We start from the raw sequence: 143,283 nt of genomic DNA, 5'->3' as shown, positions 1-143,283 counted from the left end.
TGACGCTTGGTATATATCGAGCTCGTCTGCCCAATGAAAACATAACACGTGGACCTTGCGTACCACTTGGCGGAAAACAACCAAACCATCCTCCATCTCGCCTCGGCCTTGGAGCTACCTTGGGGACATTCGAAAGGATATGAATCAGTCATGTCGACGACAAGACCTCTCCTGACAAGAAGTTCGCCCCACCTCAGAACGAGTGCCCATGTCCTCTCAAAAGCCACGTGTGAACTACCTAACCCACCGCCTGACCAGATGGGACTACGGCCGTGCAGTAGGCTACTTTGTTCGCACTCGCCCCCTAATGAAGATGTGGATGAACCCCGACCGTCCGCCACCTGACAACTTGATGTGACACAAACGGCTAGGCTCCGAGTTGAAGTGACTGGCTCGTAAATTATCTTGTTTAAACCCCCTATAAATAGAATCCACCATGCTTGTAAGAAGGGACCTTTTTTCTTGAGAGTCTTGAAAGAATAATAATATACATGGAATTCACAAAGAGTTTTCTGTTACTTATCCTTGCTCTTATCCCAAAATAAACCCGACACAACGAACCAATTCTCCTCACCTTCTCGCTCAGGAATTGCATTAAGTATTTGTATACGTTAGCCACTGGAAATTTGTGGATAAAACAAATTTGAATTGTTGGTCAAGTTAATGTTTGGCAGAACGTGTGATTCAGTAAGTATGTAATTAATATTAATCCTTCGAAGGTATCTGCCTCATGTTCCACCCCATCATTGGCTCAATTAAATAAAATATTTTCATGTACGATACGAGCACAAGTTCAAAATATGAGTCCTTTTGTTAATATGATGTTCTAAAGTTCAAACAGTCAGATATGGCAAAACCACTGACAGACAGATCACTGCATTCATAACAGAACATGAGAAGAACAATGATTGATCCAACAACACTCAAATATTCAAAAACATAATGAAGTCAAGCAATGAATCACATGGTCTTCCTAACAATGTAATGGTTAAAGTAGAAAAGAAATAATAATAATGACAAACCAAAACTTTGACAGAATCAAAATGAGGGAGGCAACAATAATAAATAAGTTGAAGGTAAGAGAGAGTAGAAAGCAGAAAGCAAAGCATCTTTGATCACAACTCATAAACCATGCAGCTTCAGATTTTTGCTTTTTCTTTCTTTCTTAGGCTCCAACTATGCCTTTCATAGCCCTTTCTTTTCCTAACTTTCTTTACTTTACACTTCATGAAATTCAGATTGCTGCCTAGCCAAGAAAGGGATGTCCCTTCAACACACACAGATTCAAGTGAATAAATTTTTAATCAGATGACAGTTATACCCTTGATCATAAGAAGAAAAGGATCTCTGAGATTTGATTCTTCATGCCAAAGAAAAGCTAGCCATGTAAGTTTCTTACAGAGGCTTCAAGAACATTTTATTCGTTTTGTACATAAAAAACACAAAAGTTAGCTTTAATTCTTCATCATGTTTAGAGGCTCTTACCTCAGCAAACAAAAAAGAAACAGAATTGAGATGATTCCCAAGCAATGCAGAAGTAATATAAAATAAAACAAATTTTGCTTGAAGCATTTGGGACAAAATTAATGAGATAATATTGCCTTCTTTGAGAATTATATGAATGACAGACTTTCCCACACTTTTATAAGAAGTTTAAGGCTTCCCTCCATTTTTTTTCGGCTATCTTTCGATTTATAACAGAACTGACAGGCATGGCAGCTTCTTCATCAAAACATTCTTTGCTTCACCAAAATAGCATAGTACCACAGTGCAAGAGAAAGAACCTGAACATTCCTTTTTTTTTTTCTTTTTAATTTTGTTCCTTCCTACATAAAACTTCTTTGCTTCTGAAGCTTATTTCAGATTGCTTGAGGGGTGTCACTTCCTCTAGATTCTCACGGTAGCCAAGTAAGCAAAAGGAGAATGAAGCTGGTATTAGAAGTGGTAGATGCTCATGATCTTATGCCCAAAGACGGTGAAGGGTCTGCTAGTCCATTTGTAGAAGTTGATTTTGTAAACAAGCTTAGCCGAACCAAAACTGTTTTAAAGAACCTCAACCCCATTTGGAACCACAAACTTTTCTTTGATATCGACCAAACACGAAACTTCCATCACCAAACCATTGAAGCCTCTGTCTACCATGAGAGGAGATCACCTACTCCTGGCCGAAACTTCCTTGGAAGAGTAAGAATTCCTTGCTCAAATATTGTCACGAAAAGTGAGAAAGCTTATCAAAGATTCCAGTTAGAAAAGAAGTGGTTTTTCTTATCCGTCAAGGGTGAGATTGGTTTAAAAGTATATACTTCACTAGAAGCTGAACCAAAATCTCCTCCATATTCTCCACCACAACTACTAGAAGACTCTCCTTCTAATTCTCAACAACCACCAGAACACCCAACTTCTAGTCCCTCTGCTCCTCCAAATACAGAAAGCACAAGAACTAATAGCATAGTATTGGCTACTATTCCCAAAGAAAAAGTCCCTGTAGTAGATAACACTACAGTTATCACAGCAGAATTCAACAAAAAAGTTGCTGCGGTTGCTTTGATTGAAACAAATTCTTCTGCTGCAGCAGCCGGGTCTAGCATTAGTGATCCTGCACAAGATCCAAAGGAGGAGATAAAAGAGCCAGTTGAAGTAAAAGCTGAAACAGCGCATCACATACACAAGCATCAAGTTCTGCAGCAACCAGGCAAATCAGTAGAAATACAACATCAAGGTTTCCCATTAACCATGCGGCCAGCTCAACCGGAAGCCCATCATAACCACCAAGATGACTATGAACTGAAAGACACCAACCCACAGCTCGGTGAGAGATGGCCAAATGGTGGAGCACATGGGGGAAGAGGATGGATGAGTGGTGAGAGATTTACAAGCACTTATGACCTTGTTGAACAAATGTTTTATCTTTTTGTTCGCGTTGTGAAAGCCAAAGAACTCCCTCCCAGCTCCATTACCGGAAGCTGTGATCCTTACGTGGAAGTAAAGCTGGGAAACTATAAGGGAAGAACAAGGCATTTTGAGAGGAAAATGAATCCAGAGTGGAACCAGGTGTTTGCTTTCTCAAAAGATCGAATTCAATCATCAGTGGTAGAAGTTTTTGTCAAAGATAAGGAGATGATTGGAAGAGATGATTATCTTGGAAGGGTGGTTTTTGACTTGAATGAGGTTCCAACCAGAGTTCCACCTGACAGCCAACTGGCTCCTCAGTGGTACAGACTAGAGCACCGCCGCGGAGAAGGGAAGGTTAGGGGTGAGATCATGCTTGCAGTTTGGATGGGAACACAGGCTGATGAAGCCTTTCCAGATGCATGGCATTCAGATGCTGCAGCTGTCTATGGTGAGGGTGTTTTTAATATCAGATCAAAGGTATATGTATCACCAAAACTATGGTACCTGAGGGTGAATGTGATTGAAGCTCAGGATGTGCTGCCCAATGACAGAAGCCGCCTTCCAGAAGTCTTTGTCAAAGCTCAAGTTGGAAACCAAATGCTCAGGACCAAGATATGCCCAAGTCGGACTGCTAATCCATTATGGAATGAAGATTTAGTCTTTGTGGCAGCTGAGCCTTTTGAGGAGCAACTGGTTATTACAGTCGAGGATCGAGTCCACCCTTCGAAAGATGAGGTGTTGGGGAAAATAAGCATGCCAATTGACATGTTTGAGAAGCGGCTTGACCACAGGCCAGTTCATTCTCGCTGGTTCAATCTTGAGAAGTATGGTTTTGGTATCTTGGAGCCTGATAGGAGGAAGGAGCTCAAGTTTTCTAGTAGAATTCACCTGAGAGTTTGTCTTGAAGGTGGATACCATGTACTCGATGAATCAACCATGTATATAAGTGATCAAAGGCCAACAGCAAGGCAGCTTTGGAAGCAGCCTGTTGGGATTTTGGAAGTGGGCATTCTAAGTGCACAAGGGCTTCTTCCAATGAAGATGAAGGATGGCCGAGGGAGCACAGATGCTTATTGTGTAGCCAAGTACGGCCAGAAATGGGTTCGCACCAGAACAATTCTTGACACATTCAATCCTAAATGGAATGAGCAGTACACATGGGAAGTTTACGACCCCTGCACCGTGATAACATTGGGAGTTTTCGATAACTGCAACCTAGGTGGAGGTGAGAAACAAACACCTGCTGCAGGCAATGCAGCAAGAGATTCACGAATTGGGAAGGTACGTATTCGACTATCAACACTTGAAGCTCATCGGATGTACACACATTCGCACCCACTCCTAGTTCTACAGCCTAATGGAGTGAAGAAAATGGGAGAGCTCCAACTAGCAGTTCGATTCACCACCCTCTCTATTGCTAACATGATATATGTTTATGGGCACCCCTTGCTGCCAAAAATGCATTACTTGCATCCTTTCACAGTGAACCAAGTCGATAATCTACGATACCAAGCCATGAATATTGTAGCAGTGAGACTTGGCAGAGCTGAGCCACCTCTTAGGAAAGAAGTGGTGGAGTACATGTTAGATGTTGATTCTCACATGTGGAGCATGAGAAGAAGCAAAGCTAACTTCTTTCGAATTATGTCACTACTTTCTGCCATGTTTTCTATGAGCCGGTGGCTTGGTGATGTATGCAATTGGAAGAACGGGGTCACCACAGTTCTTGTCCACATTCTCTTTCTGATATTGATTTGCTACCCAGAGTTGATACTTCCAACTCTTTTCGTCTACATGGTCCTCATTGGAATGTGGAACTACAGGTTCAGGCCTAGACATCCTCCTCACATGGATACCAAGCTTTCATGGGCAGAGTCAGTTCACCCGGATGAGCTTGATGAAGAGTTTGACACATTTCCGAGCTCTAGACCCCACGATATAGTTCGAATGAGGTACGACAGGATCAGAAGTGTAGCAGGAAGGATACAGACAGTTGTAGGTGACATAGCAACACAAGGGGAGAGATTTCAGTCTCTACTGAGCTGGAGAGACCCAAGAGCAACCAGCCTTTTCATACTGTTTTGCCTTTGTGCATCTGTGGTTCTTTATGTGGCCCCATTTAGAGTGGTTGCTTTAGTTGCAGGGCTGTATTACTTGAGGCACCCCAGGTTCCGAAGCAAGCTGCCTTCTGTACCCAGCAATTTCTTCAGGAGATTGCCCGCTCAGACCGACAGCTTACTCTGAAACTAATTTGTGGCAATTCCTGCGGAAACTGTAACGTTCATGTAACCTTGTTCATCTAACCTTGTTCGAGTTTGAATAAATGCCCTGTTTGAATTCCCTTTGCAACAACAGGGGCTCCCCTCTCAATAAAATAGAACTTTCAACTATGATCACACAATGAACAATGTAAATTATTATTGCATTGTAGCTGAGTTTTATACTCGTCATGTCGGTTTTCAATTTGTTGGCTGCTACTCCTTATAACTCAATAAAAATAGTAAGGTTTCTGCACACATACAACCATCTTCAACGCATTTATCCTAAGAATTCTGTTTTTATACTTCAATTTAAGCACCCCAAAAGAAAGGTTTCCATAATATTATCCTAAACCCTAAGCAACCAACAAGTTGATCATCTCACATGACCGCACTAAGGCTGTAATATTAGAAAACATGGCATGTAATGGGAGAGAGTAGAGATCCTAGGTTCAAACCTCCTTTAATAAAATAGAAAAGGAAAAAAACATTCGCACAATGCATGATCTAAAGTAACATCCGATGAGATGTCAATTACAAATTAAACTTAAAGAGTACAACCACTAAGATCAAGTTCAAACAAAAATGGAACAATTTTAGATAGAAAAGCAAAATCTAACACTTTTCAGTTTCTTCAATCTAAAAAACAAGCTCGTGAGGCTTCATGCCTTGCTTGAGAGAAAACCTTGCAGCCAAATAAGTCTTCAAATCTGAAACTCCCTCGATGGATTTAATCAATGGTGTATCAACAGCCTTCTGGTCATCTTTTTTCCCCTGTGGAAGTACAGTTTTCTCCTACAATTTGAAGAAGGAAATCAAAGGTTAGAAGAAAAGAACAAAAAGACGGCCAAAGAACAAACATAGACAGTATACACTTGAAAAAAGATAAAATATTTTTTTTAATAAAGAAAAACCCCAACCTCTTTCTCTGCTTCAAAGAACTCGCCTTCACCCTTCTTTTTCTTCTTCTGGACTTCCTTTGAAAAATACTTGTCATCAAACTTATCCACGTTAACCCCAGAGATGTCAACCTTGGTTGAAGTTCCAATCACGTAAGCTTGGTTCACACGTCTAAGAGGAACACCGTTAATCTTGAATGGTCCTGAAATGACAAGAAAGAACGACAGTTAGAAACACTCCAACTTTGAAATCTAAGGCACGCAGGGATTATGAAAAAAAAAAGGGAAGGGAAATGCTCAACAAAACTACAAATCACATCATCTGGCACCGCCTAATGGTTCTTTTCAAAACAGACGTGCACAGCCAAATGGCTCTATTGAACTTCCATTCAAACACACTAACAAAATTTAATCACTTTTATCACACATGTAAACAATGACCTTGTTCCATGTACTGAATGACCAACACTTTTCTTTGTATTACATACGTGCTTGATCAAACCAAATAATCATCTCCATATGAAATCAACCAGCAGAACAATTGACACAAACATTAAGCACTAATAAATTTGATAAGAAAGAATTAAAACAGATGAAAGAACATTTTTTCATCATTGTTCTTGCACCAATAACATACAAGACAAAAAACAAAAACTTAATTAAGGAAAAAAAAAAGAACTTACCAGTGACCAAAAGCAAGCCAGATGAGAGCTGCTTCAGAAACACAACCCTCTTCCCCTTGAACCTCCCAGCAAGAAGGATCAACACAGTACCAGGAGTAATGCTATCTCTACAAGATATGAAGAAAAGAAAATACCAAAAAATTACTAACGATATAAACAAAAAAAACATAGAGAGATTACAGAAGATCAAAAACTGCTTCTCAAACATAAACAATTTACTTCCGCTTTAAGGTAAGCAACTGAAAAAGAAAATAAAACATTCCCATCTCACAATTTATGTTTTTTTGGTAAAAAAAGATATCTAACTTCTAATCTCTATATCCTAACCAATATTGAACAAAGGAAAGATGATAATATCCTCAAACACCCAAAGGGGGAAAAACAAAACTCAAATAACAAAGTAAATACTTTCTCAAACCCCAAACCAAGGGGACCGTCCAATGCATATCTTCACTTTCTATGTTCCCAATTTCTTTTTTCATAATTGACATGGGTATTGGAAATCAAAGAAGGAATCCCAATAAACAGAACTTAATAGAATGCACACACCAATCAGATAAAAAAGTAGTCACTCACAAGAGAGAAAAAATAAGCTCACAGGTAAACACATTTTCTCCGAATCCACACACATTAAGGCATCCATTCAAACCATTTCCCCACATTACGGAAAAAGGAAACCAAACCCAATAACATAACACAGTCAAAGAAACCCATTGATAAATACATAAATGCGCACAAATCCATAGAGATAGATACAGAAAAACAGAGAGATAGGGACCTGAGCTTTGTGGGTTTGGGCTTGCGCTTGTTGACCAGTGGCGTCTTGACATCATCGGCGGGGTAAAACTTAGGCGGCTTCACAGCAGGGACGTCAGCCGCGGGCTTCTTGTCGTGGCGAGGGAAAGCGCCGCCGTTTTTGGCCTTGATAGCCCAAAGCCCTCGCTTGTGGTACATCTTCGACCTCGAGTATTTCCCAATCCCTCTAATCAGATCTGGGTTCCTGGTCACCTTTGGGGTCCTCTGCTTCGGCGCCATCGTCAAATCTTTGTAAGAGTCTCTCACTGGTTCTCCGTCTCCGAAAGGCTCAGCCACAAACACTGAGTAAGAAACTGGTGTGTATATATATGGGCCGAACCCTTAAAACCCTCAGACCTACCTGCAAAATGGGGTACTCGCGCTATCACTTTAACTCACAAGGAAGGAAATGACAATTTTGGCCACCTCCATTTCAATTAGGTCTCTATAATTTCTAAGCCTAATTTTTTAATTTTTTATTTCAAACTTCCTATTAAGGGGTTGATCTCGATAATATACTAAACTCACGAACATTAATTTTTATTGTTTTAATTAGGGTAGCGAATCTATCCCTTGCACTCAAATTCGAATTTTTTTTTCTTATTATAATTAATTTGGACTAGTTCAGACTCTTACTGGTATTAAAAATTATGTTTAATTTACTTATTTATTATTTTTTAAAATGCAATTCACTATCTTTTTTATAAAAAAAATGTAATTTAATATTTTATTTAGTAAAGTAATTTACTTTTACTGCAAAAGAAAAAGAAGTTCAATCATATCTCACCCGCGGGTGAGATACCTTGGACCAAAATCCCAGCTAGATAATGAGATAATGAAATTGAAGCCTCCTCAGTCTGAGCTCTTTTCCCACCCTCACTCTTTCACTCTGCTTTGGAACCCCATTCACTTTTCTCCTCTTGTTCATAATCACAACCAATAGCCCAGGAAAAAAATGGCTACAATCTCATCCCTACTATCACCACCCAATCTCCTTCACCATCCCACAAAACCCATCAAAGCCGCACCAAAACTGTCTCTCCAAATCCTCAAACCAACCCAATTTCAGGGCTTTCACAAACTCACTTCCTCTTATATGATTCTGACCCCCCGACATTCACAAAGAGTCTTTGCTGTTGCCGAAGAAGTCGCAGCCGACCCGTCTTCTAAAGCGGCCAGGAGAGTTTACATTGGCAACATTCCCAGGACTGTGGATAATGCTGAGCTTACCAAAATTGTTGAAGAACACGGAGCTGTAGAGAAGGCTGAGGTTTTTGGCTTTTCATTTTCATTTTATTTTATTTATTTATTCTGTCTCGTTTTTGTGTTTTTCCATGCATTTTTGTGGTTTTTTAATTGTTGGGTTATTGAAGATTTGAGAACTCGGTATGATAAGTATTTGATACTTGGCAGCCACTACATTTATGTTTGGGTTCATATTAGTATTGGATTAGTTAGCTTGAGAAGAATAGGTTGGTTGGGTTAATATGTAGCATCATGGGCACCCTAGCTTAATTGGTGCAAGGGAACTTCAGTGTTGCATGGTAATTCGTTGATTGGAACTGAACTAAGAGTAGTTTACAACGGTTGGTGGGGTGGAGCTCCTCCGTCAGCTGGTATACGAACCCGAGGCTGCCAATAGGTTTTACTTACATGCATATGGTGTCTGTCCTGTTTGACAATTGCATTCAAAGTTGCAGTTCTAGATTCTAAATGTGATGTTAAATAATAAGAGTGGACTAATAGCTTAGTTGGAACTTCATCCTGGGAATCGTATTTTTAACCTCATGAGCTTGAATACTTCAATCTTGGTCATTACCAGCAATACCCTTAATATATGCATAAAATCTTGTCATGAATTTGATTTTGCCTGTCACAAATCTTTAGTTATTTTGATCATTCCTTTCAATGACAAATAATTCACATGTAGTCATATCAATATAAGACAACACTGAAAGCTTGAAGATAATGCAGCTATCAAAACATATGATCCTAATCTGGTGCTTTAACAATATCTTTTGAGCTGTTCTACTTATAATTTCATCTTGATTTTGTAAAGCAGCATGCCAAGACCTTGTTACTGTTTCTCGATATGTTTTCCTGATCTTGTATTATTGTATTTGTCATTGACAGTCAAACCATTTACTCTTTTCATGCTTGAGCATGGTTTATAAATACCATACTTGAGATAACTGAGGATTTGCTAGTAACCCCGTAAGCTTTTACCAGAAAATTTTGGCTGAATATTTTAAATGCTTGTGCAAGTATCAATGTGAAGAATTTACTATTGTAAAATCCAAGGTGGGAGATATGTATGGCTGAGCAAGAGAATGAGGATTTATTTGGCAACTTTTTTTCAATATATAGAATGTTGTGTTTTTTTTTTCCCTGAGTTGACTGTAATATAAATAACATAGAAAATAAATAAAAGAGATGACTTTCCTCCCTTCCTTTGGGTCATAGGTGATGTTTGATAAGTACTCTGGAAGAAGTCGCCGATTTGCATTTGTTACAGCAAAGACTGTTGAAGATGCAAATTCCATTGTTGAAAAACTGAATGGAACTGTAAGTGTTGCCAAGGTTCATACGTTTTATTGATTAAAATACTCTTAAAGAATTCATCTAGTATAAAGTGTACTTCCTCTGCCCTCTATCGGCACTTTTTCAATTTGTTTAGTAAAATTTTATTAATTGTCAAAAACGTTAATTCCATCTGGTTGTTAATGCAGGAGATTGGAGGACGTGAAATCAAAGTAAACATAACCGAGAAACCCCTGCTACAAGCAGACGTATCACTTCTTCAGGCAGAAGAGTCCCAATTCATTGACAGCCCCCATAAAGTGTATGTTGGAAATCTTGGAAAGGACGTAACTACGGATACACTCAAAACCCTCTTCTCTGAGAAGGGAAAAGTTCTTAGCGCAAAGGTTTCCCGGGTTCCAGGGACTTCAAAATCTAGTGGTTTTGGGTTTGTTTCTTTCTCCTCCGAGGAGGATGTAGAAGCTGCCATCTCATCTTTCAACAATACTGTAAGTTTCTAGCTGTTGTTCCAAATTTTAGAGGAAGCTGGAAATCAAACTATACATACATATAGTTGCCTGCTTGTTCATATTCTTTCTTATATATGTTCTTATGGAAGTTTTCATATGACTGGCAACATAAACCATTATTGAAATTCAATGACGCAAAAGCTAGAATTACTAGCCAATTTTCAAATTTGCAGGTGCATGGTGTATTTTGTCTCTAGTTGCTTCTGTTGTCTGCATAAATTCCTGCTAATTCTTGTATGATATCTATCACGAATCAATATACCCTTTCTCACCATCCATGATTTATACTTCTTTGTGGTTTCCATCCTGGTGATTTTCACATGTTACAAACAATAATTATAATCATGAAGTATGGTGGTTATATTTTCGTTAGGATGGATATTGCTTTCCTCATTAGTTTCCTGGAACTGATTATTTCTTTATTGCAAATAATTGGAACTGTTTGAGCATTTGTTTCCTTAGCAATTTTGATCAGTTGGTATCCAATTTTTCACGGTTAGACAATTTATTTCTATTAATTACTGTTCTTTGCAGTTGTTTGAAGGGCAACAAATTCGTGTAAACAAGGCATAGTAAAGCTGGCAGAACACTTGGTTTTGGAGAGTTTGTACTTGTATCTATTGTATCAGAAATTAGGATAGGCTATTTATGGAACAAAAATCAGTGTTTTTTTTAGTTTCTACTGGTTTTGATCTTAATGAACGATTTTGTCAAGACCTTGATGTTTTCTAGCCGTTCCTGGTAGAAGCTGTCTGGATTTATAGTTATCAAAACGTATGAGAATGACATGGCATGATTAGTGCATCTTGTGATGGTTCTCTGACCAATACGGGTTTAAACAGCGTAATACAAATCTGGTTTGTTCAAGCTGGATTTGGTTGAAATTGTCTCGAATTTGTACTAAACTCGGGCGTCCTTTGTGTTCAAGTAATTTTGCTCAAGCTTCGTTGTTGTAGATTTGGTTGAACTTGAGCTGGTTTATTAGAATATAAGAATGGTTTTTTTTATTTTGGGTGAAAAAAAGTTGGGGAGGGGAGGCTGCCCCATCTCAAGGTCAAGGCATATTAAGGCCTTAACTCCTTTTTTGGTTTTTACATATAACCCATCAAAAGGAATTGTTGATAACGGGCCTCGAACTTAGGCATTGCTAGCGAAGAGAATGCTCCTTACCAACTCAACCAACACTCATCGGCTATATGAATGGTTTTTCAGTTGACCACTGTTGGCTTGTGGAATTATTTGTAGAGTTCAATGCATTCTGATTGTGCTTGCTGCGGGTAAAATTCTCTTGCATGATTACATCTCTTGCTACGGTATTTGCTTGGAATTTGAACGAAATGAGTGTGTTTTATTATAAATATTTGTTTGGATTTTTTTTATTGTTGGAAATATTAGTTAGGAATTTGAAAAGACAAGAAAATTAGATTTATGAGCTTCTAGAGATCTCTTTAGGCAATTAATGTCTCAAAGATGACATGAGCCGAATAACACAGAGAGCTACAATATGACCTTCTAATTTGATAACTTTGCGTTTTCATTTTTGGTTTGGCTTTTATTTTAAAAGGTGTTGGTTTTGATCTGCTATTTTTTTAATTAGGATTTTAAAGTAGTTTTAGTATTTTTTGTTGTTGTTGAAGCAGATGTACTGTAAAATAGAAACAATTTACAAAAGTACAAAGATAGCAAGAAAACCATCCGAAACCCAATGTGAAAAGCGTGGACAATAATGTAATCATAAAACAGATTTACGGCCTGAATCGAGCAACTCCACCCATTTGCCCTTAGCCATGACAAGGGGGGAGCTAGGACACCACTATTCACACGTGAATAGTGGTTACCCTTGCAAATCGAATTTTGTGTTTCCACCCATTGCCATGGCAAAGGGCATTATTCATTTTTTATTTTTTTCACAACTTTTTACCACAATAATTAATTTGGATAATATTTTCGGATAAGATTTTCGGATAAGATTTTCGGGTTCCTACGTGTCAATACTATTCATATCTCATAATCGATAAAATTTTCAATTTCAAATTTCAGATAAATTAAAAAAAAAGGCTGGTATTTATAGAAAAAATTAATTAATTTTGGGTATTTTTTAAAAAATTTCCAAATTTTTTCAGTATTTTAGTGCAAAAATTGGTTGGATTGGAGGAAAAAACAGATTGAGAGCCTGCATAACGCCACGTGGCAATGAAAAAAATCAACGAGGCATCAGAGCGATCAGAGCGCTACAAGACTTCTTGTTTTGGACCTCAGCAGTTGCCTTGCCAGGTTAGTGGGTCCCACACCTCTCCGGGCTGGGCTCCACTGAACACCTTTTTTTTTCTCCCCACCTCGGGTTGGGCTTACCGCTGGAGAGGCCCTCAAACACACGGAAACAAAAAATAGTTTAGCTCAAAGTTTTTATCTTCAGACTTTAATTACTACCAATTGAAAAACTTGAGAATTTTCTCTGGTGGATATATATAATTTTTTTGTATTGAATTCTCTGGTGGATATTACCCACTTTTTTTTTTTCATTTTTGAAAAGTGAGCAGATTTGTTTTTTGAAAATTTGAGTAGTGGAAACTTCCAAAGTATCTGTCGTTTCGTTTGGAAAAAAGAAAAGAAAAAAGAAGAGAACTCCAAATGGGCAACAGTCGTAAATTCGTAATTCTTATAAACCACAAGGGATATTCCCGTAAAACTCACTCCAAATGGGCGCCATTTTTCGTTTCCCGCGCCCCATTTTCTCCTTCAATCTCCAATAACCCTAAAACATCCGTCTTCTCTCTCTCATAAACCATATCTATACACACAGAAACACTAACGAAGCACTGTTCTTATTGATATATTTATAAGTTTTGCCATTGAAATAGTGTAGAAGAAGAAGAAGAAGAAGACGAAGGTCGAAGGATGTTTTATTCGCAGACGTTCTTGGCTCGGAAGGGCCCACTGGGAACCGTATGGTGTGCGGCGCATCTGCAGAGCAGGTTAAAGAAGTCCCATTACACTTCCACCGACATCCCCTCCACCGTTGGTCCGTACAACCCTTTTGTTTGTTTTGTTTAAAGTTCGGGTTTGTTTTTTTTGGTGTTCTGGGTGTCTCAAAATCTGAATCCAAAGCTACTTTCTTCTGTTAAATTTTGAGACTTTTTTGTGACACCGTCGCAGTGTTTTTTCTTCTTCTTTAATCTGGTATTTTTATTAAGTTTTGATTTGTAAGATGCTAATTTAGATCTTAAATTTACGGAATTCATAATCTTTCTCATACATTATAACCAATCCATTCTAAATTTCGCTGAATTGAACTCCTTTTTCGTTTTGATCACATGGTCAGTCCAGTAAGGATTGCCCCATCAACAGAATCATATACCCATTCAGATTTGCTTGGGTTAAAGTTGGTTATATTTTTGTTTCATTCCCCTTTTCTGATTTCTTAATCAATTTTGGGAATGATATGGGTTTATTGTGGGCTGTGTATACAATTTTAATTGGTCATACTTTTGAATTTGAGGATATCTTTCTCTCATACTCATTTCAGTTAGAATTCTGTGTTCCTTCTCTTAGGCTCTCTCTTCTTGTTCGGTGGGTCTATTGTGCGCAGTTTTTCTCTCAATCGTATAAAAACTTGAATGTTGAAAAAGCAATTGGCTAACAATTTTCATATGAATGCTTATATTAGATCGCATCATGTTTCCGGATGTTCCTATTGCACTGAGAATGTCAGGACACCTTCTAGTAGGTGTTGTTCGGATATACTCGAAGAAAGTCGACTATCTTTACCAGGACTGTAATGTTGTTTTGACTAGCCTAAGAAAGGCCTTTGCTTCTATAGACTTGAATTTGCCAGAGAATGCAAGACAAGCACCGGTTCAATCCATCACTTTGCCTGACACATTTGACCTTGATGCTTTGGATTTGGATACAGACTTGTTCTGTGAGGGGTAATATTCGCAGAAGGCCCTTTTCGTCCATCTTTCTTTTCTGCTTTTAAATGGATGTATGATGCAATGATTTTGTTCCTCAGGGCTCACGATAATCATCTCAGGAGTGAGGAAGACATCACACTAACAGGTTGTAGAAGTGACTTGCTGTTTGGAATTTTCATCTTACTTTTTTGTTTTTTGTTTTTTTTGGTTTTTTTGTTTATGTTCATTTGGTGAAAGTCTTGAAATATTTGAACTTTGTGTTACAGATCAAATTCCTATTGGAACAAACCCTTATGTTGCTATAACTTTTGATGAGGTTGAAGATCTATTCCTTTTCCGTTTTAAAGTATATATATTTTTTGCTCTCCTTTATTTTACTGTTTGAATGTTGAAGTACTGGAATTGCATTGTTACTGACTGAAGCTTGTGTTATTTTTAGGATATTCAGATGTATCTATCACATCCAAAAGAGGTTTTTGGTTCAGATGCTACCCCCATGGATGAGGAGTATGCTTCTTAATGCATTTGAGTTTTTCCATGCATGATTTTAAATCTTTCTTTGAGAAAGCAGTACAGTAATTTTTATGTTTCCATGGTTACAGCATCGTCCATACACCTCCAGCTGAGGGGGTTCCTAGTCCAGGCAATCAGACAGATGAACAAATAAGATTTAGTGATGACTTCACCCTTCCAAACTTTCCAGAAGTTGAGGTTCCACAACATGTTGGTTTTGAAGACCCTGTTCCAACTAACCAGAGAGAAAGTATTGATTTGAGGCATAGAGATGACGGTTCCCCTGAACATGTTCAAGAAATGGAAGTTCTGCGAGATGCTGTTCCTGATTTTAGCTCAGAAATCCTTCCTCCGGTTTCCCCCAGTAACAGGGATGATGTAACTGAACCACACAGATCTGTTGACCCTGAAAGTAGTGAGAAAGACATTCTTTCTCCAATTATGGAGGAAACTATACCTTCTGGTGGGCCATCTCCATTATTTCAGCCAAGTTCAGGACCACCAGCATCTGTTGCTTCTTTGCCAGAGGGTCTACAAAATATTGATACACATGTTTCATTTGGTGTGTAAAGTTACTATTCATCATCTACTATCCTCTTCAGATGTAAACGTCAATATGACTCAACTTTATTTTTACCTTGAGTGTTTCTCTCTTCTGTTGTTGCAGAACTTCAACCAACACCACCTCCTGAGCAGCCAAGAGCAAGACCAAGGAAGAGAAAGCAGTATTTTGATGAGACCCTTGTGTTGTCCAATGAGTATGATTGCACGTATTATTCATCATATGGTCCGTATTTCTTCTGGTATTGGTCACTGAGATAAGGTTGTGAATTTTGCAGGTTTATGAATAAGACAATTCAAGATACTAGTGATTTATTGCGTAAAAGGAGGAATATTCCATGCTCTGCTTTGGGTGTTTGGAAGTTGAACAACAGCTTAAGAAAGGAACAAATATTCTTCCAGCCTTCATTAAGTGGTGAGTTGTCTTTTCCCTTCATTAGTTTTCTCTTGCTGCTTGTCTGCCATTTTAATGACTTTATTTCTAATCTGGGTGTCTGCCTGTAGGTCTGTGTTCAGATCTTTGTAACATTTCCAACAAAGACTATATATCCACAAAATCCCATTTGTTTGAGGAAGCTCTTCCAGACTCTAGGCCTACAAGATCTCCTTCTCCCACAACTGAAGCTTTCTCAGAAGCTAGGGTTGCACAATCTCCTCGTCCTTTTACAACTGAAATCTCCCCAGAGCGTAGGGTTGCACGGTCTCTTCCTGTAACTGAAGCTTCCACAGAGTATAGGGGTGCACAATCTCCTGCTACTCAATGCAACCCAGAAATTGATCAACTCAGACATGTTGAAGAACATGATGGGGAAAATATCTTACCTGAGTTTATACCTTCACCAAGATTCATGCCTTCTCCCAGGAGAGATGACCTTACGCCTGCTCCATCTCCATACTTACGGTCAGCTTCAGTTCCTCCATTGGAAACAAGCACTGGAACACAAATACTGCAGACACCAGACCTACCCTCTTCAATTGGATTTCATGAGTCTGTTTTTGAAACTCCAAGGACAATATTTGAGGAGCAGTTAGGTCCAGAAAACACTGGTCTATCAGATACTCCTGACTTAAGGAATACTGCAGAAGCTGAAGTAAGTTATACCGTATTTGGTCCTATAAGTGCTTTCATATAAATTATATTTGACTTTTACATCTCTTTTTGCTTTTCATTTTACTGTTTTGTGCCTTTTGTGGGAAATTTACAAGCCTTAAGTTCTTGTTTATGCTTGAGTGGGAGGCATTAGATTTAAGATTGCCTTGAGGTAAGGCTTAGGGATACATTATAGAGAACCTAAGGCTTGTGAAACAGCTCACTTTATTGAGCACAACTTACTCTAACAAGCTCTATTATGGTTAACTTTAGCGTGATCTATGTTCATTAAGTGTTTTCTTTGCTCTTTGAAGCCTATATATCCATTTACTTTGAAACATTTAGATGTCTTTCATTTTTTATATGATTATATATGATATAATGCACTTGATAATTTCCATTAAGGATAAAGAATGTTTGTCATGTAACTCTTTTGAGTTAAATTTGAACGTTAAGCGGATTCATATATATTTTTTTGGAGTCAATAAATTGCATGATAGATTTACTAAGGAATTAAATTATATTAGTGTTTTTTTTTTCTTTGAGAAATGGTTTTTGAAGATTAGCAAACCCTTTTTTACCAACTCTCTGAGAGGAAGATGGCAAAGCCAAAATTTTCCTTTACTTTGGGATAATGCATTTTGATACATGTTGAATCATTCAGAGCAAGGTTGGAGAATATCACCTAAAGTCAAACTAAAACTTAGTTTGAAATATAAAACTACGAATGTGTATCACCCAACTCACAACTACAAGACAATTACTAGAACAAGTCTAATATTCTATTTGAATGACTATATCTATTTTATATTCTAGGGGCCGTGGGCCTGTGGAATCCCTAGGCACAATTTGGCTCCGCCTTTGATTAAGAGTCTCACGTATTTAATCTTATTCTTATTTCTATGATAATCCTAACTCCTGAGCCTTGTTCATTTTGACCTTTTCCTCGTGGACTAAAGTTGTAATAATATTGGTCCATGTTTAATTCCTTCCTCAAGTCTTTAAACTTTCTTTATGGTTGTTTTTCGGAAAAATACTGAATTGTATTTACCGCAATATGAGATTTATACTTTCAACCTGCCAGGCATTTTGTTAATATGTAATTTTAACTCTTCTTATCTTTTAGTTTTGAGAATCAACTTATGAGAGACATAGAACTTCATTCTGAAACCCCTCTCCATATGCAATAGATATTAGTGCATTACTACATGTTTTCCTCTGTGAACAGTTTACTCTTAATTAACTCTCGAACTTGTTAAAATGTTTCATTGTAGGATCTTTATTTTCTGGAAGCAGATAGCAGTACACCAGCTGGTAAACTCAGAAACCTTTGCTTGATCAGTGATTTGGATGATTCTGTAATTGTGTATAGTGTTTTTCTTGGCTGCCTGTATGAAAAAAGAGTACACATTCTTTAAGTTCAATTTTTCTAACTTTTGTGTACATTATTTGGATGACATATCTATGCTTGTACCAGGATCTCAAGGGACACAAGGAGTACCAGGATCTCAAGGAACACACGCAGTTGATTCATTGTCTGTTAGAACCAGGTACTTCGCTTTCAATCTTTTCTTTTCTTTCTTTATGTAGGGTTTAGTTAGTCGCTGTATTTCTGTACTCGGTGGCTCATTATCTTTAATTTTCTTAATAATTTTTCCCATTTGGTGCGCAGGGCTGTGGCTCAGTATTTAAAAAGGCAATCTCCTGTCACTTCAACCTCAGAAGACCTATTTGGAGATCTCAGCTTAGACAAAATCTTAGAAGGAAAAACAAGAAAGCTATGTGCCCGAATGTTCTATGAAACTCTGGTAAATTTTTGATACATTTCTGTTAAGTTGTCTTGCTTTGAATCCAAGTGCTTTTTTGGATAGTAAATTGAGAATTTCTCCAAGTTCTGGCATGTATGTATCTTATGGGTACATCATAGAATTTTAAGAGCAAATTATTTGTATACATTTTAGATGAATATGCGCAATTGAGCAAAATGTTTGTATAGGTTTAAATCAACCTAGTTATTGAAAATGATTCAATTATTCAAATTCTATATTTTTTTGTTAAATATCATTTTATCTTTGTGTTTGGGTTTTTCGTTACATATCATTTTATCTCTGATTCTTGTACCTAGTCTCGGTGCTATTAGAAAATGTTTTGCTGCATTTCTATTTTTCTGAAATATGCAACGTATTGGATGCATCTTTCTGTTTTTGTTTGTTTGTTTAATTGGCTTGTCATTTGTTCCTTTTATACTTTCTGAACAAGCATAACTTTTACTGCCTGTTGAAGTAGGTGATGCAGCATTTTTGGTATATTACTAAATGTGAGTTTTCATGGTCAACACATCAGGTTTTGAAAAGTTTCGATCTTGTTGATGTAAAGCAAGAAGTACCTTATGGTGACATTAGTTTGAAATTGACTCAAACCCTATCGAAGGCTCAAATTTAAGATGATCTGAGGTAATTCAGTGTGCTTGGTGGCTTTAATATATTTTGGTAAGAATGAGTCTTTTCACTATCGTATTTTCTGTATGCAATTTGATATGCTGTAGTGCCCGCTTACTCCTTGTGTGAAAGTGAAACCAATTTGTCATTGTTAGTGCGTTGGGTTTTTTTCTTTCTCCATTTCATGTTTTACTTGTGCGTGAACGTTGCGCCAACATGCATATGTTGTACCTTTAGTGTGAATCGTAGTTTGCTTTACCTTTTAGAAATACGGTGCCAAGTTTTACTTTCTGTGGATTGCAGGCGTTGCCAGGTCAAAGCACGAGGAAGGGAATGATGCAGTGTTTGTTTGTAAACAAGTTAAGTTGCAACGGAATTTTTGACCTTGTAGAGAAGTCTAGTAGCCCACATGTGTAACTAGTAGAGGTTGTGGTGTAAATTATTGTACTCATATTGTAATAAAAGGTATTTTCATGCAGGTTTTCTTTTTCTTCGTTTGCCATTTTTTCTCGCTGTAACATAGTTATTCATTGAACTTTTTACCTCTCAATTCATCATACTTTAGTATGCGCCATCCATGTGGTTAAAACCGACAGAAAATGTTACAATAGGACTAATTTACCTCAAAATAGGTACAAGTTCATAGAGTATTTCGGTAAAAAAATCCATAACAATTATACTATAAAATAAATTGAAAAAACTAAATTATATTACGGAGGAAAAACGTTCAGAATTCAATAAACAGAATGATTATTAGAATACGTATAACAATACTCCGGGTTTGTTAGTTTTGGTTTTATGTCTACCTCGTGATGATCGTGACGAGGATACAAGTTGAATACCAAGCCCATGCTTGCAAATAGATACACCCTCAGGGTGGGTAGACGAGAGACAATATTCGAGAGCATACATATCTTGCGGCCTGGGGAAATTCAAGAACTGTAAGAACCACTAGTGGTTCAACTTGGTTGTTGCAGAACAAGTAAAATTTCAGGAGAATACCGATGAGGAAATTCAAGAACAAGGACTACTAGTGGTTCAACTTGAGAATTTATAGTTGGTCTTTGATAAAACAAGAACTGATAAAACAAGGACTAAGGCCATTTCCAGTCATGGGCTATATCCCAAATATTGCCCTAAAATAGTACAAAACTCATCTCTAGTCATGGGGGTAAACAAAATTTTGACTAAAATTGGAGGGCCACATTTGGCCATTTAGGCTATCTCCAGTCATGGGCTATATCCCAAATATAGCCCTAAAATAATGCAAAACTCATCTCCAGCTATGGGCTAAACAAAATTTTGATTAAAATTGGAGGGCCACATTTGGCTCTTTAACCCTCCAACAAGGCTACATGTAACCCAATTTTGGCCTAGGCCAAATTTTTTGTGGCCCCATGCATGTGCTTATGAAGAAGATAAATTATTAAGTGTGGGCAAGAGCACGAATCATCTCATGCAAATGCATATCTAATAGCTAACATTAAAAGTATTGACGTCATTGATGATGTCAGCTGGATATATATATATATATATATATATACAGTCCCCTTCTATTGAGGATCCTCAAATAATTTTATTTGAGGGACGCTCATTAGGGTACCCTACAATTTTTTTCCTAATGATCCAAACCATCTATTTTTTAGGTCTTCATTCATAGATCATCTTTATAAAAAATTAGACAAATCAGAAACCGTTTCGACATCCAATTGTGTCTTACAAAATCAATGAACACGGTACTTCAAGAAAGTACTAAAATTTCAATAATTCAATTGAGTGGTCAAATGATATTGGATTCAAGTGATTTTTTGTAGAGATGATCTTTGAATGAGTATCTACAAAATAGACGGTTTGGATTAGTGAAATACAATCCGGAGTGGGGCCTATAAGGTGTCCTCAAATAAGCTTATTTGAGGATCCCTTAATGGAAGTTCTCTGTATATATATATATATATATATTTATATATAAGCCTTTTTAAATATTTTCAATGCATGTTGTTTAAGAAATTTTTTTAAAAAAAATTAATGGTCATGGTCGTTGAAGGTCAAACCATTGAAACCCATCCATTTTTTTTTAAAAGTGTAGTAACCTTTTTAAATGTTTTCAATTCGTGTTATTTAAGAAAAATTACTAGCCATGACTGTTGGAGCCCGAAAAATTATGTTTTCAATTTTTAAATGTTTAAATGTTTTAAAATGTTTTCAATGTTTAAAATTCATGTTTTAAATGTTTTAAAATGTTTTAAATTCATGTTTTCACACATACTTTTTAAATGGTTTGAATATTTCAATTCATATTATTTAAGAAAAAATTATAAAAAATTCAACACGTGTCAATCAAAAATCATAGCCCGAAAAATTATAAGATTCCTTCAGGATAAGACATGCTATATGGACACAAAATCTTATCAGAAATCTTGTCATATATGGAATACTGTCTCTAAATAGTAGTTTAATTAAATTAAACAATACATAGTTGTGGAATGTATGAGTGTTGTACCATAGTTTTTCTCAAAATAATAAAATATGAAGGACCCTAAAATATAGCTCTGCATGGCTGGAGATGGAAAAATTTAGTCTTGCACTATTCTTTAAAAAATTAATATTTTGGAGGTTTAAATTTTTAGACATGGACTACATTTAGCCCTATGACTGGAGATGGCCTAATATGCTCCCTTCACCTTGCCAACGGGACTGAGGTCCATTGCGATAGGAAATGACGGGCGTGACGTTGTTTTCTCGTCCATACTTCTAGTTATTTCTAAAAATAAAATTGACTAAGAAATATAAAATATAATGTAACACAAAATCAAGTGCTTCTTAAAAAACCGCTTCAAGTGCTTTTGAATCCCATCCAAAGCGCTTTTATAATTTATGCCAAACATCATTTTTAAAAGATAGAAGTGCTTTTACCTATTTGGAAGTGCTTTTAGCAGTTTCAAAAACACTCCCAAACGAGCCTTGTTTGAGCTGTTATAGGTTTACAGGGAGCAAATTGGAGTGCTCACGAACTTAGTCAGAACTCAATCTTCAACTTATTTGGAGCCAGAAATATATCGGATTGACTTTGCTTTGCAAAGAGGCGTGAAAGCATGGAAATACCAAACACCAGCGTAATTTAGTGAACATAAACTATATAAGATAATGATAAATGTATGAGTAATATTTTATTCGATTAAAAACTTAATATAGACAGTATGATGTTTTATTATCGTAAGTGCATGTAATTAACTCTGGCCAGTAGGTTGGGGAAAACCTACTGATGAGTGATGGTAACTTATTTTTGTTTTAGCAGCAGAAAGTGTCTAGACAGAGACCTAGACGCAGCATATAATGGAAGTGCTGTAACCATTGTCATAATATTTGCTCCAAAGCATAACTCCTCCATACTTTGGAGAACTCTTAATATTTGGAAGAATCTGTGACTTGAGAGCATCAGCAGGAATAAATCCACCACTAGGAGCAGCTTCAGGAGCTGCCGGTAGTCCCAAGAACACTTGTTTGGCTTCAGTCGACGTCCATTGGTTCCATGCACTTAAAAGGTTGGCAGCATTGTTGTTTGCAAATTGGCATGGAGGGTTGTTGTAGAATTGAACCCAGACATAGTCAAATAGGCCGGTTTTGATAGCAACGTCTAGGTGAGCATCTGGGAATGGACATTGTGGAGCTGCAGCTAAGTACACCTTACTGCCGCGCCCAGCGAGTGACCTGGCAAGCACATCCCAGAACTGGCCACCACCAGCTTCAATGTCAAAATCAATGCCATCCAAAACCGCGTCACCAAGGGGGCGCGAATTGGCTTGACCGCCTAGGAAGTTATTCCAAAGGTAATCAGCAACTTGCCTTGCATCATCAGCTGAAGAGAGACCGTAATTTCCTACACCGCCTCCAATCGAGAGGAGGACTGTGATGTTCTTGGCTTGGCAAGCTTTGATGTCGGTGCTCAAACCGGTGCAGCCATTGGTACTTGGGTCACAGTGCCCAGCCAGGTTGAGCGCTGGGGTTTGGCCATTGCCAAATTTGTTCAGGAAAGCAATGTTCACAAATTGGTAGTTGCCTGTGTTACAAGTATCTGCCAAGGTGCCTTCATTGCCGTTTTGGCCCCAATAGATGGCAATCCCACCAGCTTGGGACGACTTGCATAAAGAAATGATGATCAAGAGGGACAAAGATAGGGCTGAGGCTTGTGTTTTGCTTAGTGCCATGTTGAATGTCTGTTTGGGTTCTTGTTTTGGTTCAAAATGCTTGCAGAGGGTACATATTTATAGGTGAGTGGAAGGCTTTAGGGAAGAACAGTATGACAGACGTGTCTTGTGGGCAACAAATTGAAACTTAATAAAGTTATGGGGAAAATTTAAACGAAATCTGGGGTCCATGAAGTTTAGTCCAAGTTTCTTTTGACAATTCAAACAATGTTAGGCCATCTCCATGGGCTATATCCCAAATATAGACCTAAAATAGTGCAAAACTCATCTCCAGTCATGGGGTAAACAACATTTTGACTAAAATTGGAGGCCACATTTGGCCTTTAGCCTCAAACTAGGCCACATGTAGCTTTGGCCAAATTTTTTGTGATGCATATGCTTTTGAAGAAGATAAATTATCAAGTGTGGGCAAGAGCACGAATCATCTCGTGCAAATGCATATCTAATAGCCAACATTAAAAGTGCTGACGTCATCGATGATGTCAGCTGGATATATATATATATATATTTATATATAAGCCTTTTTAAATATTTTCAATGCATGTTGTTTAAGAAAAATTTATTAAAAAAAAATAATGGTCATAACCGTTGAAGGTCAAACCATTGAAACCCATCCTTTTTTTTTTAAGTGTAGTCACCTTTTTAAATGTTTTCAATTCGTGTTGTCTAAGAAAAAATTATAAAAAATTACAGGTCATGATTGTTGGGGCCCGAAAAATTATGTTTTCAATTTTTAAATGTTTAAAATGTCTTAAAATGTCTTAAAATGTTTAAAAATATTTTAAAATGTTTTAAAATGTTTAAAATGTTTTCAATTCATATTTTCATACATACTTTTTAAATGGTTTAAATGTTTCAATTCATGTTATTTAAGAAAAAATTATAAAAAATTCAACACGTGTCACTCAAAAATCATAGCCCGAAAAATTGTTAAGATTCCTTCAGGATTAGATGTGCTATGTGGACACAGAATCTTATCAGAAATCTTGTCATATATGGTATATTGTCTCTAAATAGTTGTTTAATTAAATTAAACAATACATAGTTGAGGAATGTATGAGTGTTGTACCATAGTTTTTATCAAAATAATAAAATATGAAGGACCCTAAAATATAGCCCTGCATGGCTGGAGATGGAAAAATTTAGCCCAACACTATTCTTTAAAAAATTAATATTTTGGAGGGCTAAAATTTTAGCCCCGGACTACATTTAGCCCTACATTTAGCCCCGGGCTAAAATCAATGTGTGTTTAATTGGCTTGTCATTTGTTCCTTTTATACTTTCTGAACAAGCAAAACTTTTACTGCCTGTTGAAGTAGGTGATGCAGCATTTTTGGTATATTACTAAATGTGAGTTTTCATGGTCAATACATCAGGTTTTGAAAAGTTTCGATCTTGTTGATGTAAAGCAAGAAGTACCTTATGGTGACATTAGTTTGAAATTGACTCAAACCCTATCGAAGGCTCAAATTTAAGATGATCTGAGGTAATTCAGTGTGCTTGGTGGCTTTAATATATTTTGGTAAGAGTGAGTCTTTTGACAATCGTATTTTCTATATGCAATTTGATATGCTGTAGTGCCCGCTTACTCCTTGTGTGAAAGTGAAACCAATTTGTCATTGTTAGTGCATTGGGTTTTTTTTTCTCCATTTCATGTTTTACTTGTGCGTGAACGTTGCATATGTTGCACATTTAGCGTGAATCGTAATTTGCTTTACCTTTTAGAAATACGGTGCCAAGTTTTGCTTTATGTGGATTGCAGGCATTGCCAGGTCAGTGTCAGTTTGTAAACAAGTTAAGTTGCAAAGGAATTTTTGACCTTGTAGAGAAGTCTAGTAGCCCACATGTGTAACTAGTAGAGGTTGTGGTGTAAATTATTGTACTCATATTGTAATAGAAGGTATTTTCATGCAGGTTTTCTTTTTCTTCGTTTGCCATTTTTTCTCGCTGCAACATAGTTATTCATTGAACTTTTTACCTCTCAATTCATCATGCTTTAGTATGCGCCATCCATGTGGTTAAAACCAACAGAAAATGTTACAATAGGACTAATTTACCTCAAAATAGGTACAAGTTCATAGAGTATTTCGGTAAAAAAATCCATAACAATTACACTATAAAATAAATTGAAACAACTAAATTATATTACGGAGGAAAAACGTTCAGGATTCAATAAACAGAATGATTATTAGAATAAGTATAACAATACTCCGGGTTTGTTAGTTTTGGTTTTATGTCTACCTCGTGATGATCGTGACGAGGCTACAAATTGAATACCAAGCCCATGGTTGCAAATAGATACACCCTCAGGGTGGGTAGACGAGAGACAATATTCGAGAGCATACATATCTTGAGGCCTGGGGAAATTCAAGAACTATAAGAGCCACTAGTGGTTCAACTTGGTTGTTGCAAAACAAGTAAAATTTCAGGAGAATACCTATGAGGAAATTCAAGAACAGGGACTACTAGTGGTTCAACTTGAGAATTTATAGTTGGTCTTTGATAAAACAAGGACTAAGGCCATTTCCAGCCATGTGCTATATCCCAAATATTGCCTTAAAATAGTACAAAACTCATCTCCAGTCATGGGGGTAAACAAAATTTTGACTAAAATTGGAGGGCCACATTTTTCCATTTAGGCCATCTCCAGCCATAGGCTATATCCCAAATATAGCTATAAAATAATGCAAAACTCATCTCCACTATGGGCTAAACAAAATTTTGACTAAAATTGGAGGGCCCCATTTGGCTCTTTAGCCTCCAACAAGGCTACATATAACCCAATTTTGGCCTAGGCCAAATTTTTTGTGGGCCATGCATGTGCTTATGAAGAAGATAAATTATCAAGTGTAAGAGATAATCATCTCATGCAATGCATATCTAATAGCTAACATTAAAAGTACTGACGTAATTGATGATGTCAGCTGGATATATATATATATATATTTATATATAAGCCTTTTTAAATATTTTCAATGCATGTTGTTTAAGAAAAATTTTTAAAAAAAATTAATGGTCATGATCGTTGAAGGTCAAACCATTGAAACCCATCCATTTTTTTTTTTAAAGTGTAGTCACCTTTTTAAATGTTTTCAATTCGTGTTATTTAAGAAAAAATTATAAAAAAATTACTAGCCATGACTGTTGGAGCCCAAAAAATTATGTTTTCAATTTTTAAATGTTTAAATGTTTTAAAATGTTTTCAATGTTTTCAATTCATGTTTTAAATGTTTTAAAATGTTTTAAATTCATGTTTTCACACATACTTTTTAAATGGTTTGAATGTTTCAATTCAGAAATCTTGTCATATATGGAATATTGTCTCTAAATAATAGTTTAATTAAATTAAACAATACATAGTTGTGGAATGTATGAGTGTTGTACCATAGTTTTTCTCAAAATAATAAAATATGAATGACCCTAAAATATAGCTATGCATGGTTGGAGATGGAAAAATTTAGTCTTGCACTATTCTTTAAAAAATTAATATTTCGGAGGGCTAAATTTTTAGCCATGGACTACATTTAGTCCTATGACTGCAGATGGCCTAACATGCTCCCTTCACTTTGCCAATGGGACTGAGGTCCACTGCGATAGGAAATGACGGGCGTGACGTTGTTTTCTTGTCCATACTTCTAGTTATTTATAAAAATAAAATTGACTAAGAAATATAAAATATAATGTAACACAAAATCAAGTGCTTCTTAAAAAACCACTTCAAGTGCTTCTGAATCCCATCCAAAGCGCTTTTACAATTTATGCCAAACATCATTTTTAAAAGATAGAAGTGCTTTTACCTATTTGGAAGTGCTTTAGCAGTTTCAAAAACACTCCCAAACGAGCCTTGTTTGAGCTGTTATAGGTTTACAGGGAGCAAATTGGAGTGCTCACGAACTTAGTCAGAACTCAATCTTCAACTTATTTGGAGCCAGAAATATATCGGATTGACTTTGCTTTGCGAAGAGGCGTGAAAGCATGGAAATACCAAACACCAACGTAATTTAGTGAACATAAACTATATAAGATAATGATAATGGAATGAGTAATATTTTATTCGATTAAAAACTTAATATAGACAGTATGATGTTTTATTATCGTAAGTGCATGTAATTAACTCTGGCCAGTAGGTTGGGGAAAACCTACTGATGAGTGATGGTAACTTATTTTGTTTTAGCAGCAGAAAGTGTCTAGACAGAGACCTAGACGCAGCATATAATGGAAGTGCTGTAACCATTGTCATAATATTTGCTCCAAAGCATAACTCCTCCATACTTTGGAGAACTCTTAATATTTGGAAGAATCTGTGACTTGAGAGCATCAGCAGGAATAAATCCACCACTAGGAGCAGCTTCAGGAGCTGCCGGTAGTCCCAAGAACACTTGTTTGGCTTCAGTCGACGTCCATTGGTTCCATGCACTTAAAAGGTTGGCAGCATTGTTGTTTGCAAATTGGCATGAAGGGTTGTTGTAGAATTGAACCCAGACATAGTCAAATAGGCCGGTTTTGATAGCAACGTCTAGGTGAGCGTCTGGGAATGGACATTGTGGAGCTGCAGCTAAGTAGACCTTACTGCCGCGCCCAGTGAGTGACCTGGCAAGCACATCCCAGAACTGGCCACCACCAGCTTCAATGTCAAAATCAATGCCATCCAAAACCGCGTCACCAAGGGGGCGCGAATTGGCTTGACCGCCTAGGAAGTTATTCCAAAGGTAATCAGCAACTTGCCTTGCATCATCAGCTGAAGAGAGATTGTAATTTCCTACACCGCCTCCAATCGAGAGGAGGACTGTGATGTTCTTGGCTTGGCAAGCTTTGATGTCGGTGCTCAAACCGGTGCAGCCATTGGTACTTGGGTCACAGTGCCCAGCCAGGTTGAGCGCTGGGGTTTGGCCATTGCCAAATTTGTTCAGGAAAGCAATGTTCACAAATTGGTAGTTGCCTGTGTTACAAGTATCTGCCAAGGTGCCTTCATTGCCGTTTTGGCCCCAATAGATGGCAATCCCACCAGCTTGGGACGACTTGCATAAAGAAATGATGATCAAGAGGGACAAAGATAGGGCTGAGGCTTGTGTTTTGCTTAGTGCCATGTTGAATGTGTGTTTGGGTTCTTGTTTTGGTTCAAAATGCTTGCAGAGGGTACATATTTATAAGTGAGTGGAAGGCTTTAGGGAAGAACAGTATGACAGACGTGTCTTGTGGGCAACAAATTGAAACTTATTGAAGTTATGGGGAAAATTTAAACGAAATCTGGGGTCCATGAAGTTTAGTCCGAGTTTCTTTTGACAATTCAAACAATGTTAGGCCATCTCCAGGGCTATATCCCAAATATAGACCTAAAATAGTGCAAAACTCATCTCCAGTCATAAGGTAAACAAAATTTTGACTAAAATTGAGGCTACATTTGCCTTTAGCCTCAAACTCGCCACATGTAGCTTTGCCTAGCCAAATTTTTTGTGGGCCCATGCATATGCTTTTGAAGAAGATAAATTATCAAGTGTGGGTAAGAGCATGAATCATCTCGTGCAAATGCATATCTAATAGCCAACATTAAAAGTGATGACGTCATCGATGATGTCAGCTGGATATATATATATGTATATATAAGCCTTTTTAAATATTTTCAATGCGTGTTGTTTAAGAAATTTTTTTTTTAAAAAAATAATGGTCATGACCGTTGAAGGTCAAACCATTGAAACCCATCCTTTTTTTTTTTTTTAAAGTGTAGTCACCTTTTTAAATATTTTCAATTCGTGTTGTCTAAGAAAAAATTATAAAAAATTACAGTTCATGAATGTTGGGGCCCGAAAAATTATGTTTTCAATTTTTAAATGTTTAAAATGTCTTAAAATGTTTAAAATGTTTTAAAATGTTTAAAATGTTTTAAAATGTTTAAAATGTTTTCAATTCATATTTTCATACATACTTTTTAAATGGTTTAAATGTTTCAATTCATGTTATTTAAGAAAAAATTATAAAAAATTCAACACGTGTCACTCAAAAATCGTAGCCTGAAAAATTGTTAAGATTCCTTCAGGATTAGATGTGCTATGTGGACACAGAATCTTATCAGAAATCTTGTCATATATGGAATATTGTCTCTAAATAGTTGTTTAATTAAATTAAACAATACATAGTTGGGGAATGTATGAGTGTTGTACCATAGTTTTTATCAAAATAAAAAAATATGAAGGACCCTAAAATATAGTCCTGCATGGCTGGAGATGGAAAAATTTAGCCCAACACTATTCTTTAAAATTTTAATATTTTGGAGGGCTAAAATTTTAGCCCTGGACTATATTTAGCCCTACAACTGAGAGATGGTCTCCAAACCATGGTTATATACCAAACATGGCCCTAAAATAATGCAAAACTCATATCCAAATGGGCTAAACAAAATTTTGACTAAAATTGAGGCCACATTTGGCCATTTAGCCTCTAACCAGTTACATGTAGCCCAACTTTGCCTAGCCAAATTTTTTATGCATGTGCTTTTGAAGAAGATAAATTATCAAGTGTGTGCAAGAGCACGAATCATCTCATGCAAATGCATATCTAATAGCCAACATTAAAAGTGCTGACGTCATTAATGATGTCAGCTGGATATATATATTTATATATAAGCCTTTTTAAATATTTTCAATGTGTATTTAATTGGCTTGTCATTTGTTCCTTTTATACTTTCTGAACAAGCAAAACTTTTACTGCCTGTTGAAGTAGGTGATGCAGCATTTTTGGTATATTACTAAATGTGAGTTTTCATGGTCAATACATAAGGTTTTGAAGAGTTTCGACCTTGTTGATGTAAAGCAAGAAGTACCTTATGGTGACATTAGTTTGAAATTGACTCAAACCCTATCGAAGGCTCAAATTTAAGATGATCTGAAGTAATTCAGTGTGCTTGGTGGCTTTAATATATTTTGGTAAGAGTGAGTCTTTTGACAATCGTATTTTCTGTATGCAATTTGATATGAAAGTGAAACCAATTTGTCATTGTTAGTGCATTGGGTTTTTTTCTTTCTCCATTTCATGTTTTACTTGTGCGTGAACGTTGCGCCAACATGCATATGTTGCACATTTAGTGTGAATCGTAATTTGCTTTACCTTTTAGAAATACGGTGCCAAGTTTTACTTTATGTGGATTGCAAGCATTGCCAGGTCAAAGCACGAGGAAGGTGATGATGCAGTGTTAGTTTGTAAACAAGTTAAGTTGCAACGGAATTTTTGACCTTGTAGAGAAGTCTAGTAGCCCACATGTGTAACTAGTAGAGGTTGTGGTGTAAATTATTGTACTCATATTGTAATAAAAGGTATTTTCATGCAGGTTTTGTTTTTCTTCGTTTGCCATTTTTTCTCCCTGCAACATAGTTATTCATTGAACTTTTTACCTCTCAATTCATCATACTTTAGTACGTGCCATCCATGTGGTTAAAACCGACAGAAAATGTTACAATAGGACTAATTTACCTCAAAATAGGTACAAGTTCATAGAGTATTTCGGTAAAAAAATCCATAACAATTATACTATAAAATAAATTGAAACAACTAAATTATATTACGGAGAAAAAACGTTCAGGATTCAATAAACAGAATGATTATTAGAATATGTATAACAATACTCCGGGTTTGTTAGTTTTGGTTTTATGTCTACCTCGTGATGATCATGACGAGGATACAAATTGAATACCAAGCCCATGGTTGCAAATAGATACACCCTCAGGGTGGGTAGACGAGAGACAATATTCGAGAGCATACATATCTTGAGGCCTGGGGAAATTCAAGAACTGTAAGAATCACTAGTGGTTCAACTTGGTTGTTGCAAAACAAGTAAATTTTCAGGAGAATACCGATGAGGAAATTCAAGAACAAGGACTACTAGTGGTTCAACTTGAGAATTTAAAGTTGGTCTTTGATAAAACAAGAATTGATAAACACAAGGACTAAGGCCATCTCCAGCCATGGGCTATATCCCAAATATAGCCCTAAAATAGTGCAAACAAAATTTTGACTAAAATTGGAGGGCCAAATTTAGCCCTTTAGCCTCAAACCAGCTACATGTAACCTAGTTTTGGCCTAGCCAAATTTTTTGTGGGCACCATGCATGTGCTTTTGAAAAGATAAATAATCAAGTGTGGGCAAGAGCACGAATCATCTCGTGCAAATGTATATCTAATAGCCAACATTAAAAGTGCTGACGTTATGATGATGTCAGTTGGATATATATATATTTATATATAAGCCTTTTTAAATATTTTCAATGCGTGTTGTTTAAGAAAAATTTTAAAAAAAAATTAATGGTCATGACCGTTGAAACCCACCTTTTTTTTTTTTTAAAGTATAGTCACCTTTTTAAATGTTTTCAATTCGTGTTATTTAAGAAAAAATTATAAAAAATTACTGGTCACTGTTGGAGCCCGAAAAATTATGTTTTCAATTTTTAATGTTTAAAATGTTTTAAAATGTTTTCATTCAATTCATGTTTTAAATGTTTTAAATTCATGTTTTCACACATACTTTTTAAATGGTTTGAATATTTCAATTCATATTATTTAAGAAAAAATTATAAAAAAAATTCAACATGTGTCAATCAAAAATCATAGCCTGAAAAATTATAAGATTCCTTCAGGATAAGACATGCTACGTGAACACAAAATCTTATCAGAAATCTTGTCATATATGGAATATTGTCTCTAAATAGTAGTTTAATTAAATTAAACAATATATAGTTGTGGAATGTATGAGTGTTGTACCATAGTTTTTCTCAAAATAATAAAATATAAAGGACCCTAAAATATAGCCCTGCATGGCTGGAGATGGAAAAATTTAGTCCTGCGCTATTTTTAAAAAATTAATATTTTGGAGGGCTAAATTTTTAGCCCTGGACTACATTTAGCTTTATGACTGGAGATGACCTAAGAGCATCCACAATGGGCTCCATAAACCATCTCTTTAGACAAATTTTTGGGAGGAATTGGAAAAAAGTAAATTTAGATTTTAGCTACAAAAAAACTTTCACTTTTGGAAAAAAGCCAAAACTTTTCAAAAAAGATAGAAAAACTCATCAACTTTCAAATCAAAGACATGCAAATGTAAATGATTTCATATGAAATCCAAAAATAAATAAGGGCATTTTAGTTCATTTTGGCTTCTTTCCAAAATATTTCTCTCTCCTTTGACTTTTTCCAAAATGTCCCCTGGAAAAATACAACTTCAACTATGTTCTCTAGCCACTTCCTAAAATAGGGAGACCTCTAGGAGCTCCTAAATCGAGGAGAGAGAAATGACTCTTAGTGGCTCCCTATAATTAAATGTTGTTCTATTTTATGATTATTTTAAACTTTTAATTAATGCTAACTATTTTTATATTATTTTTTAATGAGATGGACTAATTGAAAAAGAGTTATAGCATTTATGACTCTCTAAACTATAGCTCTTAAATAGCTTATATATATTTTTAACTAAATTTTAACTAAAAAATAAAAAGTATAATTGTGGATGCGCTAATAAGTCCTTGAATAGTCCACAAAAAGACTCCAAATTGCAAAGAAAGGCTCAAAGCAATTGAACAAAAAGAACCATGAGAGTCCCCATCAACCACCATAGGCACATCGACACAAGTGCGTGACCACCATGTCAACCAAACTCAAAATTCAAACCCATATAACTTGGGAAGCTTGGAATTCATAACACGCATAAAAGATGTTACAAGTATATCTCAGCCATCAGTACAAGTTCATACTAACAACTCTGAACCTGCACACAGAAAATCACATGTAGATCAAGAAAGCTCAGATGATGACACCTGTCATGTTTAGCTTAACTATGTTGTTAGATGTTAGTTACAGGTTGTTATTCATAGCTAAGTTTCTATCTTGTATAAAAGCAAAACTACTACAATTATAATTATTCAAGTGAATGAAATCAGAGGAAAATTCCAGATTTACTTTTCACACAATTCCAAACTTCTCATTAAAAGACACATGGAACATCAAGGCTCTACTTGCTAATCTTATGTAATGCTTAGCTTTCCATGATTCGAACTAGAAGAACTATAGGGATATTGGGGAACCGGAGAGAGAGGAGCTTAATGAGGAAGACGACGAGGGAGGCTCTGGATTCTTCAATGGGAAGAGAAGTTTCTTTTATGAAGTTGAAAGCATTAATCAAGATTTAATTGAGAGCTTGTGAATATGGTATTGTATAGGATGTTGAGGGATTAAGTAGGTAATTGGTGGATTTTGGGCTCGGAGCAGCTATTGCTGAGCTCCATGGATATGTTACTGTTCTGCTTCTGTAGCTATCAAGGAAATTGTTTCTTTGGTAAAATATATAGTTTCATCTCTGAGTTCGTTTGACTCCTATTCAATTGGGTATATTTGTATCTGGTGGAATTTGACTATAGGCATTGTAATATTTTTGGGTTGTTTTTGTACCAAATTATGTCATGTGAAGAAATGAGCATGGAAATAGCAACACTCTTATTTTAATATCCTCCAATATTTCAAGATATGCATAATATGGATATGGAAATTATATTTAAAGGTCGAAACATTAAGGAGAAAGGTTAAACTGACAGTGAAAAAAAAGAAAGAATATTAAACAGGGCTAAAACACATTTGAACAATGAAAAACCCAAATCTTTCACTCCTTTAAAATGGGATGCTACTACTGATTCATACCCTTATTGAGTCCTACGGAAATAGTTGTCAGACGTTAGACAACATGCATTTCAAGAATGAAACAATATATATGTGAAAAACAAATTTTTAATGCGATACAAACCTAACACAAAATTAGTATGTTTAATTGCCACTTAGAATATTTCACAAAAACGCCAATATTTGCTAACATGAATAATATATGGATAGGATTTGATGAACAAACATGATTCGTAACCCAATCCATTTATTATTAATTCTTGTAGAATTGGAATCCTGCAAGACTCTAATCACAGACAAGTTCACAGAAGCAACAAGAACAATTGGCAACATCTCAACTGGCTATAACAACCATGGAGCACCTTATTTTTATTGTTGCTAAACTATGAATTTATTTATTTTTAAACTATTAAGTGCAGAGTACAAAAAGGTCACCAGTCTAACAAGTCATAAAACACACGCAAATTCAACCATATTAGATATTCAAACGATAAACTTAATTTCCAGCAACAAGTGCATCGATTTTGCTTTCAACATGCGCTTCATGGTCTTCAAGGCGACCCTTGATCGCATCATTTTCCCAGCGGAATAGTGTTGGAACTCCAGTCAGCTTAAACCTTGAGTCTACTCTCCACGGGTGCACCGGATTCCTCCATGTTGGTCTATCTCCGACATATGCTCTCAGAAGTGCAACATCATCAGCTGTAGCTTCCAGCTTTTTGTAGATTACAGGTTCTGCTCTCACACAATCTGGAACAAAGAAGGGAAAATCAGTAACATACACGATTGCACACTTCATTTACGTTTAAAAAAAATTCTCAATAAATGGGAGAATCCTCCTGCCAAGTATTTCTCAATGCAGTCTTTAGTAGGAGAAGCATGAAACTAGTTCTTTTACAGGTTGTTCTACTCGGTGACATAGCAAATCAGTGTTTCGGATTCAACATTTCTGAGGATGCACCACCACCACAAGTTTCAATAGGATTGGGATCATGATCCATTTTTGTCACTCTGTGCTGATTCAAAGATATGCAAACTACCACCAGGAAATTTGAAGAGATCTGATACAGGTCTGACATTTTGATAGCCTTCCTTCCTTCTAACCATGGATGATCAGGACATGCAAGAAACTACTTTCCTCTAGGAGCAATCATCACACAAGATTTTAGACGAAGACTCTGCTAACTTGCTCCAAGAATCCATTTTCACATTGAAGCTATTCTTAAACTGACAGTCAAGAAAGCAACTTGCCTTTTCTTTTCTTCTTCGATATATAACATGTACGGAGCATCTATTTTCATCCAGAGCCCCCCTTAAACCCAAGCTCCTCCTAAATCGATGGAAATGCCCTCACAGGATGATAGAAATTTCCTTGTTTTTTTAACATACACTTGGGGTCCATGGTGAGAAAGAAGATGTCTAAAGGGGAAATTTCAACCAAAACTCTTCCTAGCAAGAATTTAAGATTTTGAATCAAAGAAAGGTATCAGAAAATTCATGAGAAGGTTTATGTAGAATTTGGAATTCATAATTGTATACAAAGTGAGCAGAGCAGATCACTCTCTCAGTGTCAATCTGACAGTGAACTGGAAGAAGTCAACGATCACTAAATTCTTAAAAAAGGTGAAGCTGGGGGCACTATTTACACATCTGAAGACACCAACATGGTGATTTCTTAGTGATTTAAAATTATGGGATTTTGAATGTGACCCTTTGAGAGTCCAGATCAATTTTCTCAGCCTGTTGATAAAATTTTTAGACTTTGACTTTCTGATGTGAAAATAAATTACAATACTATCGAAAAATTTCACAAGAACTCTATCACGGGCACTTGTAATTTTATCGCATAAAATGAACACACAAAATTGTTTTCAATTTTGAAGTAAATTAAATAATTACCAGGGCACCAGCTGAGAGAGGTAGAAGGGTCTTTGTCAGCCAAGAAGAGGATGAGATTGGCTTTGTTCTTTGGGGCTTCTGCTCTGAATTTCTCGAACACACTGTCAAAGGTGGAGATGGTGGCGTCCAGCAGCTTGAGAGGCATTTTTCAATTTCAGCTTTTCCAAGGGAAAGTCAAGGAACGAAGATAATTGTGCTGCTCTGTTCTCTTCTGTACGAGGAAGATGCTAAGCTAACGACGTATTTATAGGAGAACATAGCTTAAGGTGGACTCAGAGGTAAACTCTGCTTTCTAGCTCCCCTACCCTGTTTTGTCGGACAAATACATCACCCAATAAAACCGTTCACAAAAATACTCACCTAACCTTAGTGAAAATGACATTGTCTTGAAAATGGGTGTTCTCAATTTCGAATTCTATGACACAATGTATGTGAGGAATTCCATTCTTTAATATGGCTTATATGAGAAAAAAAACATTTTCTTTTCTTATTCTTAAAAACAATTATAACCAACCCTATCCTGTTTTGAATGTAAACCCTTTTTAGGTGGTTAAATGTATTTATTTATATATTTAGGTTGGACTTGTCCCTTTTTGATATCGCTTATATTTAAAATAAAAAATAAAAAATTCATGATTCAACTTTACTTTCCCTAATATTACTTGTATAAAAATAAATATGAGAAAAGCCAAAGAGAGGGACATTCGAACATAAATATATGTAGTGTTATTATTTTTGTTTTTAAATTCATGGAAAAAGAAAAAAATAGGACTTATTCATACAGTAGCAATGCTTATGTTTTGGTTAGTGGTAGTGTACTAGTAGTACCCTGTCTACTTCACAACAACAAAAACACAAGTTAGTTTGGCACTTCTGAATTCTTTTGATAGCAGTTCCAAGTTCAATTATTCAGATAAACAGATGAGAAGAGTAAGCGAGGAACTAGCAGTATCACAGATGCTGCTTTTGAAGAAGCGAGCGAAGAGCACCCCTTTCCTCTTTCTATCTTTGAGTTTCTCATCAACCAAATTCCGCCCAACGAATCAAAACCCACCTATCTTTGCTCCTTCTCATCTCCAAAGCTACACTTCTGCCATCCCACCATCCAAGACCCACCTCCACTCATCATTCTTCTGCACCCTCATACACCTTTACTTGGCATGTGGCAGATTTCTCAGCGCTTCTGATGCCTTCTTTTCTATGCGAAATCACGGCCTTGTTCCTGTTTTGCCGCTTTGGAATCGGCTTCTTTACCAATTCAATGCCTCGGGTTTTGTTTCTCAGGTACCTCTTCTTTACTCTGAGATGCTCACTTGTGGGGTTTTGCCCAATGTTTTCACCCGCAACATTTTGATTCATTCTTTCTGCAAAGTGGGAAACTTGAGTTCGGCTCTAGATTTCTTGAGAAATGGTCAAATTGATACTGTTTCCTATAATACTGTCATATGGGGTTTCTCTAAACAAGGATTGGCTTATCAGGCTTTTGGGTTTTTGTCTCAAATGGTGAGGAGGGCTATTTCAATCGATTCTTATACTTGCAATACACTGGTTAATGGGTTTTGTCAAATTGGGTCGGTAGATTATGCAGAATGGGTTATGGATAATTTGGTTGATGGTGGAATTCCTAAGGATGTTTTCGGTTTCAACACCTTGATTGCTGGACATTGCAAAGCTGGACAAATTAGTCGTGCACTTGAGTTGATGGAGAGAATGGGGAGTGAGAGTCTGTTTCCGGATATTGTTACTTATAATACTCTCATTCATGGGTCTTGCAGCACGGGTGATTTTGTAAGGGCCAAGAGTCTTATAGATGAGATGTTGAGATCTGGGAGATATGAAGACATCCCTCATGATGAAAGAGACGATGACCAGAATCAGACTGACGGTAACCCTTTGAAACCAAACCTTATAACACACACCACACTCATTAGTTCTTACTGTAAGCAGCAAGGACTTGAAGAGGCCCTGTCTTTGTATGAGGAAATGGTTATGAATGGCATTTATCCTGATGTAGTAATTTATAGCTCCATTATAAATGGTCTTTGCAAGCAAGGGAGGTTATCAGAAGCCAAAGTGCTTTTAAGGGAGATGGAGAAAATGGGTGTGGATCCTAATCATGTCTCCTATACTACCCTTGTTGATTCCTTGTTTAAGGCAGGCTCTTCCATGGAAGCTCTTACCCTTCAAAGCCAAATGGTTGTTCGTGGCCTTGTTTTTGATATAGTAATCTGTACTGCTTTAGTGGTTGGACTCTTTAAGGTTGGGAAAGCTGACGAGGCTAAGACTTTTTTTCGAACAATTTCAAAGCTTAGCCTAGTTCCAAATTCTGTCACCTACTCTGCATTGATAAGTGGGCTTTGCAACTTAGGGGACATGAATGGTGCAGAATCAGTACTTAAAGAAATGGAAGAGAAACATGTTCTCCCGAATATTGTTACTTATTCTGCAATCATAAATGGCTTCGTGAAGAAAGGAAAGGTTGGTGAGGCTATGAATTTATTGAGGACGATGGTGCAACAAAATATCCTGCCAAATGTTTTTGTGTATGCAGCACTAATTGATGGGTGCTTTAAGGCAGGTAAGCAAGAATTTGCTCTTGATCTTTACAAGGAAATGAAAATGGGAGGATTGGAGGAAAACAATTTCATACTTGATACTTTTGTGAACAACAAGAAAAAGTGCAGAAGGATGGAAGAAGCTGAAGGATTAATTATGGATATGACTTCTGGGGGTTTGTCTCTTGATCGTGTTAACTACACATCTCTAATGGATGGGTACTTTAAAGCACGAAAGGAGTCCATTGCTCTTAACCTGGCCCAAGAGATGATGGAGAAAAATATAGGGTTTGATGTTGTTGCATACAATGTCTTAATGAATGGTCTGTTGAAGCTTGGGAAATATGAAGCAAAATCTGTCTGTATTGGAATGAAAGAGTTGGGTTTGGCTCCTGACTGTGCCACATACAATACCATGATTAATGCATTCTGCAGAGAGGGTGACACTGAAAATGCTTTTAAACTCTGGCATGAGATGAAGTGTCAAGGGTTAATTTCGAACTCAATAACTTGTGACATTCTGTTAAGAGGACTTTGTGATAAAAATGAGATTGAAAAAGCACTAGATGTCTTAGATGGAATGCTGGCTGTTGGTTTTCTCCTTACCTCATTTACTCATAGAATTTTGCTTAATGCTGCTTCAAAGAGTGGGAGAGCTGATACAATTTTGCAGATGCATCATAAGCTTGTAAGTATGGGGCTTAACCTCACTCGTGATGTTTATAACAATCTCATCACTATCTTATGCAGGCTAGGAATGACCAGGAAAGCTACTTCAGTACTGAAAGAGATGACTAGAGGAGGATCTCTAGCAGATACTGATACTTACAATGCCCTTATATGTGGATATTGCATAAGCAGCCATCTGAAAAGGGCTTTTGCTACATACTCGCAAATGTTGGCTGTGGGAGTTTCTCCAAGTATTGAAACGTTCAATTTTCTCTTAGGGGGACTTTCAGGTGCTGGTCTGATGACAAAGGCAGAAGAGTTATTTGGTGAAATGAAGAATAGAGGCTTTGTTCCTAATACATCTACATATGATATTTTGGTTTCTGGCCATGGTAAGATTGGAAATAAAAAGGAAGCTATAAGATTTTATTGTGAAATGGTAAGGACAGGTTTTGTTCCCAGAACTAGCACCTATAATGTTCTTATTAGTGATTTTGCTAAAGTGGGAAAGATGAGCCAAGCTAGGGAGCTTATGAATGAGATGCAGACAAGAGGGACCTCTCCTAACTCTTCAACTTACAACATACTAATCTGTGGCTGGTGTAAGCTATCAAAGCATCCAGAGCTGGACAGGAATTTGAAAAGGTCATATCGGGATGAGGCAAAAATATTATTAACTGATATGAATGAGAAAGGGTATGTTCCATGTGAAAGTACCCTTCGATGCATCAGTTCTGCCTTTGCTAGACCAGGAAAGAAGGCTGATGCTCGGAGGCTATTGAAGGAACTGTACATAAAAAAGAATATATGATAGATGGGCTGAACGAAGAAAAGAGGAAATACCCATCCTGGTATAACATGCCTTTCAATCAATACTGTGGCTAGTTCAATTCTTCAGTTGGAACCAAGTCCTGAAATGCTATATACATGGTATGCATTCCTCATGAGTTGATATTGATGCAGAGTTTTATGTGGTCTTCAGTCCCATAGCCTCCAAAACCAAATCCAAAAAGTCACAGTTAGAATACAAAACAGCTCAACTAACACTAGCAATTTTAGAAGACCTCCACCTGTGGGCATAGGATAAGAAGAAACATACATTCCTAAATTCCAATGACAGTGAAGCCCACTACACTAAATCCCTTCCTATTCCCATTCCCCTTTATGTTTCGTTCATCTATGCTACCAAACAATAGCAATCACACAGCAATTCCACAAAGTTTTTTCTTCTCACCCCCCTCCAAATGAAAAGTGCTTCTCAGTAAACATAGAAATTCTCTTATAACCTAGAAAACCAAAAATGGGTTATAGTTCCATATGTTCCACACTGAGAAGAAATTAAGACGAATTGGTGGAAATTGTTCATTGTGAAGGTCAGAGGCATTTTATAAACTATAATGTTTTAAGTCTTTAGAAATCCATTTGATGGCAAGTAAACCTTATAGCTTCATGATCATCTCAACTGCAGGACTCTTGATGTACTATACTTTTACGTATTCCTTGTCTAATTCACTTAGGTTTATTTATGTCTGCACTTATGTCATTAAGCACACTTTTGCAGGTTTGCCATTCTGTATTTGAAGATCAAGGCAATGGCTCTCCCAATGATTTCAGGAGTCTATTTAAAGATATCTTTGATAATGATGTAATGACTTTATTCTTAAAGTAAGGTTCTACAACAAGGTGAAGTACCATCTATGTTTCCTAATTTTTGGCTCTTGCATTTGTTTTTTCTTTTTGTGGATGTTATTTTCACTTTGGGTGGTATGTACATGTTATTGGTGGGCGTTGTTTCCAATGGAAATTAGATCTTCATCATTTTCCGTCAGAATTTGGTGGTCAAGATATCAAAGGTTTTATCCATCTTCATTTTTGTTGTTGATCTGTGTATGTGCTTTAGAATCTGCTCCATGACATGGATTTATTTTCATTGGAACCATCCTTTATGCTGTCCAGGGATGTGCTAAAACTGTGACATTTCCAGCTGCAGTGGCCTGTGAAGGGTATACTGATTCTACTCACTTCTAAATGTCTTTTCTACTTTTGAAATTTGTCTAGTATTTAGTTGTTTTTGGCTCATTAGTATTGGAAGGAAACTCTCTTTTCTAATTTCTTGTGCTATTGGATCTTTGCAGGTGGAAGTGGTGTTCCTCCTGGCACCAGACCTGAAGCATGTAAGCACTGTAAAGGGTCTGGCATGGTCAGTTTTTCTAGGAACAGAAACCTTATCAGTTATTTGATCACTAAGAATATCACATCATCTGCTGTTGTTAACTCAGATTTTCTGCATATCCAGACTTTCATGCAAACTGGCCCAATTAGGATGCATACTAGTTCGAATTGTGGTCGTAACAGTAAAACTTTTTGGTATGGTTCGCATCTTATCTGGACTAATTTTCACTACTCTACAAACAAATTTAATTGTCTATATTTATTTTCCAGACATGCCATGTCATTTAATAAAATCTCTGGAACCTGACTGTTTCCCAGAAGCCTTCTTCATTGGCACTATAATTCTAACAAATTCTTCTATTTCTCTCGAACCAAATCACCCAAAAAACAGCTGTCACTGTACAATTAGACAATAGTTGCCTGAAGATGGAGACAAGAATGGGAATGAGATATTTTTGTAGCTTAAACACCATGAAACTCAATAGCTTAGTCACAATTTTTCTTAAATTTCTGTAATTAAAATGGGAATACCAAAAGTGAGAGATGAGAATGGGTTTATGTTCGACCAATAAATAGAATGGGTTTATGTTGCTGGCTTAAACGGGAATACCACCTATCTTTTGTTATAAAGTGTGTAACTGAGCTTCAAGATCAGATGTTTTCAAGTTCGTGGATATGTTTGTGTGCGGATGTAACTTGTAAGTATATGTGTTGTCGCTGATTCTTGCTAGTATGCATTTTCATTTGCAGGAGCGACTACTTGAAGCAGGCAGGACTATACAAAAGGAACATTTCTGAGCCTTCGAGTACTTTATTTTGGCCTTCTTTGCAGGACCAACTACTTGTAGCAGGATACCCTTAGGATTGCTTTTCAGAATTTGCTGCTTGAATAGAATGATGAATTTTTGGAAGGTTCAGAAAGGGTTTTGAGGCTCCTTCAGGTTGAGAGAAAATGTCAAGTGATCTCTCATTAGCGTGACTATTTGCCCCCTTTATGTTTACATAACTGCTTTACCACATCTCTGCCTTTATATACACACATCCTGAGTTTAATAATCTTGATCTTAACCTTTAACATAGCTATATCTGGATGCCATCTAACCCAGCCAAATTTATCCTCTTGTTTTTGAAGAGGTTGCCAAAATATGCAGATTCCAGGTTTTATTTATTTATTTATTTTATTTTAATTTATTTTAATTTTTTAAAATGATCCCCTTTATGCCAACGGGGTCTAGCCGAGTGAAAAGGACCTTGACTTGCAGAGGTCTCAAGTTCGAATCCCCACAGCATTATAGTTGTGTGTGTGTGAGAAATTCCCTTTCCGGCATCATAGTTGTGTGTGTGTATAAGAAATCTCTCTCCTCTGTAGTTTAGAGTATTGCTTGTACTAGGAAAAATAATAATAATAATGATCCCCTTCACCAAATAGAACATGTTTAGGTGAGCTCAAGCTTTTGTAGGTGCAAGTTCTATTTATGGGCTCACATTAATTGGTATTTGATTTTACTCTCTTTATGATGCAACTGGCACTATACTCAACTTAAATAACTTAAACCCATCATAAAATGTATTTTCTTCAATTTTTTGTATGTCAAAACAATAGATAATTGACTAAATGAACATTTACTAAAGTTTTATTGAAAATTTCCATATTTTTCTAACAATTTCTGTCGTTTTAATTCAATTTTTACCGATGTCGATATTTTGTCGATTTTTCCAAAACCTTGGATATTTAATACCTTGCAACTGGGTTATATTCCTTTAAAGGAGCGACTTTTAAGTAGGATTCTAATGATTTGAATTATCTACGAGCATGACATCAAATCATTGAATACTCATAGGTGGCTGTCCTCAAAGTAAGGAAAGAACCTGACCCCAAAAAAATAGGAAGGAAAAAACCACCATTAAACCGATAACGTGGGTAGAATTTGTTATAAATAAATGCAGATCTATGTAAATATAAAACAGATTAAATACGTCCAATTAAAACAATCACAATTAACAATAGGTAGATTAAAGGGAAAAAAAAGGTCTGGCATGTGAATCCAAAAGAGGCACGATAACCGTTGTCTTAAAGCCGTATATGCCTTCCTACGTGCAGGTTATGGCAGTGTCTACAACTTCAAGATACAACCCAAAAGCCTCATAGGATGTTTGGTCCGTTATGCACACCAACGGTAGACGGGTATGCCAAGTGTTGATCGATTGCCCAGGAAATAGATAAAGAGAATTGTAGGAAATGGAGAATGATGAGTGTAATTCAGATATGGAGTATGAGAGTAACAGAGAATTGTTCGTACTCTGTTATGAATAAGGAGTTCTTTATTTATAAGACTCCAGACACCCTTTTATAAAGTCACATATATTGGGTCAACAAAGATAACTCTTAAAATAAATAATCATTACTGTTAAATATATAACAATAATAATAAGTTTTGAATTTTAATAAAATAAAACAAAATAATAAATAACTAACAGAATTAGGACATCAGTCCCTGTTTGGTTCACGAAACAGATTCGAATGGAAATCACTTTCCATGTCATTTTTCAAGAGATGGGAGATAGAGATTCATTTTCCATGTTTGATGATCTTGATAAAGTAATCAAGAAATACCACTTTATTTCCTTTCACATGTTTGGTTTGTGTAGGAATGTAAAACAAAGTTTTTTAATTTTTCAATTATACCCATATGAAATCAAATAAAAAAAATAATGCATTTAATGCTCTATTGTAATTCTAAATTGTTAATGGGGACAATATGATCATGAAAAATGTGTATTTAATATTAGCTTATTTTCTTAAACTTTCTCATGAGAAGGAAAATGAAATTGGTACTTAGGTGACGAGGGGTAAATTTAAAAGATATTCAACCAAGAACGCAGCAAACTTCACACACTCTAGACTTTGACCAAATACTCTTATGACTAGTCAACTGTCAGATATGAATTATATCAAACAATAACATACACAGAGCATACCAAGATGTACCTGCAAGCCTAGAGAATTACTAGTGACAACCTAGGCACTTAGAAGGACCCGTCAATTTAGGCATCCCCTGTGCTAGCAACAACTATGGTGAAAGTATGTGAAGACAACATAATCAAGCAAACACCAAAGAGCAGAAAAAGATGACTAGTCAACTGCACAAACCCAGATGACTAGTCAACTATCAAGAACACAAACCCAGAAAATTTACAGAGATGAAAACCAGAAATTGTTCACCCAGAAACCCATCATTGGGAAAAACTGGGGGTCATCAACCGACCAGGCAATCCACTAAGTAGAAAAAGATTCTTACAAAGGAACACAAGCAAGCTCAAGAAAAATCTAGATCTATTTAGGAAGATGAGCTATACCTCCTTTGTGCAATCTTCTTCTCCAACTTAGCAATACTTGAAGCTCAGTTCTTCATGGCAATGACAGCTCCTTCTTCAGCTCGTTCATCCCATGACACTAGCTTGCAAGCTTCAACTCAGACAGAAACCAAAATTTGGATTCAAAGGAGAATGATCAATTTCTTCAAGAAACCATACTCTTGAAGAAATCAATCTTGAATATGACCTAGATATATATGATAAAGTGTTTTAAGTAGCTAGATGCAGATTAGTATTTCAAATGCAGTTTTTCAAAATGAAATCAATTTGGAAAAACTCATAGATGAAAATAAGATGGTTCTCTCGAGGAAGAAGAAGCGAAAGATGGCAAGCCAAAATTTCCAAAACTTGCACCCAAAAGAGACGGCTCCCCAAAGAGGAATTTTGTAGGCTTTACAGACAGAAATTCCCTTAGGTCAAAATCACACCTGGTAGCAGAGAGAGAAAGGAGAATAGGACAAAGAAGTTGGTTATTCAGCTGGAAATCCAACAGAGCAAGGATGACTAGTCATACGAGAAACAGATGACTACTCATCATTTTATAAAAACAATTTAATGCAATGATATGCAATGCACACCTTACCTTTGTCAAATTGCTTGAACCTCCATAGGATATAAGTTAGATAAGAACACCAAGAGAAGCTTTTCTTAATCTAAACTTGAGCTTGATAAATAACAATACAAATCCTATTACAAAATTGCCAAGGGAAGCCAAAAGAAAAACTCAAAATGCATACATTAACAGAAAACAAAACCCAAAGGGGGAGGAGGGCTTACTTTCTCCCGTACTTTCCCATTGCAAGGAAATCCTCAAATCTCCTTTCCCATGAACCAAACGGGCCTTAATGGAAAGTCATATCACATGTTTTCTTTTGATTGACTGGGTTCTTGGAGGTTCACGCATTTGATGAGAAAGGAATTGGTTTCTAACCACAGTTGATAAGGTGTACTAAGTTATGTGAGACTTTGGATCCTGTTTCTAGCTGGCACAAGAGTAGCTTTCATGTTAATTTGGACGTGTTTCAACATATATAATTTGCCGATGGTCATAGATTAGCAGCCTAGTAAGCAGTAACAAGTGGACAAATTAATAAACCTTCAAAATCTTGCTTTCCCTGCAAGATAATCGAAGAAACGTCACATTTCTATCCCACTATAAATTTTCAACTACCACACTACTTAATCACATACATACATATCTTATCCTATTTCCCTCTCTGATTTTTGTTACTACCATTTTGCAGCCCCATCCATCCATTTCTACTTTGCTGTTAGAATGGCCATTTTCTCAGGTTTTCTCAATTGCTTCTTTCCTTGCTCATCGTCACAGCAGGTCTCTGATGATGTAGTAGGAGGCAGCTCCAACAAAGAGCCTTCTTCAAAGGACTCCAAAAAAGGCAAATCAAAATCATCATCGTCGTCGTCATCAGGAGCTCCCATAGTGGTTTCTTACTTCCCCCACAATTCATCTCTCTCTCTCTTGTAAATTGCAATTAATTGTATCACTTCAAGCAAGAAATTTGAGATAATTAATTTAACGAAACCGATCGAAGAAGGCTACTCTCGCTTGTGTCAAGAAGCCACTAAGAAGCCTGTGGCTCACTGAAGCTAAGAAAGGAATGATGATCAATTCACAAAATATATAACAAGTGCATGGAAGGAAATAGAAGTGGGATGATGATTTGCAGCTGGAATATTCATTTGAATCTGTCTGCTGTTCTTGGGTGGTTCTGTTCTTTGTTTTGTATTGTTTATTTGATTCTGAGTTTGATTTGATGTAATATATTTCAAATTATTAGCGTGATTTTTCAGTTCCTCTTTGGAGAAGTATAATATTAAGAAAATGTGTAAAGATGAATAGTTCCTTACCCATTTTAATTAAATTATAATTCATCTCACTCGTGCATGTTGTTAACTAAGTGGATTATTTATTTCTTCCTTGGTCCACAAGCTCATCTCTCATTAATTACCTTTGAATTGTGTGTTTCTTCGCCCTTATAAAAATAAAATTCTTGAGTTCGTTGTGAGTTGTTTATTTATATGGGTGATTATTGCTTGAAATTTTTGATGCGGAGAGGATATTTATTTATTCTTTGGTTTTGGGCATAGGAAAACTATTCTTACCAACAATGTGTTGTGGCCAAACCAAAACGATAAAAAGAAAAGACAGAAGAAGAAACCGTGATAAGGTGGTAGGAACCACACCATTTGAAAATATACAAAAGAACGTCATGGTCGAATAGACACATGCATATATGCTTTAGTAACTAGTCCCTCTTCTTGCTCTGCAAGCAATTGGTGCCTAAATATATTGACATTTTATAATCTCATCTTTATATCACCACATGTAGCTAGCTACCTAGCTAGGCATCTCTTCACCATTGACCTCAATTTTCTCATCTTCATCACTTTCTCCGTTGTCGAGAGGCCACCCACTAATCGCGCAAAGGTGAACCACGTGGCATTTAAAAATCATAGTTGAATGAAATCATGACATTTGATTCTTAAAATATCAGTGTCGTCAACTTGGAAGTGCATTCTTCCTTGCTCTGCAAGCTTCTTATCTCCCACAACAACACACATACTGGAATATTAAAAATAAGATTCTACACTTCATTTCATTGCGTGGGCTCCATATATATTGTATATAGTCCTCTCAAACGTCAGCTGATAGAGCCAATTCTTCAGAATTTTCTTTTGACTGAGTCACAGAAGTTCGATATGGCTTCCTGGAAGTTCACAGAAACAATAATTGAGAAGTAAACATCCATTTTTTTTTTCCTTTTAAGCATTAGAGAAGGTTACATGAATAATAAGACTATCCACTATATTAAATTTTACTTTAGACAACACCATATAGGCATCGACAATATTGAAAACTGATGCTGTTAGTATATTAGACATCAATTTTATAAATAACAAGACTAGGTTTTATAAAGGAACCACAAATATTTGGCTTTCTATGACGTTTTGATGTCACTTTAGCATCGTTTATTATACCCACCGATGCCTAAAATGCTTTTTATTTATTTATTTATTTATTTTAAAAAAAGTGGAACATTATGTACTGATGCCTAAACTTTGGTCAACACTCCATCAAATAATTTTCACATTCCCTTTCAAAATTTTCATACTCCTTCTCAAACAATTTTCATTAACTCTTTAGGAGTTTGGTGTGATTTGTTTTCTATTTAGAAAATTTATTTTTTTTAAGCTTTTGGTTTTCAATATGGATTTGTCATTTCTGCCATTGCACGATGGATTTGTATTGTAGGTCTGAGCATATGTGCTTCTAATTGCTGGATCGGGTTATTTGGGTTGTGTGTGATTCTCTCCAGATTAATTCAACATGTTGCTGTGTTTGGTCATTGGATAAAATTTACCAATATTCAGCACATATTTGCTTTGTACTTTGGTTTGCTAATCAATAATATACTATCGCTTATTTAGAAAAAAAAAAAACCGTATATAGTCTTAATATTGTTGAAAATAATCCCAAGTTGAAGTTTTAGGTTTAAAATAATAATAATAATAATAATAATAATAATATAATAATATAGTATAAGTGAAATTTTAGTGAAATTCCTGGAGTAAACTTTGAGGGGTACTGACTTATCTCTAACTTTGAATCATGTTTAATAGTTGGCAAAAGAGTAGTTTTTTTTAATTCTATGTCATCATAGTTGTTAATTTAATGACTTTGACATTTCCCAACATAGTTTGTCGCCATAGATTGTTTTGTTTGGTTAAAGCAGCTTAGTGTCGACAGAACCTTCAAATCCTTCTTGCCCTGCAAGTTAATCAAGAACGTCACATTTGTATCCATCCCATCCCACTATAAATACTCAACGACCATGCTAGCATTCCCCTTAATCTTATAGCAAACTCTTGTCTTTGTTTGCCAGCCATCCATTTCTACTTTGTTGAAAGAAAGTAGCCTCAGCTAAAGAAACCAGCACAAGCCTAGCTCTCGTCTCTCTTTGCTTTTCATTCACCCTTTCAATAAAAAAGAATGGCCATTTTCTCAGGTTTTCTCAATTGCTTCTTTCCTTGCTCATCGTCACATCAGGTCTCTGATGATGCGGGAGGCAGCTGCAACAAAGAGCCTTCTTCAAAGGACTCCAAAAAAGGCAAATCAAAATCATCCTCATCATCATCATCGGGAGCTCCCATAGTGGTTTCTTACTTTCCCCAAAATTCATATCTCTCTCGGTTGTAATTAATTGCGTCACTAAATAATGAACCCGAGATCGATCGAAGAAGGCTACTTACTCGCTTTCTCTGAAACGTACTCTCTGATATAATCTGAGGAGCTGGCGTGCAAGATACTCATGAGTTGCAAGAAGCTTCTGTCTCACTGACGCTAAGAAAGGAATGAAGATTCGCAAAACAGTTAGTGTATGGAAATAGCAGTTGTTATATATATATATATATGTGTGTGTGTGTGTGTGTGTGTGTGATTTGAAGCTGGAATTGGACGGAGTTTGATGATTTTAACATCTTCATTTTGTATTGTTTAGATTCTGGTTTGATGTTTGTGTTAGAATATATCTCAAATTCTTAGCGTAATTTTTCTTTGTTGAAGAATGATAATAAGAAAATGTGAAGTTGAATAAGGATCCTTACGGATTGTTTAATTAGAATTTTATAAATTTTTAATTTAACACATCAATAATTTGTCGGCAAGTTTCTTTTCTCGAGTTAATTTTGAGGAAAAGAACACGAACATGGATGGATGGATACAGTGGCGGATCCAAGATTTTAATCTTTATGGGTCAATTTGTAAAAATTATCAAATTTTTTTTCAATGAGAACTATTATAAATAATACGAGTCTAATATGAGAACTATTAGAAAATCGTATAAACAATAGAATTAATTCTAATATGAGATATTTTTTTTGGTCGGAATTCCAATATGATATTACATTGCGCATATTGACTCTATCTTTGCTTCTCTCAAAGAAAAAAATAAAAATAAAAATCCAAAACATGCTATTTTTATAAATTCTAGAAAGAAAAATTAAATTTTTTTATAGGGTTATTTTTAAAATTAATTAATTGAAAAGGATTTTACAGAAGAAGAAAGAAAAAAAAAAATTTCCTTAATTATAATCTACATGAACAAAATAGTAAAAGAATAAAAAAGAATTCATCAGAAGGAATAATAATCGTTAAAGTTTGATAGGGAGTGGGAAATGTGAACTAATTTGGGAATTAAAGGTCTGGGCGGGTGTGGATTTGGATAAAGAGGGAGGGGGGTTCGCTTTGAAAAAAAAAATTAGAACCTTTGTGCGCGGCAGCTGGCAGCTGTGCCTTGACTTTGCGGACTTTTATTGAGCAGAATCACTTATGGGAAGAAACACTTATTATTTGATTCTTCATATAATTACTTTAAAAATAATTTTAAGCAATTATTCGGAGATGTTTCTCCATAACATTACTTAAAACAACTTAAATAAATTATTGATCTATCTAAAATCACTCCCAAATGCGCTCTAAGTTTAATTGTCAAATGAAGCCTGATTAAACTTTAATCACATCTCTAATCTATTGGTCTCACATCAGTTCAGTATCATGCAGAGGCATCTTTATGCATGATGTTAACAGTTAAATAAGTGCCTTTCTTCTTCCTTGGTCTGCATGCAAGCTCATCTCTCATTAATTACCTTTTGAACCCAGAATATCATCATGTCACCTGAGAGAGCCTTGTTGGAATTCACATCTTTATAAAGGCCATCAACTTCGGTCTCCCTTCCTATATAATATGTCGCTCTCAAGTGTCAAGTACTTGTCAAAGTGGACAGAACCTGAATTCATATATCTTGCCCTGCAGGTCAATCAACAAAGTCACGCATTTATTATCACACTACTCAATTATCTCAAACATTTTGTTATTGGCCGTCCATTTCTACTTTGCTAAAGAAACCGGGTCTCTAGCCGACGAGGGTTGGTTGAGTTGGTAAGGATCGTTCTCTTCATTATCAATGTTTAGGTTTAAGTCAATTCCTCTTGGTGGGTAATCTATAAAAACCAAAAAAAGGACTAAGACCCCAAATCCTCAAAGAGACTTTGATATACCCTAATCTTGAGACGGGATAGCCTTCCCTACTTTTAAACTTTTTTTTAAAATAAATTTAAAAAAAGGCGTCTTTTTGTTATTGGCATATGTTTAGAAGAGTTTTTAGTATTGTCAATTAATTAGTGTTTAAATTCGCCCCTATACTTTATTAACCGATCCCTCTGCTCTTCTTGGTCTGCAAGCTAATATTGATGCCTAAATATATATTTACATTTTATGATCTCATCACATGTAGCTACGAGGCATCTCTCTTGACCTCAATTTTCTCATCTTCATCACTTTCTCCGTTGTACAGAGAAACAGATGGCCACGTACCCCACTAATCAAGTAGATGTGAAACCAAGTGGCACTTAAAAATCGTACTTGAATTAATGGACCTGAACGCGCCACATTTGATTGTTAAAATATCTGTGTCGTACACTAATATTAGTTAAGATTCTATGCATAAACGGCGTCTAGTTTAATAGAAAATGATTTTGTTTTGCAGATTTGGTGGTGTGTGATAAAATTCCCTTTCAAAACCATTTTCTATTAAACAGATATTTTAGACCTGAAAACGTTACATTTGTTTGTAATATTTGTTAAAGAGAAATGATTTTGATTTGCAAACTTGGCAGTGTGTGTGATAAAATTCTTGGAAATTCATAGAGTTTTCTTTAAATATTAGCATGTCCTGGTTTTACTGCTTCTCGAATTAATTATTTTTAGAATTAAGAAACACAAAAATATGTCTATTGACTTAGTCAAGGTTAACAAATAAAATAAGCTACACACAATTTCTTGCTTTACTGTCAACTTTGAGAGTTTTCAACATGCCTTTGTTAATTATGATATCTGGTCAAAGAGGCCACGTCTATTATATGAAAGTGCAATGAACCATCGATATATAAAATAATGTCTTCAAATGTTGCTTGGCGTCCAAGTTAATGGACAGACTGTCATTTCTATCTCATTATAAATATATTGGACAACATAGCAACTCACATATCCATTTCTGCTTTGCTCCGCTCAAGTCTAAACAAACCACACAAAATCATTTTCCACAACCCTTTATACTTACAAACAAATGGCTATCTTCTCACCCATTCTCAATTGCTTCATGCCGTTGTCAAAGTCACAGGTCTCAAATGATGCAGGAGGGCCTAACGGTGGTGCAAAAGCTCCTTCTTCAAAGGAATCCAAGAAAAGCAAATCAAAATCATCGTCGTCTTCATCGAGAGCTCCCATTATAGTTTCTTACTTCCCCCATAACTCCTATCGCTCTCGCTTGTGATTGTTTTGCTCAATGCGTGCAAGTCTGAATATGGTTGCTTCAACACTTTGTATAGCTGAGGAGCTGGCCTGGATATTGTTAAAAGTAATGCATCGTCTACAGTTTAAATTTAGAAAATAAAATTATTAGTTGTATCTTTTCTTGCAGGTTTCTTATGAAGAGTTGTATCTCTTGACTATATTAGAAGTTGTATCTTTTGTATATCAAAAGTTGTATCTGCATCTCTTGGAATTAATTCAAGAGTTGTGTATTATCATGTAAAGGTGTAAATGTAATTATAAATAGCGAATGTTATAGGCTGCTGTAGTATCAAAGAAGTTAACAAAAATCAGTTTGAATAATTCTCTGTTTTACAAACACTCTCTGCCTCACTTTATATTTCCATCATATTCTTCAGTTTTGTGATCATTCCTCCAATAGATATACACAACAGAAGCCAATTGGGTTATATAGTTTATATTTTTTTCTTTTCATTCTTCAAATTCTGGGTTTTGGTGTTGATAATTTGATTCTGGGTTCTCAATGAGTAGTTTCCTTTTAGTGACTGGGAGCAACAATTCAAACTTAGAACCTCTTATAAAAAGAGAAGTATAAATAAACTAAACTAGTTAATTTTGAACCAGTACTTTCAATTGTTTTTGTTGAAGAATATGACTCCCACATTGGAAACTTGACTAAATAAAATACAATATATAATGAATAATTCTACTACTAATATTACTAAGACCTTTTGTGATAAAACCTCACAACCTATTGGACTCTGTAGGTGGTTAAGTTGGGGACAATATTGGTGTTGTTGGTAGTGGGCCGATGACTCGTCTCTCTGAATTTAACATATCAGGGTGGGTTGATTGATTGGGCCTGAATTGGGCCTTTACCCTTACCCCAATATGTGGTGTTCACATGTTGGGCTTGAATGTTTATCCATACTCTTTATCCAATACGTGGTGCTCACGTGTTAGTCTTGAATGATTGACTCCGATGTGGACTTGGCTCCACGTGTGACCTACTAAGCGGTGGTTTTATGTGAGGGGGCATGTTGAAGAATATGACTCTCACATCAGAAACTTGACTAAATAAAATACAATATATAATGAATAATTCCACTACTAATATCACCGAGGCCTTTTGTGATAAAACCTCACACCTACTGGGCTTTGTAGGTAGTTAAGTTGGGGACAATATCGGTGTTGTTGGTAGTGGGCCGATGATCCGTCTCTCTGAATTTAATAGTTTTAAACACAAACCAACCACTTTGAACAAGCAAAAGTCAAGTAAATAAAGACAATATCGGTGGTGTTGTTAGTATTCTCAATTAATTAGTGCTGGTAGGGTCAAGGAGTGTAGCTGTAAAAAAAACATCAAAATCGGAGTTAAAATAACCGTTAAATCATGATTTTTCATTTATAACAATTGAAAAGTTTTATCCCGTTACTAAATATCTGAATGTTTGTTTTTTTACGATTTTTGGGGTATACGATCTTGAAGTATATACAAACAAGTCTGACAGTTGGATCGTTGAATGGTGTGTGTGTATATATATATATATATATATTTATTAAGTAGCTTTAAATTTATTTATTTTGTACGTATAACACTTAAGAAATTGAATAGTATATATATTTATTAAGTAGCTTTAACCTTATTTATATTTTAAATCGTAAAATAAAATTATTTTCTTTTTTATTATTCATAACAATTATTTTTATAAATATTGTGCTACGAACCAATTTTTCGTCTCTCAAAAGTTTGTGCGACCAACAGTTCGTCGTGTAAAACTCTAAAAATTTGGGCAGGTACCAAAAATGGGATGCGAGATTTATAAATTAAAGAAAAACAAATTTAGACTTTGCGCGACCAATATTTTTTGTCACTCAACACTTTGCACGACCAATATATATTTTTCATCGTGCAAAAATTTGGGCGGGTACCAAAAATGAGACGTTGGAAAATTTATTTTTTTTAATAATTTTTTTAGACTTTGCGCGACCAATATTTTTCGTGGCCCAAAATAATGAAATTAATATTAAAAAATAATAAGAAAAAATTAATATTCGTCGCGCAAAACTCTAAAAATTTGGGCGGGTACCAAAAATGTGACGCGAGAATTTTTATATTTTAATTTTTTTAAAACTTTGAGCGACCAATGTTTTTTGTAGCGCAAACCTTTGTGCGACCAATATTTTTCGTCGCGCATTGCAAGACCAATATTTTTTTGTCGCACAAAGTGACTTTGTGCAACCAATGAAAAAATTTGGTCGTGTGAAGTCTTTCTTCATGGATTATGCCCGACAAAATTTCTGTCGCGCTGAAATTTGTGCGATTAAAATGTACCTTGCGTGACGAAATTCTTTTCGTCGCGCAAATTGTAAAATGTTGTAGTGTTAGTGTAAACATTTTTTACATGTTGACTATGTTGAAGGATAAATTTCTCTCTTTTATTTTTATTTTTATTTTATCAACTTGGTGTGTATCATAGGAATCCATCTCCAAGGGAGATGTCAAATACAAAATGTTAAATTTGAATTTGATGGTTATGTGGCAATCTAACACTTAGTAAAAAAATTGAACTCCACATGAAATGCCAACTATCATATTATTTTATTATATATATTTTTTTAAAATGGGCCTCATGATGCCTAAGGTTTTAAAATAGAGTAAGTGATAATGGGATCCATAATTAAAAAAATATTAAAATAATATTTGAGTCAAGCTTTTGGATATGTTATTTTTGACATATCTCTTCCAGCCTTCAAATCCACATAGGATTTGACTATTCAGTTGGAGTAACTTTAACTTTTATTTTTTGTCATTTCATGTCCACGTGGTAATTTGACATCTCATTTGGAGATACACTAAGTAAGGCATATAGCCTATATATTGTTGATTATTCTCACTCTAGCGAATCAAAGGACTAATAGTATGTAATCTGTAATTGGGAGAGTATGAATTGAATTAAATAGGAGTTTGGAGTTTAATTATTAAGGGTAGATAGTTTTTTCTTTCCTTACAAAAGCTATTCCAAATAAGGAGGAGAGATTCAAACTCTGATATATAAACTTTTAAGATCTCATCTCATGATACCACATGTAGCTACCTGGGCATTTCTTGACCTGAATTTTCTCATCTTCATCACTTTCTCCATTGTCTGGAGAAATAGAAATTAGGTCTTGATTGTGCTATATACAGTGTTAATTATTTCTTACTTAAAGAAAGGAAAAAAAATATTGAAAAAGGAGTACAAGTAGGAAAATTAAGTATAAAGAAAAGCGAAGGGCCCACTAGTGTAGTGGTTTGGAGCAATTGCTCTCCCTAGGAAAGGTTTGAGGTTCGAGTCCTAACATCTGTATAGTGTGTAGGAGTGGGAAAATCAGCTCCCTATGTTAATAGTATTTTTATTGGGTTAGTATATGGTCAAACTCCAAATTTTAGAAATAGTTTAAGGGTATAAGGGTAACTCCCAATGGATTGTTTCTCCAACAATTAGAATACCCCTTCCAACACAAGAGTCTAATTTCATGATGATATTGTGTGGGGCCCTACTTGTGTTTCCATTCTCATGTGGTTAATAAATACATGAGTAATCCGGCCGTAATCGAAATTCAACTCATTATTTTGATTCCAATTCCGGATAAATAAGCATGTCATAAAGGTGAACGTTATTTTAGGTCTTACGGGGTTTAGAAGTAATCAGTAATCGAAATTCAACTCCATAAGAATAATAAAATGTCTTAACTATAACTCCTATTAACTAGAAACCTATTCTTAAGCATTGTTAGGGTTTAGTAGGTCAATTACTTGTTTGATAAACTGCTTCTCAACCTTATTAAAAAAGAACCTTATTCAATAAAATAATCAAAAGCCATGCTAATTGTGTGGTCAAAACTAATACTGCATGTGCGGGCATGTCATCCTTCCTATCTCTCTACAGTTGGGTTTAAAATGATTGATTTCGTCCAAATGATGAAAACAAAATTAGAGGACTGACTGGCCAAAGACTTTAGACTAGGCCAACCAACGTGATAGTGATTAATTAGGTGAATGTATTGTCTTCCCTTGGTTCGCAAGCTTTCTCGCTATGTCACTTTCTCTCCCGTTGGCTTTACAATTTTAATCATTTTTTTTTTCTTTTCACCAAAAGAATAGGAAAGAGCACTAACCGTGCCGATGTCTCTTTAAAAAAATCAATATGCTTTAGCTGATGGCTGCAGCTTCTTAACACAATTAACCCAACCGTTTAACAAAGAAACTAACAGTCGTCGGGCTAAACATGTTAGCTGGGTAATCTTTGCTTTATGGAAACAAAACGTGGCATGATGGAAGTTACAATGTTTTTGGTCGTATAAAAAGGAGTCAAAGCAGCCACAATACCAAGAAAATGGACAGAACCATCTGATGACTTGCTTGATTACTTGTTCTCCAAGTTCGATGTAGTCAACAAAATCCCACTATAAAAATGAAGTATCGTCTTAACTTGATTCTCATCAAACAAACAGTTATCGCATCTTTAATCTTCGGCCCTCTACAAAACTCTCTCAGCTTTATTTTCCTCTGCTGAAAAACTACCTGAGGAGCTGTTTTTTCCAATACAAGAGAGAGCCAGTTTTCGAATAGACTGATTAATGGCTTTCTTCTCAGCTTTTTGGAATTGCTTCATGCCCTCGTTGTCATCACAACGGGTTTCCGATGATGCTGGAGGCTCTTCTGGAGTGAAAGCGTCAACGGAATCCAAATGCAAATCAAAGTCTTCATCAGAAGCTCCATTAGTGGTCTCTTACTTCCCCACTAACTCTTATCTCTCTCGCTTGTGATCATATATATTTGTTGTTTTATATCTCTCTCGCTTGTGATCAAAATCATGCTCAGAAGAAGCTCCATGAGTGAAGAACGTTGGCAATTATAGCGACCAAGAATAGAAAGGATGATTGAAAAATATCTGGAGTGGAAACAGGTGGAACCACACTTCAGGCCGCCCATTTTGCACGAAATGGCTGTGCCTCCAAATTCCAGTATCTCATGTAAAAAACTTTAAGACTTGTGTAACTGTGAGGAAAATATTGAAAAATTTATATTGTTGGCACCGATTGATTAATATGTTTTGCTCTCCTTTTCAAGAAATGAAAGCTAGCTTTGTGACTAACTGAAAATAATGATCATATCGCTTCATTGTAGATGCTCCATACTTATATATATACCAGAGGATCACAAGTTTTTTTTTGCTTGTAAATTTGGGGATTTCGTATTTTTGTTTTCCTTTCTATTCTCAAGCTAGGGTTTTGAGCTCACCTATAAAAGCTAGTTTCCAAGCTTGTAGACATTCTTTAGGTGTTGAATAAACAAGAATTGTAGACACTATTCTTACCAACAACAGAAAGAAAAAAAGAAAAAAAAGAAAAAGAGAGGCTGGTAGGACCATACCATTTGAAAATATACAAAGGGGCATGGTCGAATAGACACGTTTAAGGCCCGTTTGGTAATATTTTTAGAGTCAATTTTCTGTTTTCGTTTCCTTATTTTTGGCAAACAAACGTTTGGTGGATCATTTTCATTTTCCCCTCCGAAAATGTTTTCTAAAAACAAGTCTAACTTTAGGCACAGTGGATGAATTCATTTTAAGAGAGAGAAGTTTGGCAATCTTAGTTACTTCATTAAGCAAATGACCAACCTGATCTTGCAAATATCTGGGATTCCTTCTAGACATGGAAGACAATTTTTTGATCTAATCTCTTTTGTACATGACAGACTGGTCGAATATGACCAGTCAACCCACACTTGTGACAAGTTAGAACAAACTTTGGTTTCTTGACAACATGCTGTATATCAAGAGGTGCAATAACTTGAGTTGTAGACTTGACAAACTTAGTGGTAGAGCTAGACGCACTAGAATCAAAATGATTATATCCAAGACCACCTTTGTCCCCATGAAGTTTTCCCATATTCAACATTTTGTCAATTTTTGAGGCACTAGTGGTCAAAGATATAACCTTACTTTTTGCCTCTTTCAATTCAATTAGGAACTGTTTGTTTGAATTATGGAAACCAATGTTGCTCTCCTTGAGCACATTTACTTGATTTTCAAGATTTCTCCTAATTGACACAAGCTCAACAATTTCATTTTCTACGGACTCAAATTTGTCACTCAATAACTTCTTTTTAGTGTCTTTTCAAGTGAGAACATCATGTTGGAGTTCATAGTTATTGGCCTCAAGTTTGAGATTTTCCTCTTTCAAGGAAAAAGTTTCTTTGAACAAGCAATCATATTTTCTTCCTAAGGACTCGTATGACTGGTCATCTGAATCAAAAGCAGATTCATCTGACAACAGTTGCACAGAGGCAATGAAGGCAATTTGTTGGTCATCATCATCAGAAGAAGATGAATCCTCTTGAGATACATCACTTTCACTCTCACTCCAGCTTACTTTCATGACTTTGTCCTTTCCCTTGAAGTTTTTTTTTTTTTTTTTGGTTGTTTGTACAATCGGCAGCATAGTGCCCAGTGCCTCCACATGTGTAGAATTTGACGGATTTCCTAGAGTCTTTAGTGAAGGGTTTGACATCCTTGTTCCGCTCATTAGACCGATCAATTGATGGTCTAAATTTTTTCTCACTTCCAGAACTATCCTCTCTTTTAAACTTCCTTTTATCCTTGAGAATTCTTTTAAGTTTTTTGACAAACAAAGCCATCTCATTCTCAAAAGCTGAGGATTTTTCACCACCTTTCGGTGAGGTATCATGCACTCCTTGAAGTGCAACATTTTTTGATTTTTTAGAGTCATTTTACTCCATATTCAACTCCATCTTAATTTACCTACAAGCTTTCCAAGCTTAAGTAACTAAGGCATTCTGGCCTTCTTATTGGAATGTGCAGCAAATGACTCAGATTCAGTCCATTCCGACCTAGGTTTGGGCATGACTTTACCCTTAATAGTCTTGACTGGAGGTAACCACTTTGTCGTGAGATATTCATTTGCATACTCATCAAGAACATCAAGGAATATCTCAAATTTTTCTCTCTATGAAGCATAATTATTTCCATCAAAGAAAGGGGGGAGTTACAAGATCCTGCAACTGTTTCTTTTTCCATAGTGAGCACACCTAAACACCAAAAAAATCCCAGGATCTCTCTATTTATGTTAAGAGCTGAAGCTCTGATACCAATTTAAATTGGTACTTAGGTGACAATGAGTAAATTTAAATGCTATTCAAACAGATACATCAATCTTTACACACTTTAAAACTTGACTAAATATCAATATGACTAGCCAACTGCTAGTCATGAAAAACCATAACTAAGAACACACACACACACAGAGCATAACAATCTACACCTGCAAGACTAGAAGATTATTAGTGACAATCTAGGTACTCAGAAGGACCCGCTAATCTATGCAACCCTTGTGCTAGCAATAACTATGGTGAAAGTGTGTGAAAAGATCATAATTAAATAAATAGCAAATAACTAATAATGATGACTAGTCAACCGCATGAGCACAAACCCAGAAAGGCATGAACATTATGCGATGACTAGTCAACTATCAACAACATAAACCCAGAAAATAACGAAACTACAAACTAGAAATTGTTCACCCAAAAACCCACCACTAGGAAAAACTTGGGGTCATTGATATGTTCATAATTTCACATGATTTTATATCCTTTTTACTTAGTTTTGTGAATTAATTTGGAATAAAGATGCTGAGTTTAATTATTTCATATTTTTCAGCTTATGAGCCACGAAATGTATAAATTCGCCAAATATTCATCGTAATAGAGTTGGACTGTTTGACATGATTCCAATTGGAGATGGAAGACAGCATCTTGAAGTTTATCCATAAATATTTTCATAAGTTTTGCAGATTGCTAAGGCGCCTATTTTTAATTAGACAACTCAGCATAAATCAATTCCTGGAGAATACTGAGTCAGCAGGGGTATTTTAGCCATAACTCACACATATGACATCGGATTGAGGCACATGACATATGGCTAAAAAGAAGACATCTAGAGCTTTCCAAAGAGTGTCGTACGCAATTTTTGGAGTCAGGAAGGTATCCAAATCTCATTTGCAATGAGGATCACATGCAGTTTCCTAGAGGTTTTAGGAAACTTAGTTTTAATTACCTTTTCTAGTTAGGAACTGACTTGGAAATCAAGTCTTCGTGTAATGCCACTTTTTTAGGCCCATTATAACTAGGTTTTAGGTTCTTTTAAGAGGGGAGGTCGTGGGGGCTTAAAGGATAGACCAGAAATTTCAAACTTCAACTGTGGAGCAAGGAAGAGGGACCGTGCCTCTAAACTCTAAGGGTTTTTCTTATCTCTTTCTCCATGTTTTATTTTTGCTTTTTTACCATGATTATGAGTAACTAATTTTTTTTTACTAAGACACAATGTAACCCTGTCATGCTATATTAGAATTTCCATGTTGTTGAAATTTAATCATTGTGCTTATTTTCTTAAATAATGATCTTCATGCTTAGCTACCATCTAGGTTTTTGGTTAAGTAATTTGATGCATGTTAGGGTATATGCCATGCCTAATATGAGTTTTGCTTCTTTTGATTAAATTCATCAATGCGCCTAAGGTAAACACCATACTCTTAGGGGTTTGTGTGATTGTGTGAAGTACTCATTGAACCTAAGGTCTTTTTATATGTTTATATTTATGCCTCACGCCAAGGATAAATTGCGTGTAATAAGAAGTGTTAATTGCTGTAAAAAGAGTTAATCATAATTTTGGAGAACTAATCATCAACATAACTTGGGAATGTTGATAGTATGCATGCTAAGGTTTGGATAAGAGGAATTGTGGTGAAATTGTTGTCTTGGTAAGCTTCTTTAAAATCTTTCACAAACTTATTTAGTTCACATTTTTCTTCGTTATCTTGTCCTTTAATTTTCTTGTTTTCAACGTTCTTTTAAAGAAAATCTTTCAAAACCAACTTTCAAAACTCCACTATTAAGTTTTAGTTGAGTCATTAGTTTTAAGTTTATTAATTAGGGAGTAATTTAGGATTAAAATTAGTTTATAATTCACAACAACTTGAGAATTTATTCAGTCTCTGTGGGAACGACCTTGTACTTGCCTTGGCTATATTGTATTAACCTTGTGCGCTTGCAAGTTTATTTCTTGAATTTAACTATCTCATTTTAAGGTAGTAAAATTATACATCAGTCATTAACTGACCAGGCAATCTACTAAGTAAAGAAGATTCTTATAAAGAAACACAAGGAAGCTAAAGAAATCCTAAATCTATTTAGGAAGATAAGCTATACCTCCTTTGTGCAATCTTCTTCTCCAATTTAACAATGCTAGTAGCTTAGTCCTTCATGGAAATGACAGCTTCTTCTTCAGCTCTTTCATCCTATGACATCAGCTACCCATCTCAAACTCGAACATAAACCAACAATTTGGATTCAAGAAAAAATGACCAATTTCTTCAAGAAATCATACTCTTGAAAAAAACAATCTTGAATCTGACCTAGACGTATATGAGAATATGTTTGCTCCAGCTAGATACAGATTTCATATTTCAAAAGACGTTTTCGAAAATCAATTTAGAAAATTCATAGATGAAAATGTTGGTTTTCTAGAAGAAGAGCAAAAAGTTGGCAAGAACCTTTTCAAAACTTCACCTCAAAAGTGACGGCTGCCAAAGGAAGAATCAATGGGCATTTACCCAAAAATTCCTAGGTCAAAATGGTAAACATGGTAGCTGAGAAAATTCATAGAATATGACAAAAAAGTTTGTTAGGATCCAGCTGGAAACCAATGAGTTGGAAATCCTATTGATGCAAAGGATGACTAATCATATGAAAACAAGATGACTAGTCATGATCTTAAGAATTCTAATGAATGCAATATGATGCAATGCACAAATTACCTTTGTCAATATGATTGATCTTCCATAAGATAACAACCAAATAAGAACACTTAGACAAACTATTCTTAATCTAAACTTGAGCTTGGGTAATTACAATGTATGTCCTATTACAATATTTTCAAGGCAAGCCAAAACATAAACTTCACACCTTCTTAATACCACAACCAATTGTCTTGCTACTGAGGATGTCCTGAAAAACACAAAGAGTTGGCCAAAAAGTTACAATACAATCCAAAGCTATAGTGAATTGGGCAACAAACAATAGATTATGGTGCAAATATGCGACAATCAACACAAATCGGGGGATTCGAAGAGAGATAAAGAACCCTCCCCAATCATGGAGGAGGGAGTACCATTAGCATTAAACACCACTGATTGAGGGGATGGTGTATGAGATGTGATGTCCATAATCAAATGTTATATGATTAGTTGCTCTTGAATCAATGATCCATGTGTGTTTTCTGGATGAAGTATTTAAAACGTAACCTTGGGTACTTGTCGTGGTTATAAAGGCGATGCAGAAGCCAGTGTGGCTAGAACAGCAGGACTTATGAGATCAGTTTCTGAAGATGTGTTGAGTTTTTTGGTCCTATTCATGCATGGAGCTTTAGAGTGGTCCCACCAATCACGATACCTAATCAACTCATGACAACCAGTATGAGTATGTTTGTCTTCTCCATAGTGGGTGCATTTTTTCTCCGACGAGATCCTGAGGCCTTATTCTGAGAAAGGCCGACCTAGAGAAGTCGCCCTTTTCACGTTGAGCCACCATAACAGAGGCTTCTTGAGCACCAATCATGGACAATCTTTGTTGAGCGTCTCTGTGAGTGTAAGCAAAAGTTTGATCAAGGTATAACTTAGGATCTTTGCGTAGGATTTCCCCTCGGACTTGATCAAACTCAAGGTCAAGGCCTGCAAGAAAAAGGTGAAGATGAAGATGATTAAGTTCCATCTGGTGCTCAGTAAGGTTCGTGGCACAGTGCATGCGGATGGGACTACGATGGTCAATTTCTCGAAAGATACCCTACAACTGCCTGTAGTATTTATGAATGGGTGCACCATTCTGTTTGATAATGAACGCCAATTTGTTGAGATAAAAATGTAAGTTTCATCGCCACCATCATAGTAGTTCTTCTTGACGGCAGCCTAAATTTCTTTGGCAGTACTTAATTGGATGAAACGACTCATTAAGTTAGGGATATGCACTCGATTAACCACCCCTTGACCCGAAAATTCTTGGTACATCATTTGTTGTTGGCGGGGTATAGTTCTAGGTTTTGGAGTGTCACCAGTTAAGTAACCCAATTTTTTGTGTGCAGTAATGCGCATCTCCATGACTTGAGACCATAAGGCATAATTGGTCTCAGTCAGGGTGACGCCTGCAGGGAGCAGAGAGTTGTCACTCTAAGTAGTAACGATTTTAGGTATATATAGGAGTTCACAAGTGTGCTTTACAAGGAAATATATACAATAATTAATTAAGAGATTATCTCCTAATTATACATGGATTGTCAATTATATGAAAACAATGAAGTAAATCACCTAATTAACTTAGAAAATAAATCTCCTTGATTTGTTAGGTTAACTCACATCAACAATCCCTTCCTGCAAAATTAAGAGTTTAGTTCAACTTATATCAGCGAACAAAAGATGGATTTTTTTTTTAAAGAAATGAGCAAGATCAAGATCTCATGAACCCAAAAAAAGTTCCTCATGTAGTGTAACCTTATTTTCTCCTGGATTGAAAACCATGTCATTTTTGCTCGCATTATTTTTCCTAAATATTCATTTTTATTTTATATGTCTTCGGTTTTTGTAGTTTAGTTTTAAAAGTCAAATATACAAATTGAACTTAAATTTCAATTGAATCTCACGATTCCATTCCAATCTGTCCATGTCACTGACATATCTAATTTGAATATACTTATTATTTTCTTATATTTTATTACCGTAATTATTTGAGTGATGCTTGACAATATGTATTCTTTTGTCTATTTTATATGTACTTATTTGTGTTAATGTTGGAAAATGAATGAACTTGTTTGGCTTATAAAAATTTTCATTGAAGAAGAATATATTATAACATAGAAGCTGGATATAAAAATAAAATTAGCCCACCCCAATATAAATTCATGGTTCCGCCCTTGGGACAGTAGCATGGAGGCGTGAAGATAGACCATCTTGTGTGTGTGTGTTCCAAAAGAATGAGAAAGAGCCGGAGAGAAAAGCGATGAGGGGAGGAAGGATGATGGTTGGGTGTCGTTGGGAAGAAAGGAGGCATAGATTGAACACCTTGGGACAGTAGCATGGAGGCGTGAAGATAGACCATCTTGTGTCTGTGTGTTCCAAAAGAATGAGAAAGAGCCGGAGAGAAAAGCGATGAGGGGAGGAAGGATGATGGTTGGGTGTCGTTGGGAAGAAAGGAGGCATAGATTGAACATACTTGAATCCCTAATTTTTTTTTTTCCTTTTTTTTTTTTTTTTTGGATTAGAATAATTAGAGTTTGTGTAAAATGGGAAGCACGAGTGTGGATTAATCCAAGGGCCTTTATTAAATAGGTCCTCACATGACCTCATTTTTAGGTCCTTAAGTAAGCATGACTGTAACTGACTCTAAAGTTCTTTCTTCATTATCAAATTTCACCTCTTGTTATCTCCTATATACACATTATAATTCTTATTTTGGAGATAGTTTCCAAAAATGAAAGACAAAAAGGGAGACTTTTTTTAATTTTCACATATGAATAACTCCTTTAAATTGATAAAAGAAAAACAATGGCAAATTGAAAATTACATTTTAAAGATAAAGTAATTACATTGACTTGGATATTATGTTTTCATGGTAGATTTTTTTGATTTTTTTTTTCTTTTAGGTGACATTCTCTTATAGGAACAATCTTTATCATAAGGAGAATTCTGAAAAAACAATAAATAAATAAAAAAAACCACTTAAACACTCATCTGTTTATATTGATTCCCCACTCTAATTAACGACAAGGAAAAAGCAAAACAATCATAGAATTTCAATTGAACTAAAAACATATTTCGAAATTTTTTTTGTAGGATTTGATTAGTTCTTAGGATAAATTTTTCTTTTTAATTTCTTACCGTTGCATCTCATGATCATGTAACATTCAGGTGCAAATGCTCTTCGTTATGTAATTGATGGCCTAAAAATGCTGCCTACTCTTGCGCACATGATTCATCAACGAAAGCATTTATCTACTCTTGCGCACATGATTCATGTTTTTACGTACCTTTTTTTTTTTTTTCCTTTAGTCTGTTAAAAGCAGAAAATCAACTAGTTCCACGAAAAGGTCTTAAAATTGAGTTTCCTCTCTTCCGTTGGTAAAAGAAATATTTAATTTTGAAAAAAAAAAAAAAACATAATTTATCAAACGCATGAAAGTTTTTCTTGACCTGTGCAGTCAAAAAGTGTAATAGGTACACCATGTAACAAACACGATGACATGATCCGTGGTTTGGCCATGAAAGAACAATGGCCTTTGTTACTATGGACTACGGATTGATCTGTGGCCTTTGTCTGTTCTAAAGAGAAAATTATGAGATGCAAAAAAGACACAGATAAACGCAGAACAAAAGCGCTATGTATACTGTATTGCTCCACAATAGAGTAGAATTATTGGATAAGGACCAACTTAGGTTTGTGGTAGCTATTGCATTCTGGCATGTACGATTCAATCTTGATGCTTCATTTGAAATGGTGCGTTGGGATACTTTATGAATGGTTGTAGATGAAGAAGCGTGTGATGTTTGGATCTTCCACGCATCCTCATTCATTAAACACAACGAAACAAAGTATACAGAGAAGAGCATAGAGAGACTTCTCTCCTCTTAGACACACTCAGCTAGTCAACCATTTGAGCTGATCCTCAAAGAGCAATGGTTTGGATTTGGGCAACAATTGGGTTGCTTGCCCTTGTTCATATACTGCAAGCATGGTGGAAGAACAAGAAGAAGATGTTACCTCCTGGTCCAAGAGGGTTTCCCATTTTTGGAAGCCTTCACTTGCTAGGGAAGTTCCCCAACAAGGATCTTCATCGGCTGGCCCAAAAATACGGCGACATCATGTACATGCGATTAGGCCTTGTGCACACCATTGTTGTCTCATCTCCACAAGCTGCCGAGCTGTTCCTCAAAACACACGACCTTGTTTTTGCAAGTAGGCCACCACATGAAGGAGCAAAGCGCATCTCTTTTGGGCAAAGGAGCTTGGTTTTCTTGAATATGGTGCATATTGGCGCGACATGCGGAAGATGTGCACCCTTGAGTTGCTCAGCAACCACAAAATCAGTCCTTCAAGTCCATGAGGAGAGACGTGATTGCTCTCTGTGTTGAGTCTATTCGAGCCACTGCCGATAATGGACGTGTTGCTGTTGATCTGAGTGACAATGTCTCATCTCTCATCGTGGTCATGAGCTGCCGGATGGTGCTTGGGAAGATGTACAGGGATGAGGAGTTTGATGCGAGGGGTTTCAGGTCTGTGATCAAAGAGGGGGTCCAATTGATAGGCGCCGCTAACTTGGGTGATTACATTCCTTTTATAGCTCCCCTCGACCTCCAAGGTTTCACGAAGCGGATGAAATCTGTTAACAAGGCGTTTGATACCTTCTTTGAGAAGGTCATTGACGAGCGTATTCAATCTAACGAGGGAGAAAGGACTAAGACTTTGTTGATGTCATGGTGGCCTTCATGGGATCTGAACAATCTGAATACCGAATCGAACGCCCTCATATCAAAGCCATAATATTTGTTAGTATACACAAAAACTCAGACATATAGGCATGGTGGCACTAAACACCAAATCGTGGCATCATTTTAATTCTTTGTCCTTCTATTCTAGCATTACTCGAAGTAAAACGAAATTATTTCTTGTGAGACAATTTACCATGTCAAGATTTAAGATTGTAAATCTGAACCATTTATTATGTGGAATTTTGTTTCAATTGATCTGTTATACATGTCCCTTTTGCTATTTATCATGCGTATATAGTTTCGACTATGTCTGCTACACCACATTATGTGAAAAAATGGCAAATTTCTTTGCAGGATATGTTGGTGGGCTCCATTGACACATCATCAGTTACGGTCGAGTGGGCACTGGCCGAGCTTATGAGGCACCCAAAGGCAATGAAGAAAGTCCAAAAGGAGCTAGAAGATGTTGTTGGATTGGGGAGAATGGTGGAGGAATCAGACTTGGGGAAATTGGACTACTTGAGCATGGTAGTGAAAGAAACCATGAGGCTACACCCAGTTGGGCCATTGTTGATTCCTCATGCAGCCACTGAAGACTGCACCGTCAATGGCTACGACATACCCAAAAAATCACGTGTTATCATAAACGCGTGGGCAATTGGGAGAGACTCGAGTGCTTGGACAGATGCAGAGGAGTTCATACCAGAAAGATTTGAGGGTAGCGATGTTGATGTTAGAGGAAATCACTTTCAGTTTATCCCATTTGGCTCTGGCCGAAGACGTTGCCCAGGAATTCAGTTAGCCCTTATTGTGGTCCAGTTAATGTTGGCACAACTTGTCCATTGTTTTGATTGGGAACTTCCGAATAACATGTTGCCAGAAGAATTGGACATGACTGAAGTGTTTGGCATAACGGTTGCAAGGGCAAAACGTCTAATTGCTATTCCTTCCTATCGCCTTCACAAATGATCATAATCTGTTTGCAATGCCTCATTTCGTACTGTTGGCTAACTAAACCAAATATGCTTGATCATTTGCATTCAAGAAGTTATTATATTGAGACTTTTCTTATTCTCTTTTTTCATAAGTTCATGTATTAATTAGTGAGTCAGTTTTATGTATTAGTAGGATGATGAAGAGTCTTTAATTATGATAAGTCTTTAAATAGGTTTTACCAATGTTATTTGGGAACTGGATTTATTTTATTTTATTTTTTGGTCGAAATTGCTGGAAAATTTTATTAATAACGAACTGTAAGGTTTACATCAGAAGCAAGAATATTGAAAAGCCAGTCAGTTCCAAGGTGATCCCAAACATGATTACCCCCTGTTTAGAAACGAAACCAGCCACAGTGTGAGCAGCTTTGTTACAAGCCTTGGGTGCAAACACAAAGGAGATCCGAGAAAGAGAAGCCACAAACTGCTGGATATCAAAAATAATCCCCTCCAGATCTGAGTCTATTGCAATTTGTCCAGTAAGCATCAAGATTCCCTTCTGAGTATCCGACTCCACTATTAAGTCAGTGAGATGGAAATGAACACATGCACTAAGAGCATGGCGAATAGCAAGAAGCTCCATCATAAGAGCGGAGGAGCCATGAAAGTCCCCCTGCCCACCAGCACATAGCGAGCAAACCGAAAGTGTCGGATGACCCAACCGACTCCCCACGCGACGTCAGGCTGACCACGCAGCATAGCAATTCACCTTGAGAAAACCTGGCAGATTTTGGGGCCTGAGCTGTTGGTGGCTAGGTGAGGTCGGGGCTGGACTGCTTGTTTAGCCGCACGGTACTCCTTGACTTGATTGAGCAAAAGATGAACAGCCTTCTTGAGGGTCAGCCTTCACACCTTCAAACACTGCAATGTTTCGGCTTTCCAGATGCGCCACAACCCAAAAACAAACCACTGGATTGCCTCAGCTGCATGCTCAGAGGACTTGAAAATCAACATCATATATCGCCAAGTAGAGATAAAATCCTCACCTTCTAACTTGTTCACATCAAGTTGGAGAGGGCTCGCAAACCAGAAGGCACGGGCAAAGTCACACTTGAAAAAAAGATGAGCCTGAGTTTCATCCTAGAGGCCACAAAGACCATACTCCCCAGGGCAAGACACTTGTCGCCAACGTAAATTATGCCTCACCGAGAGAAAGTTGGAGCAACCACTCCAAATGAAGGCTTTGAGCTTGGGTGGAGCATCAACATGCCAAATTGACTTCCAAACTACACTGTGAGAGCAACTGCCACTGGTTTCACGGCACCTTGACGCCTTGACTCACCATTCCTCTGTAGGTGAAGGGCAAGCTCATAGCCTGAACGAACAATATATCGACCATGCGTGCTGAAGTGCCAAATTAGCTTGTAGGGACATCCCCACCTACTGATTGGTATGCTTAAGATGCGGGTGGCTTCTTTTGGAGCAAAGCATCTGTTAATCACATCCTGTTTCCAAGCTTTCAGAAGAGGGTCAATGAGTTCATGGACCATCAAGGGTAGGTCAGGATGTCGCAAGAGAGTTCGAAAGGTGTATGGAGAGGGAAGCCACGGGTCATTTCTCACCTGAACTTTAGAGCCATCTCCAATACGCCAACGCAACCCAGACTCAAGAAGACGGCGCCCATGGAGAATGCCTTTCCATCCCCAAGAGGATGATTTTTGAGAGGTGGCAAAAAGGAAAGATGCCCCAACAAAGTACTTATCATGTAACAAGCAGGCAAGCAGAGAGCTCGGATTATGAAGGATCCGCCAACCAATCTTCGCAAGTAACGCAAGATTAAAGCATTGGATATCACGAAAGCCCAAGCCTCCCGCCTTTTTGAGTTGAGATAATTTTGCCCAACTAACCCAGTGAATGTCGTGTTTCTCCTTATGAGACTTCCACCAAAACCTAGCAATAGCAGCTTCAATTTCTCCACACAAGGATACTGGTAATTTAAAGCATGACATGGCCATAGCAACAGCTTTTATGATAACTTCTTTGCCTGCCGGAGAAAGGAATTCTTCAGCCCAACCATGGAGCTTTCCGTCTAGCTTCCGACGGACCTCCTCAAATACCTTCCTTTTAGAAGTTCCAAAATCTGCCATAATGCCTAGATATTTACCAAATTCTTTGCGGCCCTTAACCTGCAGGATCTGTTCCATTTGTAAGCAAAGGCGAGAGAGCAGTTTCCACTATAGAAATTAGAGCTCTTATCATAGTTGACACTTTGGCCAGAGGCCGCTTCATAACACTGTAAAATGTTTAAAACACAATGTGCTTCCCTTTCATCTGCTCTGCAAAATAGGACGGAGTCATCAACAAACAAAAGATGGCTAATGCTGATCCCATCCCCACGTAGCCGAAACCCATGCAAAGCTTGCCTCTCTTCAAATGCTTTAATGAGATAGGTAAGTCCTTCTGCACAAATAAGAAACAAAAAAGGAGATAAAGGGTCCCCTTGCCTCAATCCCCTCGAGGGTTTAACATTGTCAACTGCAGCACCATTAATTAGGACACTATACGAAACTGTGGAGATGCATTCAAAAATTCATGAACCAAATTGGTAAGGGAAATCGAGCTTCTTCATCATTGCAATCAGGAAAGGCCATTCAACACGGTCAAAGGCTTTCGCCATATCAAGCTTGAGCGCTAAGGTCTTTTGGTCTGAGCGCTTACTCCTTTGTAGAGAGTGAAGAATCTCGTGCACCACTAAAATGTTGTCCGTGATTTGCCTTTCTGCCACAAAAGCTGACTGGTGAGGAGTAATAATCTGAGGCAACACAGTTTTCAAACGGTTGGTGAGAATTTTCGAGATAATTTTATAAATCACATTACAAAGAGAAATTGGTCTCCACTGCTTCATATTATGGGGATTCGGAATTTTGGGGATAAGGGTGATAAGTGTGTGATTAAGTTGTCTAGGTAGCTTGCCAGAGTGAAAGAAACTCTGAACTACCCGAAAGACATCAGTACCAACCATAGCCCAATGATGTTGAAAAAGGCCCTTGTGAATCCGTCAGGCCCTGGAGAGGCCGAGGACTCAAGCTCTTTACATGTCGAAAACCTCCTACTATGTTACACCTTAAGCAAAGGGAGCCCTCACTCTCGATTCGTTTGCTGACACAATCCACTGTTTCATTGATGCGTGATGGCTGACTGGTGGTGAACAAGTCTTGAAAATAAGAGATAGCAATAGCGTGAATATCAGTTTCCTTCTCATACCAGACACCAATTGCATCCTCCAGGCCCGTTAAACATTTTTGACGACGGCGAGCCATCACTTTGGAGTGGAAATATTTTGTATTTTTTTCTCCTTCATTCAACCACAGTATGCGTGATTTTTGCTTCCAATAGAGCTCCTCCTCGCGAAGAGCATCCGTAAGGTCCTGTTCCAAAGCTCTCACTCTAGAGCCATCAAAATCCTGGTCGGTGTAGGTAGATTGCAGTTGCCTTCGAATAAAACTAATATGATCGGAAGAGTTGCGTCCTTCTTGTCTCCACCACTGGACAAGACCTATCTGCACACTGCCTAGTTTCCCAATAAGTTGGTCCCCGGGACCCTTGAAAATACTTCGCCATCTTTACGTACGACATCTTTGCATCGGACTGCGCCCCACCGTGAATCATAAACAAATCTACGGTGCCAACGGGTGGTAGAAGGTTTGGAGAAAGCGGAAGAGCCGCATGGTCCGACCCCGCCAAGGCCACATGCATCACTTGAGCTTCGGGTAATTCCGAAGCCAAGGTTCAGAGACGAGACCTCTATCAAGTCTCTCCTGGATCAAACCATTCTCCCGTCTATTTCGCCATGTATAGGGATAACCTATAAAACCCAAGTCCAGAAGGCCAACGTCAGTCACAAAGGCCCGAAAGTCCGCCATACTCCTTTCTAAATGGGGGTTGCCTACTTTTTTCTCGGTAGCTGCCAAGATATCGTTGAAATCTCCCAAACATAAGCATGGTTCAAGACAGCATCTGATCCTATCAGATAAGATACGCCACTGTCCATTACGAGTACGGTCGTCAATGCTCGCATAAATAGCAAAGAAACGCCATTTAAGCTATAAATCAGGATCATAAAGCAGGTGCCTCCTAGTTTTGGTTACTAGAAGTACCACTAGATCGGGGGTATGGAGCCGGACTTGCTCCTTCAAACTGGAAACTGTCAAGCCACCACCAATGCCTTAACAGTTCCAAACGAATATTTTCATGGCGACCATGGAGACAGGTCAACGCCGGTCTCCACTATTTGCTCTAAATCCTCAAGAAACAGTAATCTTCACTTGCTGGAATCCCCAACAACCTCATCCCCATGTCCCGTCTCAGTGCTTGGAACCCCAGTCTCAATGCCAGCAACCCTAAGGTCAAAATCTGCACGACCTATTTTGCCACAGCTCCTCAGAGGTTGGTCTCGATGGGCAAGAGGTTTAGGGCACAAAGGATCAGCCCCGCAAGGAAAAATGAAAGCCTCTTTCACCAGTGGACCGGCCTTAGGCTCAACTGGCTCACCACCGCAATAGGAACCGAGGTCGAGCAGCAGGTGTGACAACCCCATGAATAACTCCTCCTGAACCAATCGGACCTATATCCCAAGCGTGAGCCAAAACCTTGCGGGGTGCATCGAGCTTCCGTTGCTTCGGATAGTTTCTGCTAGGGACAGCCCCTTCTCTGGAGCATGTTGCACACGAGGTTGCCATGAACCTGCATTTGGACTTCCTGCGCTACCCTACGAAGAACAGATTTCAAAGGCCTGCCTCGCATATCCTCAACAGCCTCAAGACCAGCAAAGGCATAAAGGTTTCAACCCCACAACGTTGGGATGAACACTCTCAACTTTGTCCAAGCGACACGGCTTGGATGCCCCAAGCAGCACATATAAAACAGTATTCGGGAGGTACTTATAGAGGAAGCTAACCCAAATCGATCCAACTTCGGAAAATCAACAAAAGCACCCGTATAAGGGGTTGACATCAAGCTGAATCTGAACTCTCCGGCGCCCAATGCGATCCTCCCCATCTGCATGGTCCACTTCCGCAACTTGCCCTAGGAGCGTTCCAATCTTTTTGGCCACGGCAACCGTCATGTTTAAGGAAGGGATACCATGAAATTGCACCTAGAAAACACCCAACTTCAAATCCACAGATCTGACGTCACAGCCCACCGTAACCTCAGAAAGCAAGACAAGGGCATCACGAAATGTCCAAGGCTCCATATTCAAAACCCTAGCTTTGTCTCTGTGATTCTCAAATCTCACCAAAAATGACTTGGTAGCAAACTCCTTGATCGAGACTCCAACAATGCCTTTCCACAGACGAGAGAAAGAGGCTATGAAGCCCTCCTTATTGACGACATGTTGAGAATGAACTTTAGCCACAAGGGTGTTATGGTGGCCAACGAATTGACAGCTGAGTTCACTCTCCCCAATTCGAACCCGCTGCCGTTCTTTATTAGAAAGGCGAAGATTGGCACCAAACCGTAACTCTAAGTCTTCCATGTCCCACACTACCGCAGCTTGAGAAAGGTAACGATGAAACAACCACTCACCAGATTACTTCAAGGAGTGTCGTGCCGTGCAAGAGAGTCGCCGTCAAAATAGACAAACCCTAGAAAACCCTAGGGACTCTTTTCTCCTTTCGAGAAAACCGCTCTCTTGATATCAAACATAACCCATATTGAAACTAACAAGTTGTAAGAGAGAGAGAGAGAGAGAGAGAGAGAGAGAGAGAGAGCCTATTCTCCCAAGAATGTAGTGTCTATTTGTGTTGTTTATTTCTCTTCCTCCTACATGTACTTGTAATATGTTGTTGTGTCGTTTATGTTTTTCTACTGTATTCTACTCTTGTAACGCTTTACATTTTTGTTTTCTTCACCTGAGAAAAAATTTATAAAAACAAATGGAATAAATTAAATAAAATCGTGTTACCTTAGCTTAGGGTATCTTTCTCCTTTGGTTTACAACGTGGATAGATTCTTGAAACCATATACAAATCAGCAGACTTTTTTTTCTTTTTGTATGTGCTTATGGTTAACTGAGAGGCCCAAGAGCAAATAACAACCCGACTGATGTCCAGGACTCATCGCTGGAATAGCTCTTAGTTGGTCACTTTTGCCCGGGTGGGGAGTCAAGCCAAAAGCAAGTTCCAGAGTCACTTTTGCCCGGTGGAGGTAGGACCCATGAAGACGGGCTGGCCCGAGGGCGACTTTTTATCAAAAATAGCCAAAATTTAACCCTCAAATTCATAAATGTCAGTTTTTTTAAAAACTTTCAAATATAACCAAAAACTCACTTAAATTGACCCAAATGCCCTCTAAATTAAAACCTAACCAAAAAGCATGTTCTTCCAAGTCGTAAGCTACTGAGCACAAGCCTCACTCTCCACCAAGCCTACCCTCAAATACAAGGACACTACCTCTCGCCAATCACCTTTAATGGAAAGCAAAGTTAATATAGGAAAGTTTGTGTTGTGGGAAGATAGTCTATGAACAACGAGGACCTTGCAATTTTTCTAAACCTCTTGTGCTGAGGCCTGAGGGAAGGCAGCAGCACATATGATGGTTTGCAAGAAAGTTTAACTCTCATATCATATGCAGACTAGTAGTATTTATGATACGAATTTTGCAATAAAGTTCAACTTTTTTTCTCAATTAAAAATTATCATGTCAAAAAACTGACTTTAACCTTTTTTATTGTAAAAAACTCCCAAACCCACGAATCAAGTCATAGTCACAGAGATGATTTTTATTGCTTGGATTTATGAAAACATCGGCTGTTACTTTTCTTCTTCTTTTTGGTAATTACATTGTCATTTTTATAATAGGATTCATAGGCATGATTAAGTTGACGAAGCCAATCTTGTTTTTGTGCTCCCCTGTTATTTTGGGTTTTAGCTTTTAAGTGTAATTGAGTTATAATTTAGAAGGCATTTGGGTCAATTTAAGTGAGTTTTTGGCTATATTTGAAAGTATTTTAAAAAACTGACATTTATGAATTTGGGGGTTAAATTTTGTCTATTTTTTTATAAAAACTCCCCAAGGGCGCTGAGCGAGGAGGAGATGAGCGTCGTGTCTTGGCGTTAACCCTGCACGCCACCAACAGGTAGAAGACATTTGTCGTCGTCTGGGCTCTCTGATCACCTTCTCTCCTCCAATCCAACGGCTGGCCTTTTTTTTTTTTTTTTGCTATAAAATTATGAAAAAATACGAAATTTTTTTAAAAGTACCAAAAACTTCTAGAATTTTTTATATATAAATACTTACCAATACTCTTCACTTTCAACACCAAATCCTCATACATTTTCTTCTACTTCTACTATTATTCACTTTTTACCCAACATTTTATTCACTTTCAAATTGTATTTTTATTTATCATCTTATCTGAAAATTTTATCCGATTATGAGATATGAATTTTATAATAAATATTGACACGTACGAACCCAAAAACCTTATCCAAAAATATTATCTAAATTAATTGTTTAGGTAAACAAATTTGTGAAAACAAAAACAAAAAAATGAATAGTATATGCCATTTGCCATGGTAACGGGTGGAAATACACATTGCTTTTGCAAGGGCAGCCACTATTCACGTGAATAGTAGCTGCCCTAGCCCCTCCTTGCCATGGCAAAGGGAAAATGGGTGGAGTTACTCTAACATGTCCTTTTCTATTCAGTCACTACTACAAATTTGATCTCAAACAACACTCCATAGCTAGGCATATAGGGAAAAAAAATAATGATGCCATTACGCATTAGGCATCATTCACTAAAGTAACACGGTCTTATGTATTTAAAGACTTCACCACTTGGTACTATGGATGACTTTTGTGCATTATAACATCATTGTTTTTACCAAAATTTACGGAAAAAGTTATTAATAGGAGGGTCAGATTCTTTGTTGTCAGATCATCTCAAAGGTAGATTTAAAAACATATTAGTTTGTTATAATTTTTAAAAACAAATGAGGGCCGTATAATTTTTCTAGATTTTTAAGAAGTCACTACTACAAAATTACTATAAAGCTACATTTCGAAGAGAAAGCATGCCTTTTTCGACCTCATTTAACAGGTCTTAGTGATGCAGGAGGCAGTGCAAGAGCTCCTTCTATCATTCCTATCGCTCTCGATTGTGATTGTGATTCTTTTGCTGCGTGTGAGCAAAAGCAAGTTCTAAATTTGAGTATGCCTATACTATATGCCTAGCTGAGGAGTATGGAGGAGAGTTACAAGAGCCTGCACCTCTTTCTTTTTTCATGGTAACACCAACAAGTGCCCTAGGACCTCTTTATTTGCGTTAAGAGCTGACGCTCTGATACCAATTGAAATTGGTACTTAGATGGAAGGGGTAAATTTAAAGTGTACTCAAACAGATTGATAACAACAATAATCAAATAATCCTGGAGACAATATGACCGGTCAATAACTAGTCATAGACCTATGAACAAGTAAGTAAAACATAGAATTAACTCATATTATCAACCAACACCTGCAAACCTAGAAGAGTTCTAGTGACAACCTAGGCACTCAGAAAGACCCGTTAATCTAGGCATCCTCTGTGCTAGTAACAACTAAAGTATAGACTGTGTGAACATCCATTGAATCATAATAGAAATACTCAGCAAATTATGACTAGTTAACAGTCAAGAATATCAAACCCAGAAAATTGTTCCCAGAAACCCACTATTGGGAAAAATTGGGGGTCATCATCCAACCATGCAATCCACTAAAAAAAGAAGGTTCTTACAAAGATTACAACCAGAAGCTCAAGAATCCTAGGTCAATTTAGGAAAAACTATACCTCTTTGTGCAACCTTCTTCTCCAAGCTTAGAAAGAACTAGCAGCTAGTCTTTCATGGAATTGGCAACTAGTCCATTAGCTCCTTCACTTCATGGCATTGGCGGCTCAGCTCTCAAAGAACACATGAATGCAATTGTTGATTCTAAGGAAAAATCGATTTCTTTAAGAAACCATTCTTAAAGAAATTGATTTGAGAAAATGACCGAGATCTAGATGAGAATATGATTGACTATTTTAGATGTATATTTTAATCTTCAAAGAAGATTTCAAATGTAATTTAAAAATATCATTTTGAAAGAAACATCCCTCACTTAAAGAAGAGTTGTCGAGCAAAACTGGAAAACTCTCAAAACCTTTTTCTAAGCAAGTGACAGGTCAAAGGCTCTTTGCTCTCATTTTACCCTAAATAGGTAGGTTAGAGAAAAAGGCACCTAGCAACAAATAATTGAACCAACAAAAAAACAAAATTCATTAAAAAAACACAGCTGGAGACCCTTGAAAAAGCAAATGAGCTGGCTGTCCAAATGTTACACAAATGATGACTAGTCATACTCGTACAAGTTGACTACTCATACCTAAAATGCTTTCTAATGAATGTAATGCAGAATTTGTTGAAGAATATAAGTCTCACATTGGAAACTTGACTAAATAAAATACAAGATATAATGAATGGTTCCACTACTAATATTACCGAGGCCTTTTGTGATAAAACCTCACACTCATTGGGCTTTTCTAGGTGGTTAAGTTGGGGACAATATCGGTGTTACTAATAATGGGCCGTTGACCCGTCTCTTTGAAATTTAACGTAGTATTAGAGTGGGTTGAATGACTGGGCTTTGTGTTCACCCGTTCTACATTTGTTCTTGTGATGGTAGGGTAAAGTTCCCTATTGTCTCGAAAACCATTGAGTGGTCAACAAGTCAACTTTCTTTTGTGTGCAAGTGTGCCACTGCTAGCACTGAAAATCCTAGCAGACTTTTTAAAATAGATAACTTGTACCCCAAGCTACTAATTTCTAAACAAGCAATTGTGAATTTGGGTGAGGAATATCTCTCAAGTAAATTCTTTTCTTGCCTCAGACTGGTGAGGACTTCACAATTTTTCACAATACAAAATTGGTAATTCTTGCCATAATAAATGATAAGAAAGTAAACTATTTTAGGCAGAATTGCCTTTTACAAAGCTCAAAAGGGAATACCAACTCTAAAAAGAGAAAAAGAGCTCTTGGACTTTAATTTCTACCTGAATAGATGCTTCTGATCCGGGCTAGACTAGGTATGTCTATGCTGGATTGGACTATCAACACCTTCAACTGTCAAGTTTCAGCTGTAAATCGATACCAACGTTCGAGTGTGGCAGAGATTTAATCTATTTCGAGCCACTGGAAGGCTTTTTCAACGGGCAGAATTGGAACCTCTTCATTTGGAATAGGCAAAAGTAGTGGGTGTGATGATTCTTGGAGTTACCTTGTAGTACATTACCTTGATCGGGCTCTCCATAAATTCGTTGAGGTTTTCATATTTGTAAAACCCAAACTCTGCTTGATCTGACTTATGCTGAACCAAATTTGTAACCAGAGAAATCTCGCTTTGAATGACTATTTCTCTGAAACTGAATTGAAGTCTAGGAATCCTAGATTATAGCTTACTTGCTTCTTATAGCTCAATGACCTTTGGTTGCTTTAGTGTTTTGAAGGTTTTTGAGATCAAGTGATCATTTTGAGTTTTTATTTTTTATTATTTTTTGGCTGTCTTTGATCTGTTCACCTCCTCTCATATTTATAAAAAATGCTGGAGTAAGGCTTCTAATCTTTTAATAATGGGCGGCAAAATTTTCCAGAAGAAAGATCTTTTATTTTAAATACGAAGAGTAAGCGAAGTTATCTGTTCTGGCAGAGAAGAACCATCAATAATCAGTTTTCATGGAGGTCTTTTCCTTGCTTTTTTGAAAGAAAGACCAACTCTCATTTGTTCTCTGTTTGTTCTTGGTAAAGAGAAAGAACACAATCTGACATGATGGTCAGTTTTCTTTTCTGTTTTGAAGAACTTCCTTGCTTCCCACTTATCTCTTGGAAAGATCACCTGCTCTGATGCAGAATTATATAGAAAGGGATTCTGATCTTTTGGTTGCAGAGTTTTAGAGAAGTCTTTCTGTAATGACCTGCCTTTATTAATTCCCAATCAACTCTCTTGTGATAGTTGAAATTGTTGACTCTTCAAAGTCAGGTGGTCACGTGGGTTCTGAGAATAGACTTTCCAAAAAAGATTTGTTGACTTTGTACTCTGGGCTTTCCAGATTCAGTTGTGAGCATTTAGAAGCTGGGCCCAATCCAATTCTTCTTTAGATTTTTATCGATCTACTTTAGTGGTCAATTGTCATTTAATTTGGCATTTTTTACAGCTCTACCATTTCGTAAAAGACATGGGCCTCTGATGCGGATTGGGCTTTCTTTTGGAGTCAAGGCCTATTTTTTGTTTTTCTGCTTTGTGGGCTTTTGTAAAAATTGGCTATTGTGCAGAGTGTTTGGCCCAATCATAAGAAGAATGTTGTGGCTGTCAAAAATTGACATGGGCTTTTTGATTTTGGATTGAGCGTGCCAAATTAAGCCCAAATAACTTGAAATATTGGGCCTTTACCCTTACCCCTTACCCAATATGTGGTGTTCACATGTTAGGCGAATGTTTACCTTTACCCTTTACCCAATACGTGGTGTTCACGTGTTGGGCTTGAATGTTTAACTCCGATATGGATTTGATCCCACGTGTGGCCAACTATGTGGTGTTCCCACATGAGGGGGCGTGTTGAAGAATATAAGTCTCACATCGGAAACTTGACTAAATAAAATATAAGATATAATGAATGGTTCCACTTCTAATATCACTGAAGACTTTTGTGATAAAACTCCACACCTATAGGGCTTTGTAGGTGGTTAAGTTGGAGACAATATCGGTGTTGCTAATACTGGGCTGCTAACCTGTCTCTCTGAAATTTAATAGAATTTACCTTTGCCAGCCTTTGATTGTTGAGTCATTGATGATCACAACCATAGAAAAACAACTAGGTATAAAATTAACCTAATATAATAACCATGATGATGTAGGATACGAGTGAATTGAGAATTTAGGTAGTTAAGCGGAAGCAAAAACAATGGAAAACAGAAAATAGAATGAACAAGGATAGGTCTGGAATCACTCCAAGAGTTTGGCTTCACACCAAGTAGTCTTCAATCTCTGGAAATAAACTTTTTTTTATATCTCAATAACTCAACTCCATAATAAATTACATGAGAGGGGTATTTATAGCAAACTAAAACCTCGAGACAATAGGATAAAAAATCCTTGACTAAAAAAGAAATTCTAACCTAAATAAAATAGGAAGCTTAGAAATCCTACTAAAATCTGAAAAACTTAATTTTTTAAACTAAAGTCTAGAAAACTTAGAGAATAAGTTAGAAACTAATCGCATGAATAAAAACAAGGGCGGAACTACGTGTAGGCTCAACTTGACTCCAGCCCAGTGCTGTTTTTCTTTTTTCACATATAGGCTTAGTTTTTCGGGAGCTTCGACAATGAGGAGTTAAAGTGAGGAATTAAAGTGAGGAGACCGATCCGACCGCCAAAACATTTAAAATATTTAAGTCCCATGATTTCTTTACATTTGTTGATGGTGAGATTTGACCTTCTCAAATAACCTCCTCACTTTAAGCCCTCATTATAAGCTTTCCATAGTTTTCCAGCCAAACTAGGGTAAATCAAATACCAGCCCACCACTTTAGGTAGAAATAAGCCCATCAATGCAACCAGTCTCTACACACAGACACACCTCTGCAAACAAACTTTTCACGTGTTGGTTCATGATTTAATGAAAAAGAATTTTGTGATTTGTGCCAACCTTTACAGCACAAAAGAAACCAAATTATAATTTAAAAAAACTCTAACATCTATAAAGCTTATATATATATATATATAATAAAAAAATAAATAAAAAAACTCTTAACACCATCCTCTTTTCTTTCAGCCTTATTTTAATGTTTCTCATTTTCTTTCAGCTAAGGTGGTCTTTGGCCATCGGGGAAAAAAAAAAAAAAGGGTCTTTGGCCATGGATGCAAATAAAGATTCATAAATACTATCATCAGGGAAGGTCTTTGGGCATGGATAGCCATTACACAATGTAATTTACATCATAGGTTTGTATCTATTCAAATAAACTTTGTTGGGAAACAATTAGTATGCGAGTCTTTGAACTGCCACGAATTCGCATGTGTTGACAAAAAAATCATGTGAAATATGTTCTTTTGGGGTCTATTTCATCTTGGTTTGGATTGTGGGTATTGAGGTTTTACAATCAAGCCAAGATGGGTGGCAGATCTACCATGAAAAAAAAATTAGCCCACTCCAACAAAAATTCCTAATTCCGTCATTGGATAAAAAATTATCATATTTAAAGACCAAATTAAATGACTTCCTCTTCCATCTCTTTCTTTTGTAAACCCTAATGAGTTTGACAAAATTGTCATTATATGAGCTTGGGTATACATTACATGACCTATTACAAGATTGTCAAAGAGCCAGAAGAAAAACTAGTTAGAATACAACTCAACAAAAACTATTCTTACTAACATTATCTAGTGGTCAAACCCAAAAACGAAGAAGACAAAAAGACAAAAAAAAAAAAAAAAAAGAAGGACAAAAAAAGAGGCATGAGAGGTTGGTAGGTAGGAACCACACCATTTTAAAATATAACAACAGGACGTGGTCGAATAGACACCTAGGCAATATACTTTATTAAATGGTTCCTGCAATAGCTACCTAGGCATGTAGCTACCTAGGCATCTTTTGACCTGAATTTTCTGATCTTCATCACTTTCTCCGTTGTCTGGAGAAACAGAAATTAGGTCTAGATTGAGCAATATAGAGTGTTAATTATTTTTTACTCGATGAAAGAAAAAAAGATCTTAAAAAAAAACGGCAAGTAGGAAAATTAATTATAAAGAAAAGCGAAGGACCCATTAATGTACTAGTTTGGAATAATTGTTCTCCCATGAAAAATCATAAATTCAAATCCTAACATCTGTATAGTGAAGTGTGAATTTAATATACTATCTCCCCTTTTAATAGGAATCTCACAATCGACAAAATTATCAAGTTAAGCTGGGCAATCTCTACCTTGTTGCAACAAAACGTGGCATCATGGAAGTTGCAGCCTTTTTGATCGTACAAAAAGAAGTCAAAGCATCAATCCAAGAAAATGGCCGGAACCATCTGATGAATGAATTAATTGCTTAATTACTTGTCCTCCAAGTTCGACGTAGTCAACAAAATCCATCTCTACTTTGTAGCAAAAAAACGTGGCATCATGGAAGTTGCAGCCTTTTTGGTCGTACAAAAAGAAGTCAAAGCATCAATTCCAGAAAATGGGCGGAACCATTTGATGAATGAATTAATTGCTTAATTACTTGTCCTCCAAGTTCGACGTAGTCAACAAAATCCCACTATAAAAATGAAGTAACGTCTTAACTTGATTCTCATCAAACAAACACTTATTGCATCTTTAATCTTCGGCCCTCTACAAAACTCTCTCAGCTTTATTTTCCTCTGCTGAAAAACTACCTGAGGAACTGTTTTTTCCAATACAAGAGAGAGGCAATTTTTGAATAGACTGATTAATGGCTTTCTTCTCAGCTTTTTGGAATTGCTTCATGCCCTCGTTGTCATCACAACGGGTTTCCGATGATGCTGGAGGCTCTTCTGGAGTGAAAGCGTCAAAGGAATCCAAATGCAAATCAAAGTCTTCATCAGAAGCTCCATTAGTAGTCTCTTACTTCCCCAGTAACTCTTATCTCTCTCGCTTGTGATCATATATATTGGTTGTTTTATATCTCTCTCGCTTGTGATCAAAATCATGCTCAGAAGAAGCTCCATGAGTGAAGAACGTTGGCAATTATAGCGACCAAGAATAGAAAGGATGATTGAAAAATATCTGGAGTGGAAACAGGTGGAATCACACTTCAGGCCGCCCATTTCGGCACGAAATGGCTGTGCCTCCAAATTCCAGTATCTCATGTAAAAAACTTTAAGACTTGTGTAACTGTGAGGAAAATATTGAAAAGTTTATAGTGTTGGCACGGATTGATTAATATGTTTTGCTCTCCTTTTCAAGAAATGAAAGCTAGCTCTGTGACTGACTGAAAATAATGATCATATCGCTTCATTGTAGTGCTCCATACTTATATATATACCCGAGGATCACAATATTTTATTTTTTATTTTCGTAAATTTGGGGATTTCGTATTTTTGTTTTACTTTCTATTCTCAGCTAGGGTTTTGAGCTCACCTATAAAAGCTAGTTTCCAAGCTTGTAGACATTCTTTAGGTGTTGAATAAACTTGAATTGAAGAGAAGTTCGATTGACGGGTTTTTGATTGATAATATATAGCTTTTCTCTTCTTCTTCTTTTTCTTTTTTTTTTTTTAAATTTTAAATTGGCGAGATTCAAACTCAGATTTTGGGTGTGGCGAGACACTATTCTTACTAACAACAAAAAGAAAAAAAGAAAAAAAAAGAAAAAAAGAGAGGTTGGTAGGACCACACCATTTGAAAATATAAAAAGGGCATGGTCGAGTAGACACATACATGTTTATGGCCCATTCGGTAATGTTTTTAGAGCCAAAATTTTATGTTTTCGTTTCCTGATTTACGGCAAGTACACGTTTGGTGGATCGTTTTCGTTTTACCTCACAAAATGTTTTCTGAAAACATTTGTGAACAAAAGATGAAAACGATAAAATGTTGTTTTCAATTTCCACGTTTTCGTTTTCTGAAGATACGGAAATTCATTTTGTACCTATGTCTCTTTCTCCAATCAACTGAGGAGCACCACTGTGGAAACCATCTCCTCCGACCCAGACCCATCGTCGTCAACAATCACTGCTGACCACGAGTTCAAGCTGGTCTACCCATTCCATCTGCGAACTGGAGCCGCCGAGCTTATATAGCTTTACGAAGTGTATATCTTATTAACAGAAGCTCTAAAGCTGAGCTTATATAGCGTTACAAAGAAACTAAATGCGGAAACTTAAGCAGTAAACAAATCCACGTCTAATATCCCTAGACTAAAGGGATTCCACTAGAAACTAGGATAACAAACAACACTACCTCACGTCCCTAACAACTAGGGATTATTAACAATTAACTTGACCAATTCAACTAAAACATAAATACTTAAAAAATCCTAACACTTTCCGTTAAACTGAACTCCATACAAATATTCAGTTTTTACATCAGAACTTGAACAAACACTAAGGAGACCACACAGCTTCTCAAATGTCTCAAGCTTCAAAGGCTTTGTTAATATATCTGCAATCCGATCCTGACTCTGGCAATGAATCAATTCAACAACACCTTCTTTTATGAGACCACAAAGAAAGTGAAACCTGATGTCAATATACTTACTTTTTCCATGTAACACCGGATTTCTTGAGAGCTTGATAGTAGAAATGTTATCGCAATGAATCAAAGTAGGACTTTGTTGAACATACTCCAATTCTCCGAGCAATCTTCTTAACCACAAAGCTTAACATGCACAAGAAGCAGCTACAATAAACTCAGCTTCAATTGTGGACAAAGTGACCACCTACTGCTTCTTTGAAGACCATGAAATTGCCCCAGAACTAAGCATGAAAACTTGACCTAAAGTGCTCTTTCTATCATCCAAGGCCCTAGAAAAATCACTGTCACTATAGCCGACTAAACCCTTGCTTTTATCTTTTTTATAAAGAACACTAAAATCTATAGTTCCTTTCAAATAATGAAGAACCCTTTTTGCAGCTTGAAAGTGAAGTACAATTGGTGCTTCCATGAATCGACTAAGGAGACTAATAACATACATCATATCAAGCCTAGTAGCTGATAAGTACATCAGACTACCTACAATCTTGTTTTCTTTTTCATGTTAAAAAAAAAAGTTAAAAAAATTTATTCAAGGTCCTGTTAAGAAAAAAACAAAAATTTATTTGAGGACATTTACAATTACAAACTCAAACTCGTCAAAAACTTACAAAGAACCCCCTCCGTTACTTAAACCTTTATGCTCCGTTTGGATGAAGGAATTGCAAATTACATAGAATTTTAAAATGAAGGAATTTAGATTTATGTCATTTCAATTTCTGGCAATTAAAGATTTCAATGTTTGGATTTATGTATGTCGAATTTTGTAAATGACAGAAATTGAAAATTTCAATGTTTGGATAGCTCATGTAAATTATAAATGACAGAAATTAAATATTACGAAAGAATAAAAAAACTGATAACCGACATAGAAGGTATCCTCGAAGTATGAAATAACATGTCGTTTGATAAACTAAATAACTCAACTTAAACTAACAAAGCATATTACAAACCAAATAACTCCCCAAGTGCAATGAACATGATCAACATACTTTTTTTTTTTTCTCAATTGGGAGTGCCTATGGAATTAGAACTAGAAGCAATCAAGACCCTGATACTTCTTTTTCACTTGGCAAAAGACCAATGACCAGAGAAACTAAAAGGGCTTTAATTAAAAAGTTGCAAACAAAAATATAAGAATAAATAAGTTCCGCGTTTAAATTGTCAAACAAGGAAATTTTCAATTTCTCTTCTTCAATTCCCGACCTTTACCTAAATTCCGAGTTATTTTCCCTCATCCAAACGGAGGGTTAGTGAATCTGTTAAATGATGAAGTATCAAGGGTGAGATCCATTTTTTAATGACATGGACTTTCACATGGACAAAAAAGTAATAAAAAATTCTTTATGGTTTCAAATATTACAAAAAAATAAATAAAATTATATTAAATAAATAATTTTTAAAAAAAATCTCTTTAACAAATTATATATAAAAAAAACAACAAGAGAAGAGTTGGGGGAGAAAAGAAGGATGAGAATAAAGAAGAAGAAGAAAAAAAGATATATAAAATTATAAAACTACCCATATTTTTAAGGGAGTTTCACTAAAACACCCAAAATGGAGATTGAAATTATAAAAAAACCCACGCACTATTTAAACATATAAACACACCCAAAATCCATCATTACATACACTCAAAACCAATTTATAAACACACCCAAAAAGTTAACTTTGGGGTTGATTTTGGGTATGTTTCTATGTTTAAATAGTGCTTGGGTTTTTTTATAAATACATGTCTAGGATTGGGTTTATTTATAAATTTGTATATTTTTAATGGATGGTAACAGGTATTTGTAAATTCACATGATACAATTTGTTAACTTAATCGGTGTCTAAAGGATCTAATTTTTAACACGGCACATTAAGCTCCGACTTAAATACTAATTTTTTCATGTAAATTTGTGTCATGTAAACCTGTCGTGTAAAATATTCTCATGTCTACCTGTTGGGTTTGAACTTATCTGTTTCGTCCAAAGGAAATTAGAGGATGACTGACGAAAGACTTTAGACTGGGCCAACCAACGTGATAGTGAATTGTCTTCCGTGATTTACAAGCTTTCTCGCCCTGTCACTCTCTCTCCCGTTAGCCTTACAATTTTTCTCAGTTTATCATTATTATTATTTTCCATTAAATGAATAAGAAAGGGCAACCATGCTGCGCATGTTTGCTCTGATGGCTGCAGTTTTCTTAATTGGCTGGGTAATCTTTGTCTTATGGCAACAAAACGTGGCATGATGAAAGTTACAATCTTTTTGGTCGTATACAGAGAAGTCAAAAAGCAGCCACAACACCAAGAAAATGGACACAACCATCAGATGACTTGCTTGATTACTTCTCCTCCAAGTTCGATGTTGTTAACAAAATTCCACTATAAAAATGAAGTACCGTCTTAACTTGATTTGCATCAAACAAACAGTTCTCATCTTTAATCTTTGGCCCTCTACAAATCTCTCTCAGCTTTACTTTCCTCAGCTAAAAAACTACCTGAGGAATTCCTTTTAGGCATACAAGTTACCACAGAGAGTAAATTTTATCAACACTAATAAATGGCTTTCTACTCTGCTTTTTCGAATTGTTTCATGCCATCATTGTCATCACAACGGGTTTCCGATGATGCTGGAGGAGGGTCTTCTGGACTAGTTAAAGCTTCAAAGGAATCCAAATGCAAATCAAAGTCAACATCAGAAGCTCCATTAGTAGTCTCTTACTTCCCCAGTAACTCTTATCTCTCTCGCTTGTGATCATATATATTGGTTGGTTGTTTTATGTTTCTCTAGCTTGTGATAAAAAAAATGATGGAGACAAGGATGCATCGAGTATTCAATTATGTGCATTTTCTTATTACATTGGCTTTAGTTTTACTGGTTGCAACTGCTTCAGTTGAGAGGACATTTTCCATTATAAATATTATTAAGGTCTACTTGGGAACAAAATGGGAGATCAATGGTTAAGTGATAGGTTTGTTTGTTTACATTGAGATGAATGTTTTTGCTTGTATTGAAAATGAAGCTATAATGCTACGTTTTCAAAATATAAAACCTTATCGTGGACAATTATAGTTTGTAATGTTGTTTTTGACATGAATTATGAATGAAAGTATTATCGTTTCATTTTCAATGTTTTTTTTCATCTTTTTTTTTTTAATTACTATTTTTTAACTTTTACACTAACCCTATGAGGTAAGATTCTTGAATCCGTTAGGCGTGACATTTGATTCTTAAAACATATGTGTGTCGTCAACTAATATTGGAACACTTGGAAGTGCATTTCCTCCTGCTCTGCAAGCTTCTTATCTCCCACACATATTGTGGTGTATTAAAATTAAGATTCTAAACTAGTCCATTTCATTGCGTCCACAACCTGAAACGTCAGTACAGAGAGCCTTCTTATAAATTTAACATGATTTTATTTTAGTTCATTTGACTGAATTCTGAGAATTTTGATAGCAAAAAAAGGGGATTCTTGGAAGATCACTGGAACAATAATTGAGAAGTGAACATTTGGATGTTCACTTCTTTTTGTTCAACAATAGAGAAGGTTACACGAAAAATAAAAACAAAAGGCTTTTTCTATAAGGGCAACTTCAGTTTAAGGAATATTGGATGGATTTTAGTTTCTTTTCATAATATTATATAAATATTTTACATTAGAGACCTCTCAATTATTAGTTAATGCTCCAAAATAAATATAATAAATAATAACACTCAAAAGTGAGGAAAAAAAAGAAGAAGAAACCTAGTGCCTTTTTTATATAGGATAATTAAGAATAATGATTTTTTAAAATATAAAAAAGAAGGGTAATGATTATGAAGGTTAAAAATAAGCAGATCCTGGTCTAGATTTTTCACATTGCTTCTCTAATTAATTGTTTTTATTATAAAACAAAAAACAAAAGAGTGTTGTTAAATGAACTCTAAAATTAACTGAGTACACTCTATGATCTAAGTACACCCTAATATTTTAATAAAAATATAAAATTAATTAAATACACCCTATGTAATTACCAAAAATACCATTGGTACACCCTAATACACTCTATCACACAAAGTAAAGAAACAAAATCAACAGCCTTTGGAAAGAAAAAAGAGAAACATATCCCACCAATAGTCAGTTACTCCCGCAACCACAAAGTGAAAGGAACCAAATGCCAAAGTGTTTCATTAAGCTAATAGCTACTATACCTCAAATGCCAAAGTCTTACTTGCAAAAAAACCACAAAATTAACTGAACCAAATAAAATATCACCTCAATTGCAACCACAACCATGTCTCTAGAAAATCATCTTCCTGTTTCTTGCACAACATCATCAGTATCCTTGTCTTATTTTCAATATGTTGTCAATCATCATCTACAATAAGGAATTGTGGAGGCAAGACAATAATTCAAGTTTAGCAGATAAATAGAACAGAGAAATAGCCTCTTACAAGTTTCAAGGCAAGACAATAATTCAACGCAGGACCTTCGAACATTCAACGACAACTCCTTGCCCCTCCATCAGTGCTCGCTATTTGATTATGGTTGAATATGTGGCAAGTAGGGTGTACTTATTAAATTATATTTGTTTCACAATTCAATATATCTTTTTTGGTTATTTTATATTATGATAAATTAGTAATTCAATAAATAGTTTGGTAGTAAAATGTATTTAGTTAATTTTAAAGTTCGTTTAACAACACTCAAAACAAAGAGATGTCAAATAAAACAAGGCAAACAAAATATCTTGCTTGAGGTTAACTTGAAATTTCAACACTGGTCAAAGAGGCCACGTGCATTATATGAAGGAAGACAGAACCATCGATGGTCTTCAAATCTTCCTTCGCCTCCAAGATAATTGACAAAGTCTCATTTCTTTTTTTTTTTTGGTGAAAAAGTCTCATTTCTAATTCACTATAAATATTGGACGACATTTATCCTGATCATATCCGCTCAAGTCTAAATAAACCACACAATCAGCCTTCACCACTTTTCCACTATTCTGACAAACAAATGGCTATCTTTTCGCGCATTCTCAATTGCTTCATGCCATTGTCAAACTCACAGATCTCAGATGATGCAGGAGGCAGTGCAAAAGCTCCTTCTTTAAAGGAATTCAAGAAAAGCAAATCAAAATCATCGTCGTCGTCAGGAGCTCCCATTATAGTTTCTTACTTCCCCCATAATTCCTATCGTTCTCTCTTGTGATTGTGATTGTTTTTCTGCGTGCAAGAAAAGCAAGTTCTGAATTTGAGTATGCCTACTTCAATACTGTAAATAGATGAGGAGTTGGCCTGGATACACACAGAAGCCAATTGGGTGTAGTACGATATGATTGATTCTTAATTTCTTCTTTAAATTCAGGGTTTTGGTGTTGATAATTTGATTGCGATTCGAGTAATAAAACTGCCCAGAAGGCAGCTATATTTTCCTTTCATGAGTTTCACTATTTAATGAGTACTTCGTTTTAGCAACTTAGAGTAACAATTTGAACTTAAAACCTCTTTCAACTATTTATTTATTTATAAAAAGGCGTTAATATGATATTGAGAGGAAATAACTAATACAAAAGGAAACTAAGGCCATCTCCAGCCATGGGATATATCCCAAATATAGCCCTAAAATAATGCAAAATCCATCTCCAACCATGAGCTAAACAAAATTTTGAAATTTGGAGGTCGCATTTAATTTAGCTCCAACTAGGCCAAATATAGCTAGCTTTGTAGGCTAAATTTATAGTACCCATCCATGTGTTTTTTAACCAACATTGATATATATATATATATAGATTTTTAAAAGCCATTTAAATGTTTTAATTCGTAGTGTTTAAGAAAAAAAGTATAAAAAATTGTTGGCAATGATGTTGGTGGTCAGACCTACCCACTCTCTTTTAAAATAATACTAATAATAATAATACAAATTTATAAATAAACCCAATTCTAGACATGTATTTATAAAAAAAACCCAAGCACTATTTAAACATAGAAACACACCCAAAATCAACCCCAAAGTCAACTTTTTGGGTGTGTTTATAAATGGGTTTTGAGTGTGTGTAATGATGGGTTTTGGGTGTGTTTATATGTTTAAATAGTACTTGGGTTTTTTTTATAATTTCAACTCCAATTTTGGGTGTTTTAGTGAAACTCCCTAATAATAATAATAAATGTGGTCAGCTTTTCAAATCTTTTCACGTGTTATTTACAAGGGACATTTTAGAAAAAGCAAAAGGAGAGAGAAAAATTTTAAAAGAAGCAAAAATGGACAAAAATGCCCTCATTTATTTTTAGATTTCCTAAGGAATCCAATACATTTGCATGTCTTTGATTTGAAAGTTGAGTGGTTTTTTTGTCTTTTATGAAAAAGCTTTGGCTTTTTCCAAAAGTGAAATTTTTTTTATGTCTAAAACCTAAAAAACCTTATTTACAAACAATTATAAAAAAGTCTTATTCATGACCTTGGAGCTCAAACATTGAAACTCATCCTTTTTTTTTTCTTCACATTTTTAAATGTTTGGTATTGTTTAAAAAAATTATTAAAAATTCTGGGTCATGACCGTTGAAGGTCACCTTGAAACCCTTCCAAGTTTTTTTTTTTTTTGGATTGCCTTTGTTGGCTTAATTTTTAATTTTTAAATAGTAGTTTAATTAAATTAAACAATATATGGCTGTGGAATGTATGAGTGTTGTACCATAGTTTTTCTTAAAATATTAAAATATGAAGGACCCTAAAATATAGCCATGCATGGTTGGAAATGAAAAAATTTAGCCCAGCACTATTCTTTAAAAAATTAATATTTTGGGGGGCTAAATTTTTAGCCCTGGATTACATTTAGCCCTACGACTAGAGACGGCCTAATGTTCACAATCCTCATGAAGGACATCAGTAAAATTCAGGGCGTTCCTCAAACAGGATCTAAAACTGCCAATGTTAGTTAAGGCTCGTTGGATAATTATTTCTTCTTTTTTTAAAAAAAAAATTAACTTTTTTTTGTGCTAGAGTATAAAGGAAATTGAGAGCGAGAATGGGAGTAAGGATGAGATTGAGAGAGGGGATAAAAGGGGAGGATAGAAAGGAGAAGTAACAAAAGTGAAAACAAAAACTTGAAATTGAAAACAATTTCAAATAGATTTCTATTTCTAGCTTTTGTTTTCACTTTTATTACTCCTCCTTCCCATCATTCCTCTCATTTTCCCTCTCAATCCTATCTCCACTCGCATTCTCACTTCCATTCTCCCTCTTTTTCCTCTATACTCTAACAAAAAAAATTGAAAAATGAAAACTAAAAACTAAAATTGAAATGATTATCAAATGGGCCCTAAGAGTGTATTTCGCAAGTTTATGAGCCACCCCTCCAATAGATATGTGAAAAACCAACTCCAGTAATCTGAGACAAAAAAAAAAAAAAAAAAATTGCTTAGTATCCACAGGACCAATCAAAGACATGTCCGTTGATTTTGAACTAGTCTTGTAATTGTTTCACACACAAAAAATCAACTAAACAACTAATAGAAATGAAGATTCAATTGGTAGAATTAAAGTATCCAATCTGAACCTGCCATATTTAGAATAATATATGTATATTTATTTTTTCATATGGATATATTGTTAAGTGGATTCTAGGTGTGTCTCACAACTCCCACCAAAATATATATTCCCCATATTGGGGCAGGGCAGAGAAGTTGTTCCCCTACGAATGGAGAATCCCCAATTTGTATTACGGGTATGAATGCCAGGATGGGGGAAAAAAAGTAAATGAGGATGGGAATGGGAAGGACATACCCATCGCTGGTTCCCCCCATTGTCATGTTTTTCAGTCCCTAATTTTCAGGAAGCCAAAATATTTTTCATAACAATTATATTGTTTACATATCCGATGGACAAATTTTAATTTTAATTTTTTGGCTTTTGGTTGTAAATTGGGGCAAGTTTGTAACTTTTTTTCAATAAGATTGAGAAGCAATTTTACATTATTTCATACCAAAAAGTATTAACAAAAAAAGTGGCAATAATTACCATTATTTGGTGACTAATGTTGGGATGAATAAAGGCTTCAGTCACCAACCCAACGTTAGTCACCAAATGTCACCAAATAATGGTGACTGTTATCTTTTTTTGGGTAGTGAATGTCTTCCTCAAATTAGCCTGAAAGAAAATTTGATTAGTTAATTGGAGTAGTTATATAGTTTATGTCATAAACTGCTTGTCAACCTTATTAAAGAAATTAATGAAAAGCAATATAATTGTGTGGTTACACAAAATACTACATACATGCATGTCTTCTTTGCTCTCTTTATCTCTCTCTCTTGTAGTCGTTGTCCTGGCAAATGGGTCGTGTTACCTGCTTTTTTATTGGGTTGACATGACACAACCCATTAAAATAACAAATGATTGACCTGTTAAGGGAAAAAAAATTTAGGAAAAAAAGCAACCAGAGAAGAGTTGGGGGAGGAAAGAAGGAAATTAGAGGACAACCGACCAAAGACTTTAGACATTAGTCTGGGCCAACCAACGTGTTAATGATTAATTAGTGCAGCATGTACAGTGTATTTGTCTTCCGAGATTTGAAAGCTTTAATAAGAGAGAGCACTAAAGACTAAACCATGCCGCCCATGTTGGTTGTAGAAGTCAATATATATACGCGTTTGCTGATGGCTGCAGTTTTTTTAATCAGCTGGGTAATCTATGCCTTTTGGAAACAAAACGTGGCATGATGAAAGTTACAATGTTTTCGGTCGTATACAAAGGAGTCAAAGCAGCCACAATACCAAGAAAATGGAGAGAACCATCTGATGACTCGCTTGATTGCTTGTCCTCCAAGTTCGACGTAGTTAACAAAAAATCCCACTATAAAAATGAAGTACCGTATTGGCTTGATCCTCATCAAACAACCAGTTATCTCATCTTTAATCTTTGGCTCTCTACAAATCTCTCTCAGCTAAAAAACTACCTCAGGAATTCCTTTTAGGCATACAAGTTACAACAGAGAGTAAATTTTATCAACACTAATTAATGGATTTCTTCTCTGCTTTTTCGAATTGTTTCATGCCGTCGTTGTCATCACAACGGGTTTCCGATGATGCTAGGTGGGTCTTCTGGAGTGAAAGCGTCAAAGGAATCCAAATGCAAATCAAAGTCTTCATCAGAAGCTCCTTTAGTAGTCTCTTACTTCCCCAGTAACTCTTATCTCTCTCGCTTGTGATCATATATATTGGTTGTTTTATATCTCTCTCGCTTGTGATCAAAATCATGATCAGAAGAAGCTCCATGAGTGCAGAACGTTGGCAATTATAGCGACCAAGAATCGAAAGCATGTTTGAAAAAAATCTGGAGTGGAAACAGGGGAACCACACTTTGGCAATTATGTACATGGTCCCTAGCTAAAAAACCTAGCATGGGTAACAGATGGTAACACATTAATTGGAGGCCAAAGCTCACTTTTGATCCCTGTAGTTTGTCTCTTTTTCACTTTTGGTTCTTGCTGTCTCAATTTGGTCACTTTTGCCATTGTAGTTTCATGATTGTAACAATTTACAATAAAGAAATTCTGTCAATTTTATTCACTGTCAGGTTTATTTATGTCCAATTATACCATTTCTACTATTTTATTCAAGTTAAAACTTTCATTTTATGTTAGGGCGCAAAAATGGGAATTTGGGTTTCGAGTTCTTTTTTGTTTTGGGTGATGAAAACATTATGGGCCTCATTTCATTGTGGTGTTTCTTCTTGGGCTCTTTTTAAAATAAAAATATATTGATCCTTTTTTAAAAAAAATTAATTAATTTGTTTGTCATTGGTCGAAAAAATAAAAAAAGGATCCTGATGATGACTATCACATCAAAAAAATTACTATAAATGTTAGGGCTAATGTCAAGGGTCATTTGTATTATAGGCCCTCTAGTTTTAATTTTATCAATTTACACCTTCTTATTTTTCAAATATGATAAATTTAAGGGTTAATTACAGTTTAGTACTTCGTGATGGTTACACCCTTAAAACATATTAGTCTATATCTTCTTAATTTTTACAATTACATACCCTGATCTTTTAAATTTGTTACAATATGATTCCATTGTTAAGATTCTTATAAGATCTCTCTATTAGTTGCCCACGTGGCATTTATGGGTTTCACAGTTTTGTTTTTTGTTTTTATATTTATAGGTGTAATAAAATATTTATATAATTGTTAAAAATCAATAAAAAATAAAAAGGAAAAAAAAACCCACACCACCCATTTTCTTCACGGTCCAATGGAAAAAGAAAGAAACAGATCTTCGTCATCTTCATCACCAACGTCACACCACCCATTTTCTCCTCATATCTGAACCCTTTTCTATCATAGAATAATATATATGGAATGAAAGTTCCCCTATGATAGTCTAAATTAAGGGGAGGGGAATTTCTCTTTCACACATACAATTATGACGTCATAAAAGTTCGAAACCTGAGCCATTTTCCACTCGGTTAGACCTCGTTGGCACACCATTTTGCCTTTAAGTAAAACTTAGCAAGAACATTCAACATAATTTTGTGATTAATCCATACATTGTGTGGTCAAAGCAGCCGCGTACAGTTTGATTGAACTTGACACAGTTTGATTGAACTTGACATTTCAATTCCGTGCCTGCAAGTTAAACAATAATCAATGTCCCATTTTCATCTCACTACAAAACACAAATGAACGACATTCATATATCAACAACCTCTTATTTTGGGTATATTACTAAAGCGCCCTTTGAAAAAAGTCATCATGCATATGCAGACAATAATTCCACACAAGGACCCATTCCATTATTTTTCTATAAAGGACTCAGAAGTTAACAAAATGTATCCAATCCGAGGTGAAAATGTCCACCGGCCACCTATTTCTGAAGCCTCCAATTGGTGACCAGAAAAGAGTCTCTGAGGATTCTAAAGCGAGCATCGACCAACAAAACGGCAAGCCCAAGAAGGAGAGAGGAAAGGAAAAAAAGAATGGCAGAGGCGGCTATGAGTTCAGAATTGCTAAGAATACAATAAAGGGGAGTAAATCGGACAGGGTAGGAATTTTTGGGTTTGGCAACACCCACATGTGTAAAAAAAGCCATGGCAAAGAAGAACAAGTTGAGTCCTGTGAAGAAACCGACTCGGCGTCCAGCAGCGAAGAAGACGAAGAAGCAGTGAACTGAGGTTATGTGTAGTCTGTTTTTAATTTATGCAATATTAAAAATATTTTATAATTTGGTGAGATTATGTTATTTTATTATATGGACTCTCTTTTCTATTTATTAAAAATAAATAATTAAAAGGCGTTGTTATTGCCATTCCTAATTAGCGATCAAATACTGATTCCTTCACTGCATGCCATTGTGGTTTTTGCTTGATTAAAACTAATAAAAAGTATCATCAACGTAGACAAGTTTACTGAAAAATTCGAAATAAAAAGTTAACCATTAGATATTAAAATTGCATAACATCAAGAAATCAGGAATCACGAGATCCTAAATTATATATCACACCAACATATATATCCACAACATCAGCCTTCTTGGAAATTCACATACAGAAGAAGTTTATGTTAGAATTAGTCAAACTTCCAGCTTTGACGCAGCCGAGCCAACATTCATTTCTTTTTCATTTATAATTAAATTATAATTTGATGAAACTTGACATTTCAATTCCGTGCCGTGCAAGTTAATCAATAATCAATGTCCCAAATTTTCATCTCACTATAAAACACAAATGAACGACATTCATATATCAACCACCTCCAAAGGAAGTCTACAGAAACAATACTAATACAATTAGCCTTTTGATCGCCTCTTTCCCCGAACGTCCCTTCATTAATCTATCTAGTCTACACACTGCAAGAGATCTCAAGCATGAAAACACGAGGGCAGTTTTGTCAGTTGCTATGCCGTCACCGCAGGTGTCTGATGAAGAAGGAGGCTCTGCAACTGCAAACTTGCCTTGTGCGGAGAACACCGAGAAAATCCAGTCAAAATCATCATCATCATCTTATCATTCTCGCAGAGTGTTTAATTACTACAAGGAGATACTAATAAATATCATGAAGGGTATCTGAATGGTATAATTGTAGTGATGAGTAACTCGGGAAATATAGCTGTTAAAGTTACAGGGGAATTTCTTAATTAGGTGCGGTACGTTGGGCAATTAATATTTAATTTTTTTTTTTTTCAATCAATTGTTTAAATTCTTGGTTTTGATTTTGATGTTTATTTTCTGAATGTATAAAGAAAATTAAATATTAATAAGTAGCAGGGGTCTGTCTGCTGAAATTGAATATAGTGAGAGTATTAACAATCTGTCAAGCATTTGGGAGAGTTATTTATTTATTTATTAAAATACGATAGAATTTTATTAGATCGATAAAAATCAAGAGTACGAAAAACACATACTGTAAATGGAGCAAAGATAGGGTGGAAATTGTTGGAATAATAGGGTATAAATTGCTATAAGATAAACAAAATAAATACTGCATATAAAACAGGTTTTTACAAAAAGAGAATTGAATTAGAAGAACCTTTATTGAGTCGAGGCAAGTGTTGGACACTCTGACCTTAAGACGAATTACGCCCCACACTGGTGCTTATGGTTCACTAGCGTTCGCCTCCCAAGGGATACAACGACTGCCCTCATTTGAAAGAAGCACTGCAATTCACAAGGAACTTTGAACCAAATTATACAGGAATCTCTCTTTATGAAAACTCTAATGCTCTATATATATATGAAAGTCTGTATGTAGAGAATTAAATTGAATTAATAAAATTGCAGGATGATTGCTCTATTTATAGATTATGAAATACCCTTTCCAAAAATGTATTCCAATCTGAAAAGGCAAACAATGCATCCCTTGGTCTGAAAAGTTGTCACCCCAAACAATGCATTCCTTGGTTTGAAGAATTGTCACCCCCTAATTGAAGATGTCTTTAACCCAAAGGTCATGTTTTTAACCCAATGAATTTTATTAATTTCCATTCAAATAGAAAAATTAATATTAATTAATATTAAATTTTCAACAGAAATGACCAAATAAGAGGAAAGCCATGGTGATGAGACGAATTTCAGTAAACCATACATACACCCAAACAATTTCCAAATAATTTCCAAATTTATATTTTACACCTAAAAAGAGCACCGGTGGGAGCCAAAGGGCAACAAATTGAGACCATGGATGTCAACTGGAAATGGTGTCCTTTTCAAAGCCCTAAAAGCCACTTGGCCGCCTCCTGCCTTCAAGAGCCCAATTCCAAATCAAACTCAAACACTAATAACAACGGCAACGGAAACACAATAAATAAACACAATTTTCAATCACCCTTCCACTCTGAATCGTTCTTTTTGTGCCATGGCTCTTGTCTGCAAGCTTCAATCTCTGTCTTCCTCTTTATCTTCGACCCATTTCAGAAAACCCAACTCCTTGAACTCACAACCCATTTGTTCTTTACACTTCAACTCCTCTTCTAATTCTTCACCTTTTACAGAGAAGACTTCTATTGAGAGATACCAGAGAGACCAATGGCTGTACAAGAACCAATTGGATCAAGCCACTCTATGCTCTGTCCCACCAGATTTTGATTCTATAAGGCAAAATGACATTGCTTTGCAGCTACCGGAGCTGAGAAAGCTGCTTCAGGTGCTGAGAGAGAAGAGAGAGAGCAAAGGAGGGTATGGCAGCGGCAAGTGTGGGCCTGGAAATGTGTTCTTGGTCGGGACAGGGCCTGGGGACCCTGAGCTCCTGACATTGAAGGCTTATAGAGTTATTCAGAATGCTGATCTATTGTTGTATGATAGGTTGGTGTCCAATGATGTGTTGGAATTGGTTGGCTCTGGTGCTAGACTTCTGTATGTGGGCAAGACTGCTGGGTACCATAGCAGAACCCAGGTAAAGCACTAATCTTTGTCAGCATTTCTTGTATTAGCTGAAACAAACTTTCAAATTTTATTTTGATTTTCAATTGAGTTTCTTATATGGGTTCTTCTCTTACTATAAAATTGAAATCTTTAGGCAATTTGGTGAATTGGGTATTTGGGTTTGTGTTAATTTGTATCTGGGTTAGTGAAGTGAATTGGGGCTTTACTTTGGGGTCTTGGGAAAGAGCTGAATCGTTTTTTCCCCCTATCAGGAGGAGATACATGAATTGCTACTGAGTTTTGCTGAAGCTGGAGCTAATGTTGTGAGACTAAAAGGAGGGGATCCACTGGTGAGTTCCTACATTGAAGTTTGACAATTTGTTACTTGTGGTATTGTGCTGTCTTGTCAAATTTGTGGTGAAACGTATTTTTTTTCTTTAGGTGTTTGGTAGGGGTGGGGAGGAGATGGATTTTCTGCGACAGCAAGGAATTGAAGTGAATGTTATTCCAGGTACAATGATAGATTAGTCTGGTAAACACTCTTATTTAGTGGAGACTTTTTATGATAATATATGAATGCCTCAAGAACATCTTGAGTGGACCCGGGAACATGTTTGTATATGAATCATGATCAATATATTTTTTAATCTTTCAGGTATTACTGCTGCTTCAGGGATAGCAGCAAAGTTAGGGATTCCATTAACTCATCGTGGTGTCGCAAATAGTGTCAGATTTCTTACCGGGCACTCCAGGAAGGGAGGAACAGACCCTCTATTTGTTGCAGAGAATGCAGCTGACCCTGATTCAACCTTGGTGGTTTATATGGGTTTGTCGACCCTCCCCTCTCTTGCTCAAAAGTTGATGCATCATGGTTTGCCACCAAATACACCAGCTGTTGCAGTTGAGCGAGGGACCACACCTCAACAGCGCACGGTAAGGATGATCTTCTATTTCAGCATTGTTCTTGCTACTGTGTGTATACCATGTTGCATTCTAGATGTGTTGTGTTTGTTTACCTAAATACCCTGAAATCTGTGCCATTTTTAGGACGTTTCTTGTTAATTGTTAAACTGCAACCTGGGAGAGCTCTGTTAAATGTCTCTATTACCAAATATGTAGATATAACTACAGAAAAAAGGACAATAAGTATGCCAATCAAAATTTTGAGAAGCTTATCGAGCATCATTACCTAAACCAATTGACTACCATTTTTAGGACGTTTCTTTTATATTGATTCAGACATCCTTTCTTCAACTGTGTAAAGGAAGCTTTTCAAATACTGTTTGCTACTGGTTCTTCCGTTTCGACATTTTTTAGACATTCTTGAGATACAGTAAACGTGGAATGTGTTAATTTTTTTAATTTTTAATTTTTTTTAATTTATAATGAGAAACATAAGTATTAAAACTTAAAAAAAGTATCATCAATGTAGACTAGTTCACTGAAAAACCGAAACAAAAGGCTAACCATCAGACATTGAAATTGCATAACATTATAGGGACCTGAAACAATGAAACCTAACAAAGGCATTCTGATGTAGTTTTCAGAGGACATTTGATTACAGTTAGTTTTGGTTCTTGTTTGTATTTATTCTGAAAATTGCAATGAAAGTACTAATGAAGCTGTTCAATGGCAATTAAAGTGATAGATTTCCAATATTCTGAAAAATCAGAAGCCATTGTGGTACTTTGTAAATTTATATTAATGATTCCTATCAAAATTTGTGTTTATAGCATATAGTTTCGCCCTTGTTGAAGAAATTTAACTTGAAATAGATATTAATAAATACTTATATACTAATAATGGCTTGAATCTGAAGTACTGTTATTTGCATATTTGAATTAAGGATAAACTACCTGATTGAGGAAGTAATTATATGTCAAGATCCTTCAAGGGCTGTCAGTGATACTATTACAAATCTTAATGGTCTCTATTATTTACCCTTGGCTGAGTGTCATCAACCTGATTGGCCATGGAATATTGATCCTTTCGATTCCTTTACAGATAGGCATTCACGTAGAATCGGCTTCCCATTTCCAGTTTTCATGTATTTCATGGCATTCTGATTATTGTTGCATATGCATTTCATACAGGTTTTTGCAGAACTGAAGGATCTTGCTGATGAAATTATATCAGCAGAATTAGTATCACCAACGTTGATCATCATTGGAAAAGTAGTTGCACTTTCACCATCGTGGCCATATTCTTCAAAGGAAGTGTCCTGTCTTGTAGAAGCGATATAGAAGCATTTAAGACATGCAGACAAGTATTTTGCCCATCCAATTTGGCTTCAGATCTCCGGCGCACTGCTCCATGAATCTTGTTGTCAGACCTTTCAGCTCATGATCCAATCAATTTCAATGGTGGGGATGATCTTGGTTAAGAGGTAAATTAGCTGCTGCTAGTGATAGAGGCACATCTTCTTTCGAGATTTATCAGAATTGATCAATTTTAGAATGAGCTAATTGTTTATGAGCAGAGCTGGATTGTGCTATAGAGTGTAGGCCGATGCTTCATTCTACCATTCAAATATCTTATGGGGAATGGATTTCATGCACTGGAGTGAGTGAGAGAGCTGCGTTATTGCACATTTATTATGAGGTTGCAATGCAACAAATCGGAGTACGGTTAGAACGTCAGAGGGCTATCAGGTGGAAAATTTTGTAACATGAGCTTGATTAATTATTTCACATGGTTGAAAGTTTTTGGTAGTTCTTTCAATGATTTCATTTTGCTGTCAAATTTCATATCAACAAAAACATGCAATTGCAAGGTTAGATTAATTGCATCTTTCTGACGGAACCAATTCTGTAGCGTCAAGTGTTACCAACTAATGTGGCACATGATATAACATTTGTTTATTGGTTGCAAATAAACGAGGTTGAAGTAGGTATGCATATAAATAAATGAAATGCTACTGTGGGGAGTAAATAATCTGCCGCATCCAATTATAAGGAGCCACATGGACAAGAAGAATATTTCCTATGTCAATTAATTGAGTCCATTTATTTGACAAATTAATTGATATTAAAAATAGAGATATTATTTTAAAGAATAATACTAGTCTTATCACATTTTTTATACCACAATTTTATACCACATGATGTGGCAGTTGAGTGTATATACCACATCATGTAAAATACTAGTTTTTGTTTTTCTAATTTTATTTATTAAAATACACTTCATTCATTTAATTGATGTGACAATATGGATATGTCACATCATGTGGTATAAAAATGTGAGATAATAATATGGTAAGTGTAGCATTACTCTATTTTAAATATGTGATATTATCTTTATTTTAAAAAGATAATATCACCAATTAAGATATTATCCTAATTTGGAGATATTATCATCAATTAGTGATTTGATCCCAATCAAATCCCTAATTGATTCAATTTTTACAATTTGGGGAAAGAATATCTTCCTTCTAAATAAGATATTCTTTGAAAAACCCTAGATGTCTAAAGTCTTATAAATACATGGCTACATTCAACACACAAAGTAATTGTAAACCTAGCAAAAACACTTGAAAGTCCTCTCTCCCTCTCTCCTAGCCAATGGCCGTCCTCGCTGCCAGGTCCTTCACTTTTGTCTCTCCACACAGCTTTGGCCACCACACATGACTCCGGCCACTCAGTTCTTCCCATAGAAAAATCTTTGTACTCTTTCTTAGCTATTGTTTCTCTTAGATTCAATCGAACTAACTTAGGCATTGGAGGGCATTTAGTCAACACCCCCTCGGGTGTGGTCTATTTACTTTGGTTTTTTTTTTTTACATGAATCAAGGAAGAGAGAGAAGGAAGATCAGAGGTTAAAGAATCTACAAGCGGATATGCTCTTGTGAGAATATTTGCACAAACATTTGGCGTTTTCATTTTAGCACGAGTTATACTAAATGTGTTCTTTTGAATCAAAGGAATTCGTTTCCTCCTTTTTTCGCTCAGCCAAAGCCTTCCAAACAACCATGGTAGGAAGCAAATGCACGAGAAGCAAAACCGCCGTGATGAAGCAATCCGTGACGGACCCAAGCCACCAAGATGGCGCTGCGTCAAGCCATCCTCTGTGCTTCACCGTCATCGTCTCATATTGAGCCACCATTATGGAGGCTCCACCTTTTGGCCTCGCCGCCGAGAGCCCAATCACAACTCACGACATCGTGCCCCTTTGAGGCGAGCACCACCTTACTACCGCATGACCATGTCGTAGAAACAGCCGTGCTGCCTCAAGGTCCCATGACCCGAACAACAACCGAGTTGTCATACGATCCAGCACTTGCCACCGTGCCGCGCCATAGCTATAGCAGCCACCACCTTCACAACACCACATGTGGATCCTCCTTGTAGCTCCACGATCTAGCGCACGGAACAGCCTTATTCCTGCAAGCTTTCTCCATCGGGTTCGACGCTTTCCACCGTGACGAAGTTGCAACACACGACACCATCGCACTCCATCCTAATACCACCGTACTCAGCCATCTAGTCGCCACTACCTACAACCCGACCGTGGAGCAAGTGCAACCATTTCCTCCTTGGCCTCCGTGCTCGACGTACACTCATGTGTACACCTCTAACGAAACCCGAGCCCGTGTGCATTTGGGCTTCGAGCAAATCTCTCCTCCAAGTCCACGAAGTCAAGTAGACCTCAGTCTTAGAGTTGACCAGCTAACCTAGAGAATGGATGACCAAAATGACTTGGTGAGATAGCTCTTCAACCAAATAGGTTGAAAAGTCCCAATTAGGTTGAGCAAAAGTAAGCAGACAAGGAGAAGGACAAGAGTGTGATCGGCATGCTGGCATGTCACAAGCATCTGTGAGCCACGCTCAAAGCAGATGAAGTCTCTAATCTAGGTCGAGTTCAAGGATCAACGTGTGAGAAAGACTAGGCCCGCGACTAGACATTCGCGCCCGCCTGGGCCCACAAGGAAATGTACATGAGAGGCTAGGCGCTTAGGGAGGTCAATCTAATAACCCTCACAATGAGATTCGTGAAGAAAGGCTCTCCGCAGCCTACTCCCAAAGAACTAATTCATGTCGACAAGTCACAGGGAATCCCTCGCAAGTGCAGTCCACCAATACGCCGCACAAGCAAGACAACCAAGGAGGTCAACCCTTGTAAGTAAACGAGGAAGTCAATCAACACCGCCCGAATCATGAAGGTCACTGGGTGACCCGCATGCCATGCGCGACTCACAGGCCATGTGCGGAGAAGATGTCAAGAAGCTTATGAATAACCGGCTTTGAGACTTGAAGATTAGCGGAGATTTCGAAGATGCTCAGCGCAGAGAGGTAGACCAAGCAAACTCCTCACCATTCACCACTAAAATTGACCAGGTTGCTCCCCCAAAGCGATTCTTAACGCCTTCTTTTACATACTTCAAATAGGATTCCGATCCCGAGAGCCATATGAAGCACTTTAAGAGTGTTATGATTCTCTTAAAAAGTGGCTCTAGTCTACGTTCATATGAATGAACCGCTAGGGGCTTGTATAAGAGTTGGTTAGAGGTCGTTCAATCGGCTCAGGTGGACCTCCAAGCCTATTTCCATGGCTTCCATGAGGTCGTTCGACCCCAGTGACTCCATTGTGAGTCATTCATTGGATGTGGCACATGAAATGACAATTCATATCATATGCCATATAAAATGGTAACAAAAAATTAGTGCCCATATTATTTTAAACCATTGACATGTGCTATCCTAATTAGTTAAGGAGATTTATTTCCTTGATTAATTAGGTGATTTACTTTCTTATTTTGTATAGTTGACATATTCCTTGTATAATTAGGAGATATTCTCCTAATTGGTTATTGTATCTATTTCCTTATAAAGCACTCTTGTAAATTCCTATATATACCTCCTTATGGAGAAGAATACAATTAACCTAAAGTATTCAAACCATATTCATATTTTAACATGGTATCAGAGCAATAGATCCTAGGCTGTCCCTAAACCCTCAAATCTTACCTCTTAAATCAAATCCTCTTATCAAACTCCTTAAATACATCCTCTTAAATCAAATTCCTAAATCAAATTCATACATCAAAATCCTCAAATTAAATTCCTCTAATTCCTTAAATCAAATTCCTCTAATTCTCAAATCAACTCCTTAACCACAAACACACACTCATATCTAATCTTACTTTTGATGCGATGTCAGAACCCTTACGATTTTCTCCTTCCTTGCAGACTCACAAAAGGCGTCCAATCATGCTAAACTGGCTACCCAGGCTCGTGCTTTCATCTCCACCACCAAATGTTCTACTTTTCATACGTCCTCTCAAAAACCTACATGGATTATTAACTCTGGTGCTACGGATCACATCACAATCAATCCTAGCCAACTTATTCTTCGTCAACCATCCACTCAGTCGGTGGTGTCTAATGCTAATGGTACCCCCTCCCCTATGGTTGGGAATGGCACTCTATCTCTCTCTAACTCCATACATCTAGATTCTGTATTGATTGTCCCATCATTAAACCATAACTTGTTGTCTATTACACAACTTACTACTACTTTGGGGTGTACTATAACATTTTGGACGAATCATTGTGCTTTTCAGGACATCCTCACGGGGAAGACAATTGGTTGTGGTACTAGGCGAGTCACACTCTACTATTTGGACTAGGCACCAAATAGTGAGACCAAAGTTGGTCAAGCTTTCACAACAAGTGGAACTCGTTTTAAGGGGGAGAGAGACAAAGTTTGGTATGGCATAAATGTCTTGGTCATGCCTCGTTCGGTTATCTGAAGAAGTTGTTTCCATCATTATTTTCTAGTTTTGATGTTTCCAGCTTCCAGTGTGATACATGTGAAATGGCTAAGAGCCATTGTGTCCCATTCCCATTAAGTTCAAATAAGAGTTTTGTTATGTTTTCTCTTGTTCATTATGATGTTTGGGGACCTACTAAAATTCCTGCAGAAACTCGATGTGTAACAACCGGGTCCTAAATAAATTTTTAATTTTTAATTTATTCAGATAAAAGACCATTTTGCACATAGAATATTTTATTAGGTTAAATTTGAATTTTTGATCGGGACATAATTCGAGAATTTCGACTGTGAGATGAGTCCGTAGACACGTAGTGGGCTTGAATCGGAGTTGTAACGAAGAAGTTACGATCAAAACAAGGTCAATGGCATAATCGTAATTATTTTGAAGTTTGTATTAATAAATCTGATTTCTCTCTCTCTCTCTCTCTCTCTCTCTCGCTGGTTCGCACGACACCCTCCCCGTCTGTTCACCCATTTTTGGTCACCGCCGCCACCACGAGCATCACCGCCACAAGATCGGTCGGGTTTGAACCGCCGCCCCTAGCAGCCTTCCCGACCATCTTCGACATCAACCACAACTGGAATCCGTCATTCGGCCATGGTTTCCAACGAGTGAGGTATGCTTTCTCACCTATTTTTCATGATCTAGCTGATGGTTGGGTAGGATTTCATCAATTTTGAGCCTAGGTAGTGTGATTTTTGAATTGGATTTCGGCCGATTTTGGGGTCGCGATTCCGGCCACTTCTGGTCACTTTTTAGGGTAGACCCAAGAACAAAAGCGACTCCAAATAGGGTGTTACACCTAGAGTAGAAGTCTTGAGCCGTGATTTTGAGATTTTCCGGCGAAGTGTTATCGCTTTGGACACCCACGCACTACCGGCATGGGCACTGTAGCATAAGGGCATTGTGTCCCGATGCGATCCCCTTGTCATCACGAGCACGTAGGTGTGCTCGGATTTCAATTCAGATACCGTTTGAGTCTCGAACGGATTTCACCTATTCTACGTTATCCGGGTTCGATAGTTTTGAACCGTTGGATCGTCTTGAATTTAAAGTATGTTAATATAGACATCCCTAGGACCGTGTAGGAACTCACAGATCGTGAATTGGAGCCCCGTATGTTTCGATTCAATAACTTAAAGTTAGCGTTTTATGATAACGTCCGATCGCGATTTGACCATCCGATCTGGACCAAACTTGCAGGACGTGTATCTTGAACCTTGTGGAACTCATAGGAATTTCCGAATTGTAAAACAGAGGTCGTGGGCCTGTTTGACCAAGTTTGGGTAGTTTGACCCTTGGTTGACCGTGAGTCTTCCAAGATAGTTTCACCTTTCTAGGAGGATTAAAATGACCTTATTGACAAGTTTTGACCGTTATTTGAGTTATGTTAATTACGGTGGGTATGCGTAAATTAGTTTGAGTTCATTAAATGCATGGTTTATTTTCATTATTTGACTTAAGAGCTTGGTAGGTGGTTTTGCTTCGGATTATTTGAAGGCCGGAGGCTGATTATGTGAATTGCATGAAACTATCTTGTGCATGCTGCTGGTTGGTGATATTAAATATGTTTTAACAGGTTGAGAAGTTTTGGGAAATGTCCATTTTTCAGGGGAGACTCTGCCAAAATTTCGATAGAAAGTCTCATACCCTTCTTCTTTATTTTTGGAAAAGAGGTTATAGTAATTGAAACGGGCCCGACATCGGGGTGATGTTGGGATTTCCACAGGATTCGTTTTGGGTTCCGAGGAATTTGGGGTGGGTCCTGTCACGATGATTTGTCGCATTTATAGATGATTACACACACATGACTTGGGTTTCCCTTCTCAAAACTAAAGGGGATTTAAAGTTTCAACAATTCCATAAAATGGTGGAAACACAGTTTCAGGTCCGAATCCAAGTTCTTCGTTATGACAATGATGAAGAATTTCTCAACCAGGATCTTAACAAGTTCTTACATGATCATAGCATCATACATCAATGCTCGTGTCTATATACTCCCAACAAAATGGTGTTGTTGAACGAAAGAACATATATTTATTAGAAGTCGTTCATGCATCTTTATTTGGTCCCAACATGCCTCGATCTTTTTAGGGCGAGGCCGTCTTCTTTGCAGCTTACATTATAAATAAGATTCCCTCAAGTATCTTGAATTTCCAAACTCCTTTTCAAACACTTCACCACCATCTCCAAATATCTTCCACCCAAACCTTCAACCACGGATTTTCGACTGTGTTGTATTCGTACACTTACATGATCACCAACGAAGCAAATTGGATCCCTGAGAAGAAAAGTGTGTTTTCATTGGCTATGCTTATCATCAGAAAGGCTACCGATGTTATCACTCTTCAAGTCATAAGGTATATACCTCTGTGGATGTCATGTTCCAGGAACATGATATATATTTTTCAGCAGCACATAAGGAGAATTTAGAATCAAACCCTTCTAAGATTCTAGAATTTTTTTCTGCCTCAAAGTGACCGGTCAACCCCTTAAAACGATCGGTCGTACACCTTTATTCCTTCACGGGAGGAGCCTCTGCTTCAAAACGATTGGTCGACTCCTCCAAGCAATTGGTCGCCCCCAATCTTCCTTCACAAACAGAGCCACTATGTCAAAACGACCGGTTGCTTTGTCCCACCGACTGGTTGATTCCATAGTACCAAAATCAAGAGGAGGAAACTGAACAGTGTTATGAGATTTTGCCCTCGCACTTGCCTACAGCTCTAGTACCACACTAATCCCCTTCTAAGGAAGTCATTCAGGTACGATTTTCTCCTGAATCTGATAACACTAATTAAATATACTATGATGATTTGATTTTAAAAGGCACAAAGTATATTAGCTTCCAAAAGGAAATAACCGTGGTAAACCTCGAGTACATTACGAAGCAAATCTTAAAGCCAAAGGGAAATACCCCATCAATAATTATATATCTCTAAGGAGATTGTCCGAATCACATGTATACTTTGTGAAGTAGTTGGCCGATATATCTGTCCCCAATAGTGTGACTGAAGCACTAGAATACTCAAAATGGAAAGAAGCCATGAATGAAGAAATGCGAGCACTTCAAAAGAATGCTACATGGGAGCTCATGCATTTACCTCACGGAAAGAAGACGATAGGATGTGGGTGGAGCTATACTGTGAAACTCAATGCAGATGGATTTATTGAAAGATACAAAGCTAGTCTATGGTGGCGAAACAGTACACACAGAGATATGGAGTGGACTTCCAAGAGACCTTTGCCTCAATAGCCAAGATCAACATTATTAGAGTCCTACTATTTTTAGTAGTAAATCTAGATTAGCCACTGCATTAGTTTGATGTTAAAAATTCCTTCTTACATGGAGACTTGGAGGAAGATGTCTAGTCTAATGGATTTACCACTAGGATGTAATGTAGCTCATGTCAAGAAAAATCAGGTTTGCAAGCTCAGAAAATTATTATATGGGTTAAAACAATCTCCCATGACATGGTTCGGCAGATTTACTAAGTCCATGAAATTTTTTGGATGCACTTAAAGTAATTCATACCATACTCTGTTCTTAAAGCACGATGATAGAAAAATCACTACATTAATTTTGTATATGGATGACATTGTCGTAACTGGGAACGACACAGGAGAATAACAGAAACTACAAAAGTATTTGCCTTGGGAATTTGAGATGAAGGATTTAGGTACTCTAAAATACTTCCTCGGAATTGAAGTAGGCAAGGTTAAAGATTGGTATATTTTTATCTCAAAGGAAGTATATGATGGATCTACTCACTAAAACAGAAATGCTTGGATGTAAGCCTACTGACACACTCATTGAGATGAATCACAAGTTGTGTGAAGATATGGACTGAGTGCCTACCAATAAGGAACAATACCAACGCCTTGTTGGAAGGTAGATATATTTGGCACACACAAGACCAGATATTGCATGTGTTGTGAGTGTGGTTAGTCAGTTTATGCATTCTCTCAATGTTTCTCATAGGAATGTAGTTGATCGGATCTTAAGATATTTAAAGTCAGCCCCTGGAAATGGACTAATGTTCTCCAGGAATTGAAATCTTGAAGTTGTTGGATATACAGATACTGACTCGGCTGGTTCCATTACAAATAGACGCTCTATATCAAGTTATTTTATATTCGTTGGAGGTAACCTTGTCACTTGGAGGAGTAAATAAAAAATAAAAAATTTCCCGGTCTAATGCAGAAGTAGAGTATAGAGGAATGACTCAAGGAGTGTGTGAATTATTATGGATCAGAGGACTCTTGACAGAATTGGGTGTTAAACCAGAGAAGCCAATGGAGTTACATTGTGATAACAAGTTAGCTATCGATATTGCTCATAATCCAGTTCAGCATGATCGAACTAAACATGTTGTGGTGGATAGATATTTCATCAAATGAAAAATTGAGAACAAGATCATCTATCTACCTTTTGTAAAATCAGAAGATCAATTAGCGATTGTCTTAACAAAAGCTGTCTGTGGACGAGTGTTTTATGACTCACTTACCAAGTTGGGCATTGGTGACGTGTATGCACCAACTTGAGGTGGAGTGTTGACATGAGCTATCCTAATTAGTCAATGAGATTTATTTTCTTAATTAATTAGGTCATTTACTTTCTTATTTTATATAGTTGACATATTCTTGTATAATTAGGAGATATTCTCCTAATTGATTACTGTATCTATTTCCTTGTAAATCACTCTTGTAAACTCCTATATATACCTCCTTATGTAGAAGAATACAATTAACCTAAAATATTCAAATCATATTCATATTTTAGCATAAACTAATTATATCCTCAGTAGAGAATGACTCTACAAACCTCTTATATACCATGGACATATCCTGAAATTTGAACTAAGTTCGGCTAACTAAATAAACCGTTCCCAACAAACTTTACCCACATCACTTCTTAAATCATGTATGAGCTATCTAAGATGACTTAATTTTTCACATCTCAGCCATTAATATTATACAAATAAAAAAAATCCTAGTTAATAAAAAAAACCAAACACTTAACTAGAAACACACCCAAAATAACACCAAAGTCAACAATTGATCTCTCCAAAAATCCCTTAATACATTAATGGAGTTTAGTCTACTAGAAAAATGTCTTGAGTTGTAAATTAGTGGTTTCATGTTTGAACCCACATGGCATCCTAACATCCTTCCCAAATATTACTTATATAAAAATAATAATAATAGTAATAATACATTAGGACAACGGTTATGGATTTAGGCATTGGAAACAAGTGTTCACATTTTTAGTCCATCAAAACAGGAAAGTTTGATTATTTCTATACTTTTCGAGAGTTTACCACATGTGGATAGTAGGAACAAAGACATGCATGGTAATGGACTTGGATTGCTTGTCTTTGTCTACTTTCTGCAAGTACGAATCATGGCCGATAAAGCCACCACTAGAATTTAAGTTTTGTTGCAGTCCAAGCCAATTTTGGCCAAGTTGCTGATTTCCATCCCTTGGTTTGTTTTGTTTTATTTAGCCTTGTCCAGACCAGACAGATACTATCAATTTTCCGAATCAAAGCATTTTGGATTTGGATGCCGACCACACAAATGCAATGCAGGACCATAATTTAATGACATTACTTCCTCGTGTAGCTTAATAATTAGGCTCGTTTATGTATAATGAAAACAATTTCTATCACATCAACGTTGCTCCGATATTTGATGCAGATATTTATCAAAACTATTATTAGAATGAGAGTCTCGAACTTACCATGTTTCGTTTCTCTCTTTTTCTTTTGGTCTCTTGTTCTTGCATATGTATAATGTATGTGGTGGTAATTAGTAAAACTAGAGGTTGGTTGGCGGTTCTTTTTTCTTCTTACAGCGGCCACAGTTCAACCCGGATTAATCCTTGAATTGATGATAAAGTTTCTGAGATTGTCAATGTCATGATAGCCATCCCATAACGGGATTGGAGGATAGGGGTCGACGTATAAAACAAAAACAAAAACATTATTATATTGGAAATGAAAAAAGGTGTATCTAGTTGGATGGCGACATCATTTATATAGTAGATTTACAATTAAAGGACATTCAATTTTTCGGCTGTCTTTTAAGGACTATTCATGCAAAATATCATATAAATCGGAAATTGTTTAGCTATTTGATTATCCACAATTTATTTTTATTTTTTTTTTGGAGGACCTTTCTTATTGATGTTGTGATAATATACTAAACTTACACATATTATACGGATGCTAAAATTCAAATCCAAGACCTTGCATGGAAGAGCAATTACTTTAAACCACTATACTAGTAATGGGTCATTTATTTTTCGTTTCATTTTTATCTAATGAACTGAGTTATTTCACTCATTTTGGAAGACAAAAAACAACTTTGGAGCTGGACTATTTTTAAGAAGTATAACCCTTGAATGACAATGTAAAAATATGGACAGTTTTTATCGTTGAAATACATTGTTGGGTAGTCCTAGGAAGGATGTATGTACTTTCTTTACAACTATTATTTACACAGAACGTCACATATTTATTAAAGACATGACGCATTGAAAAACCTCACTTCCACCTAACTTTCACAAACTTTGATCTCATCCATTTCGCAACTTCGAATGGCAAAATGTAGCTATTATTTTGTAAGATAATTTGAGAAGCTCGATGAGCGCTCTTTTCCTTTCTGTCTCTGGTAGGTAACGGAGGGATGGATGACATGACCAAGAAGAGCTCTTGAAGTCAAATAAAACTATTCATAATTCATGAACATTAGAAGCTACAATGTGGTGTTATGTGACCTGTGGGGATACTGTATCACGCACTGACTGCCTTTATTGAGCAGAAATGTTTATAATAAAAAAGCCACATGCTAAAACTTCATTAGTAAAAGGGCAATAACAAAAGTAATATGTAAGAATCATGAAGCTAAGAGACGATAGCTACATATCCACATATATCTCCATGCTACAAAGATGATTGGCTCTCTCTCTCTCTCTCTCTCTCTCTCACACACACACACACACACATATTTCTCTCTATAAATGCATGAACCCATAAATTGAAGGAAACAAAGGAAATAAAGCTGCCTCTTCCAAATATCAAGTACGAAATCAGATGATGAAGTCTCGGCTGCAAAAAACCGAAGCCTTCTCTCTCTTACCAAAATATTCCATCCACAACACCGATTATCTGAGGAGGAGCCATTGCAGCCCCGCCTTCATCAACATCCTTCCACGCCATCATGTCCATAAACAAAACTATTCCTTGGTGATCCGTGCCACTTCTAGTAAGTTCAGGCCTTCACCAGAAGCTACTTCAACAACAGAGAATGAGGCAGTTACTGTTAAAGGAAAGAAAATCATAAAGGATTGAGAGATTATAGGATCTGTGGTTAAAGTCCAGGTAACAGCTGGTGGCTTCATCTCCACCATTGGATTGACTCGGCCCCTCGATGACTTTACCGATTTGGTCGGAAAAACCTTACTTTTGGAGCTTGTTAGCACCCAGCTTGAACCCAGTAAGCACTTTTACTACTTGCTCATTTAAAATCAACTTCATTCATACCAAAAACCAAAACAAAATATGGGCTTAGACAAGTTGCTAGAGCGGATGTGGTTTAGATTAGATAAACAACTGTTCTATAGATTACTGTTCATTATTTCTTTGGTTTTCTGTCAAAAAGAGCAAAATGTTAGCCCCATGAATATTCATTATTCTCAAATAAAGTTTTTTCTTAAAAAAATAACTAGATAATAAACTCATCTGTACGTCTCATCCTTGAATTCATGTAAGTCATACATATGAGACCTCTTCCAACCAAATCGAAACAACTACCACTAAATTAAATATTAGTTAGTATTACATTTATTTATGAAATTGTTGCAGAGACGGGGTTGGAGAAGGAGACAATCAAGGGGTATGCGAATAAAGTGAGCCAAAAAGATGACGATGTGATATATGAGAGTAGTTTCAGCATCCCAGCAGGTTTTGGAGAGGTTGGAGCAGTTGTGGTGGAGAATGAACACCACAAGGAGATCTTCATCAAGAGCATACACCTCCACGGCTTCCCAAATGGCTCTGTTAATGTTCCATGCAATTCGTGGACTCATTCCAAGTTTGACAACCCACAGAAGCGAATATTTTTCACCAACAGGGTCCCTTAATTAATTCCATATGCTTATTCTTTTCCTTAATTTCTCATAATTATATAAATGTACATACAGATTCTTACTGATACTACTTCAAATTGGTTAAGTAAATTTGAACAATCCACATTGTGATGTGGCCCACGCATGACGCACCTCTATGTGTACAGGACCACATGCCAAAATTCCCTAATATTTTTAGTCAACTTATTCGTTGTATACAACTTATGGCTCGTTTACTTACAAGTAATGGGAATAAGAAGAAATTGATCTGATACAACTTATTTCCATTCCTAACTTACACATAAGAAATCATTTAATACACGGATCCCACTTAAAAGTTCTTAATTAAATACACAAGGAATAGAAATCAGATCAACTATACCCCCTCCTAGTTGATCTGATTCATTCCTTATTTATCATATTCCATCTTTTCCCATACCTGTAGACATGCAATTAATGTTTCCTCTACACATACAATATATATTATCTGATATGTTATTTTATTTGAACAATGAAGCAGTCTTACATACCATCAGAGACACCAAGTGGGTTGAAGAGGATAAGAGAAATGGAGCTGGAAAATTTAAGAGGAAATGGGGAGGGTGAAAGAAAACCATTCGATAGGATTTACGATTATGATACCTATAATGATCTTGGAGATCCAGATAGCAACAATGAACTGGCTAGGCCTGTCCTTGGCAGCAAACAACACCCATACCCTCGGCGTTGCAGAACAGGATGACCACGCTCCAAAAAGGGTAACCAATTAATTAATGGACTAGCTAGCAAATCTCCCAATTTTTTTGTAAAAATTACTCAAAAACTTGACTGTCTAGTTAAAATAAGTCAATGTGCTACAAATCTTTATTTGTAGTTCTGATTTTGTAATACATGACACAATTTAACAGTGCGGTACTCTGCCACTTAGAACCAATTTTTTTTTTTTTCTCAAAATGAATAGAGGACGTGTCCTTGTGTACCAAATAATACTACCAGAATGACAAATAAAAAAATTTCTCAAATTTTAGTAACAAGGTCCATAGTTTGCTAGCCCATGCTGAATCTGTTTTCTTGTCATATGCATTTCTGTTTTCTGTTTAGTCTGCGCTGTGTCGCTTTGAGAGCGAATTTTGTTATCCGTATATATATGAACCATTAATTAACATATCACTCTAATGAAAAGGTATTTTGCAGTTAACATATGCATAAAATAAATATGTTTAATGTTTTTGAGAAACGTTGTGAGCTAGGTGATTATTGTTTCACATAGTTTTGTCAATGCAGACCCGTTATCGGAAGAAAGAAGCAGCAGTGTTGTATGTACCAAGAGATGAAGCGTTTGCAGAGGTTAAACAACTCACATTCTCGGCCAAGACCCTGAAATCTGCGCTGGCTGCAGTGCCCTCTCAGCTTCAGACAGCACTTGCTAATCCAGATCAAGGATTTCCATACTTCACAGCCATAGATTCACTGTTTAATGAAGGAGTCAAATTGCCTGAGCCAAAAACTGGTGAGGGTTTACAGAAAATCATCCCAAGGCTAGTCAAGACTATTACTGGTGGGCAAGACAATCTTTTGCTCTTCGAGACCCCCGAAATAATTGATCGTATGCCTCCTCTTCTCTCTCTCTCTCTCTCTCTCTCTCTCTCTCTCTCTCTCTCTCTCTCTCTCTCTATATATATATATATATATATATATATGTGCTCGCAGCGCATTGTGGCATCGGTAGCTCTTGATTAAGCTATTCTTCTTTTATAGGTGATAGATTTTCTTGGTCTAGAGATGCAGAATTTTCTCGGCAGACTCTAGCTGGTCTTAATCCATATGGTATAGAGCTTGTTACGGTATGTGTTCTCCATTAATTTTTTGATAAAGTCAACTCCTTCACTTCATTGAGAACATTAAATTAACTACTTTCCTTTTTCCATCTTCCTAAGTGATGAAGTACTTGCGGTGTTAATTAGGAGCATATCGTTTTTTTAGCTTATGTATTTTTCTGGATGTAGGAATGGCCATTGAAAAGTAAACTTGACCTTGAGATTTATGGCCCGCCTGAATCATTGATCACAACAGAACTGGTGGAGAAAGAGAATGGAGGTTGTATGACTGTCAATCAGGTAACACAAGATAGAATCCAACACTCCCATGTGTTTTGATTGTCCATCTGTTTAACCTGAAATTGTACCAATCGTGTGCGTGTTCTTTGTACTCTTTGAAAGAGATATTGCTTGAACTTGAAATGCAGGCCTTGAAAAGAAAGAAGATGTTCATTTTGGATTATCATGATCTTCTCATGCCTTATGTGAACAAAGTATGACAAATCGAAGGAACTACATTGTATGGTTCTCGAACACTATTCTTCCTCACTGAGGATGGGATACTGAAACCTGTAGCCATTGAACTTACTCGACCACCCATTGGTGACAAACCGCAATGGAAGCAAGTGTTCACCCCAACCTTGGATGCCACCGGTTGTTGGCTATGGATGCTTGCTAAAGCCCATGTTTGTGCTCATGATGCTGGCCTTCATCAGCTTGTCCATCATTGGTAACTGGCTCAAATCCCTTTTAATAATATTGGCAGGAAGTTACCAAATTGGTCCTGTAAATGCCTCCAGCTTAAGCATGGATGTTCTCTAAATGTAGCTTTGCCAATTAGAAAATTGTGGACTAACTCATGGGTGGTAACTTGTTTGTACTTCAAAACTTTCACAGGCTGAGGACTCATTGTTGTGCAGAGCCATGCATAATTGCAGCTAATCGACAATTAAGTGTTATACACCCCATTTATAGACTTTTACATCCACATGTATACGATGGAAATCAATGCTCTCGCTCGAGAAATCCTCATTAATGCCGGTGGGATCGTTGAGAGCAACTTCTCACCAGCAAAGTACTGCTTTGAGCTCAGTCCTGCTGCTTACGACCAGCTCTGGCGCTTTGACATGGAAGCATTGCCAGCAGATCTGATCAGAAGGTATTTCACATGATAATTAAAACTAATCTAAGATTGATCCAAACTACGTTAAAAAATCTAAAAAGAAAAAGGAAAACAAGCGTTTGCAATCTATATCTAGTTGCTACCCATCTTAAAAAAGAAAAACTTCATTTGAAATGCTATGGAAGTTCACCGCTAATTAATCTGTTTGCTTTAATTTCAGGGGAATGGCAGTTCAGGATCCAACAGCTGAGCATGGCTTGAAGCTAACAATTGAAGACAACCCATTTGCAAATGATGGTCTCATTCTTTGGGATGCCATTAAGGAGTGGGCCAGTGACTATGTGAACCACTACTATCCAGATCCAACTCTTGTTGAGTCTGATAAGGAGCTTCAAGGTTGGTGGACAGAAGTTAGAACAAAAGGCCATGCAGACAAGAAAGATGAGCCATGGTGGCCTGCTTTGAAACCAGAAAATCTAATCCACATTTTGACAACCATAATTTGGGTAACAGCTGGTCATCATGCAGCTGTGAACTTTGGGCAGTATACGTATGCTGGATACGTCCCAAAAAAGCCTACAATCGCTCGAACCAACATGCCAACAGAAGATCCATCTGATGAGTCTTTCAATAATTTTTTGAAGAGACCAGAAATGACACTGCTAAACTGCTACCCATCACAGATTCAAGCAACGCAAATGATGGTTGTGATGGATGTGCTATCGAATCATTCACCTGATGAGGCGTATCTTGGTGAGAAACTTGAGTCTTCCTGGGCTGAAAATCCTGTGATAAAAGCTGCATTCGAGCGGTTCAATGGTAATTTGAAGATGCTAGAAGGAATAATTGATTAGAGGAATACCAACTTGAACCTGAAAAACAGAGTTGGAGCAGGAAGCCTTTCTCGATGCCCGGGGTCACGGGAATGGGTGTTCCTAATAGCATCTCCATCTAGATTTTATCAGTGGTGGAGCCGAAAACTTTTCACAGTGTGTCACCTTACATAATCGAAGCTATTATTCTTTAGAGTGATAATTAAACTAATCAATAATGCTAAAGGCACCAATTTGTTTATCAACTTAACGATACTAATCTATGTGGCACATGACATGACCATCTCATGTCATCTGCCAAATGATATTTTTTTAATTATTCATACTTTAACTCAATTATTAATTCCAAAAGTTAAAACAATTAAACCATTTATAGAAACCAAAAAACAAAAACTGGAAACCCTTTCGAATCCCAATATCTGCCATGACGGATCCCGAACTTCTACATTTAGAGTCCAAGCATTTCTCCGCATTTCGCTTCATCAGAACACCCTTATAATAATCTAACAACTTAAAATCTAACAAATAAAACTTAACATCAAAATTTTAGATTTTTTTTTTTCTAAACTGACGCTAGCCCGCTTTATATATATATATATCTCTCTCTCTCTCTCTCACTCTCCCCTTCCTCTCCTCCCTCTCTTCGACTTTGCCATTTCCCATTTCCCATAAATCTCTAATACTCAACACTAGTTCAAAACGCAAATGAAAATCTCAAAAATTCAATTATATATCAAATTCATGGATGTTTTTCCCATTTGGAATCTGATTCAACCATTTCATAATTGAATGCGAATGCGTGGGCACAATTACTGACGAAGACAAGAACCCAGACCAAGAACTCGGAGAAATTCCAAGGAGAGCTTGGCGGTCCCATGTTGTTGACTCATGCCTGGAGGCATGATAAGAATAAGAAAAGCTTCCACATCTTTACTGTGAATCGTTGAAGTTATAGGAAAAAAAGGAAATTCAATTTAGGGTGTGGGTCTTTTGATGCCTTAGCAGAGCAGTAGTTCTGAAATTCCATTGATGCTATTTCACTTGGAATTTGATTCACATAAAATTTTACTTGAGTTTTGAACTTTTGAACTATTATTGAGGGGGAAGTGAGATACAAATGTCTCCTCCTTGTGTTTGTTTCGGTTGCTCGTATGTCGCTCTTTCCTTCTCGCATGGTTGTTCAGTTAACTTTTGCATGTTGTTCTAAGGCCACCTCCACCGCAGCCCATTTTGCCAGGGCAAGAGGCCCGTTTTCTAGGGTATGGACCTCCAGCGCACGCAAAGCAGCCCAGGGTCCCACCAGCCGGGGCAAGCCCAAGGGCAAATCTTGCCTGGGCTTCAGCCCGAAGAAGCTGACATCAGCGAGCCAAAAAAAAAACCAAAAAATATGGATGTTTTCCTTTTAAATACATAACAATTTTATTCACTTTCCACGCCAAATCCTCATACGAACTCTTCTCCTTCCAATATTTGTAAATTGTAATTTTTTTTTTCTTGCATTTGTAAATTGTTTATATTTTCTTCCATATTTATTTTTTTCTTGCATAATCATTTTATTTCTTGCATTTCTAAATTGTTTATATTTTGTTGCATATTCTTTTTTTTTTCTTGCCCTTGCCCTAGCCTTTTGGGGTGGAACAAAAAAGGCAGCTGCCACTATTCATGTATTCACATGAATAGTGGCACTTGCATTTGCCTTAATCTTAGAGCAACTCCAATGAGCGCTAGAGCCTCGGTGGGGAGAAAAGCGAGAAAAGTTATCTCCAGTGATGAGCCCAAGCCGGGCAACATGTGGGTCCTACCAAGTCGGGCTGGCCCAAAGGCCAATTCACCAGGGTCCAAAACGAGGGTGATGATGATGTCATCGCGACGCCACGGCGTCACCACTCATGTGATTTTTTTTTGCTCGTGGCGTCGTCTGGGCTCTCCGATCAGATTTTTCCTCCAATCCAACGGCCAATTTTTGCAATAAAATACTGGAAAAAATTTGGAAATTTTTTTAAAAAATACCCAAAAATTAATGAATTTTTTTCTATAAATACAAACCAATTTTTTTTAAAATTTATCTGAAATTTGAAATTGAAAATTTTATCCGATTATGAGATATGAATAGTATTGACACGTAGGAACCTGGAAATCTTATCCGAAAATATTATCCAAATTAATTATTGAGATAAAAAAATTTGTGTAAAAAAACAAAAAAGTGAATAGTAATTGCCCTTTGTCATGGCAACGGGTGGAAACACACAATACTATTTGCAAGGACAACTACTATTCACATGAATAGTGCCTGCCCTAGCCCCCCCATGCCATGGAAATAGGCAAATGGGTGGAGCTTATTGTGTGTTTCCACCCGTTGCCATGGCAAAGGGCAATTACTATTCACTTTTTTTTTTCACAAATTTTTTTACCTGAATAATTAATTTGGATAATATTTTCGAATAAAATTTTCGGGTTCCTACGTGTCAAAAGTATTCATAATCGGATAAAATTTCCGGATAGGATTTTTGGGTTCAAATTTCGGATGATTCAAAATTCAAAATTCAAATAAATTTGGGTTCAAATTTCGGATGAATTGCAAGTAACATAAAAAAAAAATAATGGAAATGCAATTAACCTTACAAATATATTGGAAATGCAACAAATATTAACAAAATATTATTTATGCAAGAAATATTAACAAAATATTGAAAATGCAAGAAACATTAATATATATATATATTAGGACATTAAACTTAATAAAACGAAAATTACAAAATACTTACCTCATTACTAAGATTTTCCCCGCTTTTATGGTTGTCCATCGCTTTTGCCAAGGCATCTCTCCATTTTGCCAACTCTTTATTGAGAATTTTCCACCTATTAGACAATATCATTTCCGTACGAGTCGACCCCGAAATTCTTTCAATAAATTCGGCATGAATTTTTTTTCACATATGACAAAATTTCATCTCATTGCCAGACACGGGACAATGACTAACTTGTAGCCAAGACTCAGACAAGAAAACATCTTCCATGGTGCTCCACACCCCTTTGCATTCGATAGAAGAAGCCATAAAGAAAAGAAATAAAAATAGAACTTGAAAGACGATAAAATGTTGAGTAAAGAGTGAATAATAGTAAAGTAGAAGAAAATATATGAGGATTGGTGTTGAAAGTGAAGGGTATTGATAGGTATTTATAGAAAAAAAATTCAGAATTTTTTGGTATTTTTTTCATAATTTTATTGTCAAAAAAAGGCCAGTTGGGGAAGAGGAGAAGCGGTCGGAGAGCCCAGGCGAAGACACGTGGCTTCGGCGTTGGAAATACATATGGTTGACGCGTCGCGCACGCCGGTTCAAATTTTTTTAATGTTGGCGCACGCGTCGCCATGTGTATTTCAACGGCTAGAACGCCAACGTTGAAAAAATTTGCACCACGCGACGTCATCACTCCCCTCGGGCTCGAGCTCGAGCAAGTTCTGCCTTCGGGCCAGCCCGGTACGTGGGACCCACAGCCAGCCCAAGCAACAAAGGCTGCTGGGCTGGGTTTTTGGCGCTACCCCCCTAGCCTCGGGCTTGGGCTCTCCGCTGGAATAGCTCTTAGCCTTAGCCTTTAAAGGTGGACATGCTCTAATAGTCCTTAATTTGTGGACTCTAGCTGCTTGAATCTTTGGCGTTTGCTCTGGTTTACGATTTAATGGAATGCCAGTGTGATTAAAAAAAAAAGGGAGGGGAGCGAGGAGGGAAGAAAACGGAAACATTACGTTTAGGAAAATAAAATATAATTAAATTAAACTTTATTCTTTAGCTGATGTGTCATTATCTAAATCATCTGATTATTATAACGGCTTAGATAAAATGAAATGCAGGAAATGTTTAGATACTAAGTGCCAGTTTGGCATTGCTTTTTTGGGATGATAAGTGATTTTTTAAAAAAAATTTGGGAAGTCCAGCCCGTTTGGTAAATATGAGAAAATCACTTATTGTTAAAAATTGTTGTGAGAGAAAGCTATAAAGGAAAGCAGCTAATGAGGTGCTTTCATTTTCTAATTATGCAGGAATCAGTTTTGTGAGGTGCTGGGTTTAATGATTATGCGGTAATCATTTTCTGATTATGCAGGAATCAGTACCAATAACACTTTTAACAAAAAGTTTACCAAACCCCAAACTGCTTTCTCTCATAGCTGATTTCTCTCACAACAAACAACAATTATTTTCACAGCACAGCAATGCCAAGGTTGCCCTAAATGCAGAGGCTTTAGATCCCTGCCATGAGAATGCAATCCCACGGTATATGTGTGGTGTGAAATTTTTTGAATTTGTTTTGTATGTTTGATTGAATATCAATTTCCCCTGTCAAATATGTAAGGACCCCTTAGGGTCTATGATAGTTCTTTGATCTTTGGCTATATGTAAAGATTTAGTGTTATGAAAATGAGATCGAGGAAGAATAAAAATCTTTAGATCCAAATCTGGGGCTGATCTTCATTCCCTTCAGATTTGGAAAATCATTCCCAGATAAACTTGGAATTTCCTGGACACCTAGAACTAGAAAAGTAGAAAAGCCATATGGGTTCCATAGACGTGTCACATCAAATGGTAACAAAAAATTGGTGCCCGTGTTATTGTAAACTAATTATTTCCTTGATACTTGTTTTACATGATTTATATACTCCATTACATTGCTTGTTACATTCATTATCTAATTATCATTGATTAAAAAAAAAAATCAATTGAAATCAAATTAACATAATTTATTAACTTTACATATTGACAATATTCATTTGATTATATATGTATTGATATATGCACCTACATAAAGAGTCATGAAAGCACTTAGAATTTGTCCACACACAAAAAGGAAAACAAAAGACAACGACTTTGATTCAATCTAACTCTCTCAAAAGTTCCCTTTCCTCTTTCTCAGGAAACTCATAAACTCCTTTAATATCATATTTTCTTTTCGGATCCGGGGTTTTCCTCCTGGATCTCTTTGGAGAAAATAAGGAATCTCTTGATTCCCGGGTTACTCTTCCCTCCCAAATCTCTTTGGAGAAAATAAAGAATCTATTGTTCCCAGGTTACTCTCCCCTAATATGTTGTGGAAAGCTTTTCCCCTCCAGTTTTTGCAAGATTTTGTTTCTTTTGCCCGTTTTGCGTTCACTCCTGTGATGGAAGGACAAAGTTCCCCACGCCTTGAGAACCATAAACTGGTCGACAAGTCAGCTTTCTTTGGTGTGCGAGCGTGCCACTGCTAGCAATAAAAATTCTAGCAGACTTAGTTTGGAGTAGATAACTTGCGCCCCAAGTTACTGATTTCTGCAAACAAACGATTGTGAATTTGGGTGAGGAATATCTCCCAAGTAAGTTCTTTTCTTGCCTCAGACGGGTGAGGACTTTAACAATTTATCTCAGTATAAACAGGCTGTTCTGGCCAAAATGGTTGATGGAATTTAAACTGTTTGAGAATCGATGGGATTTAAAATGTTTTAAGCGTAATCGATGGAATTTGAATCGCTTTTTAGCGAACGCCTTTACAAAACTATAACAATAAATACTCATGCTAGAGAGATGAAGATACAATTGGAACTCCATTTACTGGATGGGAGGCTCATTCGGGCTAGGAAATGTCCGGATCGAATTGGATCGAATCGTCCGGATCGAAATGTCCGGCTGGTGGAATGTTGACAACTCTGATTGCTAAGTTTCAACTTTAAATCGATACCAAAGGTTGATTCTTTGGCAGAGCTTCAATGTACTTTAAGCTTTTGTGAAGCTTCGAGTGGGCAGAATGCGGCTTCTTGGCGTGGTGTTCTCGAGGACTTCAGTGGGCTAGAGGCTGCACTGTGAAATTTGAATGACTTATTTTCTAAGTCTGAACCTTGGGAATTCTAATCTAAAGCTGGTTTTCACTTGGAATTCAAGTGAGCTTCTGGTTGAGTTGTTTGTTTGTGTCTTGGCTCAATGAGCTTTGGTTGCTTCAGTGTTTTGAAGTTATTTTGAGTTTTGTTTTTGATTGATTTTTGGTTTTTAAGTGTCCTCTACCCTGTTCACTCCTTCTTGTATTTATAGAAAAACTGCTTTCTTCTCTGGAGTAGGGTGATTGTGTTTTTTTATTGGGCGGCAAAGATATTTTCCCCTTTTCCTCTTCTTCTTCAATTCGCGGATAGGTGATCACTTCCTGTTTTCAGCCGCCTTCGGATAGCTCCTGCTTTCACTTATCCCTCTCGAGATTGTAACCCGCTTATCTATCTTGGGAGAATTACCTTCTCTGTAAAGACAGAAAAAATCTCTGTATATACATATATAAGGGGATTTAATCTTCAGTTTTTCTTGATGTCACGAACCCTTCATCACTTCTTCTATGGCAGTTGCTATTGCTGACTTTTTCATCCTGTAGGCTGCCTTTGCTGACTTTTCATCCTCACGACTTCCGCCATTGTCGACTTTTATCCCAGAGGCTGCCATGTGGGATTGTTCCTCTTCCTGGACTCCTCTTCCTATTATGTTGGAGTCCGCATGAGGCCCAACTCACTTTGTTTGTTCGATGGGCCTTGGGCTGGATGTGTCAATTTTTGGCCCAAACAGTTTCCCCCTTGCTTTTCTCAAGGCTTGTTTTCCCCCTTGGATTTTTCTAGGGCTTTTATGTTGCTCTTGTGCTGAACCTTTTGCTCCAAGTTTTTGGTTCAAATTTATATCCTTGGCTGTGTGTTTTGATTTTTAAGGTTTGGATGAGATCTCTTTTGATCTTTTTCTTTGAAATATGTCCTCAAGCCTAACATATGATGTAACTTTAAGAATGTTTTAATACCTTTTACGGTAAATCATAAGGACAATTGTGTTGGTTTAGGTAATATCCTCATTAATATTTATCTACCTAAAGAACAAGTCCATGGGCAATGAGACACATAAACTTATATAAAGAAGTCAGGTCTAGGAGACCTTTCCCTATAACCTCACACCCTTAAGATTTCTCGGTCATAAGATTGTCAATTGGGCACTGACAATCCACAAACACATGTATACACTGTATCTGCTCAATTGGGAGGATGACTGGTCTCAAGTCATTTGTGTGGGGACACTAAGATAAGTGTATATGTGTTCACTAGAGAGTGAATTCACTGAACGCAATCAACCGAGAGATCTTGCATGGAAGTTTTACTTACATGTCAAACAAGATCTCCATAGTTGCAATAATGTAAATTAGTCCTTGATCTGAGGCTCCACAGTTGTCTTGTGGAAGTGTCTTAGACCTTTGCTCATACTGAATAGTCAAGCACTCTCGAAGGCATGACTCCAAGGTATGGTTGGTGTTCATGATCAATCCATTGAGGCATGTGAAAGTATCAAGAGTCTTCGGCCGAAGCACTAGGTTGAGAATAGTGATTCCAATCATACTTGTATGAGTCATATAAACTTAGAGTTCACATTAGGGGCTTGACATGTTTTCCATGCCCTAATGATGTGACCAATAATATTGAGTTAGAGAATGACCATATTACATTGTAATTGCAAATGAATAGGTTCTCCACCACATTCTAAATTGGCTTGGGTAATCGTGATATGTTGTTAGACGTCACTCACAATTTATGGAAGCCCTGAGTATAAACCATAACTGGGTCCTCATAATAGAAAGAATAAAAATGGATTTTAATTCACAATCGATTAAGGAAGAGCACAAATCGTCCACTGCCTCGCTATGGAACGCACACCCATAAAGGTGAGAGATGTAAATTAATGAGGAGATTATGAGTAATGATTAATTAGTTAATAGAGATTAATTAATTAATTAATCGAGGCTGAAGAATTGTGTTGGGCCTAAAATAAGTTTTAGAGGTTCAAAGCTCATTGGGCTTATAAGATGAGTTGTAGATGACAATATCACGCCCCAACCCACGGATTTACGTAATCTTGTATTAAGACGTGATTCACACATTAATTATAGAATTCAATGAAATAAAAACTATAACTAAAATGTGAGAACACTAAAATAAATAAATAAATATTTCACATAGAATTTTCAACAAAAACAACAACATTCGAAATCTTACATCTTTACATTATTTACAAGTTTGAATCACTAAAGAGTTCACTAAAAGAGTAGCTCATTATTCAACCACAAGCTATGTACATAACAGACTCTATAGACAATATTATGAAAAGATACACCAATCTAGATCATATCACATCATCACTTCATATCTTCGTTATCCTTCATAGCATGTAACCAACCACATGACCCTTATTGGCATCACTACCCTATGTCCCTGTGTGGTACATCTATCCTTCGGATACCCCAACATTGAAGTTCTCATGTTCCATGAATAATACATACTTCACAAATATTCCAATCAATATATATAGTGTGAAAGATTGCACCAAATTAGACATGCTTAGAGAGATATTTGTAAATAGAAGAAATCCACGATAATTCATGGTTTTCATATTTTATCACAAAATAAAAACTTTTTGAACACATTACATAAACCACTCACCTCGAAAAATAGTACCCTCAAAATAACTGGCAAGACAACCAATCCATCACAAACACACACACACACACACACACACACACACTCTCTCTCTCTCTCTCTCTCTCTCTAGTGCATGATATCTCTAAGTTGTAAGAAATATATGTTTGGAAGAAGAAGTGTAGGCTCCAAGAAAGTCGGCAACTAATGCCATTTCATTGGTTAAACATGCGGCTGGTGATATGCATACCCTCCAAGATTATCCAATTCTCCATTGATGCCAACAGCTCATGCTTGAAAACCAGCTCAAGCTTGAGTGCATGTAAAATTGATGCCAACACGAACACCTAAATCCACCTCCTACTAAGTAACATCCACCTCATGTTTCTTATCAAATATGTCTTTTAAGCCTTAACTTCTAAGTTTTCAATATAATATAGTATAACTTATAATAAGATAGGTTTGTCCAACTCTATCACTTAACTTAAATATCTACCAAGATATACTAAGATGGGCCTAAAAGTGTACACTGCCATGCAAATAATTTGAGTTCTGTTTGAGCAAATTTCTCAATGGAGAGTATTCGTAAGAGATTGTTTGCCCTTTGAGCTTCTCTTTCTCTCTTCTTCTTCGAACCCTGCGAAATGGTTGAGGTAAATAGACCACACCCGGGAGATGTTGGTCAAAGGGCCTCCGATGCCTAAGTCAATTAAATGATCAAGAAAAAGATGGGGAGATAACAAAAAGGATATAGGTATTCTCTCACAGACAAAGCTGGGTAGCCGCATGTGTGTGTGGATGGCCGAATCTGTAAAGGAGAGAGAGCCAATAATGGCGTGAGAGAAAGAGAGCTTTTGCTAGGGTTTTATAATTACCTCCATGTATTTATAGACTCCTTGTAGGCTAGGGTTTGAAGAATAATCTTTATTTGGTTAGGATTATTCTAACCCATAAATAGGAGATTGGAATTAATCAAGGAGATTTGATGGAAATCTCATCCTTTATTAGGGGAGATATTCCCATCTTATATCAAAGATAATTTTCCTAATTAAATACGATTTAATTAAGGTAATGAATTGACCGAAGGAATAGTCTTTTCCCATTGCCCATCTATTAATTGTCGAAATATGTGCTCCCACAAATGCCCCCTAGCTTCTGCATGGCACTTAAGTGGCATAGAGGAGATGAGAAATATTTATCGAGCTTTCCAACTACATTTGGGCTTCCTTCTGAAGGTTGGGCTCCTAACGAGATGAGGCTTTTGAGATTCATTCTTGGTGTAAGGGCCAATCATAAGATTGACCGAGCAGCTATGCTATGTTTATGTCAGCTTGGACCAGGTAGTGTTGAGTGGCCGACTGGTGCAATGTCTAGCTATTGTATGTCTCGAATTGCTGATATGCTTTACTCACATATCCAAAGCTTTGTTATATGTGAGTTCTTATGATCAACCGACTTCTGTCTTCTGCTTACAGTTTGACCATATCAGTAAAAAGCTTGATCTCAAACCGGACATGGCCAAAGTTTGCCATGCCATGAAAGAGGGTGGTCTACCCCCAACTAATGATGTTGAGAGATGAAAACATCATGGTCTCAACTCGGATGATCAACTCGATGAAAGGAATGAATCCTCAACCGACACAACTGGAAAAAGGAAGGATATTCCCCATTAGTAACGAAAAGGTTGAGCTGCTTTTTTCAGAGGAGTCTTACGCTTGAGGTTAGCGAGGATACCGTCACAAACACAGATCTGACCAAAGAGTAGGTAGTGGTGAGACGGTGGTGATGAGCCTGTAATCAGGGAAGATGAAGCCAAGAAGGCATAGCTGATAAGGTAGAGGCTAATGCCGTGGAGAAGGTAGCCAAAGCTAATGAGCAGGTGGCTGTAGGTGATGAGCAGGTAACCGAAGTTTATGAGTAGGTAGTCGATGAGACAGGAGCCGAAGAGAAATGTGGCTGACGAGACTAGAGCTGAGGAGGATGTCAACAAGGGGGAGTCTCATGTTGAAGTCTCAAAGTATATGAAGATTTATTCTCCTTTGTAGCTTTAAGTATTGATCTCGGTTGACCACTTCATTTGATATTCTGAACTTAGGCATGTCAGTTGCTTACTAATATATTTGAACTTCTGGATCCATTGATCGCTTGTTCTTTGTTGAGCTTTAGGTTTGCTGACTGCTTTTTTTTTTTTCTAATGCTGACACTCTTGGTTGGGCAACTGCGTGAGTTCTCTATTTGAATTCTTGAACGTTTACATACATCTCCCTTATGATGCTTTGGAAGATGACATGCATCTCCTTTAGGACACTTTTTGTAGCCACCATGCGTCTCCTTTAGGACGCCTTTGGACAGTGGCCTGCTTGGCATACATCTCCCTTAGGACGTTTCATTGTAGTTGTCCTAAGTCTCCCTTATGACGTTTTTGGACAATGGCCTACTTGGCCTGCGTCTCTCTTAGGATGCTTCATTGTAGTTGTCATGCGTTTACCTTAGGAGGCTTTTCGACAGTGGCCTGGTTGGCCTACGTCTCCCTTAGGATGCTTCATTGTAGTTATCATGTGTCTCCCTTAAGACATTTTTCGACAGTAGCCTGCATTGTAGTTGTCATGCATCTCCCTTAAGACGCTTTTAGACAGTGGTTTGCTTGGCCTACGTCTCCCTTAAGAAGCTTTTGGATAATGGCATGCTTGGCCTGCGTCTCCCTTAGGATGCTTCATTGTAGTTGTCATACATCTCCCTTATGATGCTTTTGGATAGTGGATTGAGTCTCCCTTAGGATACTTTGAATGTTTACCCACCACTTATGTAAAGGTTGTCCTTCCTTTGTTGAGGGTTAAATGTTTACCCACCTCTTACGTAAATGGTGTCTTCCTCTGTCGAGGATTATTTTTACCCACCCTTACTTGAAGTTATCGTTAGTATATCGTTTCTCTCTATATTTTCTTCCTTTGATTTTATAACATATTTTTATTTTATTATTTTTTGTGACATTTAATACGTGTAATAAAAGAAACTTTTAAGAGTCACGAAAAAAAATACAATTGTAAAAGAATTAGATAACAAGCTTTTTAAGTCACAGATAGTATGTCTGATAAAAAAAATTATCTCACACGCACAGAAAAGCTGCGCATACAAATAGGCTAGTAAATAATAAAATAGCAACTAAAAGACTAACCTACGGAAGGAGTTTGTGTGCTGATATAACTAACATATGATGTTCAACTCCTCTTTCTACTTTTTACTACTTTAAACTGTCCTATTGCTTTCAATCTATGATTTGTTTTTGCTTATTTCTTGTGTTCAATCATTGGTTATTTATAAAAGTAATGATATTTTTTATGAGGTCCAAATATTCTTTATGGTTATAAAAGGTATAAATTTTTTTGGAATTCTATACATGCACACATGCGAACAGAAACAAATCTGGTAGATTTTATTATTTTATTGAATAATGCGTGGGTTCATATTCTGCTCTTCGGGGGGACAAAAAACAAAAGCCAAACCGATGCTTGTCACCATCACTATCAAAGATGAGATGGGTTTAAATAAAATAAAAAAATCATTGGATTAATGTGATCATTTCCAATCCAATTCAAGATCTTTTTTCTATTCGGCTACGTTCCATTGACACTCACATATGTTCTAAGCTGATCTAAAATGAATGATCACTATATCTCATTCGTGCACACAACCAAAAAAAATATTGTAGTTAGTGAACGTGATTCATATGTTTTTAACTCCTGATGAAGGATTATGAATTTAGACATGGAAAGCTACATGTTCACATTTTCTATGAATGAATGTGATTAATATGTTTATAACGAAAGAAACAATGCCTCTTTTCAATACAGATTAAATGTATGAAGACTTGCATGTAATGAACTTCGATTTCAACCACCAATACTTTTATCCCAATCCAGACAATACATGCATGTCAATTTTCTGATACTAAAGTTTGGAGATTCTTAGTCCAGCCACACAAACTGCAGGACCATTATATCAAGACTTTACTTCCTCGTGCATCTTGATAATCATGCCTTTTTTAGAATAGGATGAAAACAATTTCTATCACATCTACATTTGCTATAAGGTTGACAACCTAATAATCTATCCAAACCTCTCCACCTCAGTAATTAGAGATACCGCCACGTGTTACACAAGGGTGGTGGTCCAACTCAGTACTTCTTGGCCTATTTTTTCTCTTTGATGGATATGATAAGAGCATCTGCAATGGTTAGGATCAATACAATTTTATTGTATGAAATTTAACTAAAATAATAAAATCTCACTTGCAATGATGTGATTAAGTTCATTGCAATAGAGGGTATTATGTGATGAACCGTCTATTAAATTGGTTAATTATGGGATTCACATGCCAATAAACTGAAAATATTGAACTGTATTGTTGCAGGTAAAACTTCAATTCAATTCAATAGGTGTCAAAATAATTAAACTATTAAACAACTATTATGGATGCTCTAATCAATAAAATTGGTGATGATTTTTTTCTTTTTCAAATCATAGAAACATTTTTAATTTTTCTCAAAGTAGTAGCCACACGGTCGAAGCTGGATATTTCCTTCAAGATAAAGTTCAAGTATCTGATGTCATTGTCATCCCATGAATGAATTGGAGGGTAGGGAACATATAAAAAAATAAAAGAAAAGAAAAGAAAAGAAAACCCTATTATATTTAAAATGGAAAAATAGGGTACATCAGGTCTTACAAACCAAAAAGGGGAAAAAAATAGAGTTATTTATACTAACACCTCCTGAGATTTTTTGTATTTTTACAAAATCCTCTTAGGTTTCAAAAATTATATGAACACTCTCTGAGTTTTTTTGTGTTTTCATAAAATCCCCTCAGGTCTCAAAAATTACACAAAAACCCTCTAAGGTTTCAGTTTGTTTTCACAAAACCCATTTTCATTGATGGTTGGTTCAAAAATTGATAATTTCATTGAAAAAAAAATTATGTAAATGAAAAAATTAACCTCAATGAAGTATATGCAATCTAATTTGAAAGGCTAACTTTGCCATTTTGAGATTTTTTTTTTCCTGGTATAAAATCATCAATTTTTGGATGAAAAATCAATGAAAATGAATTTTGTGAAAACAATTTAAAACCTTGGGAATATTTGGAAAAAGCTGAAAACTTTATGGGAGTATTAGTGTAAATAACTGGAAAAAAGATATATCAAGTTGGATGGTGGCCTCGAGAAGGGCATACATAACCGGGCCATGGGAACTCATCTTTCTACAGTACATCAGCTTATCTGTACATAATTGTGGCCAGAAAAATATGAACACTCGTCATATCGAGGGCTTCATTATTGTTTTGTCTGATGGTCTTTCCGCACATATCTCACTTTCTTCACGCACGCACTCTTAAACGAAATGGAGCAAATTGAGTTAATTGACAGTGTAAAGAAGAAAATGAGGTTCACGTGAAAGTATGAGGACAAACAATTAAGCCTGATCTCCATAATGTATGTTTCCTTCTAAATGAAAGAGACAGTAGATATTTGGCCTTCCTGGTTTTTACATTAAGAAATATTGTTTAAATGTTTATGGGACAAACACATTTTTTTTTTTGGGCTGAAGTTAGGAAGGGGAAGAGATTTTTCTCGCACACACATTGCCAAGTGTCAAGGGATTCGAACTTGAGAATATGATTAGGTTATAATGGTGGTTGAAAACTTGGATATTCACAAAATATATATATATATATATATTTAAAAGAAATTTGAGTGAATGACTCTTCCCTCTATAATGTGACTACTAAAAAAATAAAAATAAAAAACTCATAAAAATGAAGATATTAAACACAATTTGAGAGATTGAAAAAACTCTTTTTTTGCCTCCCTTTTGCTAGGGGATTTAAGGGATGGAATGCCATGTGAATTTGAAGTTTTGAATCTAGCAGAGCTCTTGGTTGGGAGAGCAGAGAACTTAGCTGATTATAATTAAATTGCTTAATTGTTTTTTTTTTACTCATGTAAATCACACATGAATCTCATTTCTCCCTTTGCATTCTGTAAATTGACTTATTTTGTCAACTAACTTACACATGAATCTCACTTGAAAGTAAGTGATAAAGTAAAAAAATACTATGTTGATAAAGTAACACATGAATCTCAAATCTTATCTTAACTTCCGAAAGTTCAAGTGGCCCACTTTGCCCCTTTGATCTAGGTTTGGCATTCTAATTTGCCTCTATTGTCATCTCCATTAATAACAGTCAACTTTGATGATGTGATAGGGATATTATGGTAATTTCATACATGTCACCATCACCCACTCCCAGCTTATGGACAAAAAATTATTAATCAAAAAGGTTTTACCTTTAAATCATTTAGAAAATAAAAAAATCCAATATACAACCTAATAAAATTAGGAAAGATTTTAAATAAATAAATAAATAAATTTTAAAAATTAAACCCTACCCAGCACCAACTCTCCCCCACCTGCCTCCCTAGCCCTCAGCCCCACCCTCTCCCTCTCTCTACAGCCTTGCCTCCCCGACCCAAAGCTCCCAACACCTGCTCGACCTAACCCCCTAATTATCTAAACACGAATATTGTTGACCCCTACCTATCCAATTGAAACGAACTGCAAGGTCTCATAAAGAGGATGTCCATCATGTGCTCCAAGTTGCGTTAATTCGATATGCACCTAGCTGGACGACTTTCGCTCCAGAATGAACTAATTTATTACAGATTCTTCTGTCTTCTCTTGTAAAATCGCTGGCCAGACATGATCAACTCCCAGAATTTCACTTTGAGCGGAATTATGTTGACATAAGGTATTTGGTGTTGTGTGAGAGAGAGAGAGAGAGGGGCGGGCTGAGGTAGGGTTTATTTTTAAATTTTATCGGGTTGTGTATTGGATTTTAAAATTTTATATTATTTGAAGGTCAAACGTTTTTTTATTAATTTTGGTAATGGCCACATGTACGAAACTATCATAGTACTCTGGTCACATCAACTTAGTGTAACACCAAACTTTGATTAACGGGTTAGATGGACCATTTGGACCAAACCTTAAGGTGGACCAAACCTTTCGGATAGCAAAGTAGAATTTCACCATAATTTCATATCGCGCTACCATAAATTGGTCCCTACTGTACAATACTAAGGAGCAAAACAACAATTAACTCTAATCAGATTGCAACTACAATGGTCCCCACTCTACAATGATCCCCACACTACAATGGTCCCCCGTTACAAAAGAACAAACACGTGTGCTATTGGGACAAGTCAAAGAAAACCTCCATTTTCCTTCCCGTGTTAATTTCTTACATTGTTAAAGATGAACACATAGCTAGAAAGATGAAAAGTATCTGGCAGTGTAGCAAATCCAGAGTCTTTCGCATGTAGAAGATACTGAAATACTACAGGTGTGTGTTCAAATTATAATGATATGGTTTGCCATACTAGTATTCAAATTCGAACTTTTTCACTGGTTTTTGTATGCAATTCTCTAATCTTTTGACCATTTGTATTGCTTGTTTCTATCTTTTTAGTTGACTTGCTTGATAATTTATGATCCATCTACGTATGCAATTTTTTTTTTGGTTGAAGATTTTAGCCTTTTATATATTTTTCCTTCCCTAAAAAATTTATGGATCCGCCACAACATACATGTCTATCATACCAAAAAAACTTACCGATAAGAGTAACACTATTTTGTTATCCCTAAATAACATAATGCGTAGAAAAGTTATCTTATGTGTTGTTGCGTTATTAGCCGGAGATATCAAAAAGTGTTATCCCCATTATATTTAACAACAACAACATGAGGTGGAAGAACTTTAGAGACAATGGTCACACGACCGTTGTTTATTTACTTAGCCAATATTTCTTCTCCGTCATCACGAGCACCGTTTATCCCCCTCCTTCTTACCCTTCCCCTTAATATTTTCCAATGTCTTTACAATCTTAGCACCGGTCTTGTTATCCTTTGATTCGTGGCTTGGCTTTGGGCTCGCCGTTGTTGAATTAGGGTTTGGGAACACGAACGCGTCCTTTTCGTAGTTGTTGCTCCGAAGCTTCAAGTCTCTGACTCTACATAGGTTTGATGACTTCGTCAAATTAGTTTTTTTTTTTTTTGAATTTTTATTAAATGCACTGTTAAGTTTCTCTCTCATAATAATGTCATAAAAAATAAATTCATTATAGACATGTGTCAAGTTTAAAAGAAAGTGATGAAACTTAAAATGATGAGCAAAAATGCTATCCTAGCATGATATGATGATAACTTCTCACTTCATCAATTACCATGATATGATGATATGTGAAAAAAAGATTTATGGTTCTAGTACTCGGTTGGGAGTGTTTTAGCGATTATAAGAATGAGGTCAATGTGTTTTTTTTATATTGAAACATTGAAAGCAAGAAGCACGTTCACCTTTTGTTTATTATTAATTCAAGTACCAATACCAGTTCAACAATGTGCTAAAAGTAATAAAATAATAAACTTAAGTTGATCTTCATACTATTCCATATCTCAGTTTGATCCTTCCTTAAAGTCTAACTTCAGTTTGTCAACCTCAAACTATACTAAACTATTGTCCTGCACCAAGGTTGTACATAACGTAAGTAATAAAATAATATTTTACATCTTTGTTTTGCACTTACCTATTTGACATGTCTGTCTTGCAGGCAGCTATATGTTTTATGTTCAAATCAACAGAAAAAAAAAAAAATACAATAAATATATAATAATACTTTTAAAAAAAAAAGGGGTCAGCCCGTTGGTGCAAAGTGCAGCCGAAGGTTAGGGTTCTATTTGATAATAACTCATACAGTTGATAGTCTTCTTCATTTTAAATTCAATGATTGAATTAGAAACCTTTTCCAAAAAAACCCTAAACATTGAAGTAGAAACGGCTTAAAGGTAAGAGCGGTTATATCTACTATATCTAATTATATTTTTGTTTATCAATAGGTTGTTAGTTGAATTGGCTTAGGCCTTTGGTGTGGTCCCAAATAATTATGGGTTCAATCTCTTATGGTATCCGTGTGTGTGAGTTTTCTCCATCGCCCTTCCTAACTTTGATATCCAATGTGGCCAATCTTGAACCCTTAGATTATTTAGATTCTCCAGATTTTACAAAATGCAGACAACAGAACACTCTCATCTCTTTTTCAGTTTATTTTGAGTGAGACTATTTGAAAATGCCCTTCTCCCTCTTCCTTCTGCGAAGGCGTTAAGGGATGCCATGTGAACTTGAAAAAAGAATCTTTGAACAGAGGGGACCAATTATTTACTGCTACTAGTGGTATTCTTTTAATCCATGAATAAGACCAATCGTTTTCTTTTCTATATTTCTTGTGTTAATTTCTTGCATTATTCAAGCGGTATACCTAGCTAGATCCAAAAATATATGTACCATGTTTTACAACACATACTCTCTCTCACTCTCTCGCTCTCTCTATAAATCTCTACAAATGCATGAACATTCTAGCCAAAGAAAAGGCAAACTAGCAGAGAAACATGATGAACTCTCAGCTGCAAAAACTCAACCATGCTCCATCCTTCTCTCTCTTACCAAAATCCTCCATTCATACCAATTATCTGATCAGGCATGGAAGCCCCTCCCTCATCAACACCCTTCCACCCCATCCTGTCCGTCAAAATCATAATAATAAGAAAAACTCCTCCTCCTGCGTGGTGATCCGTGCCAGTTCTGGTGAGCTCGGATCATCTGCATCAGTCACCACCACAGCAACTACAACCTTAACAGAGAACAAGCCAGTTAGTGTGAAGGCTGTGGTTACAGTGCAGGTAACAGCAGGAGAGCTCCTCTCCAGCATAGTGAATGGGCCCCTCGATGGCTTTACCGATTTGCTCGGCAAAAGCCTTCTTTTGGAGCTTGTTAGCGCCGAGCTTGACCCCAGTAAGCACTACTAATTGCACAAGAATTTATTCACTTCATTCACTAAAAAATAAAAATAAAATAATATTTATTTGATATTTATTATTATTAATGAGATTTTTGAACTCGAAACATCCTCCAACAAACTCGAGACATATACAAGCATAAACCTAATTCTAATTAGTTTTATTTTTCTTTTCATAAAAGAAAACATAAATCCTCGTTTGATAAGATAACCATTTCATTTTTACTTTTTCTGAAAACTGAAAACATTCTTTTTATAACAATTTTCGTTTTCAGTTTTCAAAAAAGTGAAAAGTAGGTTTTCAAATCATCCTTAATTTTTTATAATAAAAAAATTCGAAGCGTTTTCCATTTTCATTTTTTTACCTCCTTTTTATTCACCAACAAACTTTTTTTTTTCCTTTACAGAAAAGAAAACATTAAGTTTTTTTGCCAAAGAAGCATGGGCACAAATTTTATTTTTGTTCCATTTTGCATATACAAAAATCATTTACATTTACATTTTTCTTTGTTTGTTATAAAATAAATAAATATTAATAATTAAGTATTCATTGTTCCTTGGGTCTTGGAGTAGCCAAAAGTCAGCCATTCAAAAAATAGCCTTTTGTTTTTAATAAAAAGAAAATAAATTTGGCGGAGATTCGAATTTGATGGACAGTATAAAATCAACAGTACTATTTCACTGAAGTCAAATCGGTACTGGAGTCGAGCCCACTTACAGCAAATCAGCAGTTTGCCTAAAATATCTATGTCATTTTTGTATCAAATAATATGTCCTCAAAGTAGGGTTTGTAACTTATAATTCCCCACACCATCCAATAAATGACTTAAAATTGTGTGGATCAATCCGTCACATTTAATGAAATTGTGCATGATTAAAAATAAAAAATAAAAAAATTCTGGTTAAATTCGACTCAATTCACTAGAGACTATTAATAAATAGGTGGAGTTTGGGTCAACTCATCACTGTTTATCAAGCTGCTCAACTCGTTTACAACCTTTCACTATTTATCAAAATTATTTTTAACATTAAATTTGTCTTGTATAATATTTTCAAGATTATCATAAGTCTCTTAGTATATGAGTTACATTTTTTTTAATACAATATATGAGTTACATTATTGATAGATATGAATATTTAATATATTAAATAAGATTATGGGTTAGAAGGGTTTAAATAAAGTACAATTTTTTTTTTTTGGGTCAAGAAATATGTGTTAAATGGGTTAAACACGTTAATAGATTAATCAAAATAATAATTCAACCCAGCCCATTTAATAAAAGGGTTAAATGGGTTGTGTCATGTTACTCGTTTAATAAATGGGTCATGTTTGGATTGAACATATACTAAAACGAGTTATATTGGGTTGGAGATTTTTGACCCATCTGATAACTTGACACTACTTGAATCCGACATGACATTACTCCACCTCAATCTTTCCTTTTTTTAAAAAAAAATTTGTTTTTCAGTAACAGCAATTATGTTGCTTGATTAATACAGTAATTTATATCAAAATCAAGGTTTTGTTTGGATGCCATTAAATAATGGACAAAATAGAACTATTTGTATTACATTTAAATGTTCATACTCCTAATCTTACACATTTTTTTTTACTATGATAAGACCTACATATGTAATTTACTGATTATATATTTGTAAAATGGATTTTCTGTAGAGACGGGGTTGGAGAAGGACAAGATCAAGGGGTATGCGCAAAAAGCCAGCCACAATGATGATGAGGTGATATATGAGAGTAATTTCACAATCCCAGCAGGTTTTGGAGCGGTTGGAGCAATTGAGGTAGAGAATGAGTACCACAACGAGATCCTCATAAAGACCATCGATCTCCAGGGCTTCCCAAATGGCTCCGTTAATGTTCCATGCAATTCTTGGGTTCAGCCCAAGTTCGACAATCCACAGAAGAGAATCTTTTTCACTAACAAGGTTTACATCCTTAATACTTTTCTTTAATTTCTAGTAATTACACCTTCTTAATCTTACTTATACTTCAATCTTATGTGTGTTCATTTATTTTATGTGAACAATGGAGCAGTCTTACATACCATCAGAGACACCAAGTGGGTTGAAGAGGCTAAGAGAACTAGAGCTTGAAAATTTGCGAGGAAATGGAGAGGGTGAAAGAAAAACATCCGATAGGATTTACGATTATGACACATACAATGATCTTGGAGATCCTGATAGCAATGAGAAACTGGCTAGGCCTGTCCTTGGCAGCAAAGAACATCCATATCCCAGGCGCTGCAGAACAGGACGGCCACGCACCAAAACAGGTAACCAAATTCCCCAAATAACTATGTGCTTAATATTTTTGAAAATGGAATATATCTACTTTAACTATATGATCCATTTGTTTATTTGATATGTTGCTTAAGCATGTGTAGTTGTATGGTTGAGAAACTATTAGAGCTATAAGATTAACTGTATCATATTGTTATGTCAATGCAGACCCCTTATCAGAAACAAGAAGCAGCAGTGTGTATGTACCAAGAGATGAAGAGTTTTCAGAGGTCAAAGAACTCACATTTTCAACAAAGACCCTGAAATCTGTGCTGCACGCGTTGGTCCCTTCGCTTGAGACAGCGCTTATTAATCCAGACTTAGGATTTCCATACTTCAGAGCCATTGATTCACTGTTCCATGAAGGAGTCACGTTGCCTAAGCCAAAAACTGGTGGGTTTTTCCAGACAATCATCCCAAGGCTAGTCAAGACCATTACTGAAGGGGGAGACGATCTTTTGCTCTTCGAGATCCCCGAAATTTTTGAACGTATGCCTCTCTCTCTCTCTCTCTCTGTATGTATGCATGTCTGTGTCCCCTTTTAAGTAAGAGAAAAGACCAGATTGTCTTTGTCCTTTTGATTAAGCTAATCGTCTTTTACAGGTGATAAGTTTTCTTGGTTTAGGGATGAAGAATTTTCTCGGCAAACTCTAGCTGGTCTTAATCCATACAGTATACAACTTGTCACGGTATGCTTTCTTATACATACAAGTACAACTTTCTCTTCAGTAAGAAAATCAAACTTCTACGTCCCGTCCATCTTCCTTGTTGGTCAAGTAATTACGGTGTTTAATAGCATATCATGTTTTCTCTTTTGGTGCTAAATTCTGTATTTTTATACCTGCAGGAGTGGCCACTGAAGAGTAAACTTGACCCTGAGATTTACGGCCCACCTGAATCATTGATTACAACAGAACTGGTGGAGAAAGAGATCAAAGGTTGTATGACTGTCGATGAGGTAACACGAAATAGACACCAACTCTAGCATATTTTTCTTATTGTACACCTTTAAACTGGACGAAAATTTTCCCCCATTGATGCATATAACTTGAAATCGTGTAAACTGTGTGTGTCCTTGTGCACGCCAATTGCTTGAACTTGAAATGCAGGCTTTAAAAAGAAAGAAGATGTTTATTTTGGATTACCATGATCTATACCTGCCTTACGTGAACAAAGTAAGAGAGATTGAAGGAACCACACTGTATGGTTCTCGGACACTACTTTTCCTCACTGAGGATGGGACACTGAGGCCTGTTGCCATTGAACTCACTCGACCACCAGTTGGTGACAAGCCACAATGGAAGCAAGTGTTCACCCCAACCTGGGATGCCACCGGTTGCTGGCTGTGGAGGCTCGCTAAAGCCCATGTTTGTGCTCATGATGCTGGCTATCATCAGCTTGTCATCCACTGGTAAGCAAATCTGTGCCCATGTGATGCTTCTAGCTCATGCCTTCAGTTCAAGCAAGAATCTACTCTAATGGGGATTTGAAAAGTATCAAATATGTCAGTGTTGCATGGTTGGTAACATGTTTGCACTGTCATATTTTCACAGGCTGAGGACTCATTGTGCTACAGAGCCATACATAATTGCAGCTAATCGACAATTAAGTGCAATGCATCCTATCTATAGACTTCTGCATCCTCATTTTCGGTATACAATGGAAATCAATGCTCTTGCTAGAGAAAGCCTCATCAATGCAGGTGGAGTCATCGAGAGCAGCTTCTCACCTGCAAAGTACTCCATTGAGCTCAGTTCTGCTGCTTATGACCAGCTCTGGCGCTTTGACATGGAAGCTTTGCCAGCTGATCTCATCAGAAGGTATTTCACATGATACGACTAATATAAGATTGATCCAAACCATGTGTTGTTGCAGGCAACTTTTTTATAACGAAGGATTTGCAATCTAGTTGCTACCAATCTTAAAAGACAAAAATTTCATTTGAAATGCCATGGAAGTTCATCGGCTAATTACTGTGTGCTTTAATTTCAGGGGAATGGCAGTTGAGGATCCTACAGCTGAGCATGGCTTGAAGCTAACAATTGAAGACTACCCATTTGCAAATGATGGTCTCATTCTTTGGGATATCATTAAGGAGTGGGTGGGTGACTATGTAAACCACTACTATCCAGACCCAACTCTTGTTGAGTCCGATACGGAGCTTCAAGGTTGGTGGACAGAAGTTAGGACAAAAGGCCATGCAGACAAGAAAGATGAGCCATGGTGGCCTGTTTTGAAAACCCCAGAAAATCTAATTCACATTTTGACAACCATTATTTGGGTATCAGCTGGGCATCATGCAGCTGTGAACTTTGGACAGTACATGTATGCTGGATACTTCCCAAACAAGCCTACAATCGCTCGTACCAATATGCCAACTGAAGATCCGTCTGAGGAGTTTTTCAATAACTTTTTGAAGAAACCCGAAATGGCGCTGCTGATGTGCTTCCCCTCACAGATTCAAGCAACAAAAGTGATGGCTGTTTTGGATGTGCTATCTAATCATTCACCTGATGAGGAGTATATTGGTGAGAAACTGGAGTCATCCTGGGCTGAAAATCCTGTGATAAATGCTGCATTCGAGCGGTTCAATGGAAATTTGAAGAGGCTGGAAGGAATTATTGATGAGAGGAATACCAACTTGAAACTGAAAAACAGAGTTGGAGCAGGTGTAGTTCCATATGAGCTTTTGAAGCCATTCTCAACACCTGGGGTCACAGGAATGGGAGTTCCTAACAGCATCTCCATCTAAATTTGATGATCATGTTCTAAAAACTGTAAAATGTTAATGGGACTAGTCTATTTATTATATGAATCCTAGTAGTTGGGTATGCTCATTCAAAAGAAAAATCTGAAAAGAGAGCTCCACGACTAATTTCTTCTTTGGTTATCAGGTAGGCTTATAAATTGGATTGGAGGTATTGTTGAGAAAATTTAGAGTACATAACTCTAATGTAGACTTGTTGGAGGCAAAACGAGTAAACAATTTACTTGTATTAGACTCACAAAATATTACAACAAACAACTCTTAAAGGAAAAACCAACTCTTACAAACACTCTTTCTCACTTCACTCACACTTCTCACAAGGACTACTTAACTCTATAGCTTATTGCTCACTCTACTTATTCACACTCTTCACTTCTTGCTTGATTCTACAATGCATGGCTTCATGCCTACTTATAGTTGTTCTAGCCGACATAGCTCACCGCCTTGGCTATATAATATTAGCTACTTAATTGTTTTACCTTCTAGATTATTCTCCAAGCTTCAATTTGCCAAGTTGCTTAGCAACTCCACCGACTTGGGCTTTTATACTTCAGCTATTGTTTTCTCCTAGATTGATCTACATGTATATATATATATATATGTATATATATTCTAAATATTTCTAGTGGTATTATCACCTTCTTGTTTACACTTCTGGTGCTTCTAGAACATTGTAGAGATTGCTGCTCAAAATGGGCTGAGTTGGGGTTGATACTTTAACACTCCCCCTCAACACTAGCTCAGATTCTTTGCACCACATTGAGTTGATGAGGAAATTTTTCCAACTTTCCAGTACTCAGACCTTTTGTGAACAAGTCCGCAATTTGATCATCTGTATTGATATGTCTCATCTCAATCTCTTCTTGCAAAACCTTCTCTCTGATAAAATGGTAGTGTATCTCCACATGTTTGGTTCTTGGGTGAAAAACTGGATTTTCCGCCAAACGAACTGCCGATTGATTGTCACAATATAACGACACTGAATAATCTACCAATTGATGTAGATCATTCATCAGCTATGTCAACCACGTGATCTCTTGCCCTGTCATTGCTGCTGCTCTATACTCAGCTTTCGTGGTTGACAAAGATACCGTTGGCTATCTCCTACTGCACCAAGAAATTGTTCCTGAACCAAGCTTGAACATATACCCAATAGTTGATCGACGAGTATCATGATCTCCCACCTAGTCAGCGTCGCAATAACCAACTAGCTTGCAATCTTCTCCTTTCTTGTACAAGAGGCCATTGTCAATTGTACTCTTTACATACCTCAGTATTCGATGTACTGTATCTAAATGACACTTCTTTGGATTTTGCATGTAACGACTCATCACACCAACTGCACATGAAATGTCAGGTCGAGTCAATGTCAAGTAGATTAGACTACCCACCAATTTTCGATACATCGTGGCATCTTCCAAATCTTTGCCTTCATATGCGCAAATCTTGACATTAGCTCCATCAGCGTTGAGATTGGCTTGCATTCAAGCATCCCAAACTTTTGCAACAAATCTTTTGCATATTTCTGTTGACACATAAATATCCCTTCTTGTGTGCGATCGACCTCTAGCCCAAGAAATTGCTTGAGTTGTCCCAGTTCTTTCATCTAAAAACGAACTGAAAATTTCTCCTTTGTTTGGTGAATTTCTTCCTCGTCATCACCAATGATGATTAGATCATCCACATATACCAGCACGTTAGCTCATTTTCCTCCATTAGCTTTGACGAATAAACTAGAATTTGTATGTGTCACTGAATAGCCACTTTGAGGGAGAAATTTTGCAATCTTACCTTACCATGCTCTTGGCGCTTGCTTTAATCAGTAAAGTGCCTTTTTCAGCTTGCACACATACTGGGGATGGACTTCGTTCTCAAAGCCCATTGGTTGAGTCATGTAGATTTCCCGATATAACTCCCCATGCAAAAATGCATTCTTCACATCCATCTGGTACAAGTTCCAGTCTTTGTTGGTAGCAAGTGCAAGTAAGACTCGTACTATCATAAGCTTTGCCACTAGACTAAACGTTTCATCAAGATGATGCTTGATCTTGTACACCCATTTGCAGGATATAAGTTTCACATCTCTTGGCTTTGGCACCAGATCCCAAGTCTGATTTTGCTCAAGCGTAGTGATCTCTTCTCCCATAGCTTTAACCCATTCGGAACTTTGTGATGCTTCTTCAAACGTCTCAGGTTCAACTGCTTCTTCTGCAATGGCTACGTTGGCGTATTTAGGATTTGGCTTCCGTACTCTTGTTGACCTTCTCGGTTGTGACTGTGGAGTCAGTATTTCCACTTCACTAGGTCTAACTTCTTCTAGTGTTTGTTGATGTACACTAGTTTGCTAAGGATTCTGAGTAACTTCTTGCTCGTCATCGTCATCATCAAGCGAATCTTCATGCTCATTTGAACTCAGTCGGATTGAAATAATTTGCTCCCCCAACTTCTGTTGCAGCTTATCTTCAATTTCTCTCGAGTTTGGGAACACCTCCTTTTCTAGGGACCACCAAGATGATGCTTCATCAAACACCACATCACGTGATGTGTAACACCTTCCATTTGTATGGTCACAACATTTCCATCCTTTTCTCTGGCTGTCATATCCCACAAAGATACATCTTATTGCCATTTTGTCAAACTTGCTACGTAGATGACTTGGAACAAATACGTAGCACACAAAACAAATACTCGAAAGTAACTGATTGTAGGTTTTATATCCCACAGTTTCTTAAAGAGCGAAACAAATTCTAACCATGGTTAAGAAAGTTTGTTGATTACATGGGCTTCAGTTCTCATGGCTTCAGTCCAAAACCTTCCATGCACATTCTTGGCATGCAACATGCTTCGACGTATCTCTGTAAGATGTCGGTTCTTTCTCTTTGCTACTCTATTCTGTTGTGGCGTATTGGCACATGTGAACTGATGATGTACGCCAGACTCTCATACATCTTGGCAGAATTCATTTGAGGTATATTCTCCTCTATTATCTGTGCGTAGACATATAATCTTCTTCCTCACTTCTCCTTCAACTGTCTCTCTAAACTCTTTAAACTTTGAAAATGTGTTGGATTCTTCTTTCATAAAGAAAACCCACACATACTAGAGAAGTCATCAATGAATGTCACCATGTATCGCATCCCGCTAATCGATGGTTACTTCATAGGCCCGAACACATCAGAGTGGATTAACTCTAAAGGTTTTTTTGCTTTGAACTTGGACTCCTTGTATGGTTGTTGATGCACCTTACCATATTGGCATCCTCCACAGACCATATATGTTCTCACATCAGGCTGAGGCAGACCCTTGAGCATTAACTTCATCATCATCACGCTTAGCTTGTGATAGCTAACATGGCCCAATCTCATGTGCTATAAACCTGCTGTCTCATTCTTTCTTGTCTTGTCTACATATACAGACTCTGCTGACATTACGTAGACTAACTCCAATCTTCACCCCTCCATTGTTGGCATCCTTGAGATCTTGAGGTCTCGATACACCTTTAAATCTCTTGGACCGAACAGGACATAATGGCCTGATAATGTCAGTTGTGCCACTGAAAACATATTCGTCTTCATGT

The 143,283-nt window shown here is 36.6% G+C and overlaps 10 protein-coding genes, 1 long non-coding RNA gene and 5 pseudogenes across 34 annotated transcripts; 10 read left to right on the top strand and 6 right to left on the bottom strand.

Annotated features, from left to right (window-relative positions):
• The first annotated feature begins 1,780 nt into the window (after window positions 1-1,780).
• On the top strand, window positions 1,781-5,232 carry LOC103330522 (FT-interacting protein 1 pseudogene; annotated as a pseudogene). The gene has a single exon (XR_016126952.1). The product of XR_016126952.1 is annotated as an FT-interacting protein 1 pseudogene (transcript).
• A 362-nt stretch (window positions 5,233-5,594) lies between these two features.
• On the bottom strand, window positions 5,595-7,865 carry LOC103330521 (large ribosomal subunit protein eL6x-like). Its single transcript, XM_008233111.2, has 4 exons — window positions 7,511-7,865; window positions 6,733-6,839; window positions 6,071-6,252; window positions 5,595-5,945 (listed from the first exon to the last, which is right to left on the bottom strand). Exons 1-4 carry the CDS (start codon window positions 7,765-7,767, stop codon window positions 5,790-5,792), a joined length of 702 nt encoding a protein of 233 aa, XP_008231333.1. The 5' UTR covers window positions 7,768-7,865; the 3' UTR covers window positions 5,595-5,789.
• Window positions 7,866-8,371: 506 nt separating this feature from the next.
• Window positions 8,372-11,381, top strand: PSRP2 (RNA-binding (RRM/RBD/RNP motifs) family protein). 2 transcript variants are annotated; one of them, XM_008233110.2, is made up of 4 exons: window positions 8,375-8,797; window positions 9,991-10,092; window positions 10,257-10,556; window positions 11,112-11,381. In XM_008233110.2, the coding sequence occupies exons 1-4, from the start codon at window positions 8,483-8,485 to the stop codon at window positions 11,148-11,150; spliced, it is 756 nt and encodes a 251-aa protein (XP_008231332.2). In that variant the 5' UTR covers window positions 8,375-8,482; the 3' UTR covers window positions 11,151-11,381. The 2 variants fall into 2 exon arrangements, with proteins under 2 accessions (XP_088908337.1, XP_008231332.2); XM_089052211.1 differs by lacking the exon at window positions 9,991-10,092 and having other exon boundaries at window positions 8,372-8,797.
• Window positions 11,382-13,273: 1,892 nt separating this feature from the next.
• On the top strand, window positions 13,274-19,582 carry SYN3 (Rad21/Rec8-like family protein). Of its 2 annotated transcripts, none has more exons than XM_016794493.2 (14): window positions 13,274-13,599; window positions 14,245-14,506; window positions 14,590-14,636; window positions 14,758-14,807; window positions 14,931-14,998; window positions 15,094-15,566; window positions 15,672-15,762; window positions 15,844-15,980; window positions 16,070-16,656; window positions 17,930-17,969; window positions 18,133-18,205; window positions 18,328-18,463; window positions 18,999-19,108; window positions 19,397-19,582. In XM_016794493.2, exons 1-13 carry the CDS (start codon window positions 13,476-13,478, stop codon window positions 19,095-19,097), a joined length of 2,187 nt encoding a protein of 728 aa, XP_016649979.2. In that variant the 5' UTR covers window positions 13,274-13,475; the 3' UTR covers window positions 19,098-19,108; window positions 19,397-19,582. The 2 variants fall into 2 exon arrangements, with proteins under 2 accessions (XP_016649979.2, XP_088908335.1); XM_089052209.1 differs by having other exon boundaries at window positions 18,999-19,144.
• Window positions 19,583-22,235: 2,653 nt separating this feature from the next.
• On the bottom strand, window positions 22,236-23,334 carry LOC148916614 (acidic endochitinase-like). Its single transcript, XM_089053635.1, has one exon. The coding sequence runs from the start codon at window positions 23,296-23,298 to the stop codon at window positions 22,411-22,413; it is 888 nt and encodes a 295-aa protein (XP_088909761.1). The 5' UTR covers window positions 23,299-23,334; the 3' UTR covers window positions 22,236-22,410.
• Window positions 23,335-24,670: 1,336 nt separating this feature from the next.
• LOC148916613 (uncharacterized) lies at window positions 24,671-25,251 on the top strand. Its single transcript, XR_016126955.1, has 2 exons — window positions 24,671-24,784; window positions 25,061-25,251. It is a non-coding gene; the product is annotated as an uncharacterized LOC148916613 (long non-coding RNA).
• Window positions 25,252-27,323: 2,072 nt separating this feature from the next.
• On the bottom strand, window positions 27,324-28,424 carry LOC148916612 (acidic endochitinase-like). Its single transcript, XM_089053622.1, has one exon. The coding sequence runs from the start codon at window positions 28,383-28,385 to the stop codon at window positions 27,498-27,500; it is 888 nt and encodes a 295-aa protein (XP_088909748.1). The 5' UTR covers window positions 28,386-28,424; the 3' UTR covers window positions 27,324-27,497.
• A 5,741-nt stretch (window positions 28,425-34,165) lies between these two features.
• Window positions 34,166-36,090, bottom strand: LOC103330518 (Thioredoxin superfamily protein). The gene is made up of 2 exons (XM_008233109.3): window positions 35,853-36,090; window positions 34,166-34,703 (listed from the first exon to the last, which is right to left on the bottom strand). The coding sequence occupies exons 1-2, from the start codon at window positions 35,995-35,997 to the stop codon at window positions 34,450-34,452; spliced, it is 399 nt and encodes a 132-aa protein (XP_008231331.1). The 5' UTR covers window positions 35,998-36,090; the 3' UTR covers window positions 34,166-34,449.
• Window positions 36,091-36,679: 589 nt separating this feature from the next.
• On the top strand, window positions 36,680-42,304 carry LOC103330517 (PPR repeat protein). 20 transcript variants are annotated; one of them, XM_089053126.1, is made up of 7 exons: window positions 36,680-40,006; window positions 40,638-40,741; window positions 40,885-40,929; window positions 41,033-41,079; window positions 41,212-41,276; window positions 41,373-41,443; window positions 41,999-42,304. In XM_089053126.1, the coding sequence occupies exon 1, from the start codon at window positions 36,774-36,776 to the stop codon at window positions 39,885-39,887; it is 3,114 nt and encodes a 1,037-aa protein (XP_088909252.1). In that variant the 5' UTR covers window positions 36,680-36,773; the 3' UTR covers window positions 39,888-40,006; window positions 40,638-40,741; window positions 40,885-40,929; window positions 41,033-41,079; window positions 41,212-41,276; window positions 41,373-41,443; window positions 41,999-42,304. The 20 variants fall into 20 exon arrangements, with proteins under 20 accessions (XP_088909252.1, XP_088909254.1, XP_088909257.1 ...); XM_089053128.1 differs by having other exon boundaries at window positions 40,638-40,759; XM_089053131.1 differs by lacking the exon at window positions 40,885-40,929 and having other exon boundaries at window positions 40,977-41,079.
• A 23,453-nt stretch (window positions 42,305-65,757) lies between these two features.
• LOC148916611 (cytochrome P450 71AU50 pseudogene) lies at window positions 65,758-66,622 on the top strand (annotated as a pseudogene).
• A 302-nt stretch (window positions 66,623-66,924) lies between these two features.
• LOC103330516 (cytochrome P450 71AU50 pseudogene) lies at window positions 66,925-67,641 on the top strand (annotated as a pseudogene).
• A 189-nt stretch (window positions 67,642-67,830) lies between these two features.
• LOC148916610 (uncharacterized) lies at window positions 67,831-69,709 on the bottom strand. Its single transcript, XM_089051749.1, has 3 exons — window positions 68,798-69,709; window positions 68,418-68,645; window positions 67,831-68,178 (listed from the first exon to the last, which is right to left on the bottom strand). The coding sequence occupies exons 1-3, from the start codon at window positions 69,707-69,709 to the stop codon at window positions 67,831-67,833; spliced, it is 1,488 nt and encodes a 495-aa protein (XP_088907875.1).
• A 27,096-nt stretch (window positions 69,710-96,805) lies between these two features.
• UPM1 (urophorphyrin methylase 1) lies at window positions 96,806-100,320 on the top strand. Its single transcript, XM_008233106.3, has 5 exons — window positions 96,806-97,640; window positions 97,882-97,959; window positions 98,051-98,120; window positions 98,265-98,542; window positions 99,703-100,320. Exons 1-5 carry the CDS (start codon window positions 97,104-97,106, stop codon window positions 99,850-99,852), a joined length of 1,113 nt encoding a protein of 370 aa, XP_008231328.2. The 5' UTR covers window positions 96,806-97,103; the 3' UTR covers window positions 99,853-100,320.
• Window positions 100,321-111,433: 11,113 nt separating this feature from the next.
• Window positions 111,434-116,594, top strand: LOC103330514 (linoleate 13S-lipoxygenase 2-1, chloroplastic-like; annotated as a pseudogene). The gene is made up of 9 exons (XR_016127252.1): window positions 111,434-111,881; window positions 112,250-112,518; window positions 113,033-113,270; window positions 113,797-114,118; window positions 114,271-114,356; window positions 114,519-114,629; window positions 114,758-115,059; window positions 115,227-115,488; window positions 115,673-116,594. The product of XR_016127252.1 is annotated as a linoleate 13S-lipoxygenase 2-1, chloroplastic-like (transcript).
• Window positions 116,595-134,189: 17,595 nt separating this feature from the next.
• Window positions 134,190-139,814, top strand: LOC103330513 (linoleate 13S-lipoxygenase 2-1, chloroplastic-like). The gene is made up of 9 exons (XM_089053016.1): window positions 134,190-134,637; window positions 136,317-136,585; window positions 136,695-136,932; window positions 137,108-137,428; window positions 137,543-137,628; window positions 137,787-137,897; window positions 138,049-138,350; window positions 138,493-138,759; window positions 138,932-139,814. Exons 1-9 carry the CDS (start codon window positions 134,235-134,237, stop codon window positions 139,689-139,691), a joined length of 2,757 nt encoding a protein of 918 aa, XP_088909142.1. The 5' UTR covers window positions 134,190-134,234; the 3' UTR covers window positions 139,692-139,814.
• Window positions 139,815-141,433: 1,619 nt separating this feature from the next.
• The window catches only part of LOC148916609 (uncharacterized), a 3,023-nt pseudogene continuing 1,173 nt past the window's right edge, over window positions 141,434-143,283 (bottom strand).

The sequence above is a fragment of the Prunus mume genome, linkage group LG5 (genome assembly GCF_029339155.1).
Source record: "Prunus mume cultivar Tortuosa linkage group LG5, ASM2933915v1, whole genome shotgun sequence".
NCBI lineage: Eukaryota > Viridiplantae > Streptophyta > Magnoliopsida > Rosales > Rosaceae > Prunus > Prunus mume.
This window is presented reverse-complemented; position numbering and strand designations above follow the sequence as displayed.

Bases quoted from the DNA above. Each gene is read 5' to 3' on its own strand.
- LOC103330518 (XM_008233109.3), bottom strand. From the start codon at position 35,997: ATGCCTCTCAAGCTGCTGGACGCCACCATCTCCACCTTTGACAGTGTG. The intron at 34,704-35,852 runs GTAATTATTTAA...TCTTTGTTCCAG, and splicing joins CTCTCTCAGCTGGTGCCCTG to ATTGTGTGAGAGCAGAACCT.
- LOC103330513 (XM_089053016.1), top strand. From the start codon at position 134,235: ATGATGAACTCTCAGCTGCAAAAACTCAACCATGCTCCATCCTTCTCT. The intron at 138,351-138,492 runs GTAAGCAAATCT...ATATTTTCACAG, and splicing joins CATCAGCTTGTCATCCACTG to GCTGAGGACTCATTGTGCTA. The intron at 138,760-138,931 runs GTATTTCACATG...CTTTAATTTCAG, and splicing joins CCAGCTGATCTCATCAGAAG to GGGAATGGCAGTTGAGGATC.
- LOC148916610 (XM_089051749.1), bottom strand. From the start codon at position 69,709: ATGGAACAGATCCTGCAGGTTAAGGGCCGCAAAGAATTTGGTAAATAT. The intron at 68,646-68,797 runs GTGTAGTTTGGA...TGTGGCCTCTAG, and splicing joins CAGTGGCAGTTGCTCTCACA to GATGAAACTCAGGCTCATCT. The intron at 68,179-68,417 runs GTGTGAAGGCTG...GCTGGTGGGCAG, and splicing joins AAACATTGCAGTGTTTGAAG to GGGGACTTTCATGGCTCCTC.
- LOC148916612 (XM_089053622.1), bottom strand. From the start codon at position 28,385: ATGGCACTAAGCAAAACACAAGCCTCAGCCCTATCTTTGTCCCTCTTG.
- LOC148916614 (XM_089053635.1), bottom strand. From the start codon at position 23,298: ATGGCACTAAGCAAAACACAAGCCTCAGCCCTATCTTTGTCCCTCTTG.
- LOC103330521 (XM_008233111.2), bottom strand. From the start codon at position 7,767: ATGGCGCCGAAGCAGAGGACCCCAAAGGTGACCAGGAACCCAGATCTG. The intron at 6,840-7,510 runs GTCCCTATCTCT...CATATCTTGTAG, and splicing joins CCCAAACCCACAAAGCTCAG to AGATAGCATTACTCCTGGTA. The intron at 5,946-6,070 runs GTTGGGGTTTTT...TTCAAATTGTAG, and splicing joins TCTTTGAAGCAGAGAAAGAG to GAGAAAACTGTACTTCCACA.
- PSRP2 (XM_008233110.2), top strand. From the start codon at position 8,483: ATGGCTACAATCTCATCCCTACTATCACCACCCAATCTCCTTCACCAT. The intron at 8,798-9,990 runs GTTTTTGGCTTT...TTTGGGTCATAG, and splicing joins GAGCTGTAGAGAAGGCTGAG to GTGATGTTTGATAAGTACTC. The intron at 10,557-11,111 runs GTAAGTTTCTAG...TGTTCTTTGCAG, and splicing joins TCTCATCTTTCAACAATACT to TTGTTTGAAGGGCAACAAAT.
- SYN3 (XM_016794493.2), top strand. From the start codon at position 13,476: ATGTTTTATTCGCAGACGTTCTTGGCTCGGAAGGGCCCACTGGGAACC. The intron at 15,567-15,671 runs GTGTGTAAAGTT...CTGTTGTTGCAG, and splicing joins TGATACACATGTTTCATTTG to AACTTCAACCAACACCACCT. The intron at 15,981-16,069 runs GTGAGTTGTCTT...GTCTGCCTGTAG, and splicing joins CTTCCAGCCTTCATTAAGTG to GTCTGTGTTCAGATCTTTGT.
- UPM1 (XM_008233106.3), top strand. From the start codon at position 97,104: ATGGCTCTTGTCTGCAAGCTTCAATCTCTGTCTTCCTCTTTATCTTCG. The intron at 97,960-98,050 runs GTGAGTTCCTAC...TTTTTTCTTTAG, and splicing joins TAAAAGGAGGGGATCCACTG to GTGTTTGGTAGGGGTGGGGA. The intron at 98,121-98,264 runs GTACAATGATAG...TTAATCTTTCAG, and splicing joins TGAAGTGAATGTTATTCCAG to GTATTACTGCTGCTTCAGGG.
- LOC103330517 (XM_089053131.1), top strand. From the start codon at position 36,774: ATGAGAAGAGTAAGCGAGGAACTAGCAGTATCACAGATGCTGCTTTTG.